Source organism: Arachis stenosperma, chromosome 8 (genome assembly GCF_014773155.1).
Source record: "Arachis stenosperma cultivar V10309 chromosome 8, arast.V10309.gnm1.PFL2, whole genome shotgun sequence".
NCBI classification, from domain to species: domain Eukaryota; kingdom Viridiplantae; phylum Streptophyta; class Magnoliopsida; order Fabales; family Fabaceae; genus Arachis; species Arachis stenosperma.
This window is the reverse complement of record NC_080384.1, coordinates 12,155,705-12,299,883: the sequence shown is the minus strand read 5'-3', so window position 1 is coordinate 12,299,883 and position 144,179 is coordinate 12,155,705. Positions and strand designations below refer to the sequence as shown.

The window sequence follows — 144,179 nt, the reverse complement described above, 5'->3', positions numbered from 1 at the left end:
GAAAATAATAATTTCTTAATCTTTTTATAAGTAATACATATAATTCATTATAATTACATTAGCTATTTCATATAATATAATATATATATAGGTGATCTCATTTATTATTATGAATATATGAATACTAAATGAAATAAGTCATTATTATGTTTGATTTGGGTTTAAATGAAAATAAAATCAAATATTCTATTTTACTTAGACCTTCAGGGTTTAATGGGAACCAATAGCCAAGCATAAATAGAGTTTCAGGGCTTTAATCGCCACATACCAAGATCATCTTGCAATCTTTGTCTCATCTTGCTATTAAGCCTAAAATAAGGATTCGATAGATTTTGATCAAAGAAGATTAAAAAACTACAAGAATCAAACTCTCTTAATGATGCTCATAAATTTGGATATATTTCTACTCTGATATATTCTTTTTAATGATTTATCATGAATCCATGGATAATCTTGAAATTAAAATATCTAATAATTCCAACAAGTTTAGGTATAAAAATGAATAAATACATCTTTTTAGCCAATGTTATTTTTATAAGTCCTACACATTTTTATATTATACAAGTGTAATAGCCTGTGCAATGCACATGATAAGATTGAAATTATAATTTTAAATTTTTTTGCTAAGATTGATTTGAATTATAATAATTTGATTAATAAAAATGTAACATATTATGTATTGTTTATTTTTTCTTAATATAGTATTAAATGTACTAACTCTAAAATAGTTATTAATTAGTTTTAGTAATTTACTTTTATTCAATAAATCAAACATATATACTCAATGTGACCATAAATAACCTAGTAATACTTAGACCCACCAACAATTTTTTATATGTTGTTTTACTGTTAAGTAAGAACATATCAAAATCAGCTCAAAATAAATAATAAATTATTAGAGAATTCTATGAACAAAATTTTCTAATAAACAATAAATAATTTAAACCCACTAAAAAATAACTCAACACTTTTCTTTGATACCTGCAAAACATATAACTGAAATAATATTATATCAATGTTAGTATACAGTTTTACAATCATCGACTGTATTTACTATACGTGACTTCTTTTTAAAAGTTATTCAACATACGTGTGCAATCGAAAGATAAATTACTGGACTTTATTTTATTTTTCTAAATTACTATAATTATGCATTATTCGTTAAATGTTACTTGTAATATAATTGTAATATTGTAATATAATTATAATAAATATATTTTTCTAAAATAAATTTAGAAGAGAGAATAGTGCTTTCATTTTGGAGGAAAAATAAATTCATGAGAAATTGACACTTCACTTTTATTAGTTGATAATGTATTAAATATTGATTTTATATAATTATAATAAAGATATTTTTCTAAATGAGTATAATCATGCATTATTCGTTAAATGTTAATTGTAATATAATTATAATAAAGATATTTTTCTAAAATAAATTTAGAAGAGAAAATAGTGATTTTATTTTAGAGGAAAAATGAATTCATGAGAAATTGACACTTCACTTTTATTAGTTGGAGGAAAAATTTAGTTTTAGTATATTTTTCGTTATTATATATTTTCTCTAATCATATATCCACTGTTTTCTTTCCTTCGTTTCGGCATTTTAAATCTAGGTTTAACTTGTCGTAATTCTCACTTCTCAATCATTCTATTAGATATAGTTGATAACTATTGAAATTATTTGATTAACATAGGAGAAAAATATATTATTATATGATAGAATTAATATGAGTATATTTTGTTATTAAATACACAAAGTTCATGTAAAATAAAATTACACATAAAAAAAGCAAAGAAAATAAAATTAAAATAGCAAAAACGATAAAAAATTTATATTTACAATTTTGTTTTGTCATTTTTATGTATAGAAGATTAGAAAATAATAAACTTTTGACTAAATTAATTTTGTATTTATTGTATTCAAATTAAATAAGTAATAAGTTATATTATTTTAATTTACTCCTTAAATTTATATATCATAAAAATCAAATCAATATACATAATTTTAAATTGTGTGATATTTAAATATCTAATCAAATCAATTAGTTGATATAATTAATGCATCATAATGAATTGTATTTAATGAGTTAAACAAAATAAATTAAGAAACACTCTCAGAAACATGCTACGTTGACTCTATCATTAAATGTAAAAAATCGATTTTTATATAATAGAATTGATAATATAATAGATGGCGAGAAAGAGAAAGATAAATATTTTAGATCTTAGGTTGTTTCATTTGGATGTTGTAATGTGGGTATCACATTATTTTACTTATTCTACCCTATGGACCTTTTTACAACTTTATTTCAGTATCAATAGAATTTCACTACCTTTTAGTAATAAATTAATATCTAAAATAAAATTGAAAAAAAAAGGTAAAGAATATAAAATTATTAATTGAAATTTATTTTATTTTTGTTATTATAACAGATATTTTTATTTAATATACCAATACTGTACAAAATTAATCATAAAAAAAGTATAAAATATAAATAAATATACTTAATTAAGAGATAAAATTATAGTTGCTATCTCATTTTTACTTTTAGCAACACAATAGAATATCATGTACTCAACATAATTTAAGATGTAAATTATAATTAATTATACTTTTTATTTTAAAATATTTAAATTAATCTTAATATAAATAAAAATAATTTAATATATCAAATAAATTAATAGAAGAATATAAGTTAACTATTTTTTTATTAATTTTGTTATTTTTTTCTGACTATCTTTAAAATTATGACTTTTTTTTTTAAATTTGACCATGAAATAAAATTAGAGTTGTTGGTATACACCATTAAAAAAAATAATACTATGTAATTACATTTGTACATATAACATGTTCCTAAATTTTTATATGCTAAACTTAAGATTTTGTATTTCTTTGTTTATGCCATAAATAAGTATTATTTACAATGATTCTTATTGATTTAAAAGCTTAAAAATTTTTGTACATATTAATTTTATATTTAATATTAAAACATGAAAATTTACTATGTTATTTTACTATTAATGTATGTAGTAGTACATTATAAAATATAAAAATTAAAATGATTATTATATAGCTTAGATGGATTGAACTAAATATAAAAATATAAAACAGAATTGTATTATTAAATTTTAGTAATTTTAATTAGTTAATAATATAAAATAAGATAGAAGTGACTATTTATAATTGAATAGTTTTGGTTTATTAGACTAAAAAAATCGAAAAATACTCTAAATAAAAAGTTAAATTAACTTTAATATTAAATTTATTAATACAATTTTAATTTTATATAATAGTTGGATAATAAATTAATAAAAGTAAAAGGAAGGATGACTTTAATTAGTTTTTGATAAAATATTCATTTAGAATAATTAAAAAAAGTAAAAGTATGATATTATTAAAAATAATACATTTTTATGTTTAAAATACATTTAAATAAAATATTTGTAAAATATAAAATTTAGAATAACATAACTTCATGAATATTAATCATTAATTAATTATGAACTAACATAAAATTATAATACAATTTATTGATAAAAAATAATCAACAATTAATATTAATAAATATAAAAATCATCCAAACACTTTGATTAAAAGTATGAGTGGTTAATTATCATTTATTATTAATAATATTTTGTTCATAACTAAAACTAAAAATATAATTATTCAGATTTAGATTTTAGAAGAATAAACGTATAAGTAACAAATAATCTATTTTATCATGCATGTTATAAATTAATGAATTAAACTAACTGATATAATGAATTATAATTAATTAATTGGTATAAATTATAATAAATTATATGATATTTAAAAAAATAAAATTAATAAGAAGAAAATAAAAACGAATAGAAGAGATAAAAGACTACAATAAAATAAATTAAGTATGAGAGTTTTATTTATTTTTTTTTTACAAATTTTATATCACATCCGTTTCAATAATAATAAATAAAAATACATCAACTTGATATCTAAGAGAAAATGATGAGATAAAATTATAACACAGTTCTAAAACAAAAGCTTAAATTAAACCATAATATCATTGCACAACACAAATTGAAAGTAATTTCACACTATAATATACCACACAAACAGGTAAATGACTTAAACTTAATTACGAAATTTTTTTTAGTTATGCATACATGATAACACCATGGTCTATAAATGCTTCATGGATAACATATCATATATTGCTCTGAATGATGGGCACGGGAGTTGAAGAGTATGTGGCAGTTTGTGTCCACGATAGTTGACTTCTTGCGACAACGCCTCATAAGAAGAAAAAGAATTGTTGTAAAAACTACTTAATGAAAGAGTAATTAGTAAATGAATGATATTTTCTTCTAGCATATATGGTCTTTTATAGTAGTAAAATAAAAATGGAAGGAATAAAATTTTATATTTTTATATTCGGAATAGAATTTGATATTTATCGTAATAAAATTAAATAACTAATCAGTTATAATTCATGTATTTAAATAAATAAATTAAATAAAAATATTTTTAAGAATTAATCAAATCAGTTAGTTGATACAAATAATTAGTATAATTGATTTTATTTGATTTATTGAATTCAAAAAAATAAATTAGGAAATAATTGATTAAATTAATTAGTTGATATAATTAATTTATTATAATTGATTGAATTTAATAAATTAAAAAAATAAATAGGAAAACATATGAGACAATGATTTTTTTAACTAAATTAATCTGTATTTATTGTATTTAATCATTATAAGTAACAAATCATCTATGCTATTATGTATCTTATAAATTAATGAATTAAAATAATTGATATAATAAATTACAATTATTTGATTGATATGAATTATAATAAATAGTGTGATATTTAAATATCTAATCAAATCAATTAGTTGATATAATTAATTTACTGTAATAAATTATATTCAATGAATTATAAAAAATAAATTAAAAAATACGCTCAAAAGTAGTGACGGATCCAGAAATTTTAAATAGTAAAGGTAAACAGCATATAAAAATAATAAAAAAATATTTATAAATATATCAAAATATATAAAAAATAAATAATATAAAAATATTAAAAAATAAATAATTTTTATGTAATCATTATCAATATTAATATATTGATAATAATAATATGGTTATTAATTTATCTTTTTGCAAATTAAATATAATAATAATAAATAAAATTAATCAAAATATAAATAGGTTATCTTCTAATCAATAATAAAAGTAAAATATATTTTTTATGAATTATATACAATAAATGATATTTTAAATAAATGATACTTTTTATGTTATATTTTTTTTCAATAAATGATATCACGGGTAATTATCATTATCATATATTATTATTATTACTATTATTATTATTATTATTAAAATGATTAAAAGTATTTTTAATTGATAATTGATAAGTAGTTTAATAATGCATTAAATATTGATTTGATATAATTATAATAAAGATATGTTTTTAAATTAGTATAATTATGTATTATTCATTAAATATTAATTATAATCTAATTATAATAAAGATATTTTTATAAAATAATTTAGAATAGAGAATAAGAAAGTTCATTTTGGAGGAAAAAAGGAGTTACGAGAGATCGACACCTCACCTTCATTAGTTGGGGAAAATTCAGTTTTAGTATACTAAGTAGATTAGTGATAATGATAAAGATAAATGTATTGAAGATAATATAAAATCAGGCTAAAACAACACAAACTTTCTTAATTTAGTATTTCTTAAAGCAACGTTAATAAAATGCTTTTGATATTTATAAGAAGTAAATTGATTTAGAATTAAAATTTATACTAAAATTGATAAATAAAATAAGACCAATATTATTTTAGAGAGATAATATTATCTTAATAAAAAATTAATAAAATTTCATTATTTATATAATTATTTTAATAAAATAATTAAAAAATAATATAAAATTTAAATTGAATTGAAAGCAAGCACTAGAGTGACAAATCTAGAGTGACAAATCTCATATTTAGTCTCCAATCACTATTTATGATATATAGATTAGGGTTTAGGATAATAAAATTGAAATAAAAATTAGTATTGGAGTTGCTCTTAATGACCACTTATTTATATTTATTAATTATTATTAAAATAATTGAGTAATATTAAACAATAAAATTAATTTGGGTTGGTTGAGTGGTCAGCTCACTCGTCCGCTTAAACAAGTGTGGAGGGTTCGAATCTCGTCTTGTGCATGCAGTAACCTATTAGCCAGCAGCATACCCTTAAATGGAGCTCAAATCTGCGACGGATTAGTTTTTGACCTGTCGAGTTGGGAGATACCGTAGGCAACCAAAAAAATAAATATGTAATTAAGTAAAAAAATTAAATAAAATAATTTTAGAATTGAGTAAATCCCCATAACAACTTTTTAGATCAACGGGATTACCCAATTTAGTCCTCAAGATTATAATTTCACTATAGTAGTCTCCCAACTTGAGCTCTGGGCACTATAATAATCGCTAAGCTCATTTCTGGTGACGACTCAGCTGTTTTAGTGCTGATGTGGCTATCATTGACCCCACACGTTACACCTCTGCCACCCTCCATTCCACCGCACTCTTCTTCAGACTCTTCTTATCATCCTTCTCCCTTCTCTTCTCAGTAGGGATGGCAATTTTTCTGGCAGAGCGGGTATCGGCGAAAATTTACTTGCACAGGGGATGTGTATGTAGATTTTTTTTAATCCGTAAGGACGGGGTATGGGTACTCGTCAAATAAACAGGACGTGGTGAGAAATGAGGTCCCTGTAGGTCCCCATATAAAATTTGTATATGTAAAATGATTTTAGTGCCCTTATATATACATAAAGATAAGAAACCCTAATTTTTTCACCCTCTGTATCGCGCTTTCCTCTCTACCCTCACTCTTTGCAATATAACTAATTGGTTAAAAAAAGTTTTGATATGAAATTTAAACTGAAGATTTTAGGCACATAAAGCTTGAGACTATCGTTAGTTTCAGCCCAAATACTCATCAGAATTGTAAATTAAGTAGGTTGGAAGTTGATGCTTCTGCAGTAAAGAAACAGAATTTTCTACAGAAACCATCAATCTTTAAAAAATCACTTCTTCCAAACCACTTATCAATAAATTCTGAAATTTTTATGAGACACTCAAAACACATTGAAGTTTCATAGAAAAATAGTTTCATTTAAAATAGAGCCTGGTCTTCTCCCAAAAATGGATCTATTCTACTGTCAATTATGTAGAAATTCTATCTAGACATTTTCAACAATCTTACATATCATATTCCATGCTTAAACCTATAACCTTTTCAAAACCATCCCTCTAACATTTCTTTAGTTATTCAGAGATGATTTCATAGCCAACACAATCCAAGAATCCAAATTCAATAAATTTTTACAATTTCAATTACTTAACCATAATCGAACTTCCACTTTTCAGCACTATATCAAACATAATAATTCATATAACCTAACCATCATTCAACCATATACTAGAGCCATATTTATCATCAATCAAGCATATAATAGTTTATCTATTCTCATCACAGGCAAAACCACAAGAATAATAGTCTAATTGTCCTAACATTTACCTTTCTTTGAGAATTTACAACCCAAATTCTGTCTTTTACTTATCTTAAATCAGAAACCCTAACAAACATAATTAAAGAAATTTATTAATTTACAGGACCAAATGGCCGAACTTCATATGGAGCAAGAGAAGGGTTCTTACTCTTGTGACGGACTGAGCTTGATTGGTTTGGCCACTAATTAAAGAATTTAAAGTTTAATAAGAATGAAACTTTTGAATTAAGGAAGAACAGAAGAATATAGAAGCTAATGGTTCTTACCCAGCAAGAAGAACATTAAAAAAATCAGAAAGGAAAAGGGGTAGAGCTTCTCCTCTGACTTTGGGTAGCAACTTCCATGGCTATCCTTCTCTTCTTCCCTGATGGTGATACAAGAAGATGATGATTTTGCTTGTGTTTCCTCCTTCTTCTCTTTGATTGGTCACCACTCTTGCTCCCTCTTCCTCTCTCAGCTTCATCTTTGTCCCTCTCTTCTATTCTTGCCGTGTATTTTTTTTGGTCCAAGAAAATTGAGAAGCTTGGTTCATCCATATATACCTATAGGAGGTGGGGAAGAAGTGAGCTGGTGCCAAAAAGCTTCGTGACTTTCTCCTCTTGCAACACCACATCATAGCATTGAATGATTAAAGAGGTAACCATGGTTTTCCTTGAAGCGTCGTTCGGTTGTGAGAGAAAACGAGAGAATGAGTTTAATCAAGGTTGCCTTCTATTTGGTTTAGTTAAAAGGAGTACGGTTCGGTTGACCGTAAGAAGGTAAAAAAGTGATTCAATGTGTTTGATCATGTGCTAACTAGCCTAATGACATATCTATATTCCTCTACTAATTCATCATTTAATCAATTATTAAGAGGTAATTAGTTTTAAAAGAACTAAATTAACTATAGGGGTAATTATCTAATTACCAAAACTCATCACTCGGAAGCACTAAAAGAAAAATTTTTAGCGCTACATTTTCTAATTCTAATTCGTTATCTATGCTATATATTCATATATCTAAACCTATGCGCGTCAGCGAATGTTGTATAGAATGAGGAATCACAGGCCTTATGGGGTAAGGTGGTTACAAATCTCGGAAAGGGCCTTCCCAATTTGCGGCGAGCTTGCCTTGTCCTGGAGACTTTCTGATGTCTTCTAGGCGTCTGAGCACGTGGTCGCCTTTTTCTAATGGCTGAGGTCTGACCTTCTTGTTGTACTTGCGCTGCATCATGAGTTGCATTACTTCCTGCCATATTCTAACAGCTTCTCGTTCCTCCTCTATTGTGTCTAGCTCGACTTTCCTTGCTTGGTCATTTGCATTATCATCGAAATGGTCGATTCTTATTTATCCCTGAGATATCTCTATTGGGATCATGGCATCAGCCCCAAAGACCAACCTAAAAGGCGTTTCTTTGGTTGTAGTTTGTGTTGTAGTATTGTAACCCCAAAGTATTTATGGTATTAGCTCGGCCTACTAGGTTTTTGCTGCAATATGCTTCTTCTTTAAGACTTGCAAAATGACTTTGTAGCTGCTTCGGCGAGCCCGTTAGTCTGCGGGTGCTCGATCGATGAAGAGCACCAACGACGTCCTCCTCCTTTGCGTAGCACCACGGGTTCCTCTCTCGATCAAACAGTGTGGAGCACCTGCAAAAAAGACTCTGATGCTCAAGTCAGTTTATTATAAAAAATATCAAACTTTAGATCAAAAGACTTTGTTTTGTAGTGTGTCTGCTCATGTGTCCTCATAGGTCGTCTGGCGTTGGTATTTATCTTGAGAATGCGTTCAGTGTCTATCCGTTGAGTTTCCGAGATTCCCGCGGCCAATATGGAGGTATATCTTGGATCTCGTTTTGGATTAGTTACGCGGACTTTGACTTAACAGTTTCGATGTATAATGTCAGTTCCTAGTTTTTTGGATACAGATCACTTTTAATTTTATAATTAGATTATTTTCATGCAAAAATATTAAAGTTAATAGAATAATTTTTCAAAAAATATGTGGTCAAAGATTTAATTGGATTCTTAATTGCAGATACTTTCAATTTGTAGAGAAATATTCAGTTAACTCTAATATTTTTTATATTAAGACCTAATTATAAAAATAAAAACAGTATTAAAAATCTAGTTGAAAAAAAATTATAGAAATTTAATTATAAATTTAATAAAACAATATATAGTAACAGAATAATTAAATATTTTTTTAAAAGAGAAACTCTTAGAACAAGTAATTGTTAGTATTTTTGGCCATTATTTGACGAATATAAATATTAAATAATCTTTAATAAATAAAATTTTCTAATTGATGTATGTAAATTTTAAAAAATTTGGATGAAAACTGTATTGATTTATATGTACAAAATTCTGATAAATATAAATATAAATTATATTTTTTTGTATATAAAATTTTTATAAATATATAAAAATTATTATTAGATAAATACTAGTAAAAAATAATAATATTCACTGGTGGTATAATATTGTTCGTACACCATTTATAAATTTCTTCTAATCTTATAAACAGTTACTGTTGGATTAAAACTAAAACCAAGCAAATCAAAATTCTAAAAACCAAAATATCCAATTACTTATAAAGTCTCCCAAAAAAATATCTTGATAATTAAACATTGCCCATATAAATATATAAACTCCTTTATTATATTGGTTACACTCTACAAAGCCATAACCAATACGAAAGTGTACAAACTAAAGGACAATAGAGACAATTTCTTTGGTCTTTAGTGGATTGGAACTCCATATAATATCTCAAATCCCCATCATAAAAGATCCTCTCATTTTATTATCGAATAGAAAACTCGTCATATTATTAATTTTTACTTTATTTTATATACAACTACGGGGGTAAAATTGTGGTTCTGCAATCTTTGATGCAAGTTTTTGTTTGGGACAAACGATTTCAAAGAAGTGATACTTTCTTAATTTTTGTTGGTCTTAAAATAACAATTAATTACATTGAAGATTACTAATTTTGAACAGAAATTGGACAAAAAGTAAATATATAAGACCGACTTATTTCTCTAAATTGAAATTGACCATATATAAGTAGACTTATATATATATATATATGTGTGTGTGTGTGTGAGAGAGAGAGAGAGAGAGTATATCAGAGAGTAATTTGTTTCAAAAAATATTAGCTAATTTGTTTAAAATTATTTTATTTATTTTAAATTTTTAAATTTTAAATTATAAATTATTACAAACTCTAAATTATAAAATCTAAATTATAAATATTTAAAAAACTAAAAATTTTTAGAATTAAACAAATTAAATAATGTTAATTAACTAAAAATTAATTTTCAAATTTTTAATATTTTTTTTGGTAATTAAAAAAAAACAACAAATCAAGAAAAAAAAAACAAACAAAAAATTGTTTAAGAAAGACCGTCTCATTGAATACTATTTTTAAATTTTTTCCAAAACAATAAAAACTTCACTTGTGGAGGAAAAATATTCGTTACCATTTTTACTATGATGTCTGCTACTATGTGCTGTTTGGGTGCCATTATTTTGATAAAAAAAACATCTTTTTTCAATAAAAAATATCTATTTTATTTTTTAGCGCGTTTGATAAATTTCTAGTAGTAAAAGTAAAAACATTAGAAAAATAAAAAACATTTTTTTAAAAAGTTATAATTTACATATTTTTTTAAAAGATTTTTTTTCTTAAAAAAAGATGTTTTTCATGTAATAAATAAATAAAAAGTACTTTTATATCGTTATATCCAAACATAATTGATAGATAAAAGATCTTTTGTACGAGATATTCAAACATAAAATTACTTTTACTTTTTCATAAAATCTTTTAAAAAAAATAACTCAAAAAAATATTTTCTTAAAAACTCACATAAACAAACCCATATATTTGTATCTTTCAAAATCAATCTAAAATCAATATATCATTTTCAAGATATGATATCTCAAATTTTTAACATCAAAAGATCAATAAAATTAAAATAATTTTGTAAATTATTGACAATAATAAAAACTTCCATATATTCTATCTCACGTATAAATTTTTTAATATGAAATAACAATAAATTTATATTATATTATTATTATTATTATTTTATGCAATACATTAAAAAATAAAAAATACGATTAGCGGTGCAGTAAGGACACGTGTCCTAGGAAGAACAAAAGAACAAGTGAAAAGTGGAAAAACGAACGGATGAAGCCGCGTGGCCATCAGGGTAAAACCGTCAAATCATCTCGGAATTTGGTGAAACGATAAAAGCCTCCTCCGGTCGGAACCCTCTCTCTCTCTCAGTCTCTCTCTCCTTTTTCCCTCATCGCGTGTCAATTTTTATTTTCTTTTTTTTTCTCCTCTATTTTATTTTTATTTATTTTTTGTTGACAACTTCACCAACCATCTCTCTCTTCTCTCTCTTCTGCGCGCGACGCAGACCCAGCTTTCTCTCTCCTCGACTCAGATACAAAAAGAAGAGTTTTTTTTTTCGTTTTTTTTTTTGCCGGTGAAAAAAAACAAAAAACTACCATTGTTGAAAAAACCTAACCTCCTTATCCTCAATCTCACACATCCATAGCAGGTATCGCTTCTCTACTTGCTCTCCAAGTTTATTTTATTTTTTTAAATTGGTTTTGTTATTTTCTTTTTTTTTGGATTTAAATATTCGGTATTTTTCTTAATGTATTTGTGTCTGGGGACCCGTGTTTTCCCGTATGCATTATTTTGCGGAATTCTGAAAGTAGGGTTTTTTTTTTTTTGTGGGGGGATTCCTTTTTGTTTTATTTTTTGTTGCCTCTCTCTTTCCGTGTAGAGGTGCCGCAGGAGAATGCTGCTTTCTAGGGTTTTCTTTCTGAGCTATGCTTTTCACGTGCTGGTAATGTTGTTCAATTTGCTCCAATTGAAGTTTGTGTTGTGTGAATACCGTGCTTGAGATTTGTGTTGCTATTTTGTCATATGCATTGTGCTTTGTTTTTTGATTCCTGTTCATGTCCTTATCGTTGGTTTCTTTGTCTTTATTGGGGTACTTGGTTTCTTGTTAATCAGAGATTTTGGAACTCAGCGAGGACTTGGTGGTAATAGTGTACTTGTGGATGAATTTTTGAATGGTTGGATGTTAATTGAGATGGGTTCTTGTGGGGATTCAGCTATGGTTGATGATGGAATATCAGGTGGGTCTGTTATTGAGCAGCATTTGTGCTCGGAGATTCCCGTGCATTCGGATCATTTGCAGAAACAGTTGTGTTCAGAAGGAGCTTGTAGTGTGTTGTACTCTGATGAGCTTAGCAGCTTGAAGGATGGCAGTGTGGATTTACCCCAGGAGGGTTCTGCAAGCGGCGGTGCTGTTGTTGCAGATGTTGAGCTTCACAGGGCGAAGGATGGAAGTGTGGATTTACCCCAGGAGGGCCCTGAGGGTTCTACAAGCGGCGGTGCTGTTGTTACGGATGTTGAGCTTCACAGGGCGAAGGGTAGTGTGGATTTACCCCAGGAGGGCCCTGAGTGTTCTACAAGCGGCAGTGATGTTCCGGACAAGTGTGGAGATGTCTTGCCAAATGAATGTGGAAATGCTGATATGTTGCAATTGGAGAACACCTCTGAGCATGATTGTCAGAATCATTCAAGGATATGTTGTGGGAACAACGAGGGTTCAGGTCTAAAAACTAGGGGGCTGTGTTCGGAAGGAAATTTTCAAGATGAAGGCGACACAGACATTCCATCGGAGTCCATAACTGTGACTGGGTTGCAGGAGCATTGTGTTCAACACGTTGTGCAGAAGGATGAGAAGCTCAATGTATTCCCCTCAGTGAATGATGATTCAGCTGTCATGGGAGGCAAAAATGATGACTCCAGTGTACTTGTGGATGCTTTGGATTGTGTGCATGATTTCAGACATTCTGAAATGTCCTTGGAATCAGAACCCACGACTGACTTGCTAGTTGGTTGTGACCATAAAAATGAGCAGGGGGACATTGTGAGAAATGCAGATCCATTGTCAATGGGTGTGGAAAGATGTGATGCTTTTGATGGGATGGAATCCGATGCTTGCAGGCAGGCATCTCCTTTGCAGATGCAGGCTTTGGAAGTTCCAACAACTGTATGTACAGAGGAAGATAGCAGACGTGGTCAGCTATGTGATGTTAAATATGGTGATGATTGGAATAGTAGTATTGATGAAAAGATTAAAGCTTTTGTAGATAAGGAAAACATTGTTGATTCACATGTCCAAGTATTGTCCTCACCAGGCTGTCATAGGACCTTGGAGAGTTCACCTGTAGTTGATTCCCCTCCGGAGACTTCAGTGTTGGTCCAGGGTAATGTAATGAAGAATGATATCTTGCAAATAGATGAGAAGTTGTGTAAATTGAAGGACTCTCACTCAGAAGAAACTACCAACTATGCTCCTAGGAAACCTTTATATGCTGATTCAGATCAGCCCTCCATTGTTTTAGTCACCGATACCTCTTTGAAGGGCGCACATGATCTGCTTCCTAAGGGTGGTGTTGTTTCTGTCAATAACAGTAGTGCTCTGGACACTGTTGGACAGACAGATAATGATGGAAAAGATACTGTGGAAGCTGATTTTTTTGCTCAAAGCATCCTATTGCCGTCTCAAAGGAATAGTAGAAGAAATAAAATTGGTTGTAAGACACAAACAAAAAAAGCCTCAAGAAAATGCAACAAAGCTGATTTGACACATCCAGGTGGAGATATGAAGATAAACTTAGAGGTTGCTAGAAAGAAAAGAAGTTCTTTCTCCAAGCCGGCACGATCTTCTATCTGGGGATTGCTTGGGAGCATTGAACAATATTTTGAGCAAGATAATGAGCTTGGGATTAGTAAAGCCATGTGCCAAGAATTGGGGAAGTCTAGAAGCAAGCGTCAAACAGGAAAAGCATTTAAGAACAGTGCAAGTTCTAGTTCTTCAAATGCAGGGCAGAAATGTTCAGTTCCAACAACTCGGGTCCGTCTAAAGATCAAGTTCGGGAAAGAAATTGATCTAAGTAGTTCAAATATTTTGATTCCAGAAATTGGCAATGCCTTTAATCCTGCTTCTGGCATGGGGACTGGTTCAGGTTCTCAGAAAGTTGGAAGCAATGCGGAAGACAAATCTTTGGGACCGGTGTCCTTGGGCAATTTAGAAACCTTCAAAAGCAACCTCAAGAAGGATGATCTTGTACTAAATGCGCAAATTGCAACAAACCACTTAGAAAGTACTGCAAAAATTGAGAAGTCAAATGGGGATGTAGAGGCAAAGTTTCTTACAAATCCTCTAGAAAAGGTGGTAGAACCATTGATTGAACCAATCATTAATATGGATCCTGGAACTTCACCTGATTCAGAAGTCATCAATTCAGTTCCAGAAGTTCAAGTTGGAGAAAGACATCAAGAAGATATGCATCATGCTCTTTTAGGTCCTCCTTTGGATTTCAATTCTAATTTGCATATTACTATTAGCAAGAAGGGGAAGAAAAAAGACAAACATATTTCTTCAAGTGATTGTATTACTGAAGTTGGATCATATGGGCGACATAGAAGTAATAAAGCAAAACAATCAAAGAATCACAGATGTAAGAAGAATTCTAGTAATACAGTTAGCTTTTTAAAATTGCCTGCTTCCACTGAGATAAATGCTTCAAGCAAATCTATCAGTAGTGAAGAATTTCCGACAGAACCATTACCCCTTTCTGGTGAGAGTGAACTTGGAGACTCTGCTGAAGCTTTGAAGGTCCAAGGGTGCAAGCCATCTGTTAACCACAGGCCATCAGAACCCCAGGGTTCTGAGAATTTGCCGCCTTGTGTAAGATATTTGGGGCGTAAACTACCTAAAAGCATTATGAGTGTTAAAGTTAGCAAGGCCAAGTCTAAAGCTTCTGACTCAACAAAGAAAAAGATCACTTGTAGACACAAGGAGAAACAGAGAAGGCCAAATAGTAAAAGCGAAGTCAAGGGAAAAGGTGGCCCGCATAAAGTTATGGCAGAAGTGGAGGATCACATACATACAGGTATCTTTTATACGTAAGAGTATCATTCTGGAGTTTGGATTCTAGTTTTGATAGACCTTGTGTCTTTCGTGATTATTTAAATCATACATAACTAGTATCATTTCTTTGATCTTATTTATTGGTGTTATGCTTTGAGGAATTGAAACATAAAAAGATTTTATGTTTTTGATGGATGTCCCAGCAACCAGCACAGTTGGAAATGGCAAATTGGATGCTGATCAAAGATTTAATGCTGATGAAAACAGAGTATCAGTTAATGTATCTAATTTGAACATATTGCCCACCATTGATTCGGGAGAGCAGCATAAATCACCACATAATGCATGGGTGCGTTGTGATGATTGTCACAAGTGGCGGCGCATTCCAGCTGTGCTTGCTGACCTGATTGATGAGACAAACTGCACCTGGTATACCACTTTTCATTCATATCATTGATTGACTAGAAGGTGGATATATGTTTATTATCTGAGTTTTCAGTGCAATATTTCATTTTATTCTATTTTTAGTTATATTTGTTTTTCATTATTTCAACCCTTTGCACGGTCTTTACATGGGAAGCACACATAAGGATAAGCTTTTCAATAACCTGACTCTTGTCATTTGTGATTTATTTTCAAGGACATGCAAGGATAGCAAGGATAAAGACTTTGCTGATTGTGCTATCCCTCAGGAAAAGTCAAATGCAGAGATTAATGCAGAATTGGGATTATCGGATGAAGAAGATGCTTACGAAGACTCCAGAAATTATAAGGAATTGGAATTCCAACAGCCATTGGGTGTGTAATATCTTCTAGATCTTTTTTCCCTTTTCAAAATAAATCTATGTTTGAAACTAGTGTGTTTGGAATGCCATTTGATCTTACTTGCTATTTGACGTGTACTTTGATTTGTGCATTGCAGTTTCCCAGGAGTCGACTTTCACCCAAGTCCTTTCCAATGAGTTTCTACATCGTAGCCGTAAAACACAAACTATTGATGAGGTCCTAAATTGTTCTAGATTTTTTATTTCACATACATGTTTATTATTATTATTATTATTATTATTATTATTATTATTATTTCTTCTGACTTGGAGACCGACTGAGTGCTATGATGAGCTGATTTTTTTAATATATGACTTGGTGCAATATTTTTTATTCACACGAGATTTCCTTTACCTCCTGTCTTCTATCTTTTCCTTTAATTAATTATTTTTACCCATAACCAATGTGGATCAGGATCATGGCATTCTATTTGAATTGGTGTATCAACGTGAACTTTTATATAGGTGTGGGAAAGAGGTCCAGTAATCCATTGTCCAAGTGATCCATCTCTATCCAGATTTATCCAGTTAGTCCTATTAAGGGGAGGCAAAGTGATCTATCAGAAATAGTCCGAAGAAGATATCCATTAGTTGTTCTATTCTATCCATATCCAAGATTCTAAGTCTCTCCACTTACTATGCCAAAATTTAATGGCTTTGATCAAATTTTAGTTCTATTAAGGGGAGGCAAAGTGATCTATCAGAAATAGTCTGAAGAAGATATCCATTAGTTGTTCTATTCCATCCATATCCAAGATTCTAAGTCCCTCCACTTACTATGACAAAATTTAATGGCTTTGATAAAATTTTAGTTCATAGATGGTTAATGAACAAACAATATACAATCATATCCATTGGGTTTAATTAGTTCATGATATCCATTGGATACTAAATATTTACCTATTCATTCTAATGGCCAATTTCGAAATAAGTTTTAGAAGTATAGGCGTAGTTACTTGTATAGGTTATTAGTGGGCCTCCAATAATTTTCTACAAGCAAAAGGAGAAAGGGTTTAGGGACAGAGATGGTATTGGGAATTTGGATAGAGGAGTAATTGACGGATCTAAACAAAAAGGACAGCTGTAATGAGGAGATTGTGGATGGGGGAGTTGAGATCATGCATGGAAACGAGATTATGAATTGTAAATTGGGTCATGGGGTTGTTATTGAACAATCTACGAGGAGTGGGGATGGCTGATGCCATTGGGACAGGCAGAGTACTTTGTTTTCTGTGTATTCTCCTTGCAATCCTTATCATTTTCTGTGTCTCTCTTTTCTGTCTTCTGTGTCTGGGAGCTTGCTCCTTGAGTATTTTACCCAATCATATTCAATGAAATACTCTTCAGTTCCATGCCACATACATAAAGGGGGAAAATGTTTCAGCTGGAAGAGACAAAAGAACTATTACGTATTTTTCACGGAAACACTTGTAAACATAATTGTAATACTAGCTGTTATTAACGGTTAAAAATGGATCTATCATAGAGTTGTAATTTGTTACCGCTACACACGCACGTGCACACACACAGAAGCTGTTCTTTCTTTTGTCTCTTTCCATAATATATATTGATTGCTTTATTTGTCTTCATCCTTTTTCTTTAATGTTATGGGCTGACCGTTAATAAATGCTTTGTTCGGTATCTTTGGTGACTGTTGATTGGACTCTATAACTTAGGATTCATTACTGTGTCTTTATTAGAGTAGTTCTTTTTGACTAACTTGATGGCTTTGGGAGAAGGAAAGAAACCAAATCTTTATGGCGGTACAGTATGATATTGTTTGGTGTATTTATTTGGAATTTTGGATCATAATTCTTATATTGTTCAAGTAAAGCTTGTGTTTTTCTACTGAGATTTTTGTATCAAACATATTTATAGTTTGGAAAGATTTGCTCTACTGATAGTTTCTCTATTCTTTTGATAGTAGTTATTTTTACAATGATATTATAGTTCTTGTCTGTTTTATATTTATATTTATTTGTATATTCAACACTTTATCTTAAATTCTTAATAAAGTTCTAAAAAGATGGTTCTTGGGAATTTAATATAGAAACCGAGTAAATTTTGGAGATCAATAAACATTTAATGAGAGAAAATAAGTTTTAGATATAAATTTTAAATGCATAGGTTGCTTAATGGAAAAAAAAAGAAAAAGAAAAAAGGGACAGGTCAGATACTTGGTAAATTGGTCAAGGATGGAATGGATTCTAGAGTTCTTAATTTTGATGCACTGATGTTGTAAATTTGTTTATATTGTCACCCAATTAAATCCATCCATTTCTATGATCATTCAAGTGAAGTGGGTTGAAAAAATTAACTGTAGTGACTGATGTGGTAGTTTACAATTTGATAACGGTGTAATTCAGTGCATTCATATTAAATCCTTTTTAAAAAATACTTTCCTCAACTGAACAGTTTTGTTTCTTATCCATGTAGTATTGTTTACTCTAAAGTCCATTAATTTGCCACCTTCACTTTGATATTGCCACCTTCACTTTGATATTTTCTCATCTTTACATTTTGTTTAAAGTTCATTTTAGTCATATGATTGCAGCAATCAGATATCAATCATATTTTGAAATTTGCACGCCATTTTTGTCATGTTATTTAATATACTTATGAAATTATTTCAGATAATGGTCTGCCATTGCAAACAACCTCAAGTAGGCAAGTTAGGCTGTGGGGATGAATGCCTAAACCGGATGCTAAACATTGAATGCGTTCAAGGAACCTGCCCATGTGGGGATTATTGTTCCAACCAGCAGGTTTGAAAACTATTGATTTTCCATATACAAATATTTTAGTAGGCCGGTTTTGTTATGAGGCATGACTGTAGTCCAAATGTTCAATTTCAGTTCCAAAAACGCAAGTATGCCAGCTTGAAGTGGTTTAAATGTGGGAAAAAAGGTTATGGACTGAAGGCACTTGAGAATATAGCCCAAGGCCAGTTTCTCATTGAATATGTTGGGGAGGTAACTTTTACAATACTTTTCTTCCTTTGTATGATTTTCATAGCTATATTTATTGTGATATATGGAATAGTGATATTTAGGGCCGAATCTTTGAATTTTGTGATCACATTTGTGGTTTGGTTGCATACTTTACTGAAGTTTTAGGGCCACATTAGCCTAAACAAAGTCATAGGAGCAATCAAGTCCATTGTGGATCCTCTTTTTCCTATTTTTCCTTTTGCAGCTGCAAAAATATCGTGACATAATGTTTACTTCGTCAACAATAAGTGAGAGTTGGACCTATATTCTAGAATTGGATCATCTCTTTGAATGGCATAGAACCATGGGAAAATGGTGAGCCCATAGTTGAGGGGTAGCCAAAAATTAATCTATTGATTTATGCCGTTTCAGGTGTGAGAATTTGAGGCTTGAATCGTGAGCACTGCAGTCTTTGTTTCTTTATATTGAGCTTTGACATATAGTAATAATGAAGGTTGATAGGGTGTGCGTTTGATCCAGTTAGAGTGTTGAACCTGATGTGATACACTTGTAACCAATGACTAAAGGATAGCTGATGTCTAGCAATTGACATGCTTTTTAAAGACAAGGGATTATTTTGAGAAGATTGGACTCCATATTCATTGAATTGTGTTTTATCTTTCGTGGCATTGATGCATTGTGTAGTGTGTACTGTGTAATTCTTTATGCATTGGTGTTGCACAAGTTGTGCACATAGTTGACCTCTATATACGTGATATCTAATTTATGGTCCATACAGGTGCTTGATACTCATGCTTATGAGGCACGGCAAAGAGAGTATGCTTTGAAGGGTCATAGACATTTCTATTTTATGACCTTGAATGGAAGTGAGGTATGAATCACACCTATTTCTGCTTATTACTATTCTATTGTAGTTCTTATGATAGTAGTTGTTCTACTTTGTTAATCACTCGTGCTTATTTTGTTAGGTGATAGATGCAAGTGCAAAAGGAAACTTGGGCCGTTTCATTAATCATAGTTGTGATCCTAATTGTCGAACAGAAAAGGTGAATATACATGCTTTGTTGTTGTTGCTGTTTTTTTTATTTTTATTTTAAATATTGCTGCGTATTTGAGCAGCTTCTTTTTTGGTGTTTTTTACTTGCTAATTTATATATGTTAGCGTATATATTTGCTGGAAATATGCTTTTTGCATGCATATGAGTATATAGATGTATGTCAATTAGTGCACTTATCTTTTAAGATTGAATGTTGATGTATAGATTTCAATATAGTAGCCGGAAATGCCATTTTTTGTATATTAGTGTGTAGAGCATGAAATCTGTAATTATGTTGTTGTTTCACATTTGTTGACTGACCATGTGTGATCCTTTTTCTGAACAGTGGATGGTGAATGGGGAAATATGTATTGGACTGTTCGCATTGAGGGATATTAAGCAGGTGTGGTTGCAACCTTTACTTATTCCTTTTATATGTTGATATTCCTTTATTTATTTTACTTGGTCCTGCAATTTTGTGTTATGTACCTGTATGGCTGTACCCATTAGTGCCTAGCTAGCTTTCCCACCTCGTTTTTGGGTCTCTTTTTTTTTGGGAGGGAGGGGTAATAAAGAACACTGACTTTTAAGAGAGTGAAAACAAGGATTTTTCAGCTTAGATTGATAATTTTTCTGCTCTATGTAAAATTCTTGCCAATGCTAAATTAGTTTACATTTAAGTTTATGAAATAGATTACATGGAGTCTTCGTATTTATGTCTTTAATTTGAAGGAATTAGTAGTGAAGTGATTTTATTTTTGTTCTTCCTCTGTGGGTTGGGAGAAATGGTGTTGAAGGTTTATATTGTGGAGGACTAATGGTTGGGGTGAATGCCACCGTTTGGTTGGAGCAAAATATGGGATAGGATTAAATGCCTAGCATCTATTTGGTGTAAAACTCATGATCCGTTTGGTAATTTTCCCACTTAGGCATTGTTGGCCTTATAGATGATTTTTTCCTTTCTTGGCTTTGCTTTTACATAGGGGAACTCTTATCCCTAATCTTATTGTATCCATCTACTCATCTTAATGAAATTATTCTTTTATATAAAAAAAATGTTAATATGGAGGAATTGAAGGTCCTATTTTGTTGCTTTAAAAGCTTGAAGTATGAAACATTATTGCTATGCATTGAGGGGAGTGAATATTGTCACTCCCAAATTGATAATGCCACTCCTCTGTTATATATATTTTCCCAAATTACCTCAATGAAAAGTGTCTCTTATCACCATGAAAAATGAAATAAGGAAGTAGGGTAATATGGGAAATCACATAAAAGGGAGTGCCAATATCAAATTTGGGAGTGACAACATCACTTCTCTGGATTGAGTATCAATAACCTTCCTACCTGAACTTTCTTTCATTTCAACAACTTTCCACAGGATGAAGAAGTGACATTTGATTACAACTATGTAAGGGTTTTTGGTGCTGCTGCCAAAAAATGCTATTGTGGCTCAATTAATTGTCGAGGTTATATAGGTGGTGGTGATCCGTTAAATTCCGATTTGATAGTTCAAGGTGATTCTGATGAAGAATTTCCAGAACCTGTTATGCTTAATGATGATGGTGTAATTGAAAACGGGTTGCTTTCACGCAAGTTTACTATTGCGATAGATGCAGATAATACTCCAGAGAAGGAGAGTTCTATGAACCCTTCCTCTGCTGTTGATTTGTTGCACAGCTCCATTGAAGAAAATTCAAAGGCCAAGGTACCATCTTCTGTTCGCGTTGAAGAAATTTCTCAACTACTGGAGAATAGAGAAAGTAAAACCATGCCTGCTATGCAACAAGGGCATGCAATCGATCTTACGGACAAAACTACCTCCATTCAGAAAGATGAGAAACTTTCTTCCCTTGCACCTGTCAGAAAAGTCTTATTGAATGCTACCATCAGTAATAAGGAATTTAAGCCTGAAATAGTCAAGGCTCCTAAACTGGTTAGTTCTGTTAAAAGGGGAAAAGTTTGTGCTAATCCTCCAAACGGCCTCAAAATTGAGACAACAGTGACCCGATTGCAGTTGTCATCTGGGAAACTGAAAAAAGTTGTTGAAGGTTCTTCTAATGCAAGATTTGAAGCAGGTTGGTCATCCTCATTTAATTTGGCTACAAATTTATTTCATGCACTTGAAATAATTAAATAACTAATGTGGGAGATTTGATTATTTGTATGAGTCAGTGCAAGTAAATTTACACTTTACACTCAACTCCATATATTTAATTATTTATATACGTACAAACAGTAAATATATTTTGAAAGAATGATAAATGATTTGTCTAGTTCCTTATTTCCTATTGAACTTATAATGCTTCCAACGTTACAATAAACAAATTTATTCCAATATATTTAAAACTTGTAATAATGTACATAAGTTTTTCGTTTCCTTCAGTCCAGGAGAAGCTTACGGAATTACTCGATGGAGATGGGGGAATAAGCAAAAGAAAAGTAAGTACTTTATTTTATTGAAGCCAGCTAACATATATTTAAATTGTTGTGTTTTTTGTGCGTTTTATCAGATAGTTATGGTTATCTAACAAACCAAGAGAGGCCACCTTTTGATGTTATAAATTATAATCAATTATGTGAAATAGTTAATATAATCCACTGTCTTTTATTTTTCATATATGCCTTTATAATAAATGTATTGCTGTGTTTGTAACCTTGGTAGTTTTATGGGTTTATAGTTTTCACCATTTGCCATTCCTTTCTTGTGACAGGATGCCACCAAAGGTTACTTGAAACTCTTGCTTCTCACTGTGGCATCAGGTGATAGGAGCAGCGGTGAAGCTATTCAAAGGTCCTTCTTGTTTGCCTTTTTCATTAGTTTGCTTTTCTTTATTAAGCGCATGTTGTGCACTTGTACTAGATTATTCAGGCTTTATGGATATGTAATTAATGGATATGTAAATTATTTCTAATGGAGTTTTTTATTTTGATTGCAGCAATCGAGATCTCTCGATGATCCTTGATGCCCTTCTAAAAACGAAATCTAGAGCAGTGCTAAATGATATAATTAACAAAAATGGTAATGTTTACTAGCTTTTCTATGTAATGCAATTGACCACTTCCTTTGTTTGTGGAATTTGAAAATTATCAATATTTGCTGAGTCTAAAAGTAACCCCGGGATCTTTCAGGTTTACAGATGTTACATAAAATCATGAAGCAGTACAGGCGGGATTTCAAAAAAATTCCAATATTACGAAAGCTGCTTAAGGTGATTAGATGGGAAATCTTTCATATTTTAATTATTTGTTATCTGTGTCTTTCTAGAAGAGTTTATGCATATTTCAATGCATTATTTCTTGCTGTTGAACCAATAACATGTCTGCGATAAACTGAAACTGTGGAGAGACTGTTTTGCATATTTCCTTTATCTGCTTGTCTTCTATCCTTATGTATAGTTGCATAATAATAATAATATTTTTTTTTTGGGTTCAATAAGTTGTGGTCCACATTGGAAGATATTTTTGTTTCTCGTTGATCTTTTAAATGGGGAAAAGATGCTGAAAGCAGTGTTACTTACCTGTTAATTTCTTGGACCTTAATTAAAGTATGTATTGTTACATTGAAAGGATGTGTGCCTTCACAATGAGAGTAAAATGAGGACGCTTTGATGAGCATTTGGTAACAATAATTCTCATGACACGCTATTTCTGTTCATTGCAAAAAACATAAACAGCTAATTAGTATGACCTGTTTGTTCTGTTACCAAAAGCTGCGCTATGTATTTCCCCTATGGCCATATGTTGACATCTACACAATATTAATGCACTTTCTTCCCTTTAGATATTGGCCCTATGAGGTTCAATCTTGTAATTGTTGATTAGGTGCATGAATATGAACCTATACTTCTCATTAAATTGATGGTTGTGATCCTAAGCTTTTATTTCCTGTCCTCCCTTCTCTGTTCTATCATTTCTATATATGAAGTTAGTGCTAAGAGAATGTATGTACATACTTGGTCAACTTCATTTTGCAGGTGCTAGAGTATCTGGCTGTGGGCAAGATACTGACATTTGAACATATCAATGGTGGTCCCCCATGTCATGGAATGGAGAGGTGGGTAAATTTCAATTTTTTTCTCCACTGGAATAGTTGTTAGAAAATTTCTAGTAGTTGCCTCTTGTTTTGGTTCTTATGGTTAACACAAGCTTAAAAAGATGTTATTCTGGTGTTATAGAACCATGAAATATGCTACACCATATGTGTGTGTGTGTGTCTGTGTGAAATGTTGAATATCTACACTACTAATAATGAGTATTGGTCCCTTTGGTTATAATTCCTACTACTGTCGTTTTTTTTATCAAATCTTGAGTGTGGATTTGAATATTTCATTACTGTGAATATTCAAATTGTTTTTATATATATATATTATGCAAAAAGAAATTTGTAATCACTACACCTTGCAAATTGCTCTATTCTCAATTTCTCATGTATGTAACTTGTACGAAATTCATCTATTCTTTTGGTTAATAAGTGTTTTTTTTTTTTCAGCTTTAGGGAATCAATGCTGTCTCTGACAGAGCATGATGACAAACAGGTATGTCTTATGCTAACCATTTCATGTCCCATTATATATTGATATTAACTTGGTCGGGTTACACGTATATGCTTCTTATCAAAATATATGATGTTAAATACTTTTTTCTGAGTATCTGTTTTTGGTGTAAGGATTTGAATCTTTGTATGTTTTAATTGTTTCGTATGTAATTTAGGTACATCAAATTGCTCGAAGCTTCCGAGACAGATGGATTCCTAGGGCATCCAGAAAACATGGATATATGGACAGGGATGATAATAGAATGGAATCTCATAGAAGTTACAACAGTAACAGATTTTCATCATCACACAATCATAGGCATGAACAGGACTCTAGACCTACAGAAGCAGTGGATTGTGTTCCGATGTCAACATCCGTGGAAACTTCAGCTGATGCTGGTGCACCTGAGGGATCCTCCGCACCCTCTCTAGATGGGGTTGATGTCAAAGGGACAAAAAAACGAAAGCGCAAAAGCCGGTGGGATCAACCAGCAGAGACAAATTCTTATTCCGATGCAGCAGTTATTGGTTCTACTGATGGAAGCCAGAACATTCATGAGGATGTTCCACCAGGATTTTCTTGTCCCGTAGGTGCTGGTGATCTTGCTCCGCGAAATGGAGTCCATTCTGGAAGTGCCCCTGACTTGGTTTTTGGTCAGCCAAAGGAGAAATTTAACTCTCGCTTGCCTGTCTCATATGGAATCCCTTGCTCTGTTGTCAAGCAGTTCGGAACACCTCATGCTGAGATCTCGGGTAGTTGGGTCACTGCACCTGGAATGCCTTTCAACCCATTTCCTCCATTACCACCATATCCACGGGATCAAAGAGACTGTTTACCTTCCAATACTTCCAGCGCTATGGCAATTGACCAGCCTTCTGAAATCAAACAGTCAGATGGTAGTGGCCTAGTTAACAGTTGCGCAGACGATACTGTTCGCAGCACAACTGGCACTAACTCTGATGACATGAATCATACAGATGAGGAGAATCAAAACATAACTAAGCGATTGAAGGACGATGACCTGGGAAGGAGGTACTTTAGACAGCAGAAGTGGAACAATTCGAAAATACATCGACCTTGGTTCCGGAGGGATGCATGGAAATGCAATAATAGGAACAACACCAGTGGTGGTGATATGTGCGGTATGGGTGTAGGAAATGTACAATCTGAAGTTACAAGAAGCTCAGAGGATGCAATTTGTAGAGATGAGAAAGGTGGCAATAATATTTGTTAGTAGTATGCACAGCTTCAAAGCCAATATTGTTCACAGGAAAAAGAAATTGATTTTTGTTTTCTTTTTTCTCTTCCATATAATTAATGAACTGTCAATTCATTTGTTCCCGAAATCTATTATTATTCAATGAAAATTTCATTCAATTACAGCATTCTATGGTATATATATTGTACCTTGGGGATCCTTCTGCTCCCCAAACCTTCAAAAGGAAGGTGTTATCATAGATTTGTGATTCTCAAATGGAAAACTAGTTATCTTTTTCTGTGTTCCTCCTTAGATCATGTGATGTTCTACTGGATTCTGTTTGAGACTGTTACATTGGAATTGTTTTATAGCAATATTCAAGTACAAGCATGCCTTGTGCACGCTGCAATCTGTTATTTCCTTTATGCTTTTGTTCCTTTAATTGTCACTGTTGGCTATTTTGCTATTATTTAGTTATACACATACGTACACAAAAAGTATTCTCATCGTACATCTCTACTATAAGAATACCTTGTGCTGAATGTAGCAGCCAACCCAATGCGGAAAGGATTGGTTTCTAGGCAATGTGCCTTGATCAATCAAACCATTCATCCCAAAAGGTGAATAAAATAAATGAATAGGTGCTCAGAATTCATGTGAAATGAGGAGTAAGACACAGATTTAAAGCATGTGCGAGTAAAGCTCCTAAAGCCTGTTTAAGTAATAAGCAGTGGTGTTAGCCTATTGTTAAGGCAAGCATCCTAGATTGCTACACATGAATTAACAGTAACATGATAAGTTAAGGATCATCAAAGAATAACCTATATCATGGGTGTTACCTTCCTGTTTAAGAAAAGGTTGCTTTCTGACAAATTAGCAGAGGATCAATGTTTGCCTCCTGTTTATAGTCTACCACTCTTCTCACATCTCTCTACATATAGATATTAGGAGGCTGGAAATGATGTGTGAATAGTTAATCCTCAATTACTATGAATTCTAATTAAAATTAATGCTCCCTAAAAGCAATGATGCAATGTGCTCTACTTGAATTCATTTCATCCCAATCAATCCAATCTAGAAGATAGTTGATCAGGTTGTTTATTTCAACTCCCTAGTCCTTTCTCTCTTTTCTTTTCCTTCTTGTGTACTTCTTTTCATCTGGGAAAATTTTTTCATACATCAATCTTCACAAAATTGCTGACTCTAGGGACTTACCTACTTTTTTCTTGCAGCATTTGACCATTTGCTAGAACTGAGCAAGGAAACATGAACATATCTTTAGTTCCAGGGCAACTGCAAGACCTATGGGATCTTTGGGGCCTTGAAGTGCTTATGCTATTGAGCTTCACTATGCAAGTCATCCTCACAGTCTTTGGTAGCCGCCGCAAGGACGTACCCGGCATGTGGATAAGGTTCACTGTTTGGTTTACCTATTTGCTGTCTGCTTCTTTGACAAAAATCATCATTGGCAAGCTGACAGTGATACCAGGAAGTGATCCGGATGAACGCAATATTCGCCGGGAACTAAAGGCTATGTTTGCACCATTACTTTTGGTGCAAATTGGAAACCCTGATGCCATAACTGCTTACTCAATTGAAGATAACAGATTGGGATTAAGGCAACTGCTTGCTCTTGTTCTCCAAGTAGCTGTGGTAATTTGGATTGTTGTCAAGAGCTGGACGCAATCGAAGCTCTCTTATCTTTACCTGCCATTATTCGTATCTGGACTAATCAAGTATGGAGAAGTTGTCTGGGCTCTTAAGTCGGCTTTTAGTAAGCGATCCGGCATAATCACCATCCAAGAAATTGACCAAGAAGCAAGCATGCCTGCTTTGTTCAGATTCCTTCCTGATGATATTCCAAACATAGAATTGATCTTAAAGGCATATTATCGCTTTATCTCGTTGAAGCCTCACCGTGAGAACTGGCTCTATCAGCCCCTATATGAATCTCTTCCACGGATGTCTGTTGATGAATATGCACCAGAGGACATCTTCAAGATCACGGATTCAGAACTTGGCTTCATGTATGATGTCTTGTACACCAAGGCACCAATAATCTACACCAAAGGAGGTTGCATTTTTCGAATTGTAAGTTTCTTTGGTTTAGTTTCAACTTTTATCGGATTTTCAATCATATTCAGGGAAGCTTTTCCACATCATTGGAAAGCATGTTTTATAGAAGGGATGCTAGCAGGAGCTGTCCTTATGGAGATTTACCAGATCGCGCAACTACCCTTCACAGATTGGGCGATCATCCAAATAATCAAGCACCAAAGCTATCCATTCATGATACCTTGCTTGAGAATTCTCGGTCCTCAAGCAAGCAATAGGAAAAGGTGGTCAAATACATTGGCACAATTCAACTTGCTGAGCTTTTGCCTCCATGATAAGCCATTAAAGTGCAGCAAAATTCTCAAATTCCGAGGCATTGGCTTGGGAATGAAGAAGAACAAGAGTAGGACGCGCATACCATTCCCTCAAGAACTCAAAGTTTTGATGGTTGAAGAAATGAGAGGTATTGACAGAGAAAGAGGACTTAAGCCTTTCAATCAAAGAGGTGAATGGTCACTCGGAAGGTATGGTTGTCTCAATGAATTCAAATGGAGTGTGAAAAGAGATTTTGACAAAAGCATTACCATATGGCACATTGCCACAGATACATGCTACTATTCAGATTTTCATAACAATGTTGCAAATCCAAAAGCTCAAATGGCGAAATTGTTGTCGAATTATATGATGTACCTTCTCGCGCTGCGACCTCATATGCTGTCCATGACTACGGCCAAGATCATATTCCAGCACGCCTTCGACAAACTCAAGGCCTTGTTGGAACAGAAAGAAGAATCCATCAAAGATGAAAAAGAACTATGCAAGATTTTGAGAATGGAATGGCTTCCTCAATATTCAATTTCTGAGAGGAAGTCAGAAACTGTTGTTACATCAAAATGGCATATGTTAAGGGATGCTCAGAGACTGGCCAGTAACTTGATGCTCAAGGAAAATAAATGGCAGATTATATGCAGTGTTTGGGTTGAGATGTTGTGTTATGCTGCTGCTAACTGTAGTATAGACTATCATTCAGAGCAAATAAGAAGAGGTGGTGGTTTGATTACTCATGTTTGGGTTATGTTAGCACATAAGACTGATAAATACCATATTAGTGACTAGTAAGTAATGTTTAGGGTGTTGAATTCTTGAAACTGTTACCATTTAGTTAAAAAAAACCAAAAGATCAAGTTTTCTGTTTGTTGTTTTTACCAATAAAAGTTCATTATGTATTATGCCATCACATGGAATTTTCAATATGATAAATGTTATTTAAACATGAAAGATGAGTTCAGTTTCTGTTTATATTTTTGGTATTCTTTTGTTTTCTAGATTTCATGTAAAAAAATACAATCAAAATAATGATAAACAAAAGAAATCTTATTTATAAACTTTTTTTTTACAAAATTTTAAAAATCAAAATAATGAGAATGAAAATGAAACAGAAAGTATTCAAGACTTCAAGTCTTGTATCCAATATCTTGAGCAAGAGAAATGATTCTACCCGATCTCAGAGGTAAAAGAGAAATGTTTGGAGGTGAGTTTTACCCACCTTTTTTATTTCTAATATATATTTTTTTAATTTTTACTTCTTATTTATCTCTTTGTTTATTTGGATAATCTGTTAAAATTTATATCGATAACAAAAACAATTCTGAATACGAACAATAAATAAGTCTCCAAAACTTTTAAATGGAAAAATATATATATATTTTTAAGTATCAAAAAAATTTTATATTTAACAAACAACTTATACATTTTATCCGAATTTTTGTTAAGACAATTGAAAAAACATTTACAAGGTGCATGCAAAATTTTTTCCATCATTTCAATAAAAAAAGGGGAAAATCTCAAATATATTCACTTGGCATAAAATCGTCCAATTCTAAAAATGAAAATAATGTCTCATTTCTCTAATTATTGTCGTAAAAATTTATATCAAAATATAATTTCTAAAATTTAATTTGAAAATATACATCTGATTATTTCTCTCAAATCTTTCGGAAATTTATTTGTTGTTTGTATCTTCTAAAATTATTTTTGTCAATAATATAAATTTTTGAATAGTATTTTGGTAATTTATCCTTGCTTATTTTAAAAAATGAGTAGAGTTTTTTCTTTTCTACCCTTTTCTTTCTAGAGAAAAGATAACCATAATCCCAGTATACTATCAACTATATCACATTACTGCATACTCAAAACTTGATTCATCAATGACGTTATTACAACAAAGCAAGAAAATGCATTTCATGAGTGATTTCTCCAGGATATGGAAAACCTGTAATTGCATTTACATATTATCATAATCATTAGATGCTTATTTCTTGGAGAATGGCCACTCCAACATGCAACAAACCAACAGAAACCAAGCCATCTATGTTTTCAGTACCTAGCATCAACATTACTTAAGGGAGAAAGAAAAAAAGAATTCCCCCTTCCCTCTCAAGAAAAGAAAATAAGATGTTTAAAAAAAAATTGCAAAATTAATACAAAGAACTGTCTAATATAAATCCTCCTTATCTAAACAATACACACAAACAAAGCTCCTTCTTATGTTCACTTATTTTAACTCCTTTATATGTGTACTTCACTAGTATCTCTTCAGCAAACTTCTAATATGAACAAAGCACCATGTTTTTATTAATGTTTTGTGTTTTCTCCAACCAACAAAATGCTTACCAATCACCTTTTTATAACTAGGCCTCTGTTGAACCAAAACCCAGTATTCGGCGATGTTTGGCCTATTGGTTATGTACACTTTCTCTAAATCCAAGAGCACTAAGCGAGCCAGCACCGGGATAAGCACCACATCGGCCATGGTGAAGTCTTGACCAGCTAAGTATGGTGTTTCGCCTAGCTGCCGCTCTACTTCGTCAAGCAGTCTAACCAAGTGCTCCTCGCTCCTCCTTGCAACATCTGGGTCTTTCATTTTTTCTTCAGTTTGATAGGCTTCTCTTAACTTCCGATGGTAAGCGCCTGCTAATTCAGGGGATTCGGACATACGGGCAATCACAACACGCCTTATGAATTTGGAGACGTAAATGCGGTATTTATCTGGTATATGAGAAAGTGAAAAGAACTTGGGATCCCACTCTTGTATCTTCTGCATCCATTCAATCACTTCCCTGCCACTGGTACTGATATTCTCAGACCCTGCTGAGACCACAGCAATTCTCTCTATGTACCTGAAAATCGAATGGGAGCATAAGATGTTTGCTCGTAACAAAAGCATTAAAACCATATGTTGCTTCAAGCTCAAGGAAATTTATTGATTTGAGGAGTATAAACTATCAATATGCAAAGAGCAACATTTTAAGCAATCAACACATAAGTTTTGTTTCTTTCTTCAGCTAACCTTTTATGCTGCATAAAACTTAAAAAGATGACAGTAACAGAATAACGAAAGACTTGATGAGGAGGACATACTGTATTATATCTATAGTCTTGTATATGATGTGAGATCCATTTTGGAAAACAGGTAGTCTTCCACTCGGATTCATCTTGAAGAATGAGGAATCCAAGTTCTTGCCAGTTATCGGATTGACATGGTGAGACGTATAATCGACGCCTTTCTCTTCCAATGCAAGTCTAACCTTCAGACTATCTAAATCAAATGGATGATGATATAACTGCATTTTCGTATCGGTTCCTAGGAAGTTGCAAGTAGAATCAAAGTTTGTCTTGCAGCACAGACTCCAGAAATACTACAGAACAATGAGGTCTGCCAAAAAAACAATGATATCTAAGTTGTTATTAAGCACCAACTTAATTATGCATTTAATTTGTATGCTATTACTTTACTATAATTATATTTCACTTAAACCTCCATTTAATTGTTTCCACATTAGAAAAATTAACTAGTTTTCACCCCTAATACTTAACTCATCGAAAAGAAAGGATTTGATTGGATAACAGTATATCAAAATTGAATACATTTATGAATGAAAGGCTAATGAGTGAATTGACCAAAAATAAATAAATCATCACATAAGTAAGGAACTCTAACTAAAAAACCCAACTAGCAGGGATGTAAGAGAAAAACTTGTTATAAATTAGATTGCATCATAAACTTAATATAGATAGTGACCTGAGTAAGAAACTATGGATCCAAGTCCAACCCAAGAAGAAGAAAAAAATGATGGATTTAGTTGACTGAATAAAAAGGGAGTCATATGAACCTAAAAATTCAACAACCAGTCACACATTTTTCTTTTCCATTTCCGATTGGATAAATGTAGTAAGGGAGAAAGCTTAGGATTAAGGTAAATTCAAAACTCAAAAAAAAAAGATCACAAACAAAAACACACACAAAGAGACGAGTTAATTAGTGATTATGCAGAAAACACAAAACTTTACACACACAAAAATAATAATTATCAGAGGATAATAAGCATAACTGCATAAGTAACCGTTACATGACTAAGTGAAGAGAGAGATACCCAAAAGCTGAAAAGTTGGAATGAAGAAGAAGAAGTTAGCGTAAGGGAATTGATGGAAGAGAAGTGGAAGAGGCACTGATTCACCAAAAAGAACGCTTTTTTTTGCTTTGCAGAAAGAAAACAAGAGGCGACAGCGCAGAACACAAACATACATCGGAGAAGAACAACCATATGTGGATTCCGCGTACTTCCTCATCTCAATGGGACACGTGTCCCCTTAATCAATTTTCAACTCAATTCAAATTAGAGAGTTTAATTTTTTTTATGTACTTACGGTTGTAAAACACACAATCACAATCGTTTCTATTTATCGGTTAATGTAAAAAGATAATTATTTTTGTTAATATAAAACTGGATGTTCAAAATTAAAATTTTTTTATTATATTATATATATTAAAATTAATTATTAAAGTTAACTATTATTATAAAATACATATTAGAATATAAATATAGATAAAAAATAAATTAAATTACATATATATTTATATATAAATATATTGGTGATTGATTTTAGTAAATAATTTTGGTATATGAATTGATTTTTAAAATTTTTTAAATTAATTATTACTAAGTAGATAACGAAAAGATGCAATTCCAGACCTATTAAACATACTTGACCAAAAAAAAAAGATCTATTAAACATAAAAAAACCTCAATATAATTATCTACACTAATTATTTTTGATATGCTAACTATAGTTATATAATACGTATAAATGAAGTTTTGGGTGTGTAATACCTAACTATGGGACTCATAATTGGTTTCAAAGAAATCGTTAGTGTCGATTTGTTTAAAATCGTTACCAACGATTTGTGTGAGGAGGAAGAATAATTAGAAAGCTTTGGATTAACAATCAATGGTTAGAATCAACTTAGAAAATGAGAGTAACAATTTCATAATTGTAGAATTTCTTAAAAAAAATTTTGTCTTATTTAAAATCGTTAATCTCATTTTCACAATTTTTTTGTCCTTCTCTGAAATCGTAAATCACGATTTCTTACGATTTTTTATGACATTGAAAACACCCATATCAGTGTATTACACTAAATTAATGTAATATCAATGTATTACACTCTTTCGATTGTAATATCCAAAAAAATTAGCCTAATTATCTATTTTTATTCCCAGTTACACCTTTCACCTTTTTTATTATCCCATTTTTTATCGCAACCGCTTCATTCCTTCTTCTCCTGTCAGACTGTCACGCCGTCAATGTTGCTGGCAACACCGGACCTCAGCGCCACATTAAAAAAATATTCATGTACAATAAAAGATAATATTCATCGAATTTAAAGAAAACATCTATGTACAATAAAAATAAAATATTTATATACAATAAAAAAAAACATCTGTGAAGCTGTGCAATGTGATAGATGGAGGATGGAGGGCGTGCATCGTGGAAGGAGAAAAAGAAGACCGATAGCAAGGAGAAACGCGATGAAGAACGACGACGCGAGAGACAGCAGAAGGTTGAGGGGAGCAAGGGTGGAATGCGGTGCCGGTACGAGGGGAAGAGTTTGTGGTTGTTAAACGTTAAATTTAAAATAAAAATTATATCTAATTAATTAATTAAAAATCCAAGTTTTAAAAATTAATTTATCATTAATTTTTAACTCATTGTTTAGGTTATTTAGAATGAGCGTTGTTTTTTAGACTTTCTCAAATCCAATATTGTTATTTTTATATACATGTACATTGTACATATGAAAAATTATAGTGTACATATTGAAACATATCCTTCATATTCACCTGTTTTGTTTCCCCCAACATATTCACCACCAGAAACTCCAGATTATGACTCCATTTTCAAATCCACTTATCATTTAGCCAGACAAGCAAACACTAAAAAATCAATCTCTCCCCAAGGACGAAGTTATTCATCACAGTCTCAATCCTTTCATCAACCTAAGCCTCATCCTTCTTGGAAACCAGAAAATTTTTTCAGAGAAGAAAATGTTCCTACAAAAGACAAAGGCATCAAAGAAGGGTCGCCTGCTCCAGGACGATCAATTAATATGATCTCCTTAGACAATCAAGCACATAGCACAGAAACTAATGAAGAATCTGAGGAGGAGACTACTGAAACCAGTGAAGAGACAGATGATTGGTCTGAAGAAGACTACAAAGCAGATCTTTCAGCAATAGCCATGGTTAATCCTGTGGAAGAAGAAGAAGAGGAGGGAATAACTTCTGAAAGAGATGAACCAACAGCTTCATCTAGTCGTACACAGACAGGATCCTTTGAAGTTAAAACTTCTAACAAATGGTTCACCTTTGATGACATTCAACCAGCAAGGTACAGAGAAAGGTTAAATGAATTCAGTGCTTGGATTGAAACCACCATGGCCAATCCAAACCTTACAAGCAGCCAAGTCCTTGCAGACTTCATAAATCAGATGACTGGCAACCTCCGAGAATGGGTGAACAACCTGTCTGAGTATGAAAGACTCCAACTCATCAATGGTACCTCTTCACAATTCCTAGGAATAATACACCAAGAATTCTTGGGAGACATTACAATCATTCAGAAGAGGAATTCTCAAGAATACTTTGAAATGAAATGTTGCTCACTTAACAGAAAGGACTTGGAGAAACACTACAAGAAAATGGCTGCTAAATATTATCCTCTTGGAGGAAATAATAATCCGCCACTTAAACAAGTCTTTATCGCATCCTTGCCAGATGAACTCCAGCCAGAACTACACCGAATGATGATGGCTCTTTGCAAAGAAGTGGCTACCACTACCATTGGAGAAATATACCAATTGGCTCTAGCCGCTCTTGACAAATTGTGCGAACAGCAACAAATGTTCAAACAGCTCAGCAAGAATTCGAGCAAACTCAAAGGAGCATGCAGCAAATCCTATTTGAAGATCAAATGCAAGGAGCCAAGCACATGTGAATGTAAGACCAAGAAAAAGACCCATTGGCAAACGCCTACCAAGGCATTCCACCAAAGGGTTCTTAGAAGGGGAAGGAAGAAGCAAAAGTACCGTTATTTCAAGAGAAGAAAACCTCAGACTAGGTCAAACAGATGTTTCATCTGTGGAAAACAAGGACATTTTGCTAAGTCATGCCCTCACAAGACAAAAAAGGAGATAAAAATGCTTCAGTCCTTAATGGATGCAGCTTCCATTGAAGATGGGGAAGACCTTGAATCAGTACTTGAAGAACAAGAAGTTAAAGATGGAGAAACTGAATATGTTTTCCAAGACTCTGATTCAGAAGAAGACTTTCCACCAAGAAGGTCAATCTTTTCTATATCTTCCTTGGCACCACCTATAGCCTCCATTACCACAAAGATTCCTAAAGGATCAAATTTCCCAGAAGAAGAACTTGGATATCTTGGATCCTTAGGAATGAAGCAAATTGATAGTACTCCTCGTCCCCATTTTGATCTAAAGGTCAAGACATCCATCTATGACAAACCCACAAAGGCAGTTGCATTGCTAGATACTGGATCTTGCGCCACTGTCTTAAGGCCACATGTTTTGCCGAAAGAAATGTGGGCACCTATTTCGAAGACATTCACAGCAGCTAACAGTGAGATCTTCACTATCAATCTTATTTCTAAACAGCCCATTGGATTGGAGATATTTGCAGGCCAGATCACTTGGCTCAGAGTATTGGGAAGCTACCTCCCAGACAAAGATGTTTTGTTTGGATTTGATGCATTTTTCAAGACCCATGGAATGCATATCAAACCCACCGGCCTAACTTTTAAAGGACAGTTTTTGCCTTTTCTAGGGATGCAAAGCATTCTTGAAATTCAAGAAGCTCCAGAAGAATACAGGGAGATCCAACAACTACTCATCAGTGCTTGCTGTGATAGTCATGACCAATTCAACCACCCTGCACCTTTGTGGAAAAATCCAGAATTCTATGTCCGTCTCCCTTTCAAAAAGAATGAAGACATCAACCCAACAAAAGCCACGCATTCAGGAATGAACCCTGAAGATCTAAAAATGGCAAAGGCTGAATGTGCAGCTCTCCTTGTTCAAGGACTCATTGAACCAACCAAATCCAATTGGGCATGTCAAGCATTCTATGTTGAAAAAAGGGCTGAGCAGAACAGGGGGAAGAAGAGGCTTGTTATTGATTATAAGCCACTTAATGTCTTCTTACAAGATGACAAGTTTCCCTTACCAAAAATCTCAGTTACTACACAAAGGTTAAGTGGAGCAAAAATATTCAGCAAGTTCGATCTAAAAGCGGGTTTTTGGCAAATTGGGCTCCACCCTGAGGATAGATACAAGACAGCATTCTGTATCCCTGAAGCCCAATATCAATGGACAGTAATGCCATTTGGACTCAAAGTAGCCCCGTCTCTTTTCCAAAAAGCCATGACAAAAATCTTTGAGCCCATATTACACTCCACACTTATTTACATTGATGATATATTACTGTTCTCAAAAGACAATGAAGCCCACAAGACACTTCTGGCCCAATTCACTCAAATCATCAAAGATCAGGGAATCATGCTATCAGCAAAAAAGAGTTCGATTGCCAAGAAAAGAATCGAATTTCTTGGAATGGTTTTTGAAGATGGGTTTTTTCAACCAGGAGAACACATTGCCAAAGGGCTAATCAACTTCCCTGATGAGAACATGACAGTCAAACAAGTCCAACAATTCTTGGGAATCGTCAACTACATCAGAGACTTTATCCCAGATGTGACTAAACACACCAGCCAGCTGTCAAAACTCTTGCAAAAGAAGCCCCCACCATGGGGACCAGAGCAAACAACAGCTGTCAAAAACCTGAAGAAGATAGCACAGGACCCCCCTCCTTTAAAGATTCCCAGCACAGGAAAAAGAATATTGCAGACAGATGCTAGTGATGAATTTTGGGGAGCCGTGCTACTTGAAGAGATTGATGGAACAAGACACTATTGTGCACATGCCAGCGGGAAGTTCAAAGAATCTGAAAAACATTACCATGCCACTTACAAAGAGATTCTTGCTGTCAAAAGAGGGATAGAAAAATTCAATTTCCACCTCAGTTCTTATCATTTCACTGTGGAAATGGATAACACCTCTTTCCCATCAATGCTGGACATCAAGAAAAAGATCTTGCCAGACTCTCAACTCTTGCGATGGAAAGATTGGTTCTCCCGCTATAAATTCGAAGTGAAACACATTAAAGGTCACCAAAACACACTAGCTGATTATTTATCCAGACCTACCAAAGAGTCACCTCCCAAACCAACAGAACCACCTTTCAAACCAATCCATTATATTTGCACCATGAGTACACACAATCCTATATACACCATTCCATTCCCTGATTGTCCACTGCTCGATAACCCATACAGAAGGAAACTTGGTCCTTTTCCCTTCAAAGCAAAACCCCAGACAGGATTTCAGATTGCCTGTCTAGCCAGGCAAACTTTGTTCTACTGGCTACACCAGCTCCTCATTATAACCCAAATCAGTCCAAATCCAAGGTACTTTGACATGGATACCCCTTTTTGCACCATACCAATAATCCAAGGACCTATACCAGAAGAGATGATGTGGTATATCTGGGCTCTGTCTTCCCTATATCCATGTGCTATCATAATACCACTCTTCCCTGTATATCACATCCTGTGTAACCGCACTGAAGCCCAGTCTCACCTAGTCCGGTTATTCACTATGTATGCACCACTTGGGGCATGGAGAGGGATGTTATATAACATGATTGAGCAACACCAATTATGGGATAAACCCTCCAAGACAAAGCGGAAATTCTGTTGCTTTGTCACCCTTCAGAGAGATTATTTCACAGAATGTAGAGCACATACTACAAATGCACATACCATGAACAAAGTTGATATTGTCGGGTATTCTACCATTTGGCCTACTGATGAAAAGACAGTCCTAAATGCCTTGGCTAAATACCTTTGCAAACTTTGGCAGCCTGGACTATGCAGAAAAAGAGATGTAATTGAGGGACTCCCATTTCGATCAGATGTTCCACCAATAACCCTCCAGGAGTTTCAGTCCAGATTCATAACTTCAGGAATAATCAATCAATTTGGACAATACTCTTTTTATGCTCCAAGAGACCAGCCCAGCACGTCAACACATGTTCCAAACAGAAATTCTGAAGAAGATCTGAATTCTGAAGATCTAGGTGGAAGAGTGTATGCTTTACCACCAAGCCCAACCAGAGTTGATGCAGGAATAGCCGATGATGTTGAAGGCCCAAAATCAGACCCATATGACCCATACCTGCAAGATGCTCAAGATCCAAATGAAGGAAACACTGAAGACCCGTTTCTCTACCTACAAGACCCGGATACGGAGTTAGGAACTGTCAACCTAGCTTCTGATTCATCCTTTTCAGATGGAGATGGGACCCTTCCAAAAGATTATTTCAAACCGTCCCTTTACTAAAAGCAGTGGTCCCACTATGTATAATTATTGAGTGTGCTAGAATAAAGTGACTTTTGTCACATGTCTCAAAAGAGTTAGAAAGAAAATAAGGCTTATCCTTATCTTCCAGCTGTCATTGTAAGATAGGTTTGTTTAGATTTCATGATAAGGTTTATCCTTATCCTCCAGTTGGCAGTGTAAGATAGGTTTGTTCAGATTTCATGAGATATCACTTCTATCTAGAGACCTCTATAAAATGAGGTGCTCATCCCCATTTGTAATCAGACTTGAATGAACATTGTAATATATCCACTTTTCCTATCTTAAAAAAAAATGTTCTAAAACTCTCGTTCTCTCTCTGAAAGCTTAGCTAGTGTTATTTCCTTCTTCCTCAATCCAGTGCCATAAAAGTATGCTCTGAGCTTGCCTCTAAAAGAGGATCCTGCTCATCAGAAAATGGCATGGAAAGGATCCATGGGAATTTCTCATAGTGAAAAAGGGACTCAATGTTATAATGCAAAGTTTTGCTCGGACCCTTTGATCTCACTCGTCTTCATGGTTATAAAGAGTGATTGGGATAAGCAAACAATGTATTGTTTCATTGTTCTCCTGAAGTACTGGAGATTCACCCCTGTGGTATCAGTGCCCACAAAGGCCGTCGAAACGTGACGGGTCTTTGGGCTGGACCTTGAAATCCCGAGAAAATGGGCCCATTCATACTTTTGCTTGTCAATCTTTGCTCCCTGTTGTGAAATGAATTTTTGGAATGAAAATAAAAGGGGTTGGAAAAAAAAAGATGGAGTGAAATAAACGCGGGAGGGAGATGGCCCAAAAGGGTAAATGTCCGTAGAGTGACATTGCAAAGCAACTCCGATGGTCTTATGATAAAGTTACCAACTTTAAAAGAAAAATAAAGTAGAATAAAAAATAATCCAATTGAGATAAAAAAGAGAAATTAAAAGTGTGCCTGAATGGTGTGAGTTATGTGTATTTCAATGGATAGTTTTGATATTAATATAAATTAATTTTTTTCTGGTTACATTTTTTAAGAATGATTTATTTTTTAGGTATGTGAATTAACTAAAATGTGAACTAGACGTTGTTAGATATCTTTAAATTAAACTATTTAAGCTAAAAAATGTTTATTAATCGATGACATTTGTTTTATATTGATAAGTGTATGACATCTATTATAATTAATATTTTTTAACATATAATTGAATAATGTCATAGATACTAATTAATTAATAAATTAGAGAATAAATTGAAATAGGAAGTTAAATTTTATATAGTTAGTTAATTATCATCGGATCAACCGTTTGAATTTGTCACCCATCAGTTGTACCCGTGACACAGTGACTGGCCGGGTTGATTGCCTGGCCGTTTATGATAACTATGGGGTCTGAGGATTGCTCGTTGAAGAAGATGGATATTAGTCTCTATCGTATTCTGTGGGATGACATTCATAGATGAATATTTTTCGAAGTTCAGATATTTTTAGTTATGTACCGTTACAAATAGAAATATTAACTGCACTAAAAATTTATCAATCATTTTATATGCAAGTCTTAGTAATGTGGTTAAAGTTATCTGTTATGATACTAGAATTGAAGTTTATTAATATTATGGATTGGCATTGTTATTTACTAATGGAGACAGAAAGTTTATTGGAATTTTGTTAATATTTTTCTAGTCTAATGTCAGTATTGTGATTAAACTTATATGTTTTCAGCCTAGTATTGAATTTTATTAATATAAAGGAATGGCATTCTTGCTGTGTTGCATGAAAAAAATTAATGTGTATCTGGTGAGTAATTGTTTATTTCTAGTTATCCGAACCGGTAATCAAATCGATCAAAGTAGGGGGTCATTAGGTTATTGGTTCAACTGTTGGATCACTGGTTGAACCGATTAGCGCTGCACTATATAAATTGAAAAAGGACAAAAATTAAAAATTTAAAGTACTTTTTTCCACTCATATTATTCGAATTTCTAGCTATTCTAAATTAATATAGAACATGAACAATCAGTATTTTGTGAATTTTATTCCATCGTGAATATTTTTATTTAGTTTTTACATTAAAATAATTGTTAGTTTAAAATTTTAATAATTTATTAATTAGTTTATATACAGTATACTATTACGTATTATAAGTATGTAGTAAGAAAATAATGTTAATGATTAATTTATTATCATCAAAAGAGAAAATAAGTGACTTTATACCTATTGTCAAATAAAACCATAATTAATTTAAGAATGACTGAGTTTACGAGTAGGATTAAAATAAGTTATATAGAGGAAAACTATTTCATGAAAGTTACCTAAATGTATTTATATTTGTATATATGTTAGCAAGGTGCATGCTAGCTCAGTGGTTGCGAAAGATTTTTTTTTTCCATGAAGACAGCGGGTGGCACTCCACGTGACATATTTCGTCGAGATTTAATTTCAAGCAGTCCGGTCAGACCGGTCTTCAGTTAAAAATTGCGTTCGACCGAAAAAGGGCCCTATTCACAGGTTTTTCGCCTGAAGTGGCTAGTCCCGTCTGGTTCGAATAAATATGGTTTCCTTACAGTCGGCGCCCTTATCAATAACTTTGTTGAAGTCTCAGCATAGTTAGTAGTACTAAAACTGGTTAGAGCGAGAAACATGTGAAGTAAAACTAAAACTGGATCGGTCTGGTTTTGGGATCCCATAAGGTTCAGAATGGGAACTAACCAGACCGCACTGGCCAATTCGACCAAAAGTTGGTGAACCGAATTCTAAACCGGTCCGGTCCGATAATTGGAACGCATAAGGAATAAACCCGGTACGAGCCAGTGAATTCCGTAAAGAATCGTTGATAAATGGTCAAACCCAGTAAAGACCGATCCGACCGAACCGCTTGGTATTGACAAATTTAATCAAAATTCCTTGAGGAAGGATTCGAAGCCTCTCCCTCATAACTGGACAAAACTTGCACAGCCACTAGGCTGCTGTTGTGTTTACTGTTATATATGCAAAATTAAATATATATAGATATCTTTCATGAGTTTCATAAAAAAAATTACCTTTAATGTATTTATTTTAATTTTAGTTGTAAACTCACTCATTCTTAAATTAATTATATTTTCCGGTCCAGTCCGACCTTTGGACCGCGTAAAGAATAAAACCGATATGAACCGGTCAAATCCAGAATGAACCGTTAAAAACTGGTCAAATCCAGTAAACACTGGTCCGACCAAACCGCTTGTTATTGAAGATATAATCAAAATTCCTGAGGGAAGATTAGAAGCCTTTCCCTCGTTAATGGACAAACCTTGCACAGCACTAGGCTGCTGTTGTGTTTACTATTATATATGCAAAATTAAGTATATTTATATATCTTTCATGAGTTTCAACCAAATAATTTATCTTTATTTTATTTATTTTAATATTAGTTATAAACTCATTCATTCTTAAATTAATTATTCTTTTATTTAACAATAATTATAAACTCACTTATTTTTTTCATAATTACGTAATATCTATTATTATTTTTTAATTAATACTTGTAGTATATAATATTATAATAAATATAAATTAACTAATAAATTATTGAAAATTACAATTAATAGTTACTTCAATATAAAAAAGAAAATAAAGTATTTATTGTTCTTGTTCTATGTTATTTTCAAATAACTTGAAATTCTTAAAATGTTAGTGAAAATATATATTTTAAATTTTAATTTTAAATGTTTAATTATTTTTTAATTTTATTCATTTAGGACCAAGTCAACCGGTTCAACGAGTGACCTACCGGTTGAATCAATCACCCAGTGACCCAATTGTCTGATCGGTTCGATAACCGATTCGGTTCTGAGAACTATGGTTTTTTTTTTGTGACTAAATAGAAAGAAAAGAAAAAAAAGAGACAAAACCAAATTAATTGGCTAGGATCATATCTAAATCTATTAGATGTTGAAGCTCACTCCATGGTTGGCTCTAATTCGAGTGAATGTCCACGCCAGAAGCAGCTGCTTTAGCCATACAATCTGCAATACTATTTGCAATCCTCTGAATTAAAAGAATAGAGACTCTCCAATTCCAATTCATAACCTCCTGTATATGCTTTGCCAAATCCCATTCCGAAATATCCTTACCAAGCATTCTTTGGTTTACCAAGAAAAGAGCTTTTAAACAGTCTGTTTCACAAATAACCTCATGAAATCCACTCTTCCAAGCAAGAAGTAAACCTCTCCAAATTGCATACAATTCAGCAAAAAGAACACTGCACACTTCGACTTTCCCAGTGCAATCTTTCAACTAACATCCATCAGGATTGCGAATGATACAACCAAAACCAGCATAGCCAAAAGGAGCAAACCAACTAGCATCACAATTCAATTTAACAGAATAAACTGGAGGTGGAACCCAATGCAAACAAAGTGAAGGAGGAGACAAAGATTGATGCATAGCAAAAATAGTGTGAAACTCCCTTACTGAACTACGAATCAAACTCACCACTTTACTAGCATTCCATGAATCATCTATACTAAATAAGTCCTGATTCCTGCTTCTCCAAATCCACCACCAGATGGTCGAAAAGAAAAGAAAAATATCTCCCACTCTTTGCACCTCTGTAGAGCCAATCATGTAAATTCGAGTTATCTGAATACAGGCCTAAAAGGTTCCAGACCTCCTTGGCACGAGGGCACTCCCGAAGACAATGAAGAATGGATTCAGAACCATTCTGACACCGATGACAGGTGCTAGATAAAGCTAAACCATGACCCAAACGAAACTCTACCGTAGGAATAGCATTATGAAGACTGAGCCAAATCAAGAACTTGTACTTCTTAGGAATATGCAGTCCCCATACCCACAACCAATTATCATGCTCATTCCAGTCAAACTTTCTTTTGGCTAGCCAACTGTACCCACTCCTAGCTGAGTAGAGTCTAGAAGATGTCACACCCCACGACCAACCCGAACTCTCTCCAGCATTCAAATTCGGATTATAAGCATTCAAACACTGTTTGACATCTTCTGGAATGATAGAGAAAATATCATGGAGATTCCATTGACCATCTTTTCAAACGTCTCTAATAGTTAAATCAGAGTCAGATATATGTACAAAAGAGACATCTTGAGCAATTGGGCTCTCAATACTCCAATTGCCAAACCAAAAGGATTGATCAAGTGACCCAACGCACCAAGAGAAGGCATCCTTAGGAGCACCAAAAGCCTTTGAGATACTCTTCCAAACATGAGAAGCATTGCAAGGGACATGGTCATCTAAAACTCCCTCATTCCTCATATACTTCGCCCTCAATAGAGCAACCCAAGGCTTGTCCTGACAATGAAAAAGTTGCCAAACTAATTTACCAAGTAAAGATATATTAACACACGCAGGATCTCTAACACCCAGACCACCAAATTTCTTTGGAGTGATCACGGTCCTCCAATTAATAAGAGAAAGACCTCTACCATCAACTTGACCCTTCCAAAGGAACTGTCTCATCATAGAAGACAATTTATCGCAAACCCAATTTGGAAAAAAAGATACCTGCATATGATAGACAGGAATGTATGCTGCAACAGAATTGATCAGGCAAAGTCTCCCTGCTTTATTTAGAAGCCTTCCTTTCCAATTAGCTAATCTTCCCCTCACCTTTTCAATCACCGAATGAAAAGAAGCCCTACTACTACGGGAATGATTAAGGTTAACTCCAATATATCTTCCTAAGTCCAAAGCAAAATGTATTGAAGAAACACTAGTAAAAATATCTCTTCTACGAGCAGTCACATTTTTAGAACAAAAAGCTTTAGACTTTTCAATATTCACTTTCATGCCAGATGCCTTGCAAAAAAATGTTAAGAGAATGCATGACCATTTGAACCTGACTCTTTGTAGCCTGACAAAAGAGTATGAGATCATCTGCAAACATCAAATGAGAAAATTTTGGGCCACCCCTAGTGACAGAAACTGGTTTCCACACACCCTCGACCACCTTATGAGATATATAGCAAGCAAGTCTTTCCATACAAAGCACAAATAAGTAAGGAGACATTGGATCGCCCTGTCTAAGCCCCCTTCTAGGAGCAAAACTATCCAATCTATTCCCATTCCACATAATAGAAAGAGATGATGCACGGACACAATTCATAATTAAATTAACAGTGATGATAGGAAAACCAAAAGCAATGAGAGTACTCTCCAAAAACCTCCAATCCACCCTATCATAAGCTTTTTTAAGATCAATTTTAAAAGCAAGAGTACCTTTCTTGGATTTTGTGTGCTTCATGAAATTCAGAATTTCTTGGGCCATAATAATATTATCAGGAGCACCACGACCCGGAATAAAACCTCCTTGTAAAGGACTGACAATATCTGGAAGAAAAGGCCGAAGTCGGTTAGTCAATACTTTGGTGATAATTTTATAAAACAACATTACACAAGCTAATAGGCCTGAAATCCTTCATAAAGGTAGGGTTATCAATTTTAGGAATAAGCACAATCAGAGTTTCCATGATGCTATGATTTAAGAACTCTCCCAAAAAAGCGCGCTCCGGGCAATATTCCAAATCTCAGTGCCTACTATCTCCCAATATTCTTTAAAAAAATAAGCTTGAAAGCCATCTGGACTAGGAGCCTTAAAAGGGCTCATACTGAATACTGCTGACTTGACTTCCGCAAAAGAGACAGGGTCAATTAACCTAGCACAAGCCTGAGTGCTTAGAGTGGGCATCGCCTAAACAATCAACCTCAACCTCAACCTCTTCCATTGTACCAAAGAGATTCTTGTAAAAAGAGAGTGCTTCTTCCTAGAGAATATCTGGATCAGTAGACCAAGACCCATATTTAACATATAATCCATGTACTCTATTATGGATTCTATGCACCAAAGTCTGAAGATGAAAGAATTTAGTGTTTCTATCCCCATACTTGACCCACTGCTCTCTAGATTTCTGGTACCAAAAAAGTTCCTCTTGCAATAAAAGCCTATTGTAATCTTCCCTCAGTTCAGCTTCTTTAATTCTCAGAGATAACACATCGGTAACCTCCAAACGCCGTTGAATCTGATCAATCTGATATTCCAGCTTATGTTTTCGCACAAAAATATTTCCAAAAATCTTTGAGTTGAAGTCCAAAGAAGCCTGTTGAACCATCTTAAGCCTTTCAGTAATGCCTCCAAACTCTTGATTCCAAGCCTTACTAATAACATGTTTATAAGAAGGATGTGTTGCCCATGCAGCTTGGAACCTAAAAGGACGAGAACCTTTCACTCTGGGGCTACCATGACAACGAACTAAAATAGGACAATGATCAGAATGAAGCCTGCTAAGAATTTCAGAATAACCCTTAGGAAATATTGTCATCCATGCCTCATTAACTAGAGCTCTATCTAACCTTTTAGCCAAGTCCCTGCCAGCCTGAAATGCTCTATACCAAGTATATCTCCTACCAGTCACTTTAAGATCAAAGAGCTCACAGTCATCTAGAGTAGTAGCTAATAGACTAGCTCTGTGAGAAGAAAAATAAGCACATGTACTCTCATCTGGTGCTACAATCTCATTAAAATCACCAACAGCCATCCATGGTCCATTATGGCCTGAATTAATAGAACGCAAATGATCCCAAAGCATACATCTTTTTTCGAATTGAGGACTCCCATATACTGCACTACAAAGCCAAATTAAGTTACCCACACTCACTTTCACTGTGATACATTGGTCAATTTGATCAATAACCACACAAGAAGTATTAGCAATAGAAGATAGAAACCAAATGCCACCCTTGTGTCCTTGATAAACCACTATTTTATGGTTTATCTTGTGCTCAATTGAGTGGATTTTATCAACTCTTTACCCACTTATTCATACTATTTGCATGTTTTACATTTCCCTTCCTAATTATGTGCTTTGATTGAAAACATGCTTTTTTGGACTTATATTTGCTTATTATTAATCCTCTCTTATCACCATTAGATGCCTTGATATGTGTGTTAAGTGTTTTCAGAGATTACAGGGCAGGAATGGCTCAGAGGATGAAAAGGAAGCATGCAAAAGTGGAAGGAATACAGGAAGTTGGAGAAACTGCTAAGCTGTCCAGCTTGACCTCTTCGCACTCAAACGGCTATAACTTTAGCTACAGAGGTCCAAATGACGCGGTTCCAGTTGCGTTGGAAAGCTAACGTCTGGGGCTTCGATTTGATATATAATTTGCTATAGCTGCCTCGACGCTAGGCGACGCGAACGCGTGAGTCACGTGGACGCATGACCTGGCAGAAATGCAACCCGCGCGGCCGCGTGGGCCATGCGGCCGCGTCACTTTTCTGCGACCTGTACGGACCAGAAAGCGCTGGAAGTGACTTATGGGCTGTTTTTGACCCAGTTTTCAGCCCGGAGAACACATATTAGAGGCTATAAAGTGGGGGAATGCATCCATTCATAATCATGCAATCATAATTCACTTCTCATGATTTAGATCTAGTTTGGAGAGAGGTTCTCTCTCTCCCTTTAGGATTTAGGTAGTGTTTTTAGAAATTAGGATTTAGGACTTCTCTTAGCTTTCTAGAGTGACTCTCGATCCAGGTTCAATATTCCTATTTTCTATTTAAATCTCTCTTTTATATTTTGATTACTCTGAAGCTTTTATTATGTTTGATTGATATTGTCCAATTGGCTGTTGATGACATTTTTATTTAATGATATTTGAGGGATTTTAGTTTATGATTGTCCCTTTTTATTATTCCCAATCTGAGGATATTGTTATTCTAGTAGATTTAGTTTTTTCCCTTTTGGCTTTGGTTAAATAATTGGTGACTCTAGAGTTATCAAACTCATTGTTGATTGAAAATTGGAATTCATCACTTAACTTACCTTCATAGTTAGAGGTTAACAAAGTGGGAGAAAAATTCAATTCTCATCACAATTGATAAGGATAACTAGGAAAGGACCTCCAGTTCTTATACCTTGCCAAAGGTTTATTTTACAGCTATTATTTTATTTTATTTTACTTATCATATAATATATCCGCACCTTACTTCCAAAACCCCAATTTTACCTTTTTCATAGCCAATAATAAGAACATACCTTCCTGCAATTCCTTGAGAAGACGACCCGAGGTTTAAATACTCGGTTATCAATTTATTTAGGGGTTTGTTACTTGTGACAACCAAAACGTTTGTATGAAGGGATTTCTGTCGGTTTAGAGACTATATCTACAACGCGACTGTTTTTATGAAATTCTTTACTGGCAAAAATTCCGACGTCAGTCCTACTGCTTCCTCAATACCAACATAATGAAAATCCAACTTATCCAAAAAATTCTTCAAATTATTAAACATGGTATGAGTCTCAAAGAGAAAGAAGAAAGATGGTTTATATATTCTCACCAAATTTTTGCAATGCACACGGGCCATCTTGTTAGACGCACCCCTCACATTCCAGGCTATGATATTGAAACTATCCATAAAAATAGCAAAAAGGGAGCTCCAATAACAAACCCGAGACTCAACATGATATCCCTGTTTTCGACGATCCTGCCTTTAATGGACTCTCAAGTTGTAGCCCAATTTTCTCCGTTGAAACTTGCACCATACCCGCCGTCGATGCTCCATCCTTATCTACTGGTGAATTCTGCAAAGAGTTTGGGCGAGGACGCTTTCGCACAGTGCCATTTGTTGTCTCACCTTGCTGCTGATGATGAACATTGTACCGGGTCCCCGAAGAAGCCACACTAACCAATTTTCCAATATTGATGCCCCTGCTTAATTTTACTTTGGATCCAGTAGCATGTGTTGTACGTTGGTGATTAGGCCTTGTCTAAGTATTGGTAGCCTTGTTAGGAGTCTTCTTTGCTTTTGGTTGGACCTGATGGGTGCTAGGAGAAGGATTTTGACCCATTTTATACTTTTCTTTCCTAATCACTTGAGTCCAGTCTTCCAAATCCTCATGTTGTGCATGGTCTACATGAACAGCATGCAAATCACTCTCCACCAAATCTGGGACAGTAACATTTACAGTCTCATCTCTAAGATTCTTGCCAAAATAAAAACTTGCCTTTTTCACATGCACTGAAATTTTTGAATTTGAGCTTTCTGACTGCTTTGCTACATCGCTGACCACCTTGGCATTAGCTCATCCTCCCGCATTGCTGTCAGTCTTGCACACCTTCATATCATGACCAAACTTGAGACAGGAAACACAAATAAGGTGAAGATTTTCATATTCAACCTTATATTCAACACCTTCAACAAGAATCTTCTTAGTCACTGGCAATCCTAAATCTATCAGAACACAGGCTCGAGCATATCGTCCTCTTTCAGCATCAACCTTAACGGGAATGCCAACTGCAGCCGCAACACAGAGCATTGCATCTTCTTGGTAGCACCAAATTGGTAATCCGAAAATTCTAATCCACACTAAAGTTGCTCCAAAACAGTTTTCACTTGATCTAAACTCTTGATCCCAAGGCTTCACAGTCACATAATTTCCCTCGATCATCCATGGACCTCCTAAGAGAATCTTTTCTCGCTCCTCAGCCACATCAAACTTCACAAGAAAGTAGTCAAATCCCACGTCCAATAAATCAAAACCTCCCTTAATCCTCCATATCGTTCGGAGTTTATGAGACAATGCAGTATAGCTATAATGTTTACCTAGCACCTTAATCACTATAGCATCCTTATAAGGTTCTGCCAAGCAATTCTTAGCTTTTTGGGTAAACGTGACACTCGGTGGCAAGAGATCTCCTTGCTTCCCAAAAACTACTGCAATGTTATCTCCCGATAAAGTTCCAATGAGTGAAAAAGCTTTAGCAATCTTGGAACCCACAACTTTGTCCTTGAAAGAAACCTTCAAAGGCTTAGAAACCCCTCCCAAAATATGATCCTTCTTTTCCCTGATGCAATTCCTCCCCCGCTCTCCCCCTTATCTCTTCCGCCGACATTATCAGCTGCCTCACCGTGTTTCACCCTCAAAGTCTCTTCCTCGCTCACTCCACCGCTCATCTACGATTTTCAAAATTGTACATAGTACCATAAAAACCTTTATTTCCCAAGGAGTTGTCTTCTTTCTCAGTAACGTATGCGCAAATTATAATAACTATAGTCATCGTTTATCAAATTGTTTACTCCTATTTATTTTATTTTAATTTTAAATATAATCAGAAACTGAAATTATTTATATTCATTTGAAAGAATAATCAGAAACTCAGTTATTCGTTCTTTTTATAGTTGTATAATACATGAACATTATTTTTTAACAAGTAGTTTAGTATATATTAGTATATATTTAAGATAAACTGAATGATAAATTATTTAAATTTATAAATCACTGGTTTTTCAATATAAAAAAAAATAAGACTAAAAGACAAATAGGTCCCTGACCTTTTAAAACGGGGACATTTTCGTCCCTCAAGATTGGAAAATACATTTCGATCCCCCACGTTTTAAAGCGGGAGACAATTATACCCTTCCGTCCGTTTTGGGCCAAAAACGGTAATGGAGCTGGCTGACATGGAGGGGCAATGAATGACGTGGCCGTTACGGTCGCTGAGGTGGCTTGGGACGAAATTTAAGTGGATAAATTCGTCCCTGAAGTGCCAAACGACGCCGTTTCCATCATCCCCCATATTTGAAGCTTCGCATTCCCCATAACACCCAACCCTTACTCCATATATTACAGAAAACCCTACCAGAACAAAAACGCCCTTCTCCCTCCAAAAAAGAACGACTTCCTACAGTTGAAAGCGGTGGTGTGGTCAGTGGAGGTGGTTGGTGTTGAAGGTTACGGCAAGCTTTGCGTGGAGAAGAAGCTGCCATCATCTACAGAGGTAAGGGCGATAATGAAGAGTTTGTGTGTTGTTTAACTGAGAATGCATGGGGTTGGGTTATGGGGGGACTGCAGTTTTTTTTTTTGGTTTTGGGGTAAAAGAATGAGGAAAATGTATGTGAAGTTAACTGATTTAGAAATTTTGATTAGGTAGAGTTTAATCTCTGGTTTATCTACCTGTGGACAATGCAGATGAATGATATGTATGTGGTACCTGTTTTTCACCACGGAGGCCGTTTTGGTAGAAAACCCAGTGGAGCTCTTGAGTATATTGGTGGGAAAGTTGAAAAATTTCCGAAGATGGACTTAGACTTTGTGAATTTCGGGGATTTGGTGACACTGTTCAAGGGTTTGGGGTATGCATCATATAGGGCAGTGTATTGGTTTGACCCAACTAGCAGTGATCTTGAGGGTGGACTGCACATTCTGAGAGGAGATGCAGGCATCAATGAACTCCGAGAGAATAAGATGAAGAATTCAACGACGGATGAATTCTATATTTACTTCGACCATCAGTGATGAGCCAGAGATAGTGGATGAAGCTATGCGGCAGAAGCAGTGGTGGAGAGTTGATGACCCAATTGATGTGGACAGCATCATGAGAAAGCTCCAACCATCACCATCCACAGAAGCTGATGGGCAAGAAAGTGAGGAGGATGAAATGTATAAACCTCCTCTAAGTGACTCAGAGACTGTTTCGAATGAGGACTATTCCAGTGTGATGAAGACAATAATAGGATGAGGAAAAAAAGAAGTGACCCAATTGATGTGGACAGCATCATGAGAAAGCTCCAACCATCACCATCCACAGAAGCTGATGGGCAAGAAAGTGAGGAGGATGAAATGTATAAACCTCCTCTAAGTGACTCAGAGACTGTTTCGAATGAGGACTATTCCAGTGTTGATGAAGACAATAATAGGATGAGGAAAAAAAGAAGTGTGAAAGGAAAGGACAAGGTTCTGCCAAAGACAAATATTAGTGTGAAAGAAGGGACAGGGGCAGAGTCAAGTGGAGTTAAAAATAGAGGTGGAGTAAGGAGTGGAAGGGGTAGTGCTGCCAAAGGTGATGGGCCTACTGTGAAGACCAGAGGAACAGCCAAGCCCAAAGAAAGTGGGCCAAGAGAAAAGTCCAAAAAGACCAGGCCTGCTCTGAAGCCCAGAAGGAATGGGCCTAATGCAAATCAACAAAGAAGTTAGCCTACTGTAGATGCTGAAGAACCTCTTCCTAATGTGCAACCCAGGGATATGCCTCCAATTGGACTCTATGTGAGTGAGGAGGTTTCAGATGATGATGATCTGATTTATGAGTATGCATCAGAGGAACTCCACACACCTGTGTCTTCCGAGGATGAGGGAGAAAAGCATGAGTTTCCAGTTTTCAATGAAGAGTATGGGTTCGGGGAGGGTAGGTTTGAGATAGGAACAAAGTTTGCAACAATTGATGGGTTCAAAGAAGTGGTAAAAGACATGTTCATTTCTGAAGGGAGGGAACTGCTGTGGATCAAAAATGATAAAGAAAGGGTAAGGGTTGGCTGCAGAGGTGAAGAATGTCCATGGCTAGCACATCTATCCTACAACAAGACTTTGTTATGTTATCAGGTAAAGACTTACAAGGCAGAGCATACATGTGCTAGAGACCTGGGCAGCAATGCAGCTGATCAACACTGGGTCAGCAAGAAAGTAGATAAGAGAATGGCTAGTCAACCTCATATGACTACTAATGAGGCAATTGAGTTTCTTAGAGAAGACTTTAATCTAGTGTTGCATCCGAAGATGGTATACAGGGCAGTGAAAGAGGCCAAAGAGAGGATTATGGGAAATGAAAAGGAACAGTATGGGAAGCTTAGGGACTATGCCATGGAGATCATTAAGAGTAATCCGGGATCGACTGCAAGAGTTGATGTGATCCCAATCCCTCAATCCCTACCTGTCTTTGACAAAATATATATCTCCTTTGAGGGTTGTAAGCAAGGCTTTAAGTCTGGGTGTAGGCCTTTCATCCATCTAGATGGAGCATTTTTGAAGACATATCATGACCAGGTAGATGATTATGTGCATCCCTGGTTATGTATGGAATCTATTCACAAGACATATGCACATTGCATAAAACCAGTACCAAGTGAGGAATTTTGGGTAACCACTGACCAGCTGAGGCCTGCTCCACCACCCATCAAGCGACCTATTGGGAGGCCTAAAGTACACAATCGCAACAAGGATCTTGCTGAGGCTCATATTCAGGGTGACAAGCTCAAGAGAAGCTTCCAAGTGACATGCAGCAAGTGCAATGAGAAAGGCCACAACTACAAGACATGTAAGGGAGTACCAAGCAACCCAAATTGGAAACCAAAAAAGAAAAAAGCTAAGAAGACTGATGCAAACACAACCCTTGGAGCAGCTTCCCTATCACAATCAGCCCCTCAGAGGTATCCCTGTTATTGTTTAGGATCGATCTGTACATTTTAAATTTTGTCAGTGGTTAAGATGTCCTTTTAACTTTTTTTTAAGGACTAATTTGTCCATGTTGTTTCCTTGTTTGAACTATGTTGCATAGGATCAAAGCCAGACAAAGACTGAAAGTTTGGCTGAGAATAGTGCTGTGCAAGAGAAGCCTACAGTAAGCCTCCCACACCCTAAATAATGCACTCATAATCACAATCACTTTATTCATGTCAATGCATTTGAACAACTCACTAATTCCGTTACTTTTGCAGAATCATGACATGAGCCAGAATGCTGCAGCAACAACACCATCCGCTCCAGTCCAAACTCCATTCAGGCCTCCATCCCAGCTGCCAAGAATGGGTCAAACCAAAACCCCAGCTGCTGCCTCCAAATTCAGACCGAAGCAGACAATCAAAAGGCCCCAAGCAAGTGCAAATCCACCTCCAACTCCACCCTCGGATACCACCCAGACTCAAAGCACCAGTGCCAGTGTCACTACATCAGAGGAGACTTTCAAAGTCGTTGGCAGTGAGGCCATAGGAATGAATTCATCCCAAACTGCTGGATCCAAGAATCAGAAGAACTGAACACCACTGAATGAATTTCTGTTTTTGTCATAGTCTTAGTATGAATTAAACAACACTGTCTACTTATTGTAGTTTGGCAAACTTGTTTATATGCCAACCAGATGTTTGTTATTTTGTGACAAACTTGTTTATTTTGGATTAAGACAGATACATTGTTGTTCATATTTTGCTCATAATATATGCAGAATTACTATCTTATATAATAGCTGATTCACACAATTAATACCTTATTTTTTCTTCAACAATGGCAATTTTCATTGAATAGCCAACAATGGCAATTTTCATTACATCATCAACATTGTACATCAACTCATCATCCTCACCACTTTAAGAAACATACAGCAACAACAAAAACTACACTAATCAAAGCAATCTGCCACATACTCATTTTTTTCTCCTTCTCCATACATAACAGTTTCTTCTCCAACTCTTTCATTTTTTTCTCCAGTTCATGGCTTCGCACCAGTTGAATTTTTTTTTCTAATTCCTGACTTCGCAGCACTTGATCTTCAATGTCTACACCTCCAACATCATCCACAGCACCCAATACTTCAGACTCCATGGCCCTAATTTTTTTAAAGTGTTCATCAAGCCAGACAAAATACCGGCAACACCGTTCTTTAACATGGAGCAATTTTTCAGATAACACCATAATTAGACACAGAACACTCTCATCCAATTGCTATACAAAATAATTGCTCACCTTGAAGAAGGGACACCCGAAAAACATCCTATTGGGATTAGATGCTGTTCTTGACTTGTAAAGAATGGCATAAACGCCGCAGAAGCACTTCGGCGCAACCCCATCTGGATCACGACCTCCTGCAACAGCGCATGAAGATCCCCGTCCAGGTCTTGTGCATGAAGAACCCCTCGCTCATCATGGACGATCGCAAGCAGCGGCCATGAGTTTCACCTTGCGTTTGGATGAAATAGGGCTCAGTGATGGAAACGGCGTCGTTTGGCACTTCAGGGAATTTGTCCACTTAAATTTCGTCCAAGCCACCTCAGCGACCGTAACGGCCACGTCATTCACTGCCCCTCCATGTCAGCCAGCTCCGTTACCGTTTTTGGCCCAAAACGGACGGAAGGGTATAATTGTCTCCCGTTTTAAAACGTGGGGGATCGAAATGTATTTTCCAATCTTGAGGGATGAAAATGTCCCCGTTTTAAAAGGTCAGGGACCTATTTATCTTTTAGTCAAAAAATAAACATACTCGTGGATAGTTGACAAAGGAATAAAGCTTAAGGTCATTGCCTTCATTACTGGGAAAATGATGAATGTCCGTATGTATGGGACAATCACGAGTAAAATCGTAGCACCCTAAGGAATCGAACTTAGTTGCAAAAATTGAAGTTTCACGGTCAAAACAATCATTGAAGGGTAGTTTGATAGATATTAATTGAGGTATTAAGTTACGTACTCATCTAGATTCACCAGCTACTGATTAGCGCTATATAGCCGTTCTGATTGGCGCTATACAGCCGGCTCACCAACTCCTTGAATGAGCCTCCCCAGCTAGTTGAGACCAACCTGCGTTCAGTCATACACAGACAATACGTGTCCTTAGCAGATTTAATAAAAACAAAAATCTGTAAATCTATACAAACATACATTTTACGGTAGATCAACTTTGTACATATAATTACTTGTTACTTCACATGCTTACTTCAATTGTTGACTGAACTAAACTTTTTGTGTAGAAAAAGACTTTAAAAGATAATATTGTTTAAAAATATATAAAAAACTTAAATTAATATTTGGTTGCCATAAAAATTTTGGTGTTTATCCCATAAAATTAAAAATGCTTTTATTTTAACCTATTTCGTTAGAAAACAAACAAATTATTGGTATAAATTAAAATAATACATTTTAAATTTTACTAAACCAAAATTTAAGAAAAAAAAGAAAAAAATATTTTACAAAGACCAAAAATTTATTTAACTAAAGAAATATCAATAATTTAATTTACAAATATTAATTCATTGATTTTCAAAGATAGATGTGTGGCTTTAAGAAAAATCTTTTTTTTTTTGAATTTGGTATTTTTTATATGTATTAATGAGTGTGAGTACCTACCAAAACAATAGTAGTATGAATTGAATATTAAAATAATATCAGCATGCTTTGTATTTATGTGCGAGTGTGACAAGTGAGATTTTTTTTTGGCATGGACGATGATATATTTTTTTTTGGGTCCTTTCCTTTCCATTTCTTATTGGGTTACATATATTAACTTTCTAATCATAACTAAGATTTGAATCCAGTGCACCTTAATATTAAAAAAAATGGTTCATTTTTTTTTGTGAGGCTAAGTGCCTAAACTCATCCCATTCATTCATATTAATATAGGCCCAATACTCAAGAATGGATCATAGAGCCCAATAGTCACCAAAACATAGTAGGGCCCAATCCAAAAGAAGCAGCGCAATTACACCGGCTCAGGGGTTCCCATTTAAAGCAACGAAAAAAAAAAAAGAACGCCTCAGAAGTGACAATCACATGCATGGAATGAGAGATGCAAAATTTGTGCAACACAAGATGTATCTTCTTTTTCATAAATGTGACATTTAACTAACTTAAACCACTGCTCTTAAATTAGCCATATCATCAATCAACAAATCTTGACACACCTGATATATAGATTATTAAATCTAAAAAATTCATATACATTTGTTTTTATATAAAATTCATAGTTGATAATTGTTAGATAATAATTTAACTAAATATATCAAATCATCTAATAATTTTAATTATCAACTTCTTATAAATATAGTTATATGTGAATTTTCACCATCTTTTAAGTTCTTTATAAGTTCTATTCTTAAAGGTCTATATACAGGGAAAAAAATTCTTTCAAATAGACATATTCACTTAATTGAAAAATGGTTCGAACAATGTAGGATTTATTCGGCACATATCATTCAGGAGTAGAGCTAAGTTAAATTTAAAAAAAAAAGGGTTAAAAACTAATTCCGTAATAAAAATATACTAAAATAGAATTTTTAAAATATATATAATTTATGAGAAGAATATTAAAGTTTGAGGACCATTTGCCCCCTCTCTTCAACAAGCCTCTGTGCTTGTGGTCACCTTGCCATCATTTCAAAATCTCAAATGGAATTAGTCAGTGTTAACCTCAATGAAAATTTCTGAATTTTTTATTTAAATATTATATTCTAATGTATGTGTATAGAAATATCTTGTTGTTGAAAAGAAAAGCACCTAACACCTTCGCTCTCAACAAAAGAAATCACGTTGGATGCGTGCCATTTGGTAGGTCCAAAGAAGGCTCCGATCATTCATTTCAAACTGGCTTGTGCAGTTGTGCTTCTACTTCTGAACTTGCCTTCTAATTCAATTTTAATATCAATAATCAAAGGACATGTTTGGTGATTCTTCTTGCCGTTAAGGAGTCTGTCCATGGTATAATTCGTCGCAAAAGAAAAAACGTCATTCTATTTTTTGACGGATGGAGTATTTATCAAATTTTAAAAAATATTAAACGAGTAAATACCTACAAAAGGCAGTTTGACGTCAAATCAGTAATAATTTAAAGAAAAAAGTGAGTCATTAGATTTTTAGATGTTTTTTTATCTATTTTTTATTTTGCTTTATATTATATAGACTTACTTATAAAAAAATGATCGTTTTCGAATACCTTCGATTGTGGAGATATTAGTGAACACATATAAAGACTATAGTGTGATTATGTTTGAAGTTTTAACAATTATTTTGACTATTATTTTAAACTATTAGAGGTGATATGTGAAGAGGTTATTTTTCTGTTTTACTTTAATGATTATATCTATTATTTGATTTGTTCTCCAAGTTATAAATGACAGTAATTGAGTAATACGATACGAACTAAGTTGTAACAGTCGAATTATATGTAAAGACATGAGTGACAATTGTTTATGAGTATGAAAATCTTAACGTTTTTTTTTATTTAGTCTTCGAATGATAGTTTATAATCGTCAAATTATAGTGATCATATCAATAATAAAATACGTTCTCAATTTTAGAAAAAAGATTGGAAATTAATATTTTAACCTAATCTAAAATTAAAATAAATACCAGTGACATTAAATTCCAGAACAAACGATGTGGTCCTACAAGTATTAGAGGTTTTTTGTTTTTTGAAAAAACCAAAAATAATAAATAAATTATTTTTATAAGAAAAACGTTAACATATAGAGAATCTTGCAGATAACAACGAACATTCCTTAGGCTTTGAAATTAAGTAGGCTAAATTTGAAGGGATATAGGTTTTAAAAGTTCCATTCAATTAACTTTAATAATCTAATGCGTAATTATATTGACTTTTATATTTTAGATGAGAATGTCGTTTTGACCACAATTGAAATTCTGATCATATGCTAGTTGCTTGCAAACTTTTTTAATGTTAATATAGACATGTGCATTTTAATAGAAAGTATGTATACGGTAGGTAATTAATAATAATAATAATAATAATAATAATAATAATAATTTAACTATTTTGTATTCTAAAAACATGATTTAATAATATAATAATATTGTTCTTGTTTTTATATACTCACTCTAGATTCTATATTATTTTCTCCAATCTCTCATTCTCTTTCTTGAGTATCACTGAACAAAAGTTTAGGGTACGGTTGATCATGAAAAGATATAATAATAGTGTGATCATGATTGTTAATTAAGATCAAGGATAAGTTATTATAATTAGAACATAACTAAACTCAGTAGCTTAGATTATTGTCTTATTATGATGGAAAGTAAGCCCACCAGCCGACAAGCCAAGTTTCATTGTCAGTACAAAATTTGCAACTTTATTTATTAATAGTAAAAATAAAGTAAAATAAAATAAAATAAAATAAAAAGTTGAGATTGAGAGAGAAATTGGGACCTTGGTTTGTCATTGCCGCTATCCGTTGTTTCTATTTTTGTTAATATGTCGTTTTGATTTTCCAAACCCAATTTAACGGCTATTCATTGCACATAACATACATGTACATAACCTTCACAATAATAATAATGATTAATTCTATGCTTATGTTGTCCCATTAGCTTATAGTATTATTAGGCAGAATTTGAGCCTAATTCAAGTGTTCATTTTGTCCCATTATTTAAGTTATCTAGCTAGAATTTAATAATTTGGTAGCTAGGGATAAGATTAAGAAACTATACTAGAACTAAGTACTAGAGTGAGTTCGATTTGTGTTAGTGTGTGCAATGAAAGTTATGTGGCAAAAAAAATAAAAATAAAAAGTTATAAGTAGTACTTTAAGAATTAAGATACAAATTAAGTATGTTATTTGGATATTAAATATTTCTTATGGAATTAGTTTATATATTAAAAAAGATTTAAATTTATTTTTAATTTTTGTTACATTTATGTCTATTAAAATTATTTTAAATTAAAAAATTTTTAGCGATACAATTTTTGTAACTTATATTTTTTGAAAATTATTTTCATTTTGATTTATAAAATATAATTGTTACAACCTTTAAAATTGATCTAATTTAAATAAATTATTTTTAAAATTGAAGAATAATTTTACCCACCAAAACTGTATCTTATGTCATATCCTCTCCGTGTTGCTTGTAATTGTGGATTTGAGAAGAAATTAAAACCTAATGATTAGGCACCCTCATGTCAAATATGGTGTTTATGTGGAGTAAGTAAACGACTAATGAGGAAAGTGAGATATCTAGATTTGAGTCACAATCATAAAACAAAAATTAATAAACTGTGGGACGTTACGTTTTGGAGTTATAGATGGGAAGGTTCTTCCATGTTTAATTAGGAGAATAATATGTATTAAATTTTTATTTTATTTTTCTTTGTTAATTTTTTTAAAAACAAAATTTGTTATGTTTATTTTTTTTTAAATTAGTTATATTTATCTTTCTTTAATAGAATCATCTAAAAATTTTAGTTATTTTAGCTTATTTTTAAATTCAAAATCAACTTAGGAATTAGTATAAATAAATAGCCCTGTTCTCCTATAATACAACAATAACAACATATACAATAAAAATTCTTCATTTTTTTTATTCTTTCATAATTTTATTAATATGTGTATATGTTCTTTTTATATATTTTGTATAATTTAAAAGATAATTTTTTAATTTTTTTAATCAATAATTTTTAATACAAAAAGTGAAAGATATAAAAAAAATACAAAAAAATAATACATATAATATTTTTCTTTAATTATGTATTACTCCATTAGAATAATAATAATAATAATAAAAGATATGGTGGAATTTGTGACGTTTCTCACATGGCATATATACATGAAAATCAAATTGCTTCCAAGTTGAGAAGAGGAATAGAATGGTATATATGAAGGTACCTAATAATGTTATGGTGAAGCTAGTGGTGAGTTGAAATTCCCTAAACAGAATCCAACATGGGAGCATGGGGGCTACATATATGTAGTGCCCAAAATGCATAACAAAATTTAAGGGAAATATTTAGGTTATTGCTACTTGCTACACATTACAATAAAAAATTTGGACCTAAACAAGATAATATTTTTGGATGTGTCATGCTCATGCATCATTCTTCTTCTAAATTTAACACATCTAATAATTTTACTTATTATTAATATAATAATTTTTTTAAATATTTTAATATTATTCGTATCCTAGTTCAAAGTAACTATTATAATGGCCCAAACTCTTGCTTACTTAGGCTGCGTTTGTTTTTTAAAATAGAATAAGATAAGTTACTGAGAACAAATTATAAAAGATAAAAATATAAATTTTTATATTTTTGTATTTTATTTGATTATAAATTAGAATAAATTATAAAAATTTAATTTATTTTTATTTAAAAAATTTGAAACAAAAAATATAATAATAAAAAAAATAATTATAAAAAATTAACAAGAATAATAAAAAAATAAAAAATAAGTTATGGCTATTGTTAGTGTTTCTGTATTATTCTTGTTAAAATGGACACAAAATACACTAATTCAATATCTTTAGACACAATATTTTTATTTATATCTTATCTATCAAACACAATATTATGTTGCTGTGTTCCTGTCTCTCTAAACAACCACAATCTTAAGTATTAAAACTTTTTGAAGGTACCCTTCACCTATCGTTTTAAAACATACACAAAATCACTTCAAACATCTTTATTACTAGGTGGATTCTATGGTGTAGAAAGGAAATTGTTTCTACATGTGTAGAATGATAGGTGTCAATGCATTAGTAGTTTATGTTGATGGCTCTTGGATGGGAAAGAATTAATTAGAGCACACAATTGTTGATTCATTGGACCCACAAAAAAAAGAGTGTGTGTGACATTATATATGTGTCATAGAGACAATTTATTAGATTTTTATTATAAATTAAATAAATATTTTATTTATTAAAATAAATAATTTAAAAAATTATTACATGTAGACGAGATATATGTATTTATAAATATAAAATATATTTTAAAAAATAATAAAATTATTAATAATTTAAATTAGACCAAAACTCATAAAAATAGAACATTTCAATTAATATGGAAGGTGGACGATCTTAACTGTACTACTTCCATCCACCGGCGTTTTTTATTAGAATTTACACTAAATCAATTCAAATAATAATAAGGCTGGATTCGAATCCCCAACACTTGCTTAAGCAAACTAGTGAGCTAACCACTAGACCAAGTTCATTAATTAGTTAGTTAAAACCGCCTATTTCTTCTATTATTTTGAAACTGCTCATCTTTTCTATTATTTGAAACTGCTTATCGTTCTTATTATTTGAAATATTCTATTTTTAAGAGTTTGATTTAATTTAAATTAATATTTTTTATTATTTTCAAAAAATATATTTATATTTACAAATATACATATCTCGTTTACAATAAGGATATATTTACGATAAAGAGATATATGAAAATTAAAAAATATACATATCTCGATACGGATAAAATTATCTCGTTTACAGTATAAATAAGATAAGAGATGCTGATGTATTTTCCTAATAATTTTTAAAATTATTTATTTCAAAATAAAACATTATTTAATTTATTAAAATAAAAAATTCCCACATATTATTTGATTATTGTTAATAAATATGTGTATCACTAATCAAATTAGAATTAAGTCCATTAGATGAAAAAATTTTGAAAAAAAATATTTTTAATATTAACCAAAATATTTTTATAGAATTTAAAAAAGAAAAAGATCTGGAAACTAACTTACTTTCACTCTTACAATTATTACTATTAAAAACGAAAGAATGTATAATTTAAGTAATAGGTAATTACTATTCATTTACCGTGGTTAACAAATTTAATTTGTTTTTATAATTATATGTCCTAAATATATTACTAATTATTTTTTTTTTTTTTTAATATTTTACATGTTTTAATTTATAAATTGAATTGATAATTTACTATAATTAAAGGTATCCCATTTTTTTAGAGAGAAAATATTTAACTTTGAACAAAAGACTAAATTAGAACGATATAAAATATTTTAGACAAAAGTAAAATATTTTTCAATTGTAATTGAATGAATTGAAAACATTAAGGACAAAAGTATATTTACCCTATTATTAAATATTTGAAAATAAATAACAATTTACAATTGAAAAAATATTGTTGGTCCATAATATTTGAACTAAATTCTAATTTTATCCTTAATGTTTAAAATTTTTTTTTTGTCTAAAACATTTTATATCGTTCTAATTTAATCTTTTGTTCAAAGTTAAATATTTTCTTCTAAAAAAATGGGATACCTTTAATAATAGTAAATTATCAATTCAATTTATAAATTAAAACATGTAAAATATTAAAAATATAAAAATAATTAGTAATATATTTAGGACATATAATTATAAAAACAAATTAAATTTGTTAACCACAGTAAATGAATAGTAATTACCTATTACTTAAATTATACATTCTTTCGTTTTTAATAATAATAATTTTAAGAGTGAAAGTAAGTTAGTCTCCAAATCTTTTCTTTTTTAAATTCTATGAAAAATATTTTGGTTAATATTAAAAAATATTATTTTTTTCAAATTTTTTTCATCTAATGGACTTAATTCTAATTTGATTAGTGATATACATATTTATTAACAATAAATCAAAATATGTGGAAATTTTTTATTTTAATAAATTAATAAATATTTTATTTTCTGAAATAAATAATTTTAAAAATTATTAGGAAAATACATCAGCATCTCTTATATTTTTTATACTGTAAACGAGATAATTTTATCCGTATCGAGATATGTATTTTTTCAATTTTCATATATCTCCTTACTGTAAACGAGATATATGTATTTGTAAATATAAAAATATAATTTTTGAAAATAATAAAAAATATTAATAATTTAAATTAAATCAACTCTTAAAAAGAATATTTCAAATAATAAGAAAGATAAGCAGTTTCAAATAATAGAAAAGATGAGCAGTTTCAAAATAATAGAAGAAATAGGCGGTTTTAACTAATAATTAATAAACTTTGTCTAGTGGTTAGCTCACTAGTTGTTTAAGCAAGTGTTGGGGATTCGAATCCGCCTTGTTAATATTTGAATTGATTTAGTGTAAATTCTAATAAAAAACGCCGGTGAATGGAAGTAGTACGGTTAAGATCGTCCACCTTCCATTAATTGAAATGTTATATTTTTAAAAGTTTGGTCTAATTTAAATTATTAATATTTTTATTATTTTATAAAATATATTTTTATATTTATAAATACATATATCTCGTCTACATGGTAATAATTTTTTAAATTATTTATTTTAATAAATAAAATTTTTATTTAATTTATTAAAATAAAAAAACCTAATAAGTTGTCTCTATGACATAGATATAATGTCACACACTCTCTTTTTTTTTGTGGGTCCAATAAATCAATAATTGTGTACTCTAATTAATTCTTTTCCATCCAAAAACCATCAACATAAACTACTAATGCATTGACACCTATCATTCTACACATGTAGAAACAATTTTCTTTCTACACCATAGAATTCACCTTATTACTATATATTTCCGACCTCTTTCTTAAAAGTCCAAATCATATAATTTGTTTCGGATACACCTCGAAGCAAGCATTAAGCATGATCCAACAAGCTTTAAATTAAGTATTTTCATAAAAAGTTGAAATATTTTAATTATGTAACAAAATATTAAAATAAATAAAATTGATCACAATAATAATCTATATATTATCGTATATTGTTATTACTTATTTGGATCAATCAAATAATTATAATTACTTTATATGTATAATTGTACAGAATGCTTCTGATACGGGTTGAGAGGAGGATCGGGAACCTGTGGGTCGGATCGGATGTCGGACGGCCCTGAGGGAGCGGAGGGGAGGTACCTGCAAAGACACTCCGACGCTCAAGTCAGAATAGATCTAAGAGGTATAAGGTGTGTGGGATGAGTGAATACCTGGAGGGACCTGGGTCCTCTTATTTATAGGTGATGGTGATAATCTTATCTTATCTTATTTGTTTAAGATAAGGGAGATGTTTGAATTCGAAAGTTAGTTAGAAGATCTAGAGGGCCGATTCGGGGCCTTCTAGAAAGACGAGATGGTGTTGACCCGATAAGCCGGGTTCGGGTTTTGGTCATGGGTCCGGGGTCCGTGGGCCGGATCCGTAACAGTTGCCCCCGCAGCGGGAGAGCGAGTGAGGTCGGTTTCTCGCTGAGAGTTGGAGATGTTCTCTCATCGTATCTTCGGAGCCGTTCGAGTGTTCGTTGGTGGCGAGGTCGGTTTCTTGAATTCGTTTGGTAAAGGATTTGTCCTGACCGTATTTGGTCTTTGACGTGACCTTTCGTGCCTGCTGCGCCTGTTGCGTTTTTGAGGCGTAATTGATTAGTTTGCTTTTCCGAGGGGGGCATTTATTGAGGAGGTGTTTTCTCCTTTTTGCCCTTACTATTTTATTATGTCCAGGGTCAGTTGTGTCCTTTCATCTTTTTGAAACCGTTTCGTTTTGGCTTCTATTTCCTCGTCCGTTTTTCTTTTGAAAGAGAACCTCTCCCTTTCCTGAGAAAAAAAACTGCTTAGTGGATTTTGCTTACTGGTGTGTTTCTGCTTCTCCTCATTTCCTGTGTTTCTTCGAGTTTTCTTCTGCTTTTACCAGGTTTGGTTTTTTCTTTTATGCTATTTCTTCCATTTTGTTTGTGTGCCTGTTCCTGTTTTGTTTTGCTGTGTTTGGCGTTTTGAGTTTGGGGAAGGGGCTGAGCACCGCACCATTTTCTGCTTTGCTTTGTAGTGGTGTTTAGGTTTTATTTTTCGTAATTGTGTCGAGTTGGTAGGCTGATGGTGGCGCTCCTCCCTGTTTTAGTATGCAGCGTCGGAGAAATGAGGGTGTGGGTGCCCCGTTGCCCCTTCAGGGGCGTTCCCAATCGCTATGGTTGGGTGACCAGCGATGTGTGGGGCGTTCTGTCGCGATGACGGAGGGTGATCTCCAACGGCTCGCGATCAATCAAGGGGCAATTTGTGGTGGCGGTGAAGAGGAGGGACGATACGAGCTCGTGTCCCTGCGCGGATGAGCGTCTGCTATCTAAACCTCCATTCTCCCACCGTGCCGGATTGGATGTGGGTCTACGAATCCATGTTTACTCGGGCGGAGTGCGGTTCCCTTTTCCCCGTTTGTTCAGGGTTACTTAGTCGGTGTTCGTGGCACCGTCTCAGCTTCACCCGAACAGTGGGCAGCCGTTCGGTGTTTGAGTTGGTGCCAGTATCGATCTCCCGACTTCGGTGCCCGTTTTCCTTTTCCTTCTTGTGCACTCTTCGACTAAGGTCCGACTAAGGAGGGGAAGCACAAGAAGGGGTATATGTCTTTCCGGGCTCAGCCTCATCGTCGGATTTTTGGGTTGTTCGAGGATTCCTTTCACGGGTTTAAGTGGGAGTATTTTAAGGTGCGTCCCGTTGAGGGTCACCGCCCATTTTGGCTTACTCTGGAAGGCGAGCGCCGGTTTCCGACGTACTGAATTTTGGCGCGGGCCGTCGGTTTTGACTAAGATTTCCTACGACGATTTGTCCCGGGAGGATAAGGATATTGCCAGTGTTTTGTGGCATTTGTTTGGCGAGCGTCCGTTGAATCCTCGGGACGTCATGGGGGATCCCGAGGCTTGTCGGACTTATATTGGTGTGTTCCTTTCTCCCCCTTTTTTTTTTTTTTTTTGGTAACTCTTCTAAATTCTTCTGTTGGTTTTCTTTCAGTTGAGATGGCTAGCGGGTTGACGACCTTGGCGAGGTTGAAGGCCGCGTTAGTTCGGGAGGAGGGATCGTCGTCCCTACCACTCCTGTTTCGAATCCGGCTGTGGATTCTCAGGCTGCTCCTCAGGGGGTGGTTTCCTCGGAGGTGCCTACTGAAGCACAGGTTCCTCCGGTTCGCCTGAGGTGGTCGTGCTGACGGGTACTGAGGCTTCTCGGAAGAGGGGTAGGGCCGAGGAGCCGGGAAGCGAGACTTTTGAGGGGAGGGCTTGATCCCTAGTGTGATGGACCGACGTTTCGACGCCACGGGTTTCATTGACCAGCATTTGATGCCTGGAACGGAGTCGTTTTTTTGATGGCTGTGATGTCTCGTTCCAGGCTGAGTCGGTTTACCGTGCCCTTCTTCGCTCAGCTGTGGTTGTTCGAAAAGCTGAGCCCGTGATGGCCCAAGCGGGTTTGTTGGAGAAGAAGCTTCGGCAAGCTCAGGCTGAGTGACCAAGTTGAAGGAGGAGCTCAAGGTTGCTATTTACTGCGAAGGAGAAAGCGCGAAGTCTTCAGAGGATGCCGGGGGGAGATCCTCCGACTGCCGGTGTTGAGACTTCGCTTCTTTCTCAACTGGCCGAAGAGCGAAGCGTTCCTCAGATGCAGTTCTCAAGCTGCCTTGCTCCTCGCTGAGTCGGAAACTCTGAAGGCTCAGGTCGAAGCCCTGAAGAAGGAGAAAGCGGCTTTGTTGGCTGATGCTGGGGATGCCATTGCTGCTACCGAGGAGACGATGAGGCGCAGTTTCTGGTGTTGCCCCTGGTTGTGGATGTGTCTGTGACGGAGCCTTCAAGACCGTCCGGGATGGGGGATTGTAGATATTTGAGTAGTTTCCTCTTTGTATTTTATTTTTGAACTTGTTAGTTACTGAATTTTGGTATGGCCAAGGGCCGTGACTTTTGGGGATCGTTCAATATATTTTCGGCCGTCTGGGCCTTTTGTATGATCCGTTTGTGGTGTTTATTTGGCCGTTCGGGCCTTTCTGCAATTTTTTTTTGTTTTATCGTAACCGTTCGTTTGGTCGGTTTTTTGGATATCCGTGTGTTCGGCCTGGAGGGTGATCAGTCCTCCAGTGATGGCCGTGTCTTCGTTCCGTGTTTTGAGGAACAGTAGTGGTTTGTAATGGGGATGAGTGAAAGTAACTTGTAAGAAAATTTATTTAAATGGTTTGGGCCTCGTTAAACCCTTCATGAGGGAAGAGTACCCGAGGTTCTAAAAGACAATAAACAATAAAAATAAGGTATGGTCCTTCCCAGTTTGCGAGCTTTCCTTCTCCTGGGGACGGGAGGCCGATGTCGTTTCGTCGTAGGACGAGGTCGTTGTCCGCGAATTCTCGTCGGATGACGCCGTGATTATATCTTAGGCTGATCCTTTGTTTGAGTGCTAATTCTTTGACGTGGGCTATGCTTCTTGCTTCGTCTATGAGGTCTCGTTCTGCTTCTTCGTCGTTACCTCCAACCATTTTTCTGGGGCTCTCCGATTTCTACTGGGATGACCGCTTCTACGCCGTATGTGAGTCGGAAGGGCGTTCTCCCGTGCTTGTTTGGGGTGTTGTTCGGTATGACCATAGGACTGATCCCAACTCGTCTGCCCATAATCCCTTGGCTTCGTCAAGTCGTTTCTTAAGTCCTTTGACGATAATTTTGTTGGCGGATTCCACCTGTCCGTTTGTTTGGGGATGTTCTACCGAGCTGAAGCGATGGGATACGTGCAATCCTTCTAAGAGTTCTCTGAATTTCCTGTCTGTGAATTGGGTTCCGTTGTCGGAGATGATGACTTCTGGAATTCCGAACCGAGTAATGATCTGTCGCCAGACGAATTTCCGGCATTGGGTTGCCGTGATGGAGGCCAGGGGTTCGGCTTCAACCCATTTGGTGTAGTAGTCTATGGCGACGATAAGGTATCTGAGTTGGCCGGGTGCCGTGGGGAAGGGCCCGACGAGGTCGATTCCCCAACTGCCGAATGGCCGTTCTGCCGATATCACGCTGAGTGGTTGTGGGGCGGCTTGGTGGATATTGGCATGCCTTTGGCATTTGTCGCAGCTTTTAGTTAGTTGTATGGAATCTCGTATGATCGTGGGCCAGAAATAGCCGGCCCTGATGATTTTTTGGGCTAGCGTTTTCCCTCCGATGTGGTGACCGCAGCAGCCTTCGTGGATCTCGCGGAGTATGTACTCCGTGTCCCCGGGCTCGATACATTTAAGTAGGGGCTGCGAGAATCCGCGCTTGTATAGTTGTCCTGCTATGATGGTGTAATTGGCGGCTTCCCTTTTTTCGCCTTTCCTCTTTCGGATCTGGTGGTAGGATTCCGTCGCGGAGATATTGCCAGATCGGGTATGTCCAAGACTCCCGGTTCCAGGATGTTAGGTGAGCGCTGATTTCTGTTGATACGGAGGGCGATTTCACGACCTCCTGGATTAGCGATCTGTTGCCGTGTCCTGATTTCGTGCTGGCTAGCTTGGAAAGTAGGTCCGCCCTGGCATTTCGCTCTCTGGGGACGTGATGTATGGAGACGTTTTCGAATCCTTCTTTTGTTTCACTTACTTTTTAAGGTATTGTTGGAGCAGGGGTCCCGGGTTTGGTAGCTCCCGTTGATTTGGGAGCATACCACCTGGGAATCGGTGTTAACCTCGAGTATCTTGGCGCCGACTTCCCGAGCTAGGTTTAGGCCTGCCAAAAGGGCTTCGTATTCTGCTTGGTTGTTTGATACTGGAAAGTCGTATCTTATTGATTGTTCAATTGTGATCCCATTTTGGTTTTCGAGTATGATTCCGGCGCCTCCGTGAGTGGAGTTTGATGAGCCATCGACGTGCAGTTTCCATGGTTCGGGTGTCAGCTTCGTCGGAGTCATTTCGGCGATGAAGTCGGCCAAGGCTTGTGCTTTGATGGCGTTTCGGGGCTCGAACCTGATCTGGAATTGGGATAGCTCGATGGACCATGCTAGCATTCTTCCTGCTAGGTCGGGTTTTTGTAATACTTGTTTAACCGTTTGGTCGGTTCGGACCGTTATGGGGTGGGCCTGGAAGTATTGTCGTAGTCGTCGGGATGCCGAGAGGAGTGCGAAAGCCAGTTTTTCTAGTCGTGAATAACGGGCTTCCGTGTCTTGTAGCACCTTGCTTATGAAGTATATGGGTTTTTGTTCCTTTTTCTCGTTTTCCCGGACGAGTGCTGCTGCGATTGTTTCTTCCGTTATGGAGAGGTACAAGTATAGTGTTTCCCCTGTTTGAGGTTTTGCAAGGATTGGAGGTTCTGTTAGGACCTTTTTGAAGTGTTGGAAAGCTTCTTCGCATTCTTTCTCCCATTTGAACGGAATCCCTTTTTTCATAAGTTTGAAAAAAAGGAATTGCCTTTTGTGCCGAGGCTCCGAGGAACCGGGATAGTGCGGTTAGTCGGCCGGTGAGCTTTTGGATATCTTTGAGGTTCTTGGGACTTGTCATCTCCAGGACGGCACGGCATTTTTCCGGGTTTGCCTCAACTCCGCGTTGTGTGATCATGAATCCGAGGAATTTTCCTGCTTCCATTCCGAAAGCGCACTTTGTTGGGTTGAGTCGCATTTGGTGCTTTCGCAAGGTGTTCATTATGACCTTTAGATCGTCGGTTAGTTGCTCCCCGGATTCCGTTTTGGCGAGCATATCATCGATGTAGACTTCTATTTTGTTCCCGGTTAGGTTGCGAAATATCTTGTTTACGAGTCGCTGATAGGTGGCTCCGGCGTTTTTCAGGCCGAAGGGCATTACTTTATAGCAGTAGGTTCCGTCTGGGGTGATGAATGCTGTTTTTTCTTCGTCTGGTCGGTGCATCGGGATCTGGTTGTAGCCGGAGTATGCGTCCATGAAGCTGAGGTACCGGTGTCCGGATGCTGCATCTACTAGTCCGTCGATGTTTGGTAGGGGAAGGCGTCTTTCGGACATGCTTTGTTGAGATCTGTGTAATCAACGCACATTCGCCACTTCCCGTTAGTCTTTTTAACTAGTACGACGTTGGCTAGCCAGGTCGTGTAAGGGAGTTCTCGGATGAAGTTGGCTTCGAGCAGGGCCTTTACTTGTTTTTGGACCTCGGCTGCTCGGTCTGGTGACATTTTCCGTCTTCTTCGCGCCACGGGTTTGGCTAGGGGGTCTACTGCCAGATGGTGAGACATTAGATCGAGACTTATTCCCGGCATGTCGGCTGGTGTGAATGCGAATAGGTCTCTGTTTTGTTTCAAAAGTTGAGAGAGTTCTTCTTTGAGGTCGTGTGGGAGGTTTCTGTTGATGAACGTGTATTCATCTTTGGTTGGCCCTATTTGTAGTTTTTCCATGTCCCCTTCTGGTTCCGGTCTAGGTTGGCCGTCAAGCCGTGCGTCTAGGTCGGCAAGGAATATTTCGGCCGCGTCCCGGGATTTTTTCCTTAAAGCTAAGCTATTGTTGTCGCATTCGGCTGCAACTTCTCGGTCTCCGTAAATGGTTCCGATGGTGCCGTCATCGGCTTTGAATTTCATGAGGAGGTATTTGGTGAAGATGCCGAGAAGTCGTTAATTGTTTTTCTCCCGAGAATGACGTTATAGGCTGTGGAGTCTTTTAGGACGACGAATTCGGATAGGATCGTCTTTCTCTGATTGCTTGTTCCTATGGTGATGGGGAGGGTGATCGAGCCGTCTGGTTTGAGGAAGTTATCTCCGAGGCCCGTGACGCCGTGGCGATGCGTTTGGAGGTTGTCGTTGCAGAGCCCGAGTTTGTCGAAGGCTCCTCGGAAGAGGATATTGGAGTCGGCACCCGTGTCCACGAGTATTCTTCTTACTAGTCCTGTTCCGATTCGGGCTGATATGACGAAGGGGGCATCTCCTGCCGAGGTGCCGTGCTGGCAGTCCTCGGGTAAAGGTTATCGTGCTGTCGGCAATGGTTACTGGTCGTGGTTTTTGACGGCCATTATCTTGAGGTCTTTTTTGTTAGTTTTGATTTATTTGGTACGTCTTTGCCCGTGATGACGTTCACTATGATGGTCGGATCTTCTTCGGTGTTTTCCCTGGGTGGTTTTTGGGTTCTTGGGTTGCGTCCTTCTCTTTCTGGTGATTTGTCTCTGTCGGCGCGCCTTGGTTCTCTGATGATTTTGACGAACTCGGGGAGTTTGCCGTCTCGTATAGCTTGCTCAAGAGCGTCTTTGAGATCGTAACAATCTTGTTTTGTGGCCGTATCCGCGGTGATAGTCGCAGTAGAGGGTTTTGTTTCCTCCTGTCCTTTCCTTGAGTGGTCGGGCTCTGGGGATGATGCCTCGGTCTGCTATTTGGTGGTATACCTCAGTAATTGATGTTGTTAGGGGAGTGTAGTTGGAAAATTTTCCTATTCTTGGTGGTCTGTGGGTCGGTTTAAGGTGGTCTCGTTGGTTCTCTTTGGGTGGTGCGTTATGACGTGAGTCGGGTTGCCGTGTTGGGTGGCGGCGTGCTGCCGTTTGTTGGCGGCGACGACCTGGCTGACTTCCTCGTTGATGTAATCTTTGGCGACGTTCTGGATTTCGTGCATGGTCCACACTGGTTTGGTGGTGAGATGTTTGCGAAAGTCTTCATTCATGAGTCCGTTAGTTAGGCAGAGGCTGGCCACGGAGTCCGTGAGTCCGTCGACCGTTAGGCATTCGTCGTTGAAGCGGTCGAGGTATTTTCTTGTGGATTCTTCTTGCCTTTGTGTGACCCCTAACAGGCTGATAGGGTGTTTGGCTTTGGTGATTCGGTCGTGAACTGGGCCATGAATTTTCTTGATGTCGTGGAAGCTAGTTATGGATCCGTTTGGGAGGGCGTTGAACCATTTGATCGCTGGCCCGGCCAGGGTTACTGGGAAGGCTCTGCATCGGACTGCGTCGGATGCTCCTTCTAAGTTCATTCTGGCCTCGAAGGCCGTTAGGTGCTCTTGAGGGTCTTTGGTTCCGTCGTACTTCATGTCGGTGGGTTTGTCGAACCTTTGGGGAGTTTTGCTCTAAGATTCCTTCCGTGAAGGGCGTAGCTCCCATTATAGTATGGTCGCTTCTCGTGCGCTTGGTGCTTCGGTATCTCCGGTCTTCGTCTGAATCATGCTGACGGTTTACATCCCGAGAATCGCTGCGATGGTGTTTCTTGTCGTATCGTCGTTCGGGCGACTTCTCGCGTCGGCGGTTGCGTGAGGTGCTGCGACCATCTCTCCTATTGTGCTGCCGGATTGGCGACCTTCCGTGGTGGGATCTTGACCTGGAAGTTGCCTGGCTTCCATGCTCGTTATTGTGTTTTTCCCGGTCGCTTAGCTTGCCTTCAAGTTCTTGGACTCGGAGACAGAGATCCTGGATGATTTGTGCCGCTTTGTCCCTGGCTTTCTCGGGATGTTGTGGGTCCGTCGTGACGTCCTCGTTTGCGTGGTGGACGGTGCTTGCTATTTTTGCTTGGTTTGTCTCTTCATGGTGTTCTGAGATCGGACGTCGCGGTTGGGAGTCGTCCTGGCTTGATGGGTTATCCTCCAGGATGCCCTCCATCCGGTCTGATTATCGCAGGTCCCCACAGACGGCGCCAATGTACAGAATGCTTCTGATACGGGTTGAGAGGAGGATCGGGAACCTGTGGGTCGGATCGGATGTCGGACGGCCCTGAGGGAGCGGAGGGGAGGTACCTGCAAAGACACTCCGACGCTCAAGTCAGAATAGATCTAAGAGGTATAAGGTGTGTGGGATGAGTGAATACCTGGAGGGACCTGGGTCCTCTTATTTATAGGTGATGGTGATAATCTTATCTTATCTTATTTGTTTAAGATAAGGGAGATGTTTGAATTCGAAAGTTAGTTAGAAGATCTAGAGGGCCGATTCGGGGCCTTCTAGAAAGACGAGATGGTGTTGACCCGATAAGCCGGGTTCGGGTTTTGGTCATGGGTCCGGGGTCCGTGGGCCGGATCCGTAACAATAATTATAATAATTATTGATTAATATTTTAGTCAAGTGAAAAACTAAAGTGTATATTACTTTATCTTACAGAACAAAAAAGTTTAAATTTTATAAATAAAAAACGTCATTTAGATATTTAAAACAAAAACAAAACATCATTTTTTCTTGTCAAAAAACATTAACTTTTGTTTTTTTTTTAAATAGAATATTGCTACCCTTACAATTTATAATATTGAGTCCATACACGAATTTTTAATTAGATTCTTACATGAGTATATAGAAAAATAAAAATATTGATAAAGACAACAATATCTTGATATTTATTATATTATTATTGGTAAAGATGTTGGTGAGAGAGTGGAGTGGGAGTGACGGTGGATCTTGTTACGTTGTTGTTACATATGGTTGCGGTGAGTGTTTGTTAATTAATCCTTGTGACTTGAAATATCATCATCAACACCAAGGAGTCAATAGGACACTATTGCCCAATGGCCATTCTCTATGTGCTCTCATTACTCATCATATTCAAATGCTACCATGTGTGTGCATTAACTTCTCTTAGACCCACCCCTACTTTTTTTTTCCCTTAACAAAAAGCCTATCACGTGCATTCAAGATTTAAAGTAAGTGAGTAACCACAAAATTAATCACTTCCTCTTGAATCTTGGCATGGTCGGTTTATGCACCACACATAACATTAATCATTCAATAGTCCTCATGTACTACCATTTACAACCAAGTTCGGTTGGTTTAAGTGATTAATTCACTAATTTATTTATAGGAGGTATATTTATAAAGACGCATAAAATATCTTTTTGTAAAGATATTGATGTATTATATTATTATTGGATCTATTAATAAATTGATTATTTTTAAATTTTTTAATAAATTAAAATAAAATCAATTTTTTTATAACAATAAATCTAATTATTATCAAATTCGGTTAAATTGACCAATTTACATAATTCATTGGATTATGTTTTATTTTTAAACAAAAACCAGATATATATTTGTCTTTTATCAAAAAATTTAAACTTGATTCGGTTTAGATCGTGTAAATCAGTCGGATCAAATCAGGTCTAATAATTATAGTGCAAAAAATTGAGTTTATTATTGTTGCTATAATAAATCGATTTTATTCTGGTTTATTAAAAATAAATTATTAACCGGTTTAATAAAGATGTCCAATAATATCATGACACATGTAAATGTCTTTAAAAAAATATTTTTAATGTCTTTATTAAAATAATCTTCCTATTTAAATAAGTATAAAAAATTTAAATTTTATCTTATATATATGTAATTATTTATTAATTAACCATAAATAATTCTTAAATAAAATTTTGGTATGTGACGGATTAATTGTTGTATGTAGAAAACTAAAATATACTACCATTTACTGCAGATTCTTCTATGGATTACAAAAATTTGATACGGACACTCAAATTAAAGTGGAGGTAGTAGTGATTCAAATAGTACTAAAAAGAAATTTAAAGCCTTCAAGAGCATTTACAATTCGATAGTACTATAACTCCCAAGAAAGGATAACTCTTTATTATTTACATAGGATTTAGCTAAACTATTAATAGTAAACTTTAAATTCATTATTTTAATAATATATAATAAATAAAAAAATTCACACAAATAAAATAATTTTAGCTCAAAATTATACAGATATTTTAAATTAAAATTGATTACATATCATATTTTAAATACTTTTATATAAATAAATTTACATGTAAATATCATTTAATTCAATTTATATAAAGATATTCAGGTTTATTCAGGTTTCAGGATATAACGTGTAATCAATTTTAGTTTAGAATATCTTTACAATTTTGAGATAAAATTATTTATTTGTGTGATTTATTCTAATAAATACATTAAAACAATTAAATTTTTGTATTTTTATAACAAAATTTCAATTAATAATCTTAATATTTACTAATATTTATTCTAAGATATATTAGCTAAATTCTATTGAATATTTAAGACATACTAATCCTTGATAAATCATGAAGAAGAAAACGTCCCCATAACCTTATTTGAATTTTAGTAGAGTTTTTCTAACGAGTGTATTTAAAAAAAAAAAAAGAAATAACTGTGGAAGTGAGTTATTTTTGTTTATTGTACTGCATTTCAGTGAAAAATGAAAGAAAGAAGGTTTTATATAATTATATTGGTAATTTTATACAAAAAAAAAAAAAAGAAATAACTGTGGAAGTGAGTTATTTTTGTTTATTGTACTGCATTTCAGTGAAAAATGAAAGAAAGAAGGTTTTATATAATTATATTGGTAATTTTATACAATGACACCGACCTTAGATCGATCGATAAAAATCTATTGCTAACAACCGATATTTGGATACCCTACTTAGATACCCAAATCTTTCTATTAATTATTAGTGAACCAAAAATAATATCCAACGTGTTTTAAAGCATTTCTTTCATTTTTAATTTGTTAATCTTTGACGGCTTGTTTTGTGTTGCAAACATGTGGCTCTTTTTTGCTTGCCGGTGGAAACTGAAATAATTAATAAACAAGAGCCCTCTAATTGAGTCAAAAAGAAAAACAAATAAAAGATATAATTTGATTAAAGAATGCTTTAAAATATTGATTAAAAGAATAAATAAAAATGTTTTAATTTTCTAATTTATTGAATATTTAATATTGAATTTAATTTTTACTTATAATCAACAAAAAAAAATTTAACAGACAATTAATTATGTATAAATATTAATAAAAGCAAATAATTTTTAAATTTATTATATAAAAAATTATGTAAATATATAAATTTAATTAGATGGTAGTATAATTTTTTTTTACTGTGTATCAAATTAAACTTTTAATGTTTATCTTATGTTTTTTAATATACTATTTTTTACAATATTCTTAATTAATATCTTTAAATAGAGTCGTGTAAGAACAAAAAAGTGCCGTCCTACGCATGCATGCACCATGCTTATAGAAGTAAGGGCCAAATATATATGCCATTTTATTACATTATTCACCAATCATTACCTTGTTTTAATATATCTTCTTTTTTTTTTTCAGAATTTATTTATGGAAAAAAGTAGTAGTTAAGAAATAATTCTACTAGAAAATTTATTGAAAGCTTCAATATTTTCAATCTCCAATATTACTAATAAAAGTGAAATAAAATGAAAATATTTTTTTCTATTTAGGCTTTTTATTTCTTTATTAATTAATATTAGGAATACTTTTGTAATAAGTAAATTCTATCTATATTGAATTATATATAGTATTTTAAGACTTTCTAGAAAATTCGGTCCTTATATATATATATATATATATATATATATATATATTATATATTAAGTTAAATTATACAAATTAAAAGTATAGTTATATATATATATATATACTTCTTCAATTACTTTCTGATTTTTTCTTTTTTACCTTTTTTTCAAACATGATAAGATAACAACATGATTTAGTGGACCTAATAATTCTAATAAAGTCTCTTGTCATAACGATGATACATACTTTATATCTAGGTTTGTGGAATTCATACTTTAACTTTTGTAAAATGCAAAGTGAATGTATTGCACGTCATAAAAAAAGGGTAAGTGTATGACATCAAAATTAAGAAGAAAAAAAAACTGTCTGAATTTCCATTGAATGGAATAAATAAAAATAAATGTCAAGAATAATGGCGTAGGACAATGAAAAAGACAATGGAGCTGCCATTTTAAATCACACTCAACTTGAAAAACAAAATAATAATAATAATTATAACAGGAGTGATAATGTGGTTATGTATTATTATGCATAGACGTCAATACATGATTCAGAAGGAAAGCATATTAAGACAGCAACATATTTAAATCCGACATAAGCAAATTATATAGCCGCCATTTGCAATTTGTTATTGACCATATTCTGGTCGCCAAAAATTGTTGACCCAAATAAAAATGTGAGACTGATTGGTAAAATATTTTTGTAAATTCTCTTTAAAATTTGAGGATACTTCGATTTTAGTGGAGAAAAATACTAGAGAGTTTTTAAAATTTATTATTTTTAGTTATCAGTTAGTTATTAATATTTAAAAATATGAAATAAAATATGTGATGATAAAAAATAATAAATTTTGATTATTTTTTAATAAATCTCTTTAATTAGTAAATACAGTTAAAATAAAATAGAGAGTACAATATTTTTTAGAAAATAATATGCTATTAGGTAAAAAATAAATTAGTAGATTTTGAATTTTAATATATATTTTTTTAAATGTATATACAATCAATTTAAGTTTTTTTAAAAAGATTAAGCGATTAGTAAAATATCTTTTTAAATGTCAATAATTTATATAAAACATAAAGAATGAAGATTAAATTTTTTTAATTAATAAAAATACAGTATTTCTTACTTAATAGTTATTAAAGAATATTTAAAAATAAGTGTCCATATAGATAATATTATGATAAAACGTATCTTGTAATAAATAATGAAAATGATTCTTTTTATAATAAAAAATATTAAATAAGAAAATATCTTTACAATACACACTCTTCTATAAAATTAAAGGTTTTCGAACAGTTATTTGTGTTTTTTAAAAATTCAAATTTTTCATTATGTGTTTGATAAATTAAAAAGATCATGTACTTAAACTTAATTTGGTAAAGCTTTTATTTTTCAAAAGAAGCTTATAAAAGTTTATTTTTAAAAGATAATTTTTTAAAAGTTGTAATATTTATATTTAGTAAATCAAATTAAAAATAACTTTTACGAAACACAAGCAACACCAATTGTGTTTGGTAAAATAGTTTTTAAAATTTAAAAATACTATAATAGACATAAATACAAGCATTAAATTTAAAAATTAGTTAACATATAAAGTTGTATTAGACTTTTAAATTTTAAAAAATACAAGTCAACTTTGAAAAACTCTATCTTAGAGCTTAATTTGGTAAAGATTTTCCAGAAGGTGTTTGTGATTTTAAAAAGCACAAACACCTCATTTTATATTTGGTAAATTAAAAAGTCCAAGGGCTTGTATTTGCGACTTTTAAAAGTTAGGAGTGCTTTTGAAAGCACCTAAACGAAAGCTTTTCAAAGCTGGCTTGTGCTTATCAAATTTTATTTATTTTTTCGTACATATTTTCCACTATTATATTGCCATTAAAATCCTCATATATTTCTAATTTCTTAACTTAACCTTCACAAATTCTAACACAGTTTTCATATATTTTTTATTTTTTAACCTAATCTTCACAAATTTCAACATAAATACATCTCTATCACGTATAAGGTATGAACTTTATCTATTTATATTATTTTTTGTGCGTTGTTTTTGTATTTTTTCAGTAGATCTATGATATTTGTTTGTTTTTTATCTGTTCTTTGGAATGTGAAGAGATTGACTTGATTTATGAAAACCAATGATAAAATTTTCTTTACATGAACATTAGTCAAAATTATAATAACAACATGTATATACATATGTAAATATAGATATATAATCAGAAGAGTAATTTATTTGAAATATGTGTCCCATTTTTATGATCCATAAAGATGAGCCAATATATAAAATAAATTTTTATTTTAAAATTATTTTATTTTAAAATATTATATAAAATTTTAAAGAATTTGAAAAAAAAAATTATTCTTTGTTATAAACATGTTTATTATAATTTTTTTAAGTTTTAAAAACTATTTTACCAAACATAATTATGGTGTTTATACTTATTAAAAGTCATTTTTAATTTGATTTTATCAAAAGTACTCTGATATTAAGCACAAGCACATCATTTTTTATATTTATCAAATACAAAATGAGAAGTCTTCTTCGAAAAGTTTTACCAAACCAAGTCTTATGCTTACAGCTTTTAAAAGATTGGAATACTTTTGAAAGCACCTAAAATATAACATTTTAAAATTGGTTTGTACTTTTCAAAATTTAAAAGTCTAATATAATCTCATATGTTAACTAATTTTTAAATTTAATACTTACATTTATGTTTATTATAGTATTTTTAAATTTTAAAAGCTATTTTAATAAACACAATTATTATTGCTTATGTTTATTGAAAGTTATTTTTAATTTGATTTATCAAACATAAATACTACTACTTTTAAAAAATCATTATTTAAAAATTAATTTTTATAAACTATTTTTAAAATATAAAAATTTTACCAAACTAAACCTTAAACACACTCATCCCCTAATTTTCGTCTTCCAAAAAAAAAAAATCCCAGTTCATATATCATTATTGATAAAAAAGAATTTTGAGTGTTTGTAAAATATTAATATTGTAATATTTTTAACCGTTAATTTTAATTATAAAAAAATATATAATATATTAATCAAAATTAATAGTTAAAATTATTAAAACAATAATGATATTTTAAAAACATTTAAAAAATTTCAATTGACAAACCTACTAAACATTTTTAAAAGTATAACATATTTATGGGCTAAATATTCTTAATTAAAACAACTGACACACGGAAACTTGAGCAAAATGAATATGATATGAATATTATTATATTATTATGTGGTAACAAATTTTACCTACCTACCTGATTTGAAGGCAAATCAAAATCGTGGGTTTTCAAAATTAATCAAATAATAAGTTGACCCCTCCTTAATTCCAAAACACAGCAATTAGAATTAGATTAAGATTGAAGTGAAGGTTGGAATTAGGTCCAACGTTAGTGTTCTTAATCTACAACCACAATTACAAGGGGAGAGAGGGCTCCACTGGTCAAATTAGAGAAACCACAACATCAGCATCAAATTCATGTTCGTGTCTTGCTGCAAAAGCCACACAAAGAGGGTAGTAATCATGGTTTTTCACTGATTGAACCAAGAACCAAATCAAACCAAACCAAACAACCAAAAACCAACGACTGTTAGAGTCTCAACGCTCTCGTTTGTTTTTTCAATCATATATGAATGTGAATTGTGATGTGAGACATTCAATTCAACTAATGAACTGAACTCGCTCAACTATATTGTTGTTGTACTGCGAGAACAAGGGAGGAGGAAGGAAATGATGACGTGTCCGGTGGAGGGAGGTGGCTCCGGCGGGAGGACGGTGGTGGTTGGGGTGAAATTGGATTCTCCGAGCAAGGAGCTTCTTACGTGGGCATTGGTCAAAGTTTCTCAGTCTGGTGATACTGTTGTTGCTCTGCATGTTCTTGATCAACATGGTAAGCCATCAACAAAAAGAAGAGATTTTTTTTTAAATTCTGTGGGGAATTTTTTATTTTGAGTTGCGAAATCTGAAATGGGGTGGTTTGATTGTAGAAATTGTGAATAAAGATGGGAAATCCTCGCTGCTTTCGCTTGTGAAGGCCTTTGATCCTGTTCTAGCTGTTTACGAAGGTTTCTGCAATTTGAAACAGGTATGTTTTCTCTGTTTCTTCGGTTTCTTTGTTAAAAGAGAATGCAACGACATGCAAAATTTGAAACTTTGCAAGACTAGTTCTAAATTCTACCCCCTTTTTGTGCTCTTGAATTTTGATTCCTTACTGGAAATAAACAGAGAGTTTAAATTTTCAATTTTTGTAATTTGAATTATTTTTTTAGACCTGAATTGTGAGGAAATTTTGAGATTCTTTTGGTGGGGATGGTTCAGGTGGATCTCAAGCTCAAAATTTGCCGTGGTTCATCAGTGAAGAAGATTTTGGTCAGGGAAGCCATTGCTTATTCTGCAACTCATCTTGTGCTGGGAACATGCCATGGTCACCATAAAATCCGGTCATCCACCTCTGTGGCTAAGTACTGTGCCAAGAAGTTGTCTAAGGACTGTTGTGTTCTTGCTGTTAACAATGGGAAAGTTGTCTTCAAGAGTGATGGCTTGCCGGATACGGCTGCCCCCGACTCACAAGGTTTCACAATTTTTTCTGTTTTTGAGTTTTGATTGAGGTGAATTTCATGGAATTTGTGTTGAATTTTCAACCATGGAAGTTTTTTCAGGTCACAGAAATGGTTTGCTTGGTTCAATTCACTGGAAAATCAGTAAGAGTACAAAAGTGCTAAGTGATGAGAGTGCAGAGAGTGATGCTGGCAAGAGTACTGGCCAATTTTCCGATCACAGTTTGGCGAAGATTTTAATGGATACTACTGAGTTTGATAGAAAAGATAGCTGCTCGGTTTGTGATCCAATCCTGGCATTGCCGCCTCCAGACTCTTGCCACCAATCTGCAGAAGAAGAATCTTGCAGTGATCGTGGTTGTGATAATTCCTTGGCTATAGTGCCTGTTCCGACCATGGATGCCGCACCACCTGAATTGAAACCAGGCTGGCCACTACTTCACCAGAGAATCTCATCAGAAACTCAGTTTCCTGATAGACTATCGGCACGCCAGATCTCTGTGGTCCAGTGGGCAATGAGGTTGCCTAGTAGGAATCTTTCATATGCTTCGGATCAAGATCGTAAGCCTCAAGATGAATCTGTGCCTTTGGATAGTGAAACTGGTGCTGTTGTTCCAGTAGATTATGGAATAGTGACTGTTTCTTTGCCTGAACCGAACTCAAAAAGTATTCCTCTTGAATTGGCCAGCCTTCATGAGAAATACTCGTCAAGTTGCAGATTGTTTGAGTACCAAGAACTTGTATCAGCAACATCAAATTTCTTGCCTGGTTGGTTTTCTACATATTTCAACTGATCTTGGTTTATCTAAAACTGCTTTTGTATTTAACATGGTTATCAATATATGATTTTCAGAGAACTTGATTGGGAAAGGAGGAAGTAGTGAGGTTTATAGAGGGTGCCTTCCTGATGGACAGGAACTTGCAGTGAAGATCCTAAAGCCTTCTGATGAAGTTTTAAAGGAGTTTCTTCTTGAAATAGAAATTATCACTACCTTGAATCATAAAAACATTATATCTCTTCTTGGATTCTGCTTTGAGAATGGGAATCTTCTTCTTGTCTATGATTTATTATCAAGAGGAAGCCTTGAAGAAAACCTTCATGGTACACACAAACATGTGTCCTAAAACTTTCACTTTTTCAAGTGTCCTGTTTAACTTTCTATTTACTTGGTTCTTTTCCATGCCAATATAGGAAGTAAGAAAAATTCTCTCGTGTTTGGTTGGAATGAGAGATATAAGGTTGCGATGGGTGTTGCCGAGGCTTTGGATTATCTGCACTGCAAAGATGATCAGCCCGTGATCCATCGCGATGTAAAATCATCAAATGTATTATTATCTGAGGATTTTGAACCCAAGGTATTTCATACATCTTTTGGTTGTTCATTTTCAAAGTTCGAACTATTTGTGTATTAATCAATCCTCATGTTGTTCTGGTTGCTTTTCTATTCAGCTCTCTGATTTTGGACTTGCTAAATGGGCATCAACTTCATCATCACAGATAACTTGCACAGATGTTGCTGGAACCTTTGGGTTTGTACTTTCATGTCCATCATAATAAGTGAATTACTAATATCACTTGTATTCTTATCTCTATATAACAATGAATTTAGATATTCCTGAGTTATGAATTACACTTGTTTATGCAGCTACCTGGCTCCTGAGTACTTCATGTATGGCAAAGTACATGATAAGATCGACGTCTATGCTTTCGGTGTCGTGCTCCTTGAGCTTCTTTCAGGGAGGAAGCCCATAAGTGGTGATTTTCCAAAAGGTCAAGAGAGTCTTATCATGTGGGTATGTGTCTCTGAACCATATGTAGAATCTTGCATTATCCTAATTTATGTATTATGGAAAAGGATAATGAAAAAAAAAAACTATTTTTGCAGGCAAGTCCACTTCTAGATAGTGGAAAAGTGTTGCAACTGTTAGATCCCACTTTGGGCGATAACTATGATCATGAGGAGATGGAAAGAATGGTCTTAGCAGCCACACTTTGTTTAAGGCGTGCTCCGAGAGCTAGGCCTAAAATGAGCCTTGTAAGTGGTCCATAATTTACTTTGTAGCAAGTGGGAAAATGTTTGTTGAACGAGAAAGTATAAAGAACTAACTTTAGTTAGTCAGCATTAGCTAACTTTAGTATTTAGGGTTATAATTTAGGATTTAAGGTTAAAGAGGTATGACTTAGGGTCTAAAATTTAAGATAAACAAAATAATTTTAAAAAAGTTGACTGATATTGGTCGAAAAAAATTAGTTACCTAGCATTACTCTTTTTGAACATTGATATCGTTGTGCTCTGTGTTGATATGACCTCTACTCCAATACTCAAACTTGTTTTTCACCATTGATGATGTTGGGGTTCCAATCATCCTCTCTTTTAAATATTCTTATGAAAGTGGAAGGGAAAAAAAGCACTTTGCTGCATATGGGATGTTTTTGGTTCCATGGACAATGACTTGACTTTTGTTTGTTTGTTGGCTTATCCGAAATCATGTGCCTGAATTCTTATAGCATACACCTTATTGACTTTATCTTCATGTTTGCTTGCTTGTTGAATCAATTCTTGTTGAAAAACTCATTTGTTCTGCTTGGACCACAGATTTCTAAGCTCCTTCATGGTGATGCTGACGTAATCAAGTGGGCAAAGTCGGAAATTAATGCAAGGAAAGCACCGGAAATGCTTGAAGATGAAGCGTGTCCACCGAGCAACCTGCAGTCACATCTTAACCTTGCACTCCTTGATGTGGAAGATGACTTGCTCTCCATGTGTAGTGTCGAGCAGCACGTTTCTTTGGAGGACTACTTGAGAGGCCGGTGGAGCCGCTCCTCGAGCTTTGACTGAGAAAAGCAAGCTACTAGCAAATTCTCTGCTAGTAGAAGAAGTTGCAGCTCTATTCTTTTGTCTTAGTCAATTGTAGATAAACTTTTTCTTGTCATGGATATTCTATCCGTGAGTTCATCCTCTTTGGGATTTTTCATCAAACAGGTTTAGGACGAGAGGTTGTTTTGTATGTGTGTGCCCTCCTCCTAGACTTTAGAATTTGTTGGGTGAGGCTCCTATTTTTTATTTCTAAATGGAGTAAAGCTTTAGTGCTAGGTCTCAATTGGATCGAATTTTGTATTGGATGATGTGAACAAGTTGCACATCAGAGCATACGCGTCATTGCTGTGTCTCTTAATAAAGCAATATGATGAAAAAGGAGAATGTAACTCAATATTTTGAAAATTTGATAGTTGATGCAGCCATGTAGGAAGTACTATTCAGTATTTTGTGGATATATTACTTGAGCTACTGCACAACAAATTTATGTAGTTTGAGTCCTCACCAGTCTCCTTAAATAAGTATCGAAAATTTGAATTTTGTCTTGTATGTGTAGTAGCTAGTAATTCACTAAATGTGTGTTTGGATTCACTTGGTCAAACTAGAGTTTGAACGAAAATAGTTTTGTAGAATTAATTTTGGGTAGGAGTAAATTTGTGCTAACATAATTTATGTTTGGCAATTTTTACTAAAATTAATTTTGATGAAATAAATATTATTTAAATAATATTAATTAAAATCACTTTTAAATAAATAAATAATTAATTACTAAAAAAATATAATATTAATTTATCATACTATTTTTTTAAGTATATTTAATTTTTTTTATTTTTTTAGTATTTTTTATATAATACTTTTTTTATAATACTCTATTTTAATATATTATAATTTTTTATTATTATAATAAAAGTTAATATTTATTTATAAAATTAAAAATAACATATAAAAATTGACAATTTTTTAAATATTTTTTTATAGTAAAAATTAATATTTATTTATTAAATTAAAAATAATATATAAAATAACATATTTTAGTACTATTTTTAAATACTCTTAATAATATTATTTTTTATTATTATTTTAGATTTTAATTTATTACTAGTTATATTTTTATTATTCTTTATAATTAATTTTTTATTTAATTTATCATTTCTAATAGGAACAATAATACATATTATAAAAAATTAAAATAGTAAACAATACACAAAAATACTGTCAATATTTTTTATTTAGAAAAAAATTAGAGTGAATATTCTATTCGACCCCTGACAATTATTTTGAAAGGACAACAAGGCCCCAAAAAAAATACCCAACTCAGTCTCTAATTTTTTTTGGACTGATTAGTCCCATGTAAAAAAACAACATTGACTTTTTTTTTGTAATAGGGGCTAATCAGTCCCATAAAAATAAATCTCAGAGATTGGGTTGGTATTTTTTTGTCAAGAGTTTCATTGTCTTTTGAGGTAATTGTTAGAGGGCTATTTTGGGTTTTTCTATGGAAAGAACCAGTAATAACTCGCAACAAACCTAAACGTAAACATAGAAGCTATGATTTTTTACTTCTAATGAACGAGCTTTTGGGATGCAAAATCAACGTTGGTGTTCAGAAAAGAAAAGTTGCTAAACATAAAAAAAACAACGTTCAAAGCACTTAAACACGCTTTTATCTTCTCCAACGTGTTTCACAAACACACCCTAAGTAGTTTTTGATTTGCAATACTGTGAAAAATAAAAAAATACACTATTTGATCAAATGGGGCCATGGTCCATTAAATGAATTTGAATCTTATAAATTTTGAATTTTTACTTAAGAGGATAAAGTGTGATCTCTCATTCTTAAATAGTTTTTTTCTTATATTTTTTTGATCATACCTATAAAATAAAAGGGGAAAGATCACACTTTATCCTCTAGAGTAAAATTCAAAATTTAGAAGATCTAAATTCTCATCAAATATGGCGGGATACCAATGGATAGAGTAAAAGTTAGGGTTCAAAGACCTTGTACATGTAGTAATTTATTGGCGAGAGACGAATTTTTTTTTAATTTTTATTGTTTATTTAGATGTCATTAAGTTATACAAAAATAATGTTTTTAATGAAATTTTTTTTATTTTTAAACGTATTTAATAAATTTTTAATAATAAAAATAAAAATTCTAAAAAATATATATCTTTTGAAAAGTTATCATTCATATTTTTTTAAATAATTTTTAAAAAAAATATTTTTTATATAATAAATAAATAATATTTATTATTATATTTAAATATAATTAATAAATGAATTATCCTTTTTAATAAAAAATCTTATAGAAATTTAAAAAAAGATAATTCAAGATAAGATATTTATTATTATATTTAAATATAATTAATGAATAGAATTTTTTTATATAAAATATTTAAATATAAAATTACTTTTAATTTCTTATAAGATTTTTTTTTTAAAACTTCAGGCTATCAGCCTTTCAGGGTTTATCGTTAACTATATATAGCAGGAAGAAGGAGAAGGTTTGAAAAAAAAAAAAAAAAAAACCAAAATTGGAGACATTGTGGTGATTTCTTCTGACGAGTGTGACTGTTGCTCGATTATCGATCAATAATTCTGTCCTTCTTTCTCCTCTCTCCGCCGCCATGGATCCCTACTTTCATCACTACCGTCGCCCAAATACGTACATTCCTCTTCCTCCGCAGTATAACCACCACCATCTCCGTCAGGTTCCCAACCACGTTCTTGTGAACCCTACCGCATTCAATTTCAACCCTCCCGTTTTTTTACCCGCCAATCCACTCTTTGTTCCTCAGGTTCCTGTTCTTTTCGAACATGATTCGCGTCACCGTAGTTCAATGCTGTCGCAGTCTCCTTCAAATTCCAACCCTAGCCGCAGTGCTTCCAGGTTCAGTAACGAGTGCTTTGGCGGAGCAAACCGCCGTTGCCGTGTGGTTGTTCCTCCGAATTCCGGTATCGAATCGAAACTTTGCTCGGAAGAGGCGCGAGACTCTTCTCTCGAGACTACGGCTTTGGAACTGGATAGGTACGATTACGATAGAGTAGATAAGGTTCATGAATATACTGGCATTCCAAAGAAACAGGTTAAGAGAAAGAGTGCTTTTCTTAGAATCCAGGCGCCAAAACCGAGCAATGGTGAGAATGAGGATGATGAACAATTACATTGTGATGATTGTGCTGTTGTTGACTCAAAACCTTGTTCTAGTTCTTCGAGAATTGAAGACAAGCATTGTTTGAATGATGGGAAGCAAGCAGAAGTGGGAGAAGAAATTCCTTTTGGGGTTGATGTTTTCTTTGAATCGAATTCTATGGTTGCCAAGGCTATTGTGGGGTCTTCCAGTTCTTCCTTTGTTTCTAATCCTGGAACCACTGCAGTTTCTAATACAGCTTTGAGTCCTATTGGAAAGACAAAGAAAAAGAAAAAGAAGGCTAAAAAAAGGAAGTGTTTGGTTTCTGAAATTTCTTGTTCTGATGCACATAGAGTTTCAGAACTACCAGCAAGTGCTGCCCAATCAAATAGTTCCCAGCACCTGGCAAACGACATCTCTATTTCTGGAAAGGACTTGACTGCACAGAAGGATGTGTCTTTGGTTTCTGAAATTTCTTGTTTGGGTACACATCAAGTAGAACTACCTGCCGACGGTTCTGTAAATTCTCATAGCTCTCAGTGTTTGGCAAATGGCACCTCGAGTTCTGGTGAGGACTTGATTGCACAGACGAATGCATCCTTGGTTTCTAAAAGTGGTTGTTCTGATTCACAGCTAAAACTGTCTGAAGTGAATTCTATGGTTGCCAAGGCTATTGTGGTGCCTTCAAATTCTACCATTGCTTCTAATGCTGAAACAACTGCTGTTTTGAAGACAGATTTGAATCCTAATCAAAAAGGGAAAAAGGCTAAACGAAAGTCTAAAAAAAGAAAGCAATTGGTTTCTGAAAGTTGTTGTTATGAATCAAAGCGAATAAAACTAACTGAAGGTGCTGCCAATTCAAATAGCCCACACTGCTTGTCATATAACACCTCTTGTTCTGGGAAGGACTTGACTTCACAGAAGAGCGTAGCTTTGGGTTTACAGCAAGCAGAACAATTTGCTGGTTCTGGAAATTCACATAGCTCCCAATGCTTGGCGAATGGCACCTCTAATTCTAGTAAGGACTTGATCACAGAGGTGAATGTATCTTTGTTTTCCAAAGATTCTTGCTCAGAATCACAGCTTGTAAAACTATCTGAGTTTGCTGTGATTTCAAATAGTTCACAGTGCTTGGTAAATGGCACCTCTAATTCTGGGAAGGATTTAAGGGCAAAGAAGAATGTATCTGATTGCTTTTCTCATCTTCATCCGAGTCCAGTCCAAAATCCTAATGGAAAAACTAAGGTGGCACAATCCTCTAAGGGGATTGTAACAGAAGAAGTTGCCAATACAATTTCCGGTAAAGCAACTCCAAGAGTTGTTAAGAAGAAAAAGATTGTTAAAAGAGTGGTCAAAAAGGTTGTGAAACCAAAATCAAGTAGGTCGAGTTCAATATCAGCAAATATGTTTGATGGGATAGTGAAAGAAGCTAATGTTCCTGTTAGTTCATTAACTGCTGCTGCTCCTTTGGACAAGATCCCAACGACTTCTTTTGAGGAAAAGACTGCCCCTGTTGACAAGATGTCAGTTCCAGATTATTTCCAGTCTTTACCAAGTGAAGGAAATTTGTTGCTTGAAGACAAAAATGCTGTTGTACACCTTGAAGAAAAGCATACTGAATTATTCAATGGAAATACTTCTGACATTAATCACATTGAGGCTTATAGTAAGCAATCATGCCAACATGAAAAGGAGAACTGTGACATACAATCAGTTCCAAATTCTGATATTTCCATTGATTGTGTTAAAGGGGACACAGGTACTGTTGAAGAGAGAGAGGTTAGAACTCTCTTAAAATTTTCTCCTTCAAAGATGGAGGGCATGTCTCTAGATGCAGAAAATCCAGTTGGTCTTGCAAATGTTGTCGACACAACCTCAGATCTGTTGAAGGGTCCTAGTCTTTCAGAAGCCTTAGATATATCTGTTCCAATGTTAGATTTTGGCTCACAATCCAGAACAGATGGGATCACAACTTTAACTGTGAAAAGGGGGATTTCTGTGGCTGATTTATATGAGGATGCAAACAAGATTTCACCCTTGTACAAAAGGCGCAGAACCACGGCTTGTCACTCTAGTATCACTGAGTGTCCATCTGAACTCAGTGATGTGATTGTGGCTTCCACCACATCTTGTGCAGAAGTCCCTATTCACTTTAGTGATATGCAAATACATAAGGAAGAAGTTGAATTGCTAAGCATGGCTGTTATGTCTACTCCGTTGCTGACTTATACAGAGGATATTGCTAAATTGTCTGACATTAGCTTGGGTAGAGATTCTTTTGAGTCTATGAATTTAAATAGGGAAAGAGATTCTCCCAAGAGTTTGGAATTGCAGCACTCAGGCATTGCCTCTAATTCTCTTCTTGAATACTCAGCCACTCCAAATGTTCATTTTCCAATGTTGGAAGGTGAACCGAAAGAAAATGCCACTTCAGTTGTGCCAATCAGTACGGAGACAAGCATTTTGGCTGTTGAAAATGTTCAGGGAGAAAAAATTAATTTACAGGATGTTGGGGAAAATCATCAGAAGAGAGTTTGTGTGCAAAGATCTCCAGATTGTGTCATTCCTAAAACTTCAAAGGGCCAGTCCTCCTTTTTTCCCCGATCAAAGCCATTTACTTCTTCATCCCGTTCATTAAAACCTCGAACCTGGCTTCGAACAGGTAATAATTATCCTGGTTCTTTATCTGGAAGCAAGCCTTCTTTGATAACTAGTCCTCCTAACAAGTTAATTCCACAAATGAAAGGGAACACTCAAAATACTCTTTATACCCGTAAGGGTAACAGTCTTGTTCGGAAAGTTATCCCTGTTTCTGCTTCAACATCAACATCCGTTGCTAACCAGTCACCATCTTTGGGCTTTGACAACTTTGGAAAGAGCATCAGATCTGAATGCATGGTTAATGTTCCAGGTCAACCAGGTGCTTTGAAAACTGGAGTAAATGATGTTCCTTTGAAGGGTCACATAATACTTCCACTACCCACTGACACCAAATTGGAGAGTGGATCTTCCCCATTTACAGAGAATCTTACACTTGGTTGCTCTGAATTTGCAGCCGATCCTAAGAATGTTAGAGAAACTAATGATGCCGCAAAATCTTATGAGGAATTGTGCAAATATTCTGAAACATACGAAAATCAAATTGGTTCAGACAATCGTGGGGCTGGCCAAGTTGATATTTCTTCTTCAACTGCAAAGAGAATAGTATATATGAAGCCCAAGTCAAATAAATTAGTTGCATCTTTGGATTCTAGTGATCTCTCTGTCTCTACTGATGGCAAGACTCAAACAGCATACTCCAATGGCTACTACAAGAAGAGCAAAAATCAGATAATAAGGACTTCATTTGTTAGTCATATCAGCCCAACAGTTACAATGCAAGATAGTAATGTAAATTCTGATGGTCTATTGGATTCTAAAGAGATTTGCAGCAGGTTTACAAAGAAGTGGTCGCAAAAAGGTATGTTAAGTACCTATTTTTTAACCTTCACTTGTATGAATCTAGTCCTAGTTTCATCACGAACTGATTAACTGAAAATGAATGTACTTCTTTGTGCTTGAGACCGTTATAGACATGTTCAATATGTTATTGTGGTTTATCTAATCAGCACTGCAGCAAATTGCCTTCTCCTTTCTGTCTGTCTGTTGGCAAAAAATTTCTTAAATCTTAGCACATGTTTATGTCTCATGTATCTAGTATGCTTGTTTGGAAGTTATGTTCTTCGAAATATTGGCTTTGCGAATTTCTATTGTCTCTGGAGCCTTGCAAATATTGACCTCTTTCTTTTAGTTGTTTTCTTTGTGAATAATCATTTTTGTGTGTCTGTTCTTGGAGCTGATAGCGGGAAACTTGATATTTGGTCACCATTTTTCAACTATCTGGATGAATATGGAATGCTGTTGATGATCCATTTTTTAATTTCTTTCACTTTATTAGTTGTTAAAGTTAACTGGATATTTCATCTGCAGTTGCTGGGACCTTGTGCAAACCTTTAAAAGCCCCACTTGTTGGGACCCTTTCATCAAAAAACAACACTGGCTCAGGGCATTATCGGAAGATTTTGCCTCACTTTTTTCAATGGAAAAGATCAACATTTCGAAGAAGATTTGTTCACAATCGTGATTTAAGCTCCAATTCTACTCCCTCATCAGCAAACAGGTACCTAATATGTTACTGCTTTTCATCTTCGAATTTCTCCCCTCCTTCATCCCTCTCTTAGTTTGTGTCTCCTTTGGTTATATGCCTTAGAAATATTCACTTGAAACTATTAATTACTCTGAATTTATATCCCAAAAAAAACTTCAATTACTGTCTTTTTTAGCAAGAAATTGCTTCTTTTAAGGAAGAGGGATGCTGTTTACACTAGATCAACCCATGGGTTTTCTCATTGGAAACCTAAGGTATTACATGCTGGTGGATCCATAAAAGGGTCCAAATTTGCTGGCAGGCACTCTGAGAAGGTTAATGAGGTTAGTTTGGCTTTTGATACTAAAGCATTGTCCATTGAAGTTTTCCTTTAAATTTAGCTGGTTTTTATACCAAGTAAAAGATTTTTTTCTCAATAGTTGTCATGTTTTCTTATGATCGATTCAGGAAGCACTTGCTGTTGCTGTGTTGGAGAGGAAAACAAGAGAACAGAAAGATGTTGCTTGTAACAGTTCTCAGGCAAAAGGTAGGCACAAGTGTTTGTCATGATTTCTTATGGTCCATGATCTGCATGTTATCGATTTCTGCCTTTTCAAAATAATGCATTTTCAAATATAGTTTTGTGTACTGTCTTTAAAAGTAGCAGCTGATGTAGGAAAAGTTATATTTCATATTGGTTCAGTTTGTTACAGATGGACCCTTTGAAGGCAGCATTCTAGGATTTAATTTTGTCAACTTTTCATATAAATAGTTTCACTTGGTTCTTACATGAACCATCACATTTCTAAGTATTCTGTGATTAACTGAATGGTACATGCTTTTGGACATCTAGCAGTCTAGCACATTCTTAAGTACTTCAGGTTCACTATTTCAAAGTTTGATGTTGGAATCATCTTTAAATTTGATGATAACTTTGTAGTTTATATAAATGGACACAATGCGTCCTCATTGAGCTTTTGTACATTTGAGTTGATTGTCAGCCTAGACAAGGGGTAATTATGATTTCATCAAGTACCATTCTTTTGTTTTCATGTTGCGAAGTCTTTAGATTTATGCCTTTCCTTTTATGCAATTAATCTCCATCCCTCCTCTCTGCCTCTATCCTTGCAGGCTTGGCTGCCAAAGAAGGTTCCATCCAACGAAGATTAGTGATTGGGGAAAATGTGTATGTGGAATGTTCTTATTTGTTGCTTTGATATCTTATGTGATAGCATGATAATGTCAAATTTAATTAATATTGGTCTCTTGTATGTTTGACGATATACGATGGAGAGAAGAAGTGTGCATAATATTAACTCTTGCAGTTTCATTTGTCCTCCAGCATTTGAGACTTTGAGTATTGAAACTATTACTTTCATTGCTGCAAGGTATTTCCAAATTGGCAAAGGTAATCAGCTTATTAGGGACCCAAAGAAACGGAGTCGGATTTTGGCTAATGAAAAAGTTAGATGGAGTCTTCACACTGCTAGACAGCGCCTTGCACGAAAGCAGAAGTACTGTCAGTTTTTTACCAGATTTGGGAAATGCAACAAGGATGATGGGAAGTGTCCTTATATTCATGATCCCTCAAAAGTTGTTGTCTGCACTAAGTTTCTAAATGGTTTATGTTCTAATGGCAACTGCAAATTGACTCATAAGGTTATATTCGTCTAGGCCAAAATTGAATTTGATCTACTGAATTTACTGATCTATCTACAGTCTAATTTATTTGTTGTTCAGGTTATTCCGGAGAGAATGCCAGATTGTTCTTATTTTTTGCAAGGTGCATTATAGAAATTTTTATCTTATATCAAGTGAATAATGTAAATGTATGTATCATTCTTACAAATTTCATGACAGGTTTATGCACAAACAGAAGTTGTCCTTACAGACATGTCAATGTGAATCCTAAGGCTTCTATTTGTGGAGAATTTCTCAGGGGCTATTGTGCCGATGGAAATGAGGTATTAACTCAACCATGTCAAATTTTCTAGTTAATGTACAATTTGGACACTGAATCTATTTCTCATTTACTGCAATAAAGTAAAAGATTCAAGAAAGGAATTAGGAATCTGATTTTGATTTGATCTAGTCAACAAATTTCTGTTAACATGATTGTGTTCTATACTCATTCAAGGAACCTGCTACTCTGTTATGTACTTTCATTTGATGATTCATTGCAGTTATAAGCTTGTAATGGTGACTGTTTTTTATATTGTCAACTTGGACTTCTATATTGTGGTCCTCTTTTGAAGAATGACACATTAAATTTGTCTGCAACTTTTTTTTTTCTTCTTGTTGCCTTGCTAGTTTTGATAGTCAGTTAAGTTATATTTGCAAGTGTATGGTTATATTTATATTCCCTTGGTAATTAATGCCCGTTGTAAAATTTCTGCATCACCATTTTCGTCCACTTTTATTGCATGTCTCTGCCTCCTCCCGTGTTTGTGGTACCATGCTGATACCTGCATATATATGTGGTCTCAGTGTCGGAAGAAGCATAGCTATGTCTGTCCGACCTTCGAAGCAATGGGAAACTGCGAAGAAGGAACCAAATGCAAGCTTCATCACCCGAAGAAACTGAGTAAGGAAAAGAAAAGGAAGAGGTCCAGAGATGAGAATGTTGGTAGACGGCGTTACTTTGGTTCCGTTCCCACTGATATCAAAGAAACTGGGTTAATGGTGGCTCAAAGGCAATGGCAACAGAGTCATGACAAATACGGAGATGTTGCTGACTATATCGGCTTCGAAGTTGAAGAAAGTGTTGATCAACCATATGAACAGGCAACACCATGTAACAATGATATTTGGGACTTGCAATTGGACAATCTTGATGAACCAATTAGACCTGTTCTTACGTTGAAAAACAATTTTATGGCTCAATCATCTTCAGTCTAGTAGTATACAGGCTTAACGAATTGGTCGGAAACTAGATACAATTGTAAATGATGCAATGCAGGGTCTCTTTTTTTTTTTTTTTGGTTAGGTTTCGTTTATGAATCTGAAATGTAAATGCATTTTTAATGAAATTATAGCAATGACAATTGTTATATTCTGAGCATGGAATTATCTTGAGCATAGTAAAATATCAAAAATATTCATCAAACTTTGGTTTGAAGATTGGGCTTAAGCATTTGTTCCCTTTTCATGATCTTCCATATCAGGGATTACTAGATGAAAGTAGATATGTTATAATAAGATGACAAGAGTTTATTCGTAAAAGAATAGACTAGCCCTGGCAACCCAAATCTGCATTTTAATTTTTTAAATATATCTCAAATTGTCAATGGATATAAAACATTGCAAGAATGCTTTTTAATTTCATTTTTAAATAGCAATATCTGTGGAAGAAACTTTTCTGTCATTTCTGACCACACAAAATCCTTCCTCTTATGTATATAAGAAATCTTATCTATAAGAAGAAGGACCAAAACTACTGACAAGAGCTTCTAAATCCAGGGTACTAAAAAGCAAACCAACTAGAGAACTAAACTGACAAAGCATTAAGCCATGGCCACAAGTTGTTCCTACATGGTGTCAACAAGATTATCCATGCTTGGTTGGAGTGGAGGAGGAAGAAAAGAACTCAGGAACAGAAGAGCATCCTTCATTTCAGCTCAGCAGCAACAAACAGATGTGGAGGAAGCAGAGAGTGTGAAGGCACCGCCGCAGGAAGAGCAAGAGCAAGAGCAAGCAGAGAGCAGCCGGAGTTGGAAGCCGAAAGGGACGAAGCCAAGGCCGGTGGAGCCGCAGCTGAATGTTAAGAGCAAGAACATGACCAGGGAGTATGGAGGGCAGTGGCTGAGTTGCACCACCCGCCATATAAGGATCTTTGCGGCCTACATTGATCCGGTGACTTGCGAGTTTGATCAAACCCAAATGGATAAGCTCACACTTATTCTTGATCCCAGTAATGAATTTGTGTGGAAACCTGACACATGCAACTTGGTCTATTCTTACTTCCAAGAGCTTGTGGATCACTACGAGGTAATTTTCCTTAATCACCAATTCAATAATGCTCCATGTCTTTTCTAGTTCTGAATTTGGGAACCAAATCTCCGTAATGGTCCTGAGATTCAAGACGTATATTGATTTAGTCTTTAAAGTTTTAATTGTATTATTGATGTCTTTATGATTGAGTTTCGGACACCATAGTAGTTCCTCAATCTTTTTTAGTAGTAACTCAACAAATAAAGTGATGAATTCGCACCCCCTTATCAAAAGGACATGTTTTTGCTTTGATTGGAAGTCAAAAACAAGTGTGATTTTCTTATTGTCCGTCATGGCAAGAGTGTGCCAACTCATCTCTATTTGTTGAGTCACTGCCGAAAAAGAGTTGATAAACTATTATAGTATCCGGAATTCAATCTCGAGAACAGCAATAATACAATTAAAACTTCATGACGAAATTAGTGTACGGCGTGAATTTCAAATACCACTTCAAATATTTTGTCGAATTTAAACTTATATCTAAAGAAGAGGTCACCTTAGTTTTTCGAGTTGAATTAGTCAAATTCGAGTATGATAATAGAGTTAGCATATTGGTGACAGAGACCAAAACTAGTTAGTTACCTCGGCAAGATGTAACTAACGAAAAACTACTAGAGCGTTTTGATGAAAATAATGATTCCTTCATGTTTTGATGAAATTATGAACCAGGGTGCTCCATTAACAGAATACACACTTCGCCTAATTGGTTCGGACCTAGAGCACTATATAAGGAAGCTGCTATATGATGGTGTCATCAAGTACAACATGGACGCTAAGGTTCTGAATTTCAGCATGGGAAAGCCACGCATCATGTTCAACAATGATAACCAACTTGAAGAGCCACCTGAGAAATGAGCAAAGCAAAGTGCATTTGCATATTGCTGTAATGACAGTTCCTTTTTAAAGGTGTATAAAATTGTTGTACATTAGAATTTTAGGGTATAGATATGATATTTGAACATCAAAAGCGAGGTATTTATAGTTAGGGTTATTATGAGATCCTTGTGAATTTAATTTTGATTCTATGCATTAACTTTCCTGCCAAAAAAAAAAATCAATTTAGGTTCTTATAGTTTGGGTTTTTATAGTCCAAAAGTTTGTATTAAATTTTTAAATTAGATAAAAGAAACTAATTAGATTCCTTTTAACTATTTTTGTTAAAAAATATTTTTTTTAGAAGTATGTATTTTTGTATTTTATTCAAAATGATTAGTGTAATATTCTAAAAGTAAATATCTTAAAATTATTGTGTTTTAAATTTTAATTTTAAAAATTAATAACTAATAAAAATTTAATTATAAATTTTTATCTAGAATAATGATCAATTATAAATTTTATACTATAAAAATAAAATTAAAAAATAGGTAAAATTATAAGAATTAACATAATTAATAATTTAATTTAATACTATCAAGTATCAATCTATCATTGTGTTCAACAATTCATCATTTTTTTCTACAGATAAAACAACAATAATAAATAATATCAACATTCAAAATACTCAATTAAAAAAAAAAAAAAAGAGAAAACCCCAGAATTCAGAAAATAAACAAAACAAAGGGGGAATGCCACGTGACATGATGTTGAGTGGGCCCAATTAACTAACATACCGTGACCCGTGCCATCCGGTCAGAGACAGGTAAACTCGGTGGGTATGAGACTGAAACCGAGAAACATTGACATCTCATCAGATCCACAAGCTTCACCGTCCCATCCGGTCACACACTAATCAACTATTCAAAATCACTAATCATTAATTAAATCAATTAATTAATTCATAGTGTACTATCCTCTTCACCACCTTCTTCTACCCTCACCCTCTCTCTCTCTCTCTCTCTCTCTCTCTGTTTGCGATCTGATTCGGTTCCATGGCTTCCACTCTCGGCGACAATTTCAGCCTCCTCTCGCCGAAACAGGTTCTTTTCTTCTTCATTTTTTTTATTCCGAATCACTCTAGATTCTTGTATTCTGAATTATGATACTGATTTTTGAGGATTCAGCAAGAGCTGGTGAAGATGCTGTTGGATAATGGCCAAGAGCACGTGTTTCGCGATTGGCCGGGTCCCGGTGTCGACGACGACAAGAAGAAAGCGTTCATCGATCAGGTTCGTGTTTCAGTGCATCCTGCATAATTAATGCTCTGAATAATTTCATTTCAAATAGATCTCTAAACGGCATTGCGTTTTTGTGCAGGTGACTCGGCTGGATTCCAGTTACCCTGGCGGCTTGCAAGCTTACATTAAAAACGCTAAACAACTCTTAGCTGATTCTAAGGCTGGCAAGAATCCTTTTGATGGCTTCACACCTTCGGTAAGTCATTATTTTCATTAACATGTATGCATTTATGTGCATCAACGTCTTATGTGATTTGAATTTGGAGATGCTTCATATTTGTGTGATCAACAATGCAATGTAAAGGATGTAATTCAATTCAATTTGAACTTTTGGTTGGGACATTGAGGTTATCTGTAGATTGTGTGCGTGTGTGTGTATAGAATGTTGTTTGATGATGAATTTGCAGGTTCCAACGGGTGAAACCTTGACATTTGCCGATGAGAACTTCATAAAATACGAGGAGGCGGGTGTTCAGGAGGCTCAGAAAGCTGCCTTTGTTCTTGTCGCTGGCGGTCTTGGGGAGCGCCTTGGATATAGTGGGATTAAGGTAATATCTGGTCACTTTGTGTCATTTGATAGTTTTATTCATAATGGGATGCCTTGCATATATCATTGACTCTGTTTCTGATGTGCTGTAAAGGGCTTTTTGGATTAGCTTCAGATTAAATATTTGAAGGAATTAGCTCTTGAATTTTGAGCATGCTCTATATTTTGCAGGTTGCTCTTCCTGTAGAAACCACTACTGGGACATGCTTCTTACAGCATTACATTGAATATATATTGGCACTTCAAGAAGCCAGCTCACAAGGTTAGTATTATTCGTAATTGGTGTATTGAACTAGAGTCATAGTTAGATTTTTTTACTCATATGGTAAAACAAATGACACTTGTACAATTTAAGGACCAAGGATCCATTTGTTTTGATGGAAAAAAAAACACCTTAGTATAATTGTCTTTCTCCCTAATAACATTCTGCTGCCACCATATCAAAATTGATATATTCTGTCTACACTATATTTTTCTGGAAAATTGCTTCCCTTTTTAGAAGGATATGCAATTTTTTCCTCCTTAACTGTGTTGTAACTGTTGCCTAAACTTTTAAAAATCAAGCATAGGGCAAGTGTTATTTTGTTAAAAAAAAGCTTTCTTAAAATACTCTCCACACTATGCACCAAAAAATACTGAACATATATTTCTCTATAGAGTTTTTCTGTATAAACAAATTCACCTCTTTAGCAATTAGAATGGTACAAAGTTCATGACTTCATATATCATAGATATCTTATGAAATCATAGTCCATGTTCATGTAGTGCATAATACAATCATCTTGATTGTATGATAATCTAAGATTGCATAATGATAGGTTCTACAATTGTTGGCCCTTGCTTCTTTTTTTTTTTTTTGGAGGGTGGGGGTGTAAAATAACATAAATCCTTAGGATTTCTTTCTTTGTTCTTATTCTTTTTTCCCTCCTTTTCTTGCAATGTTTCAGACTATAGCCCACTCAAAGTCCTTTCTTTTATTAGGTAAAAACCAGACACAGATTCCTTTTGTTATTATGACATCTGACGATACCCATGGGCGTACCTTAGAATTATTAGAATCAAATTCTTACTTTGGTATGCAGCCCAAACAAGTAACGCTTTTGAAGCAGGTATGTCTTTTGGTGTCTCACAGAAAGTTCAAATTTTAATTTATTTTAAAAATTTCTTATATTTCTGTATGATTCAGGAAAAAGTTGCATGCTTAGAAGATAATGATGCCAGGCTTGCATTGGATCCTCAAAACAAATACCAAATTCAGGTATTGTTGTGCATGGTGATAAAAGTAAAACTATGACTGATATGTATATGTCGCAAAAGACAACAAATGGAGTGTTTCTTACTAATTTATCATTATTATATTTTCAAGCACGGTCAATCTACTAATGATTTCTCTTTATGTAGACAAAACCACATGGCCACGGAGATGTGCATTCTCTTCTCTATTCCAGCGGTATTCTGAAAGTATGGTACGGCTCAGTACAGTTTTCTGACCCTTTTTAAAATCTGCATATGCATTTCCGATCTCACTATTTTTTGTTTTAGATAAAGCAAACTTTATCTGTTTGAGTAATTCTGGAGATGTTATAATTGGTAGATTAAAAAAGCTCTCATGTAAAACTAAGATGTTGGTTGACGGTTGTGTATTTTGATGGATTGTCTCCAAGAATTCCTTGAAATTAAAAGAACAAATGGATCTTTGTCTTCTGTTGATATGCTTTGTTAGATTTATATCTTGATATGCATTTGTTAGGAATGATGCTGGGTTGAAGTGGGTTCTCTTTTTTCAAGATACAAATGGACTTCTCTTCAAGGTTAGTTTCTTTCTCATCTCTTCACGCTTTTGGTTACTTTTTCCGGTCCCCTTTAGTCTTCATTGCTTAGTAAATACAGGCAATTCCATCAGCACTAGGCGTAAGTGCTACTAAACAGTACCATGTCAACTCTCTTGCTGTACCTCGGAAAGCAAAAGAAGCCATTGGTGGAATTACCAAACTCACTCACTCTGATGGTAAATTTTAACTTTCCATCCCTAATCTGGTAATCCTAATATACCAAAAAAAGGGCTGCTTGCTTTTGGTGTATGTCATGGTGGAATACAACTTTTTCCTTACCTGTAAATGATTTGCATCTATGTATCAGGATTTTGATATACTCTTAATGAGATCAAATATATACTTATTTTATAACAAATGTATAGTTTTAATAAATTTTGGGAGTATATACATTTGCATTGTTGCATAATAATTAATGGCAAGTTATCTGTGCTTTAAAGGTTACCATCTAATTTTCCTGTTCAATGGTAGTTTTAAAACAATACTTTTGTTCTTTCATGCTAGGAGGTGGTATTTTATTAGAACTATGGAGGTTTCTTTAGTACCTCCTTTTTTTAGGGTACGAAGTATCCCATAATGATACGTGGTTAATGTTGCCCATATATGCTATCTTATTAAAATATAAATGTAGAAAATTACTTTAAGATTTATATTTAATTAAATTTGGCATGGCAAATTGGGGACACACTTGACCCTCAAAAAAAAAAAAAAAAAAATCAAGGGCATTTAGGGGTCTTAAAATATTATGTTACTTATAATCCATCTTTATCTTGACATCATTATGTCACTTTTAATTGATTTTCCTGCACCCATTCCCATTGATTCCAATGCACTTAATCATAGGGAGATCTATGGTCATAAATGTGGAATACAATCAGCTAGATCCACTTCTGAGAGCAAGTGGATACCCTGATGGTGATGTCAATGCTGAGAATGGCTACTCTCCCTTTCCAGGAAATATCAACCAAGTAATTCTCTTTCATACTTAAACATTCTCCTTTGTCCTGAGTGGCATGAAATCTACCACTAGTGGATGTGAGCCCTCAACTGGCCAATTCATAATTCACTTGGAATACTAGAAATATCTTGATGTCGTCAGTCATTGTTAATTATTGTTTTATTTGTGGCATCCATGTCCTTATTTGGTTAAACGTGCCAATGCGATTACTGCATAGTGACGATATCTCATTCAACAGTTGATTTTAGAACTTGGTCCTTACATTGAAGAACTCTCAAGAACAGGAGGTGCTATAAAGGAGTTTGTTAATCCAAAGTAATGCTTCTTTTTTATACTCATTGCACTTTGTTATTTACACTTTGCTGTGCCATCAATTTTCTTTAACACCAATTCTTATACTTTTCTCGTGCATTACGCTTTGCTTGGAAACTTTTTCACTTCCTCTCTTTTTTTTTTCACTCAACTATATTAATGCCATTGTTAAAGGGAAAATTACAGTAACCTTGGTTAACATTTGTTGAAATTCAGTGTTGACCTTCTATTTGTTCAGGTCACAACTATTAGACCTCCTTCTATGTGATGATAGTGTTATGTTTGAGGGATTTGGTGTCATAATTTATATTATTAGGGTATCAGGACAACTATTGTCTAAACCTTAGGGAGGTCAACTTATGTTTTTTGTAAATTGGGGAGGTCACAGTGAATTTTACCAAATTTCAGGGGAGGTTAGTGTAATTTCCCCCTTATTAAACCTTCTTGTTATTCCTATGAATTTGCAATAGAACTAACAATTTTTGGCATTTTGAAGAAAAGTCTATTTGGCTTAATATGGCTACATTTTGAAACAGAAACAGAGTTAGATGACTTATCTGTGACATCCTGTTATATCATATTATCATGCTATATTTCCTCCATGCAGATATAAAGATGCCAGCAAAAATGAATTTAAGTCCTCAACCCGACTAGAATGTATGATGCAAGACTACCCAAAAACACTTCCCCCATCAGCCAGGGTTGGATTCACAGTAAGTTATCTTCAGTAGGTTACATAAATTTTCACTAACCAAAGCTCAAGGTTGTCCTTACATTCATCCCTGGGGCTTTCATGTAACAATATCTTTTTTGAATAGATGCTGAGTTTACTATTTTTGGTAGCTCACTGGAACTATTCTGCAGGTGATGGATGCTTGGCTTGCTTATGCACCTGTGAAGAATAATGCTGAAGATGCTGCCAAGGTAGTACTTATATTCTAATGCAATTAGTTGTTGCAGTGATTGACCTCATTGTTCATTGGCTTGCAAAATATTTCATATGGAGAATCAAATGTACAGCAAAATAAATGCAGAATACCAGTTTGAGCACTTGAATAACAGTTTTAACTTGCTAGGATTTTTCAGGAGAGGAATTATTTCTAATTAATTTTTGTAATATTACTGTAGGTGCCAAAAGGAAATCCATACCATAGTGCAACATCTGGAGAAATGTCCATCTACCGTGCGAATAGCCGTATTCTCAAACAGGTATTTTAGTCCTTTAATCTTCTAAATGTTGAATGTCATGACACGCTAGTTTTTTGTTTCAGTAATGTTGTTTATTTTAACGTTACTGTTATTTTCCTCTGAATCTAGTTGAAAATATTAGTCATTTTGGGAATTAGTAAAATATTTATGATATTTATTGTCTACTTGAATTCATTTAGGGTACTTTGGAAAGTTTAGAAGAACTTTTACTTGAGTTACTCTCTAATATGCCTATATTTTTTTCAAGGATAAAGTATATTTCTTGTCCCCAAAGTTTGGTAAAAGTTTTAAAAATAACCCTAAGTTTTATTTTGTTTCAACTTTGTTCTAAAAGTTTTCGATTTGCATCAAATATACTCCCGACAGCTAAATTTTCAAAAATTTTAAGACCAATATAACAACAATGCATGACAATTATGTTCGATTGCTTGTGTTGAAGGTTGTTCTTATGAAATTATTGTTGAATTGGTCCTAAATTTTTTGAAAAATTAGCCGCCAAAGGTATATTTGATGCAAATCGAAAACTTGTGGGACAAAATTGAAACAAAATAAAACTTAGGGGTATTTTTAAAATTCTTGCCAAACTTCAGGAACAAAAAGTATACTTTACCCTTTTATCAAAATAAGATACAACTTATATTTTTACTTATGATTTATGAATGGTTTATTTCAAGGAATTTCGTTGTCTCCATATAATTTCAGGGTATCAATCCATTGTCTTTTAGCAGCTTCTCCTATCTCTTGTGCTTTTATCTGACCTTCATAGAAGTTAGCTGCTCGAACTCGATGATATGGTTCAGGTTGTAAAAAATTGCATTTCCTTTTTGTTTTTCTTACAGGTTGGTGTCCAAGTAGCTGATCCAGTAGTGCAGGTTCTCAATGGGCAAGAGGTTGAAGTTTGGCCCCGCATCACATGGAAGCCAAAATGGGGTCTGACCTACTCTCGGATCAAGAGCAAAGTTAGAGGAAAAAGCTCTATTTCCCAGAGGTCTACTCTGGCGATTAAGGGTCAAAATATTTTTATTGAAAATCTGTCCTTAGATGGGGCTCTTATCATTGATGCTGTTGATAATGCGGAGGTATGATGATAGTTTTTTGGTATTTTATCTGCTTGTGTGTCCTGCATATTGCATCTTAACTGCTTAGAAGGAATAGTTAGTAGATGTAGCGCAGATAAAACAATTAGAGCTTGGTGAGAGAAGATAATAATTTAAATTTTTAACACCATAACATATATAGACTGAAATAAAATCAAGTCAATCCTACAATCTACTGGACTCCAACTTATCCAAATAACTAGTGAAGATATCCCAGTTTTAAAAAATAAAAGTTTTGAATTTTTCTATGAATATCCTAAATACTTTATATTGTCATTCGCCTTATAATTGCATTGTTTCTATTTCATTTTTATTTTTACATACCCCAAATTAATCAAATCTTGAAATTTTTCTTGTTCAGTATTAATACACATGCATGGAAGACCTTGTTTTTTATTTAACGTTTAGATTAATGCGAGTTTTTTTTCTCTTCTTTTTTAATAGGTTAATGCAAGTGGTTCAGTTCAGAACAAAGGTTGGACCCTTGAAACTGTCGACCATAAGGATTCCAAGGAGCCTGAGGTATTGAGAATCAGGGGTTTTAAATTTAACAAAGTTGATCAGCTAGAAGCAAAATACACCGAGCCTGGCAAGTTTACCCTCAAGCCTTGAACCTGCATCTGCTCTTAAGAAATTTTAGCCTCTCATCTGTAAGTGTTGTTATGGACTGGGTTTGGGAGTGCCTTTCTGGTAATAACGTGTGCTCAGCAGTTAAATTAAGAGTTTTGCAGGTCTGCTTATTGCACTTTTTTTTTAGTTTAATATTTTTTGGATGACTGGTTGTAAAGTCTTTAGTATTTTGGTTCAAAAATTTTGCATCCCAAACCCCACCCCCCCCCCCCCCCCCCCCCCCCCCCCCCGCCCCAAAAAAAAAATCTTCCTCCTCCTCCTCTGAGCAGGGAAATTATTCTTGCATTTCCAGCTAATTGTAAAAAAATCATAAGCTCATCTGAGTTGGTCCCCCTTCTAATTGAGCATGTTAGCTTGCACACGGAGAATGGGTGATGTAAAGATAACCAGGGCAAAAGGCCTTGCTGATTGTTTCCCATCCAATATATTCCAGGGACATTTTATGCAGCAATATTATCAGTTTGAGACGAGCAATCAACTTTTGTCTAACTGAAGGTTCAATTGAATTACGTAATGGTACATAGTGCTTGCAGCTTTTCTCATCATAGTGACATCGAAACTGTAATCTGAACATTACATTAAGCCTGGGCCCTAGTCACAGAAACTTTTAACAACGTATAGTAGTGTTTCCTCAACCCTTTAATATGGATTTAGAATTTTATTTCCATTTCATGCAACCAAACTGATCGATTAATTATTGAGAACCGGAATTATCCAATCAATATTAATATGTTATCTGAATTCAAATTTGGTTTGAAGTTGGAATATTAGCGAATATCCCTCATTTGGTAGCAGTAAATTCCGTGCAAGGTGAAGATGTCAAACGGCACGTAAAGGCTAGAGGCTTGCCCCACGAGGAACTAATAAGGAATTGAGAGACAAATGCATCACTTTTTTTTCCCTTAAAAAAAAAAAGACAAAAGACAAAAACGAACGAAAAGTTTTCAGAACAAAACATGATAAGTTTTCGTGTCTTGAGCATATTGATTTATCCATGCTATCACGTAGCTTAAAAGTTAGTGAACAAAGTATAACTAAATTATACAAGCGCCTTATTATGAAATGGCACTTCTTCATTCTTTTGATGGTGTATTTGCTCTCAAACAAAACTCAGGTCATTGAAGACTCCATGTACCAAAAATGACAAAATAAAAAATGAATGCATCCAATGCTCCATGTCGATAGCACGTGTTCCTCATGATAAGAGCAGAAAATAGGCACGACACACGCACCCCACACGCATTTGAATGTACTTCTTAGTCCTTTGTTTGAAGTCTATTTCGAAAAATCTATGCAGTACCCTTTATTCTTAAAAAGCATGAAATCACATGGAAAAGAGACCTTAGATAACTTCCACTAAAATATTAATATAAATAAATAATTAACTAATTATACTCCTACACGATTAGGAGAATATAAAGAAGTTTTTTGCAGTTCTTATGTGATTGTCTGGTTACATTGCCTATAAAATTACCTTAACCTGAATTACTTAAATTTCAAATCTAGGCATTTAGGTTCAATCTGATTCACTCAAATGATATTCGATTTCGCTAAATTTTGTAATAGCACCCAACTTAGATCAACTTAACTTGTATTTATTTTGACTGATTTAAGTTGATTCATCTTATTAGATATTACTATCAGCTATATGAGATAGGTTAACTGAACCTCTTTATTCCATGTAAAAATATGTTGACTCATTTTTTGGACAATATGTTTCAGAATAGTATGATGTAACACATACATATTTTATATCCAATAGCAGATTTTACTAGAATAATAATAATAATAATAATAATAATAATAATAATGTTGCTTTCAGAGCAAGTGCACAGAAACTTCATGCATCTATCTTAGACTATTCTTATCCTTATTCTTAAACAATTCATGTGGGCCAAATCATTTCCTGTTCCATTTGTGCGCATCTAATATTCACCAACCTATACGTTTTTGCAACCATTACATAATTTTTTCTTTTATATATAAATACCCTTACATGGGTGACATTAGTTGCAAGTATTTTGATTACTAAGAAGCACAAAAACAAGAGAAGGTTTTTTCACATGTTGTTTGCAAATATGACGTCATCAGTTCTAACTGCCACTGATTTGCGGCGGATATTTGAGAAGCTTGACATGAATTGCGACGGTTTCGTGAGCCTTGAGGAACTCAATTGGCTCCTCCACAACATAGGCTTCCAATTAACGTTAGATGAATTGGAATCCCTTGTTGAGAAGAAAAGCCTTAACTTGAACGAGTTCTTGTTCTTCTATGACTCAATAATATCCAAGAAGAATTGCAATGATGAAGAGATGGATGATGAGTTGTTGGAGAATGATCTTGTGGAAACGTTCAAGGTGTTTGATTTGGATGGAGATGGATTCATAACGAGCAACGAGCTTCAGTGTGTTCTTAAGAGGCTTGGGTTGTGGGATGAGAGAGGTGGCAAGGATTGTGGTTCCATGATTCGATTCTATGATACCAATTCCGATGGCCAGCTTGATTTTGAGGAGTTTAAGAATATGATGTTGCTCACCATCACCACCGCATGAATCTATATCCATGCTCCCTCTCAATTTTCTCTTCATAATTTTACTCAAAATTTCTTCGTGTCACTCTAAAACAGAGGATTTGTAATGTAAGCCCATCATTGTTTCATCTTTCAGCTTACACATGTATATGCAGCAATTTGTTGGTCAGTAACAAATTTTTTAATCTGAAAATATCATGAGAAAAAAAAAAACCTTAGACCTTGGCACAATTGGCCTATAATTTTGTGTGTATATATATTTAATATTTAATAATCATAAATAATGTGTACATTATTGTCCCATTATGAGGATCAAATAATACTAGCCTATATGTATTGATTATTTATTATTTATTAGTTTATTTTATTTTACTTCTCAATGTATCTCAAAATTCGATAGGTTAATAAATAATTTATGATCGAGTTTCACTTTGGATAATGAATTGTTATATATATAAAGTGAGATTTAAACTTTTAACATTTATTTAAGTATAGAAAAGTATATAGAACCAACTCTAAATCAATTAAGAATAGAACAACTTAATTAATTAATTGGTTTTTACTTGTTAATAAGCTATGTAACTAAATGTTGTCTTATTAGGAGTGTATTATAAGTATGCAGTTCTGTATATATGGCTAAATGAAATAGTGTATGTAATCCTTTAATCAAAACAATGTACTTCAATCCTCTTTTCTAAATAATGAAGTAGTTGAAGATTTTTCTGTGTACTAAAACCATACAATGTTCAGTGTGCCAAGTTACATAAAATGGTTTTTTCTTTAAATGCTAAACGCCATACAGAATTTCTTTTTTTCTTAACTTTTTTTCAAAGAAGAGTGTGTTAGGGTGGTACATTTATTCATGAATTTTCCTTAAAATCAATATTTTTGTAAAATCTTTTTGCTATATATGTGAAAATCTTTAACATTTGTAACCATTTTATTTTCTTCCTTCATATATAGAGTAGAAGTTTCATAGTGTTTCCTAGTTTTTATTGCAAATGCTTCTCTATGGATGTAATTAAACGTTCACAAATAAAATTGAATGAAATTAAATATTAAAAATATTTTAAAAACAAATTATAAACATCAGAAATAAAAAACATATTTAATTTTCAAAGTCCCCACAATAAATTTAGTGTAAATACTAAATAACCCCGTAAAAAGAGATTTCTAAAACTTCTAATAATCAAAGATTTTTCTAAATCCATGGGCGGTGTGCTGTTAACGTGGCAAATATTATATGGTTTGGAAAATAAACATAAAATGTCAAGTTCATTTAGTCTTTTTTTTTTTCCCCAAATAAAGTCGTACATTACCGTAGACAGATATATGGGTCACAATGGTAGTTTCTGAGGAAATTCATTCTTTGATTAATGACATTATTTACTTTGAAAACCTCGTGCTACATCATTAAGCTAAGCCCATCAAACATAAATAATCCGTGTGTAATGTTGGAAACTTAGAATCCACATTATCATTTATCTATTAAGTTACATTTATTTATAGGCACGAAACACTATATTTAATAAATAAAATTTATATAAAAATATTATATCTAAAAATATTAAATTAGTATATTATATTTATCATGATAAAAAATATAAAAATATTAATAAAAAATATAATTTATTTTTTATTATTTTTTATAATTATATTTTTAAAAATTTTTTAAATTAAAAAATAAAAATAAATTAAATTTTTATAATTTATTTTAATTTATTATTAAATAAAATACGAAAACACATATATATTTTTTAGTTCTTTTTAGTATTTTGCCTTACTTGATTTCATAATACAACTCTATTATATATTTTCTTGAAGCCACTTGTCAAATGTTTAAATTCCTTTTTATCTAATGTGTCAGCATAGTTGGCTAAAGAGATATAATTAACATATATAACTCATAGATATATGCTATATATGTATGCAACTTAATTATTATTTGCATGTAATTATTAGGTATACAATTTCGTTAGATAAACAATAGAAATTATTGTGAATAATATAAATAATAGATTTTATTTTAAATTTATTAAATATAAATGAATTTAATTAATTTAAAATTAAATGTTAAAATTAAAATTAATTTTTTTAATTTATTATTTATATTGTTAAAAAACGTTATTTTTCTGTACTTTCTCATTAGAAAAGGCATTTATTTGAGTTTTATTAAATTGTCTAATTATGTAACATGGCACACGTTCTTACTTGAGATAATTTAAAAAAAAAATAGGTCCAATCTACATTAGGACCTAAACCTCAATGAGTACGGCCGTAATAGTAACAGAGACATGAAAATAATTAGATTGAAATAATATTTATTTTTATTAAAAGAGAAGTCTTATCTGGATATAAGTCTTAAGCACTATTAAAATGACTAATTTCAAAATTAATGAATCATACTATTCGTTGACCAAGACTCGTTGATAATAACTCAAGTCGTCTTCACAATTTCATCTAGTATATAGTATATACACATGAGGAGGTAAAGAGAAGGAGAAATATCTCTAGACATTGTAATTAGGCAAAGGTTATTTCTTTTTTCAACTATTTAGACCTTTAGTTAGAGTATATTTAAAATGAAATATTTTTTAAATTAATTTGATTGAATTTATAATAAATTATGAATTGTGTTTAGAATCAATTATTTAAAATATAAATTGATTTGATTTATAAATTGATATAATAATAATATAAGTTTACCTTTTATTTTTATTTATCAATTATCACACATACTTCTATCACCACCAATAATCATCATGGACGACCTCCAAACTCTTCTTTTTTATATTAATACCTTTAATGGTAAAATTAACTTTTTATGTATTTAACACATATGCCAAATGACTAAATCATTTTAATTCTAATCAAATTTTAAAAGGAATATTTGAGCCAAATATTTTAACTATTTTTTATTAATTCAAAGCAAAGAATTTAATTTTAAAATTAAACTAAGTATAATTCCATTATATACCAAACACGTCTTTAAAAGTAAACAATAAACTATGAAAATCTCATAGTAATCAAATCGGTGATCGAATCGATCATGTTATTATTGATTTATTAGTTTATTAGTTTAACTGATAAATTATTAGTTGAACTGGTAGAATCAATTTTATATAAATAAAAAATTTAAAATAATTAAAAATTTAAAATTAAAATTTAAAATACATATTTTCACTAATATTTTAAAAATAATTAAGTTTTAACGGATTATAATCAATAAGTTATAATTCAATTATTATTAAATAAGTATATAAAATTTTAGTATTTTTTATGATAGATATTTTTAATTTTATTTTTATATTAAAATATTTTATATTTATATATTATTATATACTAGATGTATTTATTAAAAAATAATATTAATAAATATTATATAATCATTAAAAAATAATATTGTAATTAATAAAATATTTGATATATTTTATTTTTATATACTTAATAATATTTATTTTAATAATTATGAATAATAAAAATATAATTAATTTAAATATAAGTGAATATAAAATTAAAATAATATCTAAAAAAATTATTATACAATTTTACTATATAATTAATATTTAGCATATGAAATAACAAGGAATAACATAGCACAGTACAACGAAGACCTAAGTTCAAACCACATCATTTTCATTAATTTTTCGGTCGAATTGGTCGGTCAGATCCAATTTTTTACCACCATGAAAAATCTATCTATTCGCAAAAAAAAAAAAACTATTTAAGTCAAAGCAAACTCATAATTTTTTTATGGTAAATTTGATGCGAGAAATAATTTAGTCTAGTATATTATTTTAGTCTTCTTTTCAAATACAGTCTAATAGTTTGCATAAAACTCGTCTCGTCTTTATTTACGAGTAATAAAAATCTATACCTTAATTCGTTCCTACAAATACTTATTCCGTCTTTATTAATTATTAAAATATAACAAATAAAATTAAATTTTAAAATTTATATAATTATAATTATATACATAATATGAGGTAATGACCAAATCAGTACCCAAAAGATTTAGACGCTGATATTTTGGTATCTCACTATTGTTATTGACAAAATGGTACCTAGATGATTTAAAAAATTGTCAAGCGTGTTCTCGTGCTTGCCGGACCATAGCTCCAGCGAGGACGATGCTAAGCTGGACACCGATTTTTGATGACAAGATAGGTTTTATTTTAGCTAGAATTTATAATTAAATAAATTATAAACCTAGTTGAAAATAAACTTAATTGATATTGATTTTGCCCCAAATCAAATGAATTTGCCCTAAATCTTAATTTGACAAGTAAATGGCAACTAACTAGACTACCATACTGTCATGGGATTGCAGCTATCCAGAGAAATAATGAGAAGTCTGAAGATTATATCCATCACAAGCTCACCATTAAGGCATACAATAGGACTTACCAGTTTTACATTAACAGTATACTGAGTCAAGAGTATTGGGAGTATCATGAAGGGTTGCCATGTCTACCTCCTCTATACAAGAGGTCTATTGGCAGATCTACAAAGAAGAGGAAAAAGGACAGCACTACGCAATGTTTCGAGAGCCAATACAATGCCAAGAGAAAATATGGACAGATAACATGTCAAATATGCAAAAGAGTAAGTCAAACAAAATCTTTAATTAATATCTATTTACAAAATATGATTGAACTGTTTCTATCTATGTGAATGCTAATTTACTTTATTCATTGTCTCAATGTAAGGCTGGACATAATAGTAGAACTTGTTCTGAAAGACCAACTGGAACAGCAGCTGAAGAGCAATACATTGATGAGGAAGAAGGTAGAGAACAAGAAGCAAACTGGGAGGAGACCATGAAGACTGCACATGCTGCACATGTTGTAAATGAGGAAGAACTCACTCAAAACCATCCATAAAGTCAGCCTGATCAGGTAAACAACGCAATTTAGCTTACCTTTTGTTGTTGACAAAGTGTTGGATCTGAACCTATAAAATATTTTTTTAACTAATGACCAAACTGATTCAAAACACTATTAATGATGGAAACACTACAACAAAGGCAGCACCTCCTAATGCAGACACTATACCAGTAGGATTCACTTTGGTTAGACTAGCAACTAGCTCAGAACCAGCACCTTCAGTAACTATAAGACCAACAACACCAACACCAACATGAAGAGGCAGACCTATTTTTGTAAGGGACAACCAGTTCTGCCAAGAGGAAGAGACAGCACCACTCGAAGTAAACTGGCAGCCACCTCAACCACACCTCTAAATTTCACACAAAATGTAGCAGCCACACCATCACCCCCTACTCAACTTAGGGTTGTTAGGCCTCCTGTTGGGTCTAAATCTCAAATTTCAGCCTCATCATCGAGTGCTTCAGTTTCATGTAGTGGGTCTGGGTCAATGACATAATGTCTAATAGTTAGGCTCACTCTTTAAGCCCAACCTTCAGCTCTATTTAGGCCACCAACTGTGACTAGAAAAATCATGGTAGCAGCAATCCCAGCCACCCAGAGCAGATTCACAAACTTCATGTCTATCCCATCTTTGAAGAGAAAAAAGTCATCTGGACCACCACCATCAAAGCCATCCACTAATGAGAAGAAGTGATGTGAGAATCTTGAGTTTTCAGCTTGATGTTAGTTCCATTTTGGGTCTTAATTAGCTACTATAAACTTAATTGATGTTATGGCATGTTAGTGCTAACCTAGTTTTTGTGGTTTGTTAGTGTCATTTTGGGTCTGTAGTAGTTAATATGAACATAAGTGTCATTATGACATCTTAGTGCTATCCTAATTTTTTATGGCTTGTTAGTGTTATTTTGGGTCTGAATTATGTTATTCTAAATAGTTATGGATTATAATTTCATGTTATATTACTGGTATTTTGTTTAATTTCTGTTGCTACATCTATTTTTAAATGCTTACCTATCTTCTATATTTCTTGCTCACATCACAACAATAATAATTCAGTCACAGAACAAGAATAAAACAGCTTTCATTAAATTATCTTAATTACAATAATTTCAGTATTACAAAGGAAGAAAGTGTCATTGTTAAACTCTTAAACTGTCTACTATCTACTTACTTAACTAAATAAAACATAGTCAAAACCAGATTTAACCAAATCAATATACAAATGAAAATCAGGAACAATTCAACCCTTTTCAGATGCTCCCTCATTTCATTCATCATAGATAGCACCATCATCATCCTATCAATTTTCAGGCCATCCCCACACTCGACATTGATTCTGCTTTTCTCTTTTGGTTCTAATTTGCCCACCATGTTACTATTCTTCAAAGAAACTTCTCCTTTCACACATTGCTCTTGTATTTCATCTAACCATTAAAAATACCCACATCGCATTTATGTGTTCTAGCACAACACAAAAAATTCATGGATCAGAGAACAATTGAAAACTAAAACTAAATAACCAGAGAGGACAAAACAAGGAGGGCTATTGCATTACTTCGTTACATATCCATCAACATTCCAAGCTTACCTTTTACATAGGGCAGCGTAGAAACTATCTATCAGGTTTGCTATTTGTCTTCGACTTTAACAGAACTACTGAAAAGGGATAAAAGCAACAACCGTCATAGATTTTGCTCACAATACCTGAACCACCATCCACATCGAAGGTTTGCATCGATGACTGCTTTCTCACGGTTGCAGTTTTTTTCATGAACCCTAGCTGTATATATCTTCCAATTTTAAAACCTGTAGTACGCGTGAACGGAAAGTGCAATTTAGGGCTTAAGGCAAATCTATTTGATTTGGGGTAAAATCAATTTTAATTAGGTTTGTTTCCGACTAGGTTTATAATTTATTTAATTACAAATTTCAAATAAAATAAAACCTATCTTGTCAGCAAAAACTGGTGTCCAGCTCAGCATCGTCCTCGTTAGAGTTGTGGTCCGACAAGCATGAGGACACGCTTGACAATTTTTTAAATAATTCAGGTACCATTTTGTCAATAACAATAGTGAAGTACCAAAATATTAACGTCTAAATCTTTCGAGTACTAATTTAAATATTATCTCTATATAATATAAATTAAACTAACCCCTTAAAAATGATATAATATCAAACAATATTATTAATAATTTCATTATATATATATATATATATATATTTTGTGAGACGAATAAAAGCGGCTCAAATACCATGCAAATTTGAGTAGTTTTATCATTTCTATTTGACCGTGTGCATTTAATGGGAATAAATTCTCTCAATTATTAAAAGAAATTGAGAGTGTAAAATGTGATTTTTGACCCTTTATTATTCTCTTTTTTATATTTATTCTTAGTTCCACTTATACAATTAATTATGTGAAATCATATTTTACTCTCTCAATTGTTAAAAAAATTGAAAAGATTCATTCTCATTCAATGGCTCCAAGAAATTTGGACCTTCAATAAATCTTTGAATTATGGTTAATCGGATTGTGTGGCTGTGGTGATTTCAATGGGAATTAATGTAATGAAATTTTTTTAATAATAAAACAAAAAAAAATTATATTTCCCCAACATGATTTTTGGACTTTAATTCTTAAATTATGATTTTTTTTGGCACTTAAGTAAGTTTGTCGGACCCCAGCGAACTCTATAAAAATTGGCAAGTTTGCCTAATCTGCAGCAAATTCTATAAATTTTATAGAGTTTGTCTAATCCCGGCGAACTCCCTCTTACGTTTTTTGAGTTCCACGTTTTTAATCCATTATCATTATTTTTAAATAGTATATAGATCTACAAATAATAAATAAAAATACACATAAATACACTGACAACAAGTATGACTTCTTCAAAAAAAATTTAATTATAAATTAAAAAAAAACAGTCATATTTAACAATGACAAGTATTGTTATTATCTCTAAAAATACATAAGTACACCGGAATAAGTCATATTTAATAAATTTTTTAATTATGAAGGATTAAGAACGTGAAACTCAAAACACGTAAGAGTAGGCGAACTTTATAAAATTTATAAAATTTGTCGAGGTTAGACGAACTTAGGCGAACTTGCTCATTTTTATTGAGACAAACTTGTTTAAATGCCAAAAAAAAAAAATCATATTTTAGAAATTAAAGTTTAAAAATTATGTTGAAAAAATATAGATTTTTTTTTATTTTATTATTGAAAAAAATTCCTGTAATTAGCTGCGTGTTTTCGTTTTACTTCATTTAAAGGAGGATTCTTATACAAGATATATAGGAATAATAATATTAGAGATACGATAGTATAAATGATCTTATTTTTAATTTAATAAAAATATTTGAGAAATAATAAAAATTAATTTAAAGTTATTTTTTATTAATTATTGTTACAATAATTATGTAATGTTATATGTAATAAATATATAATTATAGATGTTATATGCATAAAATTGTAGATATCAAATTAAATAAAATAACTGAGTTATTATCTCTCTTGCACTATAGGAATTCAGTTTCTATAATTTTATATATATAACATCAATTTTATATATTTATTATATATAATATTACTTAATTATTGAAGAAATACAAAATAAGATAAACTATAATTAAAGAATGAAAAATAAAGCAATTTGGACTTTCTGTTATTTTCCAAACAATTTTTTTTTATAGAAATGGTTTGATTAAAAAGTTGCTTCATAAACTGTTATACGTTGTTTTCATTGTTTCTCTTTCAATAATTTGCCGCCCAATTGCAACTAGTCTTGGCCCTCCAGCCTCCACACTCCACTCCACCCATTTGGTGGCTGCTCGAATTGCTACAAGAGATGACATCTTGCATGATGGCAGCCCCCCGCGATGGTGACGCCGGAAGGAGTTGGTGATGGTGGAGGAGCCCGGCTAGCTAGGCACCTATATTATCGATAAGAACAAATAAATAAATAAGCAAATTATGACGAATTTTCAAAATGTTGAAAAGCTCCACGTGCCAAAAAAAAGATTTTCATAATTCATAACAAAGCTCCTTTATTATTATTATTATTTTTTACACTTATTAGATTAGATAGATTTTAACTTTGGTTGTGTTGCAACGTGGATGTCCATTAATTAAATATTGGAGAGTGCTAGGTAAATAATGATCATCTTAAATAATATAAATAACTACCAATTAAATAAAAATATATTATATTTTTAAATTAACTATTTAAATTTTAATATTAAAATAACTATCCATACACCTAATAAAATGAACATCTAATATATCTATTGTTTATATTATTTAATAATTTCATTATACTTTTCCTTAAATATTTATGACTTATCAAAATTATTTAGGTGATTCAAAATTTTAATAGTAGACGGTACAAAATTTTTAAAGTTGGACTGAACATTAATAAAATTAAAAAAGAGAACATTTTTACGTATCTAAATAAAATAACATAACATGAGGCAAAGTACAAGAAAAATACAATAAAAGTCACGTACACTTTTACTTACATAATATATGAAAGAGTGAATGTAATATTAACTTGTGTATTATTTCAGTTATATAGAGATAATTATATTAAAAAATATTAATAATAGAATTTTTTATTTATACTTCTCTCTTTTATATTATTTATTTATTTATTTATTTATTTATTTATTTTGTAAAGGTTATCACTTCTTCGGCTTTGAATTCATTTGCATTAATAATTGGCGACATCACTTACTTTAAGAGAGATTGAAATTTTCAGTCCCAAAATTAAAATTTTACTTCTAGTCTTAGCTTAATAAATATGATATTGAGTCCAAATCTACTTCAAAACAAATACTATCTTATATTCAATGAAAAATGATAGGGTGTGGATTGGAATTCAAAAAAGAAATATCTACAGCTATGAATCATGTCTGAGCTATTTTTCTTAATGACATTTATTATTGTGATTTTTCTGCCTTTCTCAGAGCTGACTAACGCGGACAACAAACTTAAAATTAGAGTGTGTATTAAGTGTTAATGAAGAGTTTTGTTTTGTTTAGACCCGTTGAAATTGATCCAAGCAATAATAAACATTATAAATTGTTTCTTTTTTTGGTGTTTTTTTTCGTATTTTCTACATGCACGTTTTTTTTCCTTTCTTTCTTTTATTGTTGTCATTCGGTTTTTTCACCAATGAAACTTTTTGTTTTACAAAAAATTAATGGCAATGGTAGAATAAAACCATAATAACATCTTAAAAAGAAAAGCCCAGAACGTATAAGGGCCGTTTTTGCTTAGACCAACTTCATTTGGCCCAACCTAAAAAGATAATACTCTTCTCATTAGCACTTAATATCAAGGTTCTGAAAACCGGTTCGAATCGGTCGGTCGAACCGTAAACCGATAAAGAAAATGGTTCGGACAGAAGTTATAACCGCTTGTTTTAAAAACCGTAAATGAATCGTTGAACCAGTCGGAAATCGTCCAGTCGAATCGAACCGGAACCCGTCCGATTTTCTCCTTTTTAACATGAACGGCGCCGTTTCATTCATTAAGATAACGCAGGAACCCTAATCCCCTCACTCACTCACGCAGTCACTCCCTACCAGAGTACTAGGCAGCAGCATCTCTTCCTTCTCACTCCTCTCTCACTCCCTCCTTAGCTCCGTCCAACATCCGCCGTGTCACCACCGCCGTCCGTGCTTCTCCAGCGTCGTCACAACGCCTTTGTTCAGCCGCTTTCCGCCGCGCTTCCGTGTCTGTTTTGTCGAGCTTCTCCTCTGTTTTGCCGTGCTTTTTCCGCCATTTTTCCGTGCTTCCGCCGCGCTCCAGCCATCGCCTTCCGGCCTCTGTTCAGCTTCGGTTCCGTTGTGTGGTACAACCTCTGTGCAGACGTCGTTTCGCCACTGCTCAGCCTCCTTTCCGCCGCAGCTCAGCCCTCTGTTCAACCATCTCCATCGAGTTATAAAGTTCTAGCTCCCTCTCCCTCTTATGTTTTTAGTTATTGTTTTAGTTTGTCGTTGTTTTAATTGTTAGGTTGCTGTTCCAGACTTAGAGCTTTTGTTTTTCGTTGGTTTACTGTTTTGTTAACTTGTTTTGATTATTAACTCGTTTTGTGATGTTCTTAATTTGATTATTAACTGGTTTTGATATGTTCTTGATCTTACTAATTTGTTAATTTGATAAATTATTGTGGTGTTGTTCTTGACCTTGTGATTGTTAGATTGTTGTGTTATTATATCAGTGGTAGATTTTGATCTATGTCTGTCAATCTTTAGTATCCCAGAAGCAGAATCTCCCAAAGGTGAATTATTTTTTATTTATTTCTTGGAAAAAATTTAATTTTGTTTACTCCCCGTGAATTCTGATAGCCATCAAGAGTGGAAGAAATCTTTTGAGAATGCAGAATGTAGCATCTTTGATGTAATCCACAATGCAATTGATGCGGCTACTTTAGATTATCCCAAAATGTTGAATATATTGTTTTGTATTTGCTCTGTTGCCATTAGTTCGTCTCTATTTTTAATTATCCAGCACTAAATTGATTCAACTAATCCTGCTAAACTGAATTGTGAACTTTGGTTAATAATTGTTGTTTACTGATTACTGAAACTGAACTGATTTTTGGAGAATTTCTTGATTCCTCTTACAAAGATTCTACAAGATAAATTTGAAATGGAATTGTTTGTTTTTCTGTTTCCATATACATATTTATTATGCCATTAAACATGTTCATGAATTGGACAATTTCTGCAGAAAAACTTAGTAAAGAATAAATAACTTCAACATAACAGGATTGAACACCTATATAGATATCCCTGTTTTTCTCTTAGGGCAATATAGACAAGTGAAGGTCTCATCTGATATTCTCACAATGTGAATTCCCTTCTTGAGCTCTTCATAAGATTCATCTACATACCATGAACTTATTTGAGGTGCACTTGCACTAGTATCCGTGTTAGATGTGGAGCAATGAGCTATTACAATTTCTCCCAAGGTATTACAATAACTGAAATACAGATATTAACACTAGAACAGTGTACAGATGGTTGCCATTTTGGTTTACCTATCGCTTCCATGAAAAAAATAAAAAAATAAACATTTTGAAGTACCGAATTTCTTCAAAAAATTCTCTAATTTAATCAAATTTAATGTGTTTATTTATATTTATTTATTATTTTATTATAAAACGATTTTTTCGCTTCAATCACGGTAGAACCAGTTGAACCTACCAGTAACTAGAACGGTTCGATGACCGATTCGGTTTTTAGAACCTTGCTTAATACACTTAAACTAAATTAGATTGATCTAATAGTTAGCTCACTAGTCCTCTTAAATAAATATCGAGAATTCAAATCCTATCTTATGCATGTAATAACCTATTAACCAGCAACAAATTTTTAAATGAAGCTTCGATCCACAACATCGCATCTAGCTGTAAATGTTTATCCGATCCACACTTTATAATATTATAAATTAACAACTTTAAATCTATTGATCCGTATATTTTTAATCAGCAAATTACAGATCCGCTATAGGGTAACTCTTAGCCTTTCGTGAAAAACCAAAAAAAAAAAAACAATGTTATCCATTTAATCATATATATGTGATAAGTTAAATGCATATTCATTTTCTATATACATCAAATTAACCTACATTTCCATCCCCGTTAGATTAGTATTATTAAACTTTAAATAAGTTTTTGACAGTGGAAGAATGCAAGGGCCACATTCTCTCACGGAGAATAGAATCAAGGGCCAAAGTGTCTTTTTGGAAGGAATCACGGAGAATAGAGAATTTTATGTAAAATTTTCAAGCCATTAAAATTTTCAAACCGATCTCATGGCTCCTCTAAACTGATGAGATTTGTAAGGTGAGAAAGTGAAGAATTAATCATCTTTAATTTACTTTTTTTGGTGTTTCGGATTTAAATCCCTTTAATTTTCTCACTTTCTAAATCTCTTTCCTTTAAAAGATCCAAATATACAACAGTACATCAGGATAAACTTTTTAAAAACAAAAAATATATGAAATGGCAAATAAATAATATAATCCAAAATAAGCTCCAAAGAAATGCAGCAATTTTCGATTTCGCAAACCTTAAAACAAATAATGAAAACAAAACTTTCAGCAAATAATATCAACAATTGCTTATTTATACAAAACCACGAAAACATCACATCCATTTCACTAAAAATATCAGCATAAACTATATTAAATAAATTGTTCAATTCATTGCTAAATTGAATACAATAAGAGATATTAATTCATTCTTTGTTCATAACACATTACATACCTAAATAAAGTTAAAATCTTTATAGCACTATTACTTAAAAATATAAATTAATCCTATAACTAAAATCACAATTATCACTCCAATGGATAAAAGTTATTATCATATTCATCTTCATTAACCCACTTGAAGAAGTTACAATGACTATCTTTCTACAGAAATTTAAAGAATATTATGATTAAAAATGCCTACAACTAGTAAGAATATTGAAGATAAAAAAATTTATGAGAACAATTCACTCAGTATATTTTAGACATATATGAAACAATTTATCTAAATTTTCTAAAGTTTTAGATTTTTTAATCAATGTCTTCAACCCACAATAACATATAAGATCTTCATTCTTCCTCTTTCTTCGCATAAACAAACTAAACCCATAGCTATCAAGTGAGTGACAAGAGACTCCTCCATAACGACTTCCATTTTCACCACCCATTATGCCGGTGATTTCCAATATTAGTCTCTAAACTTCTGTAATTTAATTCCAACATAAGAAAATATATATGCACTATCAGAGATTAAGATTTATTAGTTAGAAATTAATTTAATGAAATTTCATCAAGTAATCGTGTTAGTAGACAACTGGAATAAATAGGATGTACTAACATGGATCCTAACATATCACGTTAACTTTCGTTAACATAAGAAAATATCCAAAATTCAAAATATTTAAATATCCTATCTCAACTTATTCCTACCTCAAATAATAAATTTTAGTGGTAATAAATTTTGTGCTGTTAACTTTCTTGCTGACAATACAAATCTAAGAAACTTATTAAGAGGTACCACGTACACGACTTGGCAAGAACCATTGTATAAAAAATTTAAGAGCGCATTTAGTCTATATTTTTATTTTTTATATTTAATTTTAATATTTTTATTTTTTTAAATTTTATAAAAAAAATAAAAACAATAAAAATATTAAAAATAAAAATAAAAAATAAAAGCAAAAACCAAACCAAATATATCCTAATTATAGGATCGCATGTGATAAATCTAGGGATGGCGAAGTAACGAAACTTGTTGTATTTGGGTATTTGGGTAAGAGCTGACATGTCTCGATAGCTATGATAGAGAGGTTTAGATAGAAGGTATTTTATTATATATATAAAATTAGTTTTTAAGTCATAATTTTTTTATAAAATTATTTCTCTTAACTCTCATTTTTTTAAAAAATTGAATTTAAAAAAAATAAAAAATAAAAATAAAAATTAGTTTCAAAAGATTAGCTGATATAATTTAAAAAAATAAAATATTAAAAATAAATAAATTATATGATATTAAAAATATATCATAAAACAAAAATTGGATCATCCATGTGTAATTCAGACTCTTGCAGGAGAAATGCTAACTTCTAAAAGAAATTATTAATAAAAAAGTCTAGAAATCAACATTTTTATTAAAATTTGACTAATATTTAATTAGTAAAAAAAAAGTGAATAATTTCACATTATTAACCGCGACGGATTAGTCCTTAACCTGCCGGGTTGGGGGATACCGTAGAAAACAAAAAAAAATATAATCTCATATTATTAAAAATATTAATAATAACTAATTAATAATTATAAATTACAAAATTTTTTGACCCTAACACTCCTCATAGTTAATAACATCCAACTTTTGACAAGGCATATGATCCACATGCTTAAAAGAAGATAAGACTTAAGAGTAGAGGTAAGTTTTAAATTGGTCTTTAAGACTGCCTGTGTGCATTAAAGCAGTTTTCTAAGTCTTAATTACATCAATTATTTATTTGAAATTAACAAAATACATCACATTATAGTCTTTAACAACATGATAAATCATTTGACTAAAAATTTAAGACACTTGATAAAAAAAAAGTGAAGGAACTAAAATAATACACTTTTTTTTTTTACTTAAAGATATAATTGGGATTTCACAAATTATTTTGACGTATATATATTGTCGTTCTAAATAATTATTTTGGAGCTTCACTCGATGAGAGTATTTAGAGCGATTTGTTTATTCCAATTTGACATTGAGCTTTTCTTGATTTCTTGTTTCTAATGTAGATTCATTTTATTACCTCATTGTCTTGTGCTAATATTCAGTGATTCATAGAATCATAGTAGATTATGAGTTGTGATGATGATGTCGCTCATGCTTGATTATTTCAAAGCTCACAAGTCACAATAATGCAATTAAAAAGAAGAAGAAAAGTAGTAATTACTTACTACTCTTGTGTGAGTGGAGCCTTATCTTTTCTAAAAAACGACAAACAATCAATCATATGTATCGCACATTATTAAATGTAATTACTAAGCCTTACTAATAAGCATCATGCCCATATAATAGAGTAGTAGTAAATCACTTCCGTAATTGATCTAACAACATTTTAACCAACGACAAAAACAGTAAAAAAATGCAATCAGAGCCAACGTAAGTGTCATAAAAAGAAAGGGAATTTTGCTGATATCAGCAAGCTTGCCACATCGGAAAAAAACGACAACATGGGACTGGGACCTATTGGCCCGCATTACATTATTATCTAGTATTAAAAAAATACGGATAAATGGTAAGAAACAATAGATACTATGTAAAAATTTTATAATTATTTTTATATAAAAATATAATTTTTTATTATTAAATAATAAATTATAAAATTTAATTTTGATATGTTATAAAAATATTATTTTTTTAAAATAATAAATAAAGTATATTTTTAACATAAGATTCTTTATAAAAAAATATTTTTAATATTTTTATTTAAATAGATATTGATGGTTTCAGTGGCTAAGAGAAGGGAGGGTTGAATCTTAGCCCCTTTTTGCTTGCTAAAACTTGCTGGACTTAGAAGAGACTTTTCTGTTTTATCTCGTCCCTAGCCACGAGACATTTTCATTTTGTCACGTCACTTGACACGAGACATTTTTGATTCTGCATCTGAATATTAAGAAAACAGAATTGAAGTAGGAAGAAAGAGAGAAGATTACACCTAGATATATCCTGGTTCAGCTGCTAAGTGCAGTGCAGCCTACATCCAGTCTCCATCACAACAATGATGGAATTTCACTATAATCAGCCAGATTACAAGTTGTAAAGTGCTAACCCAACTTACAAGGGGATTCCCACAGAATCATGAAACACAACATAGATGAACAAAGGACCTCTAAGACATCTATGGCTTTTTCTTTTAATTTTGCACTCTCTGCCTTTTTCCGCTCTATGGCTTTTTCATTACAAACCTCACTGTTTGCCTTTTACCATGAGACTCAAGACATGACAAAATTAAACAGAAAAATACAAAACAGAAAACATTGAAGGAGAAGAAGAACTGCTAGTTTAGGTAGCTCTGAGAACTCTGTGCCTTGCACTCTCAAATCTTACTCCTTGCTTCAAACCATGACTGTTCACCTCTTTTATAGAGAAGTGAAGCCTTCACGGTTGAAACACAAACCCGAGCTCAGCTTCTTTTCCTTCAAAACACAACCGGTTCGGCCACAAAGAGAGAAGAGGTAACTCATGCAAAAACCAACATGCAAATACCTCTAGTCCTTCCTTGGTCATCACTCTTCATCAATCCGAGCGCTCCATCCTTGGCTTCCTCTCCAAGATGGATTTCTGGCCCTTGATGCTTCATGATGATGATGACTTCATCTGCTTCAATCTCTGCCTTCAACCATCACTTCGCCACTCTAGCTACTCCCTGTGGTGGTTGAGCAGAATCAAAGACAAGCCATGCCTCCAAGGATCTTCCCTACTGGCCGAATCTTCAATATCCATTCTGAGCATGAAAAGCTCAAGATAACTTCACCAAATCTAACCATATTTGGTGAGTATCTTAGCCACAGCTCTTTTTTATTTTAATATGTTTTCTTGCCATCATTAGCTTGATGGTCTTGTAGCTTGTTCTTCCCTTGCTTCGGTAGCTCCATTTTGCTTTCATGGAGGCCATTGTTTCCTGTGTATTAACCGAAGAGAGAAGGAAAGAGATGAGAGAGAGGAGAGAAGTTTGAACTCAAACTAATGGGTAATAATGAAATGAAATTAAAAGTCCCACTTCCCTAGCTTAGAGTGGCGTGTATCATTATGATCACCATCATGTCAATCACACTCTCTCTCATGTTTCCCATGCTAGTTTAATCAAATTTCAAATCCTTCAAAAAATGAGTTGGAATCCGTTGGAAGCATTTAGGCATTTCATATGCTTCATGGATTCGAATAAGGCATGGAAGCTTTCACCAACATTGGGCTTGGTACCAATAAATTTTATTTTGGCCCAACTAGTATCAATTTCTTTCCTGATGGATTTGGATCAAACATGGGAAGCTTTCTTTGGGCTTGTAACAATGTTAATCTAGCCCAATAAATCATTACAAAAATTCAGCCATATATCATTGAATATTTTTGAATCAATGCTGAATTGGAAAGCAAATTCACACTTGGGCTGCAGCATTTTATTTTATTTTCGGCCCAATTCAATTCCTGCATTACAAAATTATTAATTAGCATATAATCAAATAACATTGTATTAATAATTTTGTAATTAGATATTTTAATAATGTTTGTTCGTCACAAAAATTAATTTGGAGTTTTCCAAACTCATCAATCTCCCCCTTGATGACAAACAATATTAAAATTAAAATGGAAAGAAATTAAGGGTTAGAGTACGAGTACTCCCTTTGAAGATTGAGTTTCTCCCTTTCCATATTGTTACATGGCTCCCCCTTAATATATGCTATTTTACTAAGGGTAGCATAACCTGTAACATTTTAGTCAAGCTCCAAAATACCATGTTATTTAGCATATGATGCTAAATGCTTGATTTATGAGCAGTTTTAATTGATAATCAAAACTCATTTGATATCAAAACTGATTTACTGCTCAAATACATACATCAACTAAGCTCAAACAATGTTGTTCAAAAATTTAATTATTTTCCAGTCAAGGTATCAGAGTTATATCATTCAAGTAAGGAAAATAATTTTTGAATCTTATATGAACAAAACATGGCAGTGTTAGATATCACAGTTTAAAGGAACTACCAAAAATATGTTTTCAGATCAATATATTTACCAAAATAAATAAGAATATCCCAAATAAAACATGTTCATCAGGTAAATCCACAATCAGGCATTCAATAAATCAAACATCATTTTAAACCAAATGCCTAATGCAATGATCAGTAGTAACCATAGTGAAACAGATATGATGACAGCATGCATTCTTTAAACAAGGGTAATCATGAATTTTCATCCCTGTTTTCATTATCCTCCCCCTGTTTTATTTAGCTCCAAATTTTAATTTTGGAGACTATCCTCCCCCTTTTGTCATCAAGGGGCACCTGCACAAAATATGAATAATACCACAAAATATTTATAGCAAAAGTACCAAGAGTGTGTCAAAGTATCACAGAGCAGGGAGTTTCAAGTCATGCTCATACAAAAAATAGATTGAGCCTAATAGAGCCAATATCAAGTAAGAGAAAACAAGCATTAATCATCAGACAAGTTATAATCAGAATCTGCAACTTCTTCTTCACTGCCAGCGCCCAGATCCTTTTCCAAGTTCTCCAGCATCATACCAACTCGCTCTCTACATCTCCCCCAAGCACGTTCATTTTCATAGGCTAGCTTTCGAGAATCCCTATGGAATTGAATCATGAGTGTAGACATGTTGGAGAATTCGGTGAGGATTTCCCTTGTTGACTCGGTTGCTTTGGAGGATTCAAACTGGCTTTCAAGGTCACTGTCCATTGGCATTGATTTCTTTCCCTTTGCTCCTTTTACAGCACCACCGCCTTTAATCATAGAGATTTTGTTCTCCACAGACTCATTTGTTAAATCTACCTTATAGTACTCAAAAATACATGTGAGAAACATTCCATAAGGTAAGTTAGCCTTTTTGGTACTTCTTACACAGTCCCACATATGTCTGATCATGAGATAAGCAAATGAAATAGGAGTAGAAGTAACAAGGGCAAAAATTATTAAGGAATCGGATACAGTTACCCTATTGTGAGAACCACTTTGTGGAGTCAAGATGTGGGTAGTGATGCGATGCAGCAATGAGTTGGTTGGTCCAAGAGCTCTGTGAGTAGGAACAGTGCCATCTAATCCAGACATGTTTGCACAGATTTGAGAGAGAACTTGCTTGTAAGGAATCCCAACATGATCATCCCATTTATCACTCATGTATACCCTCGGTCCCTCGTCCGTGTACCCAAGGGCAGCACTGATGGTTTCAGTGTTCAGAGCCATATGCACACATTTCACATAAGAGTGAAGAGTACCATCAATTAGTCTGAGATTCGCATAGAATTGCCTAACCAATTTTGGATACACCATTTTGTGAGTGTGTAGCAGTGGAGACCATTTGATGTTATCAAACAGGGGTTGCAAAATAATTCCCTTGGCTGACAGTTGATCAAGATTCACCAGGTAGGAAGGACAGATATGCCTCTTTTCCAGAACTTCTTGATGGAATTCATAAAATGCACATGTCAGGAATCTGGATGGATCATAGTGAGAATGTGCCTTGTGAAATTTGTTTTTGAATTCCAGTGACTCAAGATTTGCCGGTTCCTTGGTTTCATGCAACACGAAACCTTTGGGCTTCTGAGAGCTTCTGCCTGAAGTGTGTGGTGTTGTCTTCTTTGGTGATCGCGGCGGTGGAGAGGGAACGGGTGAGGTTTGAGATGACTCTTCTTCAACACTGGGCTCCTTGTTTTTGCCACGGCCAGAACTCTTGTGAGCAATCTTCTTTCTCATGGTGGATGTTGGTTTGACCGATTGAGAAGGAGAGGAAGAGGATGTTGAGTGAATGTGAATATGAGTGTGTGTTTGTGGAGTGAACGGTTTTTGAGAGAGATGGATTCTTTCACTTTTTCTGGATGCAGTTTTCTTTTTCATTATGAGAAGAGAGGTAATGGAGGTGGAAGAAGAAAAGGTTGGCCGAATGTGGAGAGTGGAGGGAGGTTAAGGGAGCAATAAATGTTGATTGGAGAGAGATGATGGGGGTGGTTAATAGTCATTATGCACGGTTATTAACCAATGCGGTTTCCCAAAAATTTGAAAAAAGAGTTCCTTGAATCAAGGGATTAGTTGAAAAGGAAGGATTTGATTTGACATAATCCCTTTTTCAACTAGATATGATAGGACATCTTTGAGATTTGGTTTTCAAAAAATGAATAACTAACATAACGGTCAGAGATGGGTCAAAGAGATTTTGTGGGGCCCAATGGAATTTGTTTCTGCGCAGCCTCCCCCTTAAGCATAGCTCTCTTATCATGCATTTATTTTTATCTCGTCCATTCCTGCGAGATAAAATTGAACAAAGTCAGAAATTCACAGTTTTTCAACTTGATTTAAATCAATCATTCCCAAGCTTTTCCTTAACAAACAGAATCTATCTTCACAGAGGGGTTTTGTAAAAATATCAGCAAGTTGTTCTTCAGATTTTACAAATTGAATATCAATAGTACCCTTTTGCACATGTTCTCTAATAAAATGATATTTAATTTCAATGTGCTTTGTTCTTGAGTGCAGAACAGGGTTTTTGGAAATATTTATTGCACTCATGTTATCACAAAATAAGGGTATGCTATTGATTTTTAATTTGTAATCTTCCAATTGAGTTTTTAACCAAATTAATTGTGAACAACACGCAGATGTGGATATATATTCAGCTTCAGCTGTAGATAGAGCCACTGTAGCTTGTTTCTTGCTTGACCACATGTTGAGTGAGCTTCCTAGGAAGCAACACATGCCCGAGGTGCTTCTTCTATCCACTCGATCTCCCGCATAATCTGCATCACAAAATTCTACTGCACAAAAATCATCAGATTTTGGATACCACAAGCCATAATCACATGTTCCCTTAATATACCTAATGATGCGCTTAACAGCCGTTAAATGGGATTCTTTTGGGTGAGATTGAAATCTTGAACATACACCCACACTTTGAACGATATCCGGTCTAGAGGATGTAAGATACATTAATGAGCCAATCATTCCTCTATACAGTGTCTCATCCACATCTAGGCCATCATCATCTTTTTCAAGTTTAGTGTTAGGATGCATTGGAGTTCCCATTGGTTTGGAATTTTCTAAGCCAAATTTCTTTATCAATTCTTTTGCATACTTGCCTTGGTGAATAAAGGTACCACTAGGAGTTTGTTTAATTTGGAGGCCAAGAAAGAAAGTTAGCTCTCCCATTAAACTCATTTCAAACTCACTAGTCATGAGTTTTCCAAACTCTTCACACAAGGTCTCATTGGCCGATCCAAACACAATATCATCCACATAAACTTGAACAAGAAGAATGTCATCATTAGAAACTTTAATGAACAAAGTAGTGTCGGTGGTTCCCCTTTGAAAATGATTTCTTAATAGGAAGGCACTAAGCCTTTCATACCAAGCTCTAGGGGCTTGTCTAAGGCCATAAAGAGCCTTTGATAGTTTAAAAACATGATTAGGAAAATCTTTATGTTCAAAACCGGGGGGTTGAGCCACATACACTTCTCTATCAATAAAGCCATTAAGGAAAGCACATTTAACATCCATTTGAAACATTTTGAAACCCTTATGGGCAGCATAGGCAAGAAGCAACCTAATTGCTTCCATTCTAGCTACCGGAGCAAAAGATTCATCAAAATCAATTCCCTCTTCTTGATCGTAACCTTGGGCCACTAATCTAGCCTTGTTACGAACAACTTGTCCATCCTCTCCAAGTTTATTTTTAAATACCCATTTAGTACCCGTTACCTTCTTACCATCCGGATGAGGTACTAATGTCCAAACCTCATTCTTGTCAAATTGAGCAAGCTCCTCTTGCATGGCCTTGACCCAAGATGGATCTTCAAGAGCTTGTTTGACATTGTTGGGCTCCATTTGTGACAAGAGAGCAAAGTTGCTAGGTTCGGCTTGCCTTTTGGTGGAGGATCTTGTGGTTACACTTTGAGAGGGATCACCAATGATGAAATCATGAGGATAACCCCTCATGGACTTCCATTCTCTAGGCTTTCGGACAGGTGTTGAGCTTTGATGAACTTCTGAAGGTCTCACTGTTTCAGTTTCTCGTGTCTGCTCAGGAGACAAAATGGAAGTTTCTCCTTCAATCTGACGAGATAAAACAGGGCTGACAGATTCTTCATTTTCCACAGTTTTGGAATTTTCTTTACTTGTTCCATCCTCTTCACAATCTGAATCATTTTCCTTTACAATACTGGGAATTAAGTTAGAATCACAAAAGGTAACATGTATGGATTCCTCTATGGTCCTATGTTCTTTGAGATAAACTCTATAGGCCTTGCTTGTGGTGGAATATCCAACAAACATTCCTTCATAGGATTTTGGATCAAATTTTCCAAGGTTTTTCTTATTGTTAAGTACAAAGCATTTACATCCAAAAACATGAAAGTACTTAAGATTTGGAGGGGTTCCTTTCCATAGCTCATAAGGAGTTTTCTTTAACCCTTTTCTAATGATTGTTCTATTCAGAATATAACATGCTGTGTTCACAGCTTCAGCCCATAAAAATTTGGGAATTTCATTCTCACATAGCATGGCCCTAGTCATTTCTTGAAGGCTTCGATTCCTTCTTTCAACCACCCCATTTTGTTGGGGGGTTCTAGGACATGAAAAATTATGAGAAATCCCTATGTCATCACAGAATTTTTCAAAATCTTGATTTTCAAATTCTCTTCCGTGATCACTTCTCAAATGGGCAATTTTCAAATCCTTTTCATTTTGAATTTTCTTACAAAGGGTGGAAAAGGCATAAAATGCATCATTCTTATGAGCAAGAAAAAGTACCCAACCAAATCTAGAGTAATCATCTACCACCACAAGACCATAGTGTTTACCTCCTAAACTTTGAGTTCTAGTAGGACCAAAAAGATCAATATGTAACATTTCCAATGGCCTTTTGGTTGAGATTCCATCTTTTGATTTAAAAGAGGATTTTACTTGTTTGCCCAATTGGCAAGCATCACAAGTGAGATCCTTATCAAACTTGATGTTTGGAATTCCTCTAACCAAATTCTTTTTGACTAGCTTAGAAATTTGGTACATGCTAGCATGACCCAACTTTCTATGCCAAAGCCATTTTTCAGATTCAAGAGAGGTAAAGCATGTTACATTTTGTTCCTTTAGATCCTCAAGAGTTAATCCATACACATTATTACATCTTTTAGCTTCAAATAGAACATCCCCAGTTTTCTCACAAACCACTAAGCAAACAAGTTTCTTGAAAATAACTTCAAAACCCAAATCACACAATTGACTAACACTAAGCAAGTTATGTTTCAATCCATGTACAAGAAGGACATCATTTATACAAGATGAGAGATTTTTACCCACTTTCCCAACAGCAACTATTTTTCCTTTTGCATCATCACCGAATGTGACAAATCCTCCATCATATTCATCAAGCTTTATGAAGAAGGCTGTCTTTCCGGTCATATGCCTAGAGCATCCGCTATCCATGTACCACGTGTTCTCTTTTCTTTTGGATGCTAGGCACACCTGCAAAACAATGCTTAAGAGACCTTAGGTATCCAAATCTTTTTGGATCCTTTAACGTTAAACCATCTTCTATGTCCTAAGCCATTGTAATCAAAAACAACTTTACAAACTTTGTCACCAATCATTCTTTCACCAAAGAAACATTGGATGGGAAAGTGTCCATTTCGATTGCATAGTCTACAAAATCTTGGAGTTGCTGTTTTGTTAAAGCAAGTTGGGTCTTGATACTTTGCATCATTTGAAGATGAAGCAATGTTTTCAAAATGTGATTTTTCAGATTTATAAAAGCCCAAACCAGCTTTATCATAAAGAGGTTTCTGACTAGCCAAGATTTGATTCAAATTTTCAGAACTTTGGGTGAACTTGGCTAAGTCTTCTTTAAGTCTGTTAACCTCTTTAAGCAACTCTTCATTTTGCTTAAAACAATTCACATATGCAAGGACTGAATGGTCACTTTCATAACTTTTAATTTGGGCTCTTAACTGCTTGTTCTCTTCAACAAGATCACAAGCAGTTTCGGCCTCTCTCACTTTTTCTTTTAGAAAACTGTTTTCAGCTTGAAGAATGGTGACTTGTTGTTCAAGTTCTTGATTTTCCAGCAGAAAGCATCTTATTTTTTCAGAAAGGTGGTCTATCATAAGATGAAGATCTTCAGTGTCAGGGTTATGAAAGACTACCTGATTTACATGATCTGCCATAAGGCACTGTTGGGACTTGGTTTCTGATTTTTCATCATCATCATCTGAGTCATTTTCCAACTCTTCCCATGAAGCCATTAGTCCTTTCTTCTTTCTTTTTCTCGGCTTTTCTTCCTTCTTCAACTTGGGATAGTCAGATTTGAAGTGCCCCATTTCCTTGCAGTTGAAACAGGTTACCTTGCTAAGATCTTTCTTTGTCCTCCTGGAGCTGCCGCCTTTGCCTTTGAGCTTTGCCATTTTCCTGAATTTTTTTGCAAACAACACAAACTCATTTTCAGAAGAGTTATCACTGGATTCATCATCCAGAGGGTTAGTCACAGAAGTAAATGCAATTCCTTTCTTTTTTGAATCTTTTTTCAAATAGGAGTTTTCAAAAGCAAGTAAATTTCCTCTCAAATCATCAAGTGTCATGGAATCTAAGTTACTACTATCAGAAATAATTAAGGCTTTTGTTTCCCACTCTTTTGTGAGACACCTCAACACTCTTCTCACTAGCACAGATTCTGAATGTGTGATTCCAAGAGCATCTAAGCCAATAGTAATGGCATTGAACCGTTCGAACAGTTCATCGATGGACTCTCCTTCCTTCATTGTAAACATTTCATATTCCCTGTTTAACATGTCTGTCCGAGTCTTTTTTACAATGGTAGTTCCTTCATGAGTGATTTGCAACTTGTCCCAGATTTCCTTTGCCGTTGTGCATCGTGATACTCGTCGGTACTCCTCAAAGCTGATAGCACAATTGAGCAGATTGGTTGCCTTGGCATTTAACTCCACCTTCTTCCTATCTTCCTCGGTCCAGCTTGCTTCTGGCTTAAGAGAGGTTACTCCTTGAGCATTTGTGGTAGTAGGAAATTTAGGACCTTCCAAGATGATCTTCCAAAGTCTGTAATCTACAGCTTGTACAAATATCTTCATCCTCTCCTTCCAATAGGTATAATTTTTCCCATTAAAAAGAGGAGGTCTGTTGCTTGATTGTCCTTCGGTCAGATTATAAGACACCACATTTGCGCCACTGTTTTTCGCCATTAGGATCTTTACTCCAAGCTGCAAAGCTTGATCTCTTTGAGACCAAGCTCTGATACCAATTGATGGTTTCAGTGGCTAAGAGAAGGGGGGTTGAATCTTAGCCCCTTTTTGCTTGCTAAAACTTGCTGGACTTAGAAGAGACTTTTTTGTTTTATCTCGTCCCTAGCCACGAGACATTTTCATTTTGTCTCGTCACTTGACACGAGACATTTTTGATTCTGCATCTGAATATTAAGAAAACAGAATTGAAGTAGGAAGAAAGAGAGAGGATTACACCCAGATATATCCTGGTTCAGCTGCTAAGTGCAGTGCAGCCTACATCCAGTCTCCATCACAACAATGATGGAATTTCACTATAATCAGCCAGATTACAAGTTGTAAAGTGCTAACCCAACTTACAAGGGGATTCCCACAGAATCATGAAACACAACATAGATGAACAAAGGACCTCTAAGACATCTATGGCTTTTTCTTTTAATTTTGCACTCTCTGCCTTTTTCCGCTCTATGACTTTTTCATTACAAACATCACTGTTTGCCTTTTACCATGAGACTCAAGACATGACAAAATTAAACAAAAAATACAAAACAGAAAACATTGAAGGAGAAGAAGAACTGCTAGCTTAGGTAGCTCTGAGAACTCTGTGCCTTGCACTCTCAAATCTTACTCCTTGCTTCAAACCATGACTGTTCACCTCTTTTATAGAGAAGTGAAGCCTTCACGGTTGAAACACAAACCCGAGCTCAGCTTCTTTTCCTTCAAAACACAACCGGTTCGGCCACAAAGAGAGAAGAGGTAACTCATGCAAAAACCAACATGCAAATACCTCTAGTCCTTCCTTGGTCATCACTCTTCATCAATCCGAGCGCTCCATCCTTGGCTTCTTCTCCAAGATGAATTTCTGGCCCTTGATGCTTCATGATGATGATGACTTCATCTGCTTCAATCTCTGCCTTCAACCATCACTTCGCCACTCTAGCTACTCCCTGTGGTGGTTGAGCAGAATCAAAGACAAGCCATGCCTCCAAGGATCTTCCCTACTGGCCGAATCTTCAATATCCATTCTGAGCATGAAAAGCTCAAGATAACTTCACCAAATCTAACCATATTTGGTGAGTATCTTAGCCACAGCTCTTTTTTATTTTAATATGTTTTCTTGCCATCATTAGCTTGATGGTCTTGTAGCTTGTTCTTCCCTTGCTTCGGTAGCTCCATTTTGCTTTCATGGAGGCCATTGTTTCCTGTGTATTAACCGAAGAGAGAAGAAAAGAGATGAGAGAAAGGAGAGAAGTTTGAACTCAAACTAATGGGTAATAATGAAATGAAATTAAAAGTCCCACTTCCCTAGCTTAGAGTGGTGTGTATCATTATGATCACCATCATGTCAATCACACTCTCTCTCATGTTCCCCATGCTAGTTTAATCAAATTTCAAATCCTTCAAAAAATGAGTTGGAATCCGTTGGAAGCATTTAGGCATTTCATATGCTTCATGGATTCGAATAAGGCATGGAAGCTTTCACCAACATTGGGCTTGGTACCAATAAATTTTATTTTGGCCCAACTAGTATCAATTTCTTTCCTGATGGATTTGGATCAAACATGGGAAGCTTTCTTTGGGCTTGTAACAATGTTAATCTAGCCCAATAAATCATTACAAAAATTCAGCCATATATCATTGAATATTTTTGAATCAATGCTGAATTGGAAAGCAAATTCACACTTGGACTGCAGCATTTTATTTTATTTTCGGCCCAATTCAATTCCTGCATTATAAAATTATTAATTAGCATATAATCAAATAACATTGTATTAATAATTTTGTAATTAGATATTTTAATAATGTTTGTTCGTCACAAAAATTAATTTGGAGTTTTCCAAACTCACCAGATGTCTTAAAAAATACCATATATGTGAGATATTTTATTATTTTTTCACTTATGTGGACAAGACAAACGGCTCAAAACATGCAACTAGAATTTCAGAGGTGACATTTATTTAAAAAATTAAAATCACTACTGCAATTTAGGTATATGTTACGTTTTTGAGAAATTTTAATCTTATAATTTCGACAAAAAAAAATTTAAGAATGACCACATTATCTAAATTTATAGGTATTTAATTCACTTCTATTTAGTTAGAACACATAATTATTTGATTTGGTATGGGACGAGATTTTGAGTAGAGTCAGGTTAGAGAATATCTGTTTTTTTTTATCTATTTTTATATTATATATAATAAAATGATTAATAAGATGTTTGACATTGTATCATTTTTATATTTTTAGTTTAATTTAAGTTATATACATTTGGTTATATAAATTTTAAAATTTAATTTTAATTGTTAAATTTTAATAATATAAAAATAGATAAACGTAAAATGACTACTTATAGAAACGAATTAAGAATTAATTTTTTTTACTATTAATAGATAAAAATAAGATAAATTAAAATTTATACACTACAAAAAATATTAAATACGGTTGGAATTAGCGTTGAACGTTAGCATTAGGTTGATCGGCGGATTTATCGGCAAATATAGTGTTGAGTTTGAAAAACTTATATTTAATTAAATGATTATTAAAATGTAAATTAGAAAATTATTAAAATTATTATTAAGTGTCTTATTTAATAGCTTTTGTTTGATATTTTTATTAGTGTCCAAGAAGAAAAATAAAACTGTTATCTTGGCCTAACTAATGAAAGCCCAGTTTGGTTACTAAACATGTTTAGTCCAATAATAATTGTTCTTTTCAAGTAGCTGAATATTAAAAGAAAAAGGAATATAAAGGAGCCCAAATCTCTCAAAGCCCAATATTATTGTTCACTTCATGTGGCTAAAAGGCAAAAAAAACTCAAATTGGCCCAAGAATTTCAAAAGCATGCTTCGTTGCTCCATGCCTTGGTTATTTTTCAACTCAATTAACTTTATTCTTTGGTAACCAAAAGTCTAACATGTGACTTTATGCCTTGGTAACTGAAAGCTAAAATTCAATTGAGTTTAATGTGCTTTGAAAGCTTAACATGTCTTGGAGAATGGAAGTGGGAATTCAATTTGATTTAATTCCACTTAATGTTTCCACCAAAAGCTTTCTTCCTTATCTCTTCTCTCTCCTCTCTCTTTGTATTCGGTTACTTCAATCAGAAAAGAAGAAAATACAAGTTATTAAAGAAAGTAAACAGAAAAGCTATGGAAGAAGAAAAGGCTTGGATGATGATAGCATTTGAAGAAGGAAGATCTGAAGCAAGGCATGGCAAGATCTTTGCCATTGAAGGCAAGATTTGAAAAAGAGATTCAAGATCTTGATACCAAGAAAAGAAAGGATCTCCCTCGATTAGAGAAGAAGATCTCAGTTGTAAACGTTCATTTCTATTTTTGTTTATCAGAGAAGGAAGCTAGCCTCTGAAGCTACAGATAGGAAGAAGCAAAAATAGAAGGAAAGAAGCACTCCTACGTCAGAGATTCATCAAGGGTCAGAGTTCTTTCTTGGAGCCAAAGTCAAGATCAAAGGCTCAAATTGAAGAAGTTTGATGAAAAGGGTTGAGAAAGGTACATGCATGTTGATTTGATTTTGGTTTTCCCTCTCTCTTCTCTCTGTCCGAACCGAAGCTGTTTTTTGGTTGGAGAAGAAGTTGCTTGGTTGAACCGATTTTAACCTTGGAAGCTTCCCCTTCTATATTAAGGGTGAACGGCCAAGGGTTGGAATCAATGAGAGAAAGAAAAAGCACAGAGTTCTCATAGCTACCCAAGCTTCCTGAGTTCTTCTCCTTCAATGGTGTTCATTTTATTTTTTTTTTAGTATTGTCTGTCTGAGTCTCATTGTGAAAATGGCAAATATGGTGAGGTTTGTAAGAAAAAAGCCACTGAGAGGAAAAAGGCAGTGATCAATATTAGAGAAAAAGCCATAGATGTCTCAGAGTTTCTTTGTACATCTGTATGTTGTGTTTCATGATCCTGTGGGAATTCCCTTGTAAGTTGGGTTAACACTTTGCGGTTGAAAGCTTGGTAGGAGTCAAAGTCAAGTTCAGATTTGGGGATAGAATCTGGATTTGTCCCAGATAGGATTGGGTAGATCCTAGGGAAGAATTGGTGTTTGTACAAAAATAAAAAATATCTCCTAACTCGTTACGAGACAAAAAGAAAATATCTCTTAACTTGTTATGAGACAAAAGCAGAAATATCTCCTGGAGTTTCTTTGAAAAAACATAAATTAATATTCAGCAAAAAGGGGCTAAGATTCAACCCCCCTTCTCTTAGCCACGGATTACCATCAATTGGTATAAGAGCTTGGTCTCAAAGAGATCAAGCTTTGCAGCTTGGAGAAAAGATCCTGATGGCAGTCAATAGTGGTTCAAATCTAGTGGCCTATACTCTGACAGAAGGGTAGTCAGCAACAGACCCCCATTCTTCAATAGGAAAAACTACAGTTACTGAAAAGAAAGAATGAAGATAATCATTCAATCTGTAGATTACAGACTGTGGAAGATAATCTTAGAAGGCCCATAATTTTCAACCACTACAGGAGCTGATGGTGTGGTTGCTCTCAAAGTTGAGGCTAATTGGAATGATGATGACAAAAAAAGTAGAGCTCATGCCAAAGCAGTCAACTTACTCAATTGTGCGGTCAGCTTCGAGGAATACCGACGGGTATCAAGATGCACAACATCAAAAGAAATTTGGGACAAACTTCAAGTTACTCATGAAGGCACAACCCAAGTCAAAAGATCCAGAATATACATGCTGAACAGAGACTGCGAAATGTTCTCAATGAAGGAAGGAGAAACGATTGATGAAATGTTTGAAAGATTCAATATTATCATCACTAGCTTGGATGCTATGGGAATCAGACATCTAGAATCTGTGCTTGTGAGGAGAATATTGAGATGTCTCACTAAAGAGTGAGAAACTAAGGCTATAATAATAGCTGAGAGTAGTGGTATTGATGAAATGACCTATGATGATCTGAGAGGAAACTTATTTACTTTTGAAAATACATATTTAAAGAGAGATATTAAAAAAAAGAGTTGCTCTCAAATCAGTCACTGAATCTTTGAATAATGAATCCAGTGATAATTTTTCTGACAATGACTTTATTTTGTTTGGTAAGAAATTCAGAAAAATGATGAAGATTAAGGAACGGAACAAAGGAGGCAGTTCAAGGAAGCCAAAGAGGGACTTAAGCAAGGTGATCTGCTACAACTGTAAAGAAACTAGACACTTCAAGTTTGATTGTCCTAAACTGAAGAAGGAGGACAAAAACCGAAAAGAGAAAAGAGGAAAGGACTCATGGCGTCATGGGAAGACTTGGAGAACGATTCGGATGAAGAAGATGAAACAGAAAGCAAGTCTCAAACATGTCTTATGGTCGACGTAGTCGATGAGGTAATATTTCCTGAACCCTCAACTGAAGACCTTCACCTTATGATTAATCACCTCTTTGAAAAAATCAAATGCTTCCTAAATGAAAACCAAGATCTTGAAACTCAAGTAGAAATACTAAAAGCTAAAAATAATTTTCTTAAGGAAAAATTAAGAGAAGTTGAAACCGCTGTTGATCTTGTTGAAGAAGATAAGCGGTTGAAAGCTGAAATCAAGGCTTGTGAAAAACAGCATTCTGTGATTGCATATCTTAACTTTTTGAAGAAAATGAGAAGGTGATCAAAGAGGTAAAAAGACTTAAAGAGGACTTAGCCACCTTTGCTCAAAGTTTTGAAAATTTAAATCAACTCTTGGCTAGTCAAAAACCTCTTTATGATAAAGCTAGTTTGGATTTTCACAAATTTAAAAAATTTATTGAAAAATATTCTTTTACCAACATGGCATCCTCTTCGGATTCCATATGGTTTCAAAACCTAACAAGCTTTAAAAAACAGCAACACAAAATTTTTTGTAGATTATGCAATCGAAATGGACATTTTCCCATTCAATGTTTCATAAGTGAGCGGATGGTTGGTGATAAAGTTTACAAGATTATTTGTGACTATAATGGTTTGGGACAAAGAAGATGGTTTGACATCAAAGGATCCAAAAATATTTAGATACCTAAGGTCACTTAAGCTTTTTTGTAGGTTTGTCTAGTATACAAGAGAAAAGACAACATGTGGCATATGGATAGTGGGTGCTTTAGGCATATGACCGGGAAGTCAACATTCTTCATCAAGCTTGATGAGTATGATGGAGGTTTTGTTATTTTCAGTGACAATGGAAAGGGAAAGATAGTGGCCATAGGTAAAGTGGGTAAGAACTTCTCTTCTTTCATTAATGATGTTTTCCTTGTTGACAGATTAAAGCACAATCTAATAAGCATTAGCTAATTGTATGATCTTGGATATTTGGTTATTTTTAGAAAATTGGATTGCTTGGTTATTTACGAAAAATTCGGTGATATTTTGTTTGAAGCAAAAAGATGCAACAATGTGTATGGATTAACTATAGAGGATTTAAAGGATAAAAAAGTAACTTGTTTTACCTCTCTTGAATATGAAAAATGGTTTTGGCATAAGAAATTGGGACATGCTAGCATATACCAAATTTCTAAGCTTGTTAAAAAGAATTTAGTTAGAGGAATTCCAAATATTAAATTTGATAAAGATATTACTTGTGATGCTTGTCAACTAGGCAAACAAGTAAGATCATCTTTTAAACCCAAAGATGGAATTTCCACTAAAAGGCCATTGGAAATGTTACATATTGATCTTTTTGGTCCTACTAGAACACAAAGTTTGGGAGAAAAATATTATGGTTTAGTAGTGGTGGATGATTATTCTAGATTTGGTTGGGTTCTTTTCTTAGCTCACAAAAATGATGCGTTCTATGCTTTCTCCTCTCTTTGCAAAAAGATCCAAAATGAAAAAGATTTAAAAATAACCCACTTGAGAAGTGATCATGGAAAAGAGTTTGAAAATCAAGATTTTGAAAATTTTTGTGATGAATTTGGAATAGCACATAACTTTTCATACCCAAGAACACCTCAACAAAATTGGGTTGTTGAAAGAAGGAATAGAAGCCTTCAATAAATGACTAGGGAATATTTTGTGAAAATGATGTTCCAAAATTTTTGTGGGCTGAAGCTGTAAACACAACTTGTTATATTCTAGATAGAACCATCATTAGAAAATGTTTAAAGAAAAATCCATATGAGCTTTGGAAAGGAACCCACCTAATCTTAAGTATTTTCATATTTTTGGATGCAAATATTTTGTACTTAACAATAAAGAAAATCTTGAAAAGTTTGATCCAAAATCTTATGAAGGAATGTTTGTTGGATACTCCACCACTAGCAAAGCGTTTATGGTTCACCTCAAAGAACATAGAACAATTGAGGAATCCATACATGTGTCTTTTTGTGATTCTAACTCTATTCCAAGTGCTGTGTTAGATGATGATACGGGTAGTGAAATTGATGTGAACCATCAAGCCAATCAAGAAAATCCTAAATCTGTCTTAGTTGTTGAATCTGTCTGTCTAGAAACTTCTCTTCAGAATGAAGGAGACATTTCTGTTTTGTCTCCTGAACAAGCCAGAGAATCCAGAACAGAGTTACCTACTGAACTCTGATAAATGAATTTTTGCCGGTATAGAAATTATCAAGTAATCAATCGTAGTATAGTCTAAACCGACGCAAAATCCATCATCAAACAATTCTACAATCTATAACCGAGAGTATTAGTCCCGAGTCGTTCTTCCCTAGGAATGCTACAAGGATGCATGCTATTGGTTAAGTGATCTTTCGTAGTTTAAAGAGTGTGGTATAAAAGTGCTAATAAAAGGAAACAACAATCAATCAATATCAAAAGTCTTGGCCAAGGTTGAACATTGGAAGTTTCATCACTATAGCTTCCTTCAATTGTGATAACAAAAGAGTATTGCTTCACTTAGTTAACCCCTAATCATAGAGGGAAGTCAAGTAAAAGTAATTAACTCAAGTCACAAGTCCTAGTCTTACCCTAGGGAAGTCTAGCTTTAGTGCACTCTAAGTCAATTAGCAATTCTCAATTCTCAATCAACAATTGACATCCACTATTCAAGTGTCTCCAATGACTCAACTACTAGGCCAAGTGAAGGGATACTACTCCATTTCTAAAGTTGGCATTTTCTCAAACATGTGGAGAGCAAGAATGTAAGACATAGTAAAATTGAGAAAAAGGTTTAGAAGCAAAGTAATTCAACACAAGAGATTAACAACAATCAAGAATGAACAACAATGAAAATGAGATCTTCAATGAATTAATAGAATCCAAAACAATAAAGTTAAACCTAAGATCTATGAGAATTGAACAATTACAAACACTAATTGAGATTAGAGAAGAGGATCTACAACATGAACAAGGTAAATTGAGTGTTGTAATAGATCTCACCAAGGAATGGTTGAGAATTGACAAAATGAAGATGAATCCTAGAGAGAGGTTGGAGTCTCTCTCTCTACAAATGTAACTAACTAAAAATATCTACAAAAGATGTAAAAAATGAGTCTATGGATGTGAATGTGTGTTAATCCCCTTCAATCCTTGGTTCTTATATGTAATTTGGCGCCAAAGTTGGTTGCTGAAACCTTCCAAAATCGCCAGGCACGTGTTAGAATAACAACATCACGTGCGGACTACGACGCGTGTGCGCACGGTACGCGTGCGCGTCCCTGGCCGATTTTGCAATGTGCGCGCGAGCGCCTTGTGCGCGTGCGCGTGCATGGCCGAGATTAATTCTTTGGCTTTTTGTGCTTCTCTCCACTTGCATGCTTCCTTCCTTGCTCCTTTGATCCATGCCTAGCCTATTTCAACCTGAGATTACTAGCAAACACATCAAGGCATCTTATGGAATCAACGATGAGTTAGAATTCATCAAAATAAGGCTTAGAAAGCATGTTTTTACACTTAAGCACAAATACGGGAGAGATTACAAAACCATGCCAATTCATAGGTTAAATGCGAGAAAAGATTATCAAAATACTGTAAATTCAATACAAGATAAACCCTAAAAATGGGGTTTATCAAACTCGTCAAGGCAGAACCTTTTCTCAAAGGCGACGTGAATGGAAATTTTTGAAGAGTTACTCTCATAAATTCATCATTGGTGATCTTTCACAAGGCATAACCACTAGATTCTCAAGCAAGAAGCAAATAGAACCAAGCAATGTTGCCTTCTTGTCCCAATTGAAACCTTTCAATATGAAGCAAGCTCTTGAAGACCCCTCATGGGTTAAAACCATAGAGGAAGAGCTAGCACGATTTGAAAAGAGTGAGGTTTGGAATCTTGTACCAAATCTAAACGGTAAAAAGGTAACCGGTACAAAATGGATTTTCAAAAATAAATTGGGTGAGGATGGTAGTGTTGCTTGTAACAAGGCTAGACTAGTGGCCCAAAGTTACGATCAAGAGGAAGGTATAGATTTTGATGAGTCATTTGCCCCGGTAGCAAGAATGAAAGCAATTAGGTTGCTTCTTGCCTGTGCTGTCCACAAGGATTTTAAAATATTTCAAATGGATGTCAAATGTGCTTTTCTTAGTGGTTTTATAGATAGGAAAGTATTTGTGACACAAAGAGTTTCCAAATCATGGTTTTAAACTTTCAAAGGCTCTTTATGGCTTTAGGCAAGCTCTAAGAGCTTGGTCTGAAAAGTTTAGTGCCTTCTTGTTAGAAAACAATTTTTAAAGGGGTACCACCGACACTACTTTGTTTATAAAAGAGTCTAATGATGATATCTTGCTTGTTCAAGTTTATGTGGATGACATTGTATTTGGTTCGGCCAATGAATCCTTGTGTGAAGAGTTTGGAAAACTTATGACTAGTGAGTTTGAAATGAGTTTGATAGGAGAATTAACTTTCTTTCTTAGTCTTCAAATCAAACAAACACCTAGTAGTATTTTTATTCACCAAGATAAATATGCCAAAGAGTTAATTAAGAAATTTGGTTTTGAAAATTCCAAACCAATGGGTACTCCTATGCATCCAAACATTAAACTTGACAAAGATAAAAATGGGAAAGATGTGGATGAAACAAAGTATAGAGAAATGATAGGATCTCTCATGTATCTTACATCCTCTAGACCGGATATTGTTCAAAGTGTGGGTGTATGCTCTAGATTTCAATCTCACCCAAAGAAATCCCATCTTTCGGTCGTTAAAAGAATCATTAGATACATTAAAGGCACATGTGATCTTGGGTTGTGGTATCCAAAATCTAATGAATTTTGTGCAGTAGGTTTTTGTGATGCAGATTATGCAGGTGACCGAGTAGATAGAAGAAGCACTTTCGAAATGTGTTGCTTCCTTGGAAGCTCACTCAACATGTGGTCAAGCAAGAAACAAGCCACAGTTGCTTTATCCACTGCTGAAGTCGAATATATCTCTGCGGCTGCTTGTTGTTCTCAACTTTTATGGCTTAAAACTTATTTGGAGGATTACAAATTGAAAATCAATAGTATACCTTTATTTTATGATAATATGAGTGCTATAAACATTTCTAAGAATCTTATACTGCACTTTAGAACTAAGCACATTGAAGTGAGATATCATTTTATTAGAAAACATGTACAAAAGGGTACTATTAATATCCAATTTGTGAAATTCGAAGAGCAACTTGTTGACATCTTCACTAAACCTCTGTGTGAAGAGAGATTTTGTTCTTTGAGAAACAGTTTAGGGATTATGGATTTAAGTTCTATTGAATAAAATCTTTGTTTCATACCTCTGTTTGTTTTTGTCTCGTAGGCAACAGGGAGACAAATCTGGGCAAGTGATGAAATCTTTAAAGGAAGACTTGTATAAAGTCCAGAAAATTTGTGAATTAAACATAGAGAACTGTGCCCTATTATCCAGCATGCTGAAACCACCTTTTGAGCCTATGTAAGACAAACTTTGTTCACATGATATGGGGTCATTATTTTTAAATCATAAAACTCTTTTAATTTTTTGGAAATAATTTTTCAACATGCCATCACTTCATTCCATTTCAAGTCATGACAATTTTAATATTTCATCATTCCTCATAACTTGTCTTTTCAGTTTTCATGGTTTTAAGAATCCAAATTAATTTTTAAAAACCGTTTTCATTAATAATTTTGCTTTAAAAGAGAAGGTTTGCACATAACATTAATGACAGTTTTTATTCCTAACCTTTCTCTCTCCCACTTTCTACCTTTAAAAGAGGCACATAGCATGTTTTTGACTTATGTGTTTGAATATTTTAATATTGATTTGAGCAATGAGTCGGTTGATAATAAAGTGTCCACAATCAAAGGTGGTGGTGTACCGAAACAAGCAAAGGGTAAAAATGTCAAAGGGACTAAGGCCTCGGCCATGTTTGAAAGTGAGGATGAAAGCCTCCCCCCTCCTTCAGTTGCTGGAACATCTGATTCCTATAAGTTTCTATTCTCTGGAATGGTTAAAAATGTTCTCTTGGAGTTTGCTACCATGACCAAGCAAATGATAAAATCCAGCAGAGAAGCTAGAAAGCTTGCATTGCAAAATAAAAAGGCTTGGTTAAAATCTCATGAAAGGGTAAACTTGCTCTTAAAGCATTTGGATTCAGTGGATGAGGACATGGCTCCTTTTGAGAAAGAAAATGATGTTTTGGAATCTAATGAAAAAAATTCTGATGCCTAAGTTTACTCCCTGTTGCTGTTGTTGTTGAATGCTATATTATTTTGCTCTCTGTGTAATTGACTCAGTAGAACTATTTTTATTTGTCTTGGATGACTGTACAAAACTTAACTTTGATGCTATTATGTTTTATGCTTGAATTATTATGGACTGCATTGCTTTTCTTCATTTTGTTTGCCGGGTCCCTCCTTAATGACAAAAGGGGAAGAAAAAGATTAAAAAAGGACTGAATTGAAATTGAAATTGGGACTGCTGGTTGCTCTGATTTAGCTCTGATTTATTATTATTTTGTGCTTTGTTTCATTATTTTTGAGCTGAGCTCTGTATATGCTCTGTTTTATGATCTGTTTTAAGCCATACTTTGATATGCTCTGCTCTATTTTCATGCTCTAATTTATTGTGTTAAGTATTTTATTTTAATAGATTAATTTCCATCTGAGCATTGAGTATAGTAATCTGCTCAAGTGCATGTGTGATGGATTATGAATTTATATTAAGATATTTTGATAATCCTTTTTACTTGTGAAAATCTGGCTCTGTTTTAAAAGTTCTATTTTTTTAAAAAATTCCTTTTGGAACTCTTTTGAGCATGGATATAAGTATTGCTTCCTTGATTATCATGTTAAATTAGGTACACATTAAGGGGGAGCTCACCGAAAAGGGGAGAGATTTTGAATATTCTTCAAAGGTAAGTTTTCTAATCCTAACCATTTCAATTCAGTTTTAATAATGTTTGTCATCAATGGGGAGATTGTTGAGTTTGAAAAACTTATATTTAATTAAATGATGATCAAACATTATTAAAATGTAAATTAAGAAATTATTAAAATTATTAAAATTATTATTAAGTGTCTTATGTAATAGCTTCCAATGAGTTGTTTGATATTTTTGTTAGTGTGCAGGAAGAAAAATAAAATTGTTATCTTGGCCAAGTAATGAAAGCCTAGTTTGGTTACTAAACATGCTTAGCCCAATAATAGTTGTTCTCTTCAAGTGGCTGAATATTAAAAGAGAAAGAAAACCAAAGGAGCCCAAGTCTCTCAAAACCCAATATTAATTGTTCACTTCATGTGGCTAAAAGGCAAAGAAACTTAAAGTGGCGCAAGGATTTCAAAAGCATGCTTCGTTGCTCCATGCCTTGGTTATTTTCAACTCAATTAACTTTATTCTTTTGTAACCAAAAGTCTGACACATAACTTTATGCCTTGGTAACTGAAAGCTAAAATTCAATTGAGTT

General features: G+C 33.7%; 9 protein-coding genes across 12 annotated transcripts; 7 read left to right on the top strand and 2 right to left on the bottom strand.

Moving 5' to 3' along the window:
* The first annotated feature begins 11,916 nt into the window (after positions 1-11,916).
* On the top strand, positions 11,917-26,243 carry LOC130945048 (histone-lysine N-methyltransferase ASHH2). 2 transcript variants are annotated; one of them, XM_057873703.1, is made up of 18 exons: positions 11,917-12,109; positions 12,574-15,530; positions 15,712-15,937; positions 16,149-16,306; positions 16,431-16,510; positions 18,966-19,097; positions 19,188-19,304; positions 20,062-20,154; positions 20,252-20,329; positions 20,667-20,723; positions 21,702-22,398; positions 22,707-22,762; positions 23,035-23,114; positions 23,260-23,342; positions 23,453-23,532; positions 24,298-24,377; positions 24,813-24,858; positions 25,034-26,243. In XM_057873703.1, the coding sequence occupies exons 2-18, from the start codon at positions 12,641-12,643 to the stop codon at positions 26,090-26,092; spliced, it is 6,012 nt and encodes a 2,003-aa protein (XP_057729686.1). In that variant the 5' UTR covers positions 11,917-12,109; positions 12,574-12,640; the 3' UTR covers positions 26,093-26,243. The 2 variants fall into 2 exon arrangements, with proteins under 2 accessions (XP_057729686.1, XP_057729687.1); XM_057873704.1 differs by lacking the exon at positions 11,917-12,109 and adding an exon at positions 12,384-12,403.
* A 1,079-nt stretch (positions 26,244-27,322) lies between these two features.
* On the top strand, positions 27,323-29,227 carry LOC130945404 (uncharacterized). The gene has a single exon (XM_057874124.1). It carries the CDS (start codon positions 27,323-27,325, stop codon positions 29,225-29,227), a length of 1,905 nt encoding a protein of 634 aa, XP_057730107.1.
* Positions 29,228-30,284: 1,057 nt separating this feature from the next.
* Positions 30,285-32,737, bottom strand: LOC130943860 (glutathione S-transferase TCHQD). Its single transcript, XM_057871913.1, has 3 exons — positions 32,545-32,737; positions 31,532-31,826; positions 30,285-31,290 (listed from the first exon to the last, which is right to left on the bottom strand). Exons 2-3 carry the CDS (start codon positions 31,738-31,740, stop codon positions 30,696-30,698), a joined length of 804 nt encoding a protein of 267 aa, XP_057727896.1. The 5' UTR covers positions 31,741-31,826; positions 32,545-32,737; the 3' UTR covers positions 30,285-30,695.
* A 38,959-nt stretch (positions 32,738-71,696) lies between these two features.
* On the bottom strand, positions 71,697-72,425 carry LOC130945403 (uncharacterized). The gene has a single exon (XM_057874123.1). The coding sequence runs from the start codon at positions 72,423-72,425 to the stop codon at positions 71,697-71,699; it is 729 nt and encodes a 242-aa protein (XP_057730106.1).
* Positions 72,426-79,439: 7,014 nt separating this feature from the next.
* On the top strand, positions 79,440-83,911 carry LOC130944637 (protein kinase STUNTED). The gene is made up of 10 exons (XM_057873055.1): positions 79,440-80,004; positions 80,102-80,199; positions 80,433-80,685; positions 80,774-81,439; positions 81,525-81,773; positions 81,864-82,027; positions 82,122-82,201; positions 82,318-82,465; positions 82,558-82,707; positions 83,269-83,911. Exons 1-10 carry the CDS (start codon positions 79,845-79,847, stop codon positions 83,509-83,511), a joined length of 2,211 nt encoding a protein of 736 aa, XP_057729038.1. The 5' UTR covers positions 79,440-79,844; the 3' UTR covers positions 83,512-83,911.
* A 2,113-nt stretch (positions 83,912-86,024) lies between these two features.
* LOC130943577 (uncharacterized) lies at positions 86,025-93,799 on the top strand. 3 transcript variants are annotated; one of them, XM_057871507.1, is made up of 9 exons: positions 86,025-90,081; positions 90,591-90,780; positions 90,965-91,091; positions 91,216-91,294; positions 91,879-91,933; positions 92,136-92,406; positions 92,488-92,530; positions 92,608-92,711; positions 93,235-93,799. In XM_057871507.1, exons 1-9 carry the CDS (start codon positions 86,118-86,120, stop codon positions 93,643-93,645), a joined length of 5,244 nt encoding a protein of 1,747 aa, XP_057727490.1. In that variant the 5' UTR covers positions 86,025-86,117; the 3' UTR covers positions 93,646-93,799. The 3 variants fall into 3 exon arrangements, 2 of the variants coding, with proteins under 2 accessions (XP_057727490.1, XP_057727489.1); XM_057871506.1 differs by having other exon boundaries at positions 90,944-91,091; XR_009071853.1 differs by lacking the exons at positions 92,488-92,530; positions 92,608-92,711; positions 93,235-93,799 and having other exon boundaries at positions 90,969-91,091; positions 92,136-92,232.
* Positions 93,800-94,160: 361 nt separating this feature from the next.
* LOC130943579 (NAD(P)H-quinone oxidoreductase subunit M, chloroplastic) lies at positions 94,161-95,671 on the top strand. Its single transcript, XM_057871510.1, has 2 exons — positions 94,161-94,734; positions 95,407-95,671. The coding sequence occupies exons 1-2, from the start codon at positions 94,258-94,260 to the stop codon at positions 95,590-95,592; spliced, it is 663 nt and encodes a 220-aa protein (XP_057727493.1). The 5' UTR covers positions 94,161-94,257; the 3' UTR covers positions 95,593-95,671.
* A 753-nt stretch (positions 95,672-96,424) lies between these two features.
* Positions 96,425-103,910, top strand: LOC130943578 (UDP-sugar pyrophosphorylase 1). The gene is made up of 17 exons (XM_057871508.1): positions 96,425-96,653; positions 96,738-96,842; positions 96,931-97,047; positions 97,259-97,399; positions 97,570-97,660; positions 98,380-98,507; positions 98,585-98,656; positions 98,800-98,864; positions 99,149-99,209; positions 99,289-99,406; positions 100,074-100,198; positions 100,427-100,503; positions 101,108-101,213; positions 101,365-101,424; positions 101,629-101,709; positions 102,549-102,788; positions 103,251-103,910. The coding sequence occupies exons 1-17, from the start codon at positions 96,606-96,608 to the stop codon at positions 103,416-103,418; spliced, it is 1,803 nt and encodes a 600-aa protein (XP_057727491.1). The 5' UTR covers positions 96,425-96,605; the 3' UTR covers positions 103,419-103,910.
* Positions 103,911-105,394: 1,484 nt separating this feature from the next.
* On the top strand, positions 105,395-106,346 carry LOC130943493 (probable calcium-binding protein CML44). Its single transcript, XM_057871393.1, has one exon. The coding sequence runs from the start codon at positions 105,500-105,502 to the stop codon at positions 105,986-105,988; it is 489 nt and encodes a 162-aa protein (XP_057727376.1). The 5' UTR covers positions 105,395-105,499; the 3' UTR covers positions 105,989-106,346.
* The last annotated feature ends 37,833 nt before the right edge of the window (positions 106,347-144,179 follow it).

Excerpts from the sequence above, each read along its gene's own strand:
- LOC130945404 (XM_057874124.1), top strand. The coding sequence starts at position 27,323 with ATGAACATATCTTTAGTTCCAGGGCAACTGCAAGACCTATGGGATCTT.
- LOC130943860 (XM_057871913.1), bottom strand. The coding sequence starts at position 31,740 with ATGCAGTTATATCATCATCCATTTGATTTAGATAGTCTGAAGGTTAGA. Across the intron at positions 31,291-31,531 it reads AAGACTATAGATATAATACA|GTACATAGAGAGAATTGCTG; the intron begins GTATGTCCTCCT and ends TTCGATTTTCAG.
- LOC130945048 (XM_057873703.1), top strand. The coding sequence starts at position 12,641 with ATGTTAATTGAGATGGGTTCTTGTGGGGATTCAGCTATGGTTGATGAT. Across the intron at positions 23,115-23,259 it reads AGCGGTGAAGCTATTCAAAG|CAATCGAGATCTCTCGATGA; the intron begins GTCCTTCTTGTT and ends TTTTGATTGCAG. Across the intron at positions 23,533-24,297 it reads TATTACGAAAGCTGCTTAAG|GTGCTAGAGTATCTGGCTGT; the intron begins GTGATTAGATGG and ends TTCATTTTGCAG.
- LOC130944637 (XM_057873055.1), top strand. The coding sequence starts at position 79,845 with ATGATGACGTGTCCGGTGGAGGGAGGTGGCTCCGGCGGGAGGACGGTG. Across the intron at positions 81,440-81,524 it reads AACATCAAATTTCTTGCCTG|AGAACTTGATTGGGAAAGGA; the intron begins GTTGGTTTTCTA and ends TATGATTTTCAG. Across the intron at positions 82,466-82,557 it reads AAGAGAGTCTTATCATGTGG|GCAAGTCCACTTCTAGATAG; the intron begins GTATGTGTCTCT and ends CTATTTTTGCAG.
- LOC130943493 (XM_057871393.1), top strand. The coding sequence starts at position 105,500 with ATGTTGTTTGCAAATATGACGTCATCAGTTCTAACTGCCACTGATTTG.
- LOC130943578 (XM_057871508.1), top strand. The coding sequence starts at position 96,606 with ATGGCTTCCACTCTCGGCGACAATTTCAGCCTCCTCTCGCCGAAACAG. Across the intron at positions 98,865-99,148 it reads AGCGGTATTCTGAAAGTATG|GAATGATGCTGGGTTGAAGT; the intron begins GTACGGCTCAGT and ends TGCATTTGTTAG. Across the intron at positions 102,789-103,250 it reads ATGCTGTTGATAATGCGGAG|GTTAATGCAAGTGGTTCAGT; the intron begins GTATGATGATAG and ends CTTTTTTAATAG.
- LOC130943579 (XM_057871510.1), top strand. The coding sequence starts at position 94,258 with ATGGCCACAAGTTGTTCCTACATGGTGTCAACAAGATTATCCATGCTT. Across the intron at positions 94,735-95,406 it reads AGCTTGTGGATCACTACGAG|GGTGCTCCATTAACAGAATA; the intron begins GTAATTTTCCTT and ends ATTATGAACCAG.
- LOC130945403 (XM_057874123.1), bottom strand. The coding sequence starts at position 72,425 with ATGGAGGGCATCCTGGAGGATAACCCATCAAGCCAGGACGACTCCCAA.
- LOC130943577 (XM_057871506.1), top strand. The coding sequence starts at position 86,118 with ATGGATCCCTACTTTCATCACTACCGTCGCCCAAATACGTACATTCCT. Across the intron at positions 90,082-90,590 it reads AAAGAAGTGGTCGCAAAAAG|TTGCTGGGACCTTGTGCAAA; the intron begins GTATGTTAAGTA and ends TTTCATCTGCAG. Across the intron at positions 92,531-92,607 it reads TTGTTCTTATTTTTTGCAAG|GTTTATGCACAAACAGAAGT; the intron begins GTGCATTATAGA and ends ATTTCATGACAG.